We start from the raw sequence: 144,179 nt of genomic DNA, 5'->3' as shown, positions 1-144,179 counted from the left end.
TTGTTTTCTCTTTTCTTCTTTCTTTATTTTCCTGGACCTTTTTGGAATTTTTCTGAACCTCTTGGAATTCTACCAAACATTTAAAGAAGAACTAATCCCGATTCTCCTGAAACTGTTCCAAAAAATAGAAATGGAAGGAAAACTTCCAAACTCCTTTTATGAGGCCAGCATCACTTTGATCCAAAACCAGACAAGGATCCCTTCAAAAAAGAGAACTACAGACCAATAACCTTGATGAACACAGATGTGAAAATTCTCACCAAAATACTAGCCAACAGGATTCAACAGTACATTAAAAGGATTATTCACCACGAGCAAGTGGGATTTATTCCTGGGCTGCAAGCTTGGTTCAACATCCACAAATCAATCAATGTGATACAACACATTAATAAGAGAAAGAACAAGAACCATATGATACTCTCCATAGATGCTGAAAAAGCATTTGACAAAGTACAGCATCCCTTCCTGATCAAAACTCTTCAAAGTGTAGGGATAGAGGGCACATACCTCAATATCATCAAAGCCATCTATGAAAAACCCATCGCAAATATCATTCTCAATGGAGAAGAACTGAAAGCTTTTCCGCTAAGGTCAGGAACATGGCAGGGATGTCCCTTATCACCACTGCTATTCAACATAGTACTAGAAGTCCTAGCCTCAGCAATCAGACAACAAAAGGAAATTAAAGGCATCCAAATCGGCAAAGAAGAAGTCAAACTATCACTCTTCGCAGATAATATGATACTATATGTGGAAAACCCAAAAGACTCCACTCCAAAACTGCTAGAACTTGTACAGGAATTCAGTGAAGTGTCAGGATATAAAATCAATGCACAGAAATCAGTTACATTTCTCTACACCAACAACAAGACAGAAGAAAGAGAAATTAAGGAGTCAATCCCATTTACAATGGGACCCAAAACTATAAGATACCTAGGAATAAACCAACCAAAGAGGCAAAGAATCTATACTCAGAAAACTATAAAGTACTCATGAAAGAAAGTGAGGAAGACACAAAGAAATGGAAAAACGTTCCATCCTCCTGGATTGGAAGAACAAATATTGTGAAAATGTCTGTGCTACCTAAAGCAATCTACACATTTAGTGCAATTCCTATCAAAGTACCATCCATCTTTTTCAAAGAAATGGAACAAATAATCCTAAAATTTATATGGAACCAGAAAAGACCTCGAATAGCCAAAGGAATATTGAAAAAGAAAGCCAAAGTTGGTGGCATCACAATTCCGGACCTCAAGCTCTATTACAAAGCTGTCATCATCAAGACAGCATGGTACTGGCACAAAAACAGACACATAGATCAATGGAACAGAATAGAGAGCCTAGAAATAGACCCTCAACTCTATGGTCAACTAATCTTTGACAAAGCAGGAAAGAATGTTCAATGGAAAAAAGACAACCTCTTCAATAAATGGTGTTGGGAAAATTGGACAGCCACATGCAGAAAAATGAAATTGGACCATTTCCTTACACCACACACAAAAATAGACTAAAAATGGATGAAGGACCTCAATGTGAGAAAGGAATCCATCAAAATCCTTGAGGAGAACACAGGCAGCAACCTCTTTGACCTCAGCCGCAGCAACATCTTCCTAGGAACATCGCCAAAGGCAAGGGAAGCAAGGGCAAAAATGAACTATTGGGATTTTATCAAGATCAAAAGCTTTTGCACAGCAAAGGAAACAGTTAACAAAACCAAAAGACAACTGACAGAATGGGAGAAGATATTTGCAAACGACATATCAGATAAAGGGCTAGTGTCCAAAATCTATAAAGAACTTAGCAAACTCAACACCCAAAGAACAAATAATCCAATCAAGAAATGGGCAGAGGACATGAACAGACATTTCTGCAAAGAAGACATCCAGGTGGCCAACAGACACATGAAAAAGTGCTCCACATCACTCGGCATCAGGCAAATACAAATCAAAACCACAATGAGATATCACCTCACACCAGTCAGAATGGCTAAAATCAACAAGTCAGGAAATGACAGATGCTGGCGAGGATGCAGAGAAAGGGGAACCCTCCTACACTGTTGGTGGGAATGGACGCCGGTGCAACCACTCTGGAAAACAGCATGGGGGTTCCTCAAAATGTTGAAAATAGAAGTACCCTATGACCCAGCAATTGCACTACTGGGTATTTACCCTAAATATACAAACGTAGTGATCCGAAGGGGTATATGCACCCGAATGTTTATAGCAGCAATGTCTACAATAGCCAAACTATGGAAAGAACCTAGATGTCCATCAACAGATGAATGGATAAAGAAGATGTGGTATATATACACAATGGAATGCTATGCAGCCATCAAAAGAAATGAAATCTTGCCATTTGTGACGACGTGAATGGAACTAGAGGGTATCATGCTTAGCGAAATAAGTCAATCAGAGAAAGACAACTATCATATGATCTCCCTGATATGAGGAAGTGGAGACGCCACATGGGGGAGGGCAGTTAAGGGTGTAGGAGAAGAATAAATGAAAGAAGATGGGATTGGGAGGGAGACAAACCATAAGTAACTCTTAATCTCACAATACAAACTGAGGGCTGCTGGGGGAGGGGGGTTGGGAGAAAGGGGTGGGGTTATGGACATTGGGGAGGGTATGTGCTATGGTGAGTGCTGTGAAGTGTGTAAACCTGGTGATTCACAGACCTGTACCCATGGGGATAAAAATACATTATATGTTTATTAAATAAATAAATAGATAGATAAATAAAAATTTTTTAAAAAGAGATATGCATTTGTTCTTATTTTATTAAGTGATTTCTCCTAACATTATCATGGATATATCAAGTATTAGACTTGGCATCAGTAAATCATGGTTGTTATTATAATCACAACTGCCAAAATAACTTCACAGTCAAGTTAATTCCAAACTGGAAAACATTTTTTTACTGAACCTAATATTATCTTTCACAGTTGTTAAATAAATGGCTGAAAATCATCCATCATAGATTTTTGAGTTAATATGTATTGTGTTCAAATCTTTTTTATTATCACTACACAACTAAAATGTGTGATATGTAGGATATGGCAAACTTCCTGATGTATCCACAGTTAGGTAAAGGTATAGATACACATGTGATAAAAGTAGCAATACTCCAAGTACTTACCCTCAGAGAATGTTAAAATGAAATTTATATTAAGACATAAATATAATAGACAATAAAACTTCTGTGATTGACTGGTAGGCATTCCCCAAGAGTTATATGAATAAATCTGAACCCCAGAGTTAAAGTAGGATTTTAGCACTGAATGATTTCCTATGATAAAATAGATTTCCTGAGATTTAATTTGAGAATAAATGAACTTTTCTAGCATCTTCATTATAGCAATAAGACAACTTTAAGATAGCACTTCTTGAAATTATAATCATGTTTGTGAATTTCAGATAAAGCTCAAGTTGAAAATGCCTCAAGGTCATGATTATATCTTTTCCTTTAAAGTAGTTTTAAAGATTGAATGAAAACCTAAGAGTCTGTAATCTGAATGCTGTTTTGGTGCCATAATATATATTTTAAGATATAATACCCTGGGAAAAAACAAAATGCTGAGTAGGACAACTCCAAAGTTTCCAAACACTTTATAAATCAGATCACTAATAATATCAACAAAGTACTGCAATTTGTCAATAACTGTAAGAAATATACAGTTACTAGTTCTTCTTACTGGTTTGAAAACTATGGAGTAACTAATGTTGTGAAATGCTTATTACAAACTTGACAGTTATACAGATATGTATTAAGAACTGGCACAAAAATTATAAACTGAACCATAGAAAAGACATTTTGAAGTAATTACTAATCAGGAAAAGATTCTAATAAATCAATCAGCATTAAGCTTGCTCTTCATCAGCTAGATTCATGGTATTGCAAATTATTTACATTTTTAACTGGCTCACCTGGCTTAGCAATGATATTCAAATGATTTCCATAATGTCTCCTGACAAGGACATCTTAGAAAATTGCTTATTTAACTCTGAGTTTTTAAGGGAACAAGGAGAGTATGAAGAAAAAATGAAAGAAGGCAAAAACCCCACTAAACCAAATGAAAGGAAAATACAAAGAAAAAAATGCCAAATCTTAATGAATAGAATTTTAAGTATCAACAAATATAGATTCAGCCTATCTCCCTAGAATGTAGGTGTAGGTATAGAATTGTATAATTTCTCTATGAGAATATATCTGTAAGTAATTTATATCACTACAGAGTAAACACTGGTGGTCTAAGCCCTTTTTCATATACTTGGTACAAACCACATAGTACATAGACCTATTTGTAATTTGTGGCCTTTCTGATTAGGATTTATTTAAATTTCAAAGCCAAACAATAGAAGTAACAAAGCAGCATTAACATTACTCCCCCCCCCCCAAAAATAGTAACTTTTCTATGTTCTTGAAAAGCCTCTAAGGTGAAACTGTGTCTGACATTATATAGTAAGTTCCACGGAGCATTCAAATTTTTCCCTGTGGTGGAATTTCATTACATTATACACCTTGCCAGAAATTACTTTCCAAATTACTCTCTGTGCTAAATTGAAGAAAGATTGCATAAGCAAAGAAAGACAAATCCTTCAAGGAAAGAGAGCAAAGAAAGGGGTAAAGTTCTTGAGCGAATACTCCTATTATTTTCTTCTGTGGGGCTCTTAGAAGCATATGAAATTTGACTCAATTTCAGCTCTTAATGGGACACAATTTATTTGGACAGAGGACCAATAGAAGAGATAAAAATAAAAATCTCTTCCAACTCTCTATAGATGATCTTATCCACTCTTCTTGCTTAAACTGTTACATAAAGTGTATGGCCAAAAGACTTCCGGGATATTATCTCAACTCCTACCTCTTTTCTGTGCTTCATATATGCTTTTACAACCTAAATGGGTATTTTGACAGTTCTTTTAACTAATGGTATAGAACCACACTACAAGAGCTAATTCTTTACCTACTTTGTTAATATAAATAATAGCATAACACTCTGATTATTAACTCTTCCTTTTCCTTTACATCCTTTCATTTAATTGGTTCCCCAACCCATCTCTGAAAATTGTTCCAAATTCTTTCCATTTCCACTGCCTAAGTTCACACACAGCATGATCTTTGGCCTATACTGTTCCAAGAGTTTTCCCAGTTGATCTCAATTACTCCAGGCTCTCTTCACGGCATCTGTCCCTATCCTTCCTACCAGTATCTAATACAAATCTAACCACATAGAACCCCTTTGGAAATTATTTTTAATTTAAGAAATAATTTATTGAAATATAGTTGACACATAATGTTATATCGGTTTTAAATGTACAGCACAGTGATTCTACAGTTCTGTATGTTATGATAGTCTCACCACAAGTGCAGGTACTGTTTGCCACCATATGACCTATTATAATACTATTAACTATACTCCCTAGGCTCTATTTATAGCTCCATGACTTCCTCATTCCATGACTAGAACCCAGTATTTCCCACTTCTGTCACCTATTTTGGCCATCCCCTTCTCCTCTGGCACAATCAGTTCTCTGTATTTATCTGTTTCTGCATTTTTTATTTATTCCTTTTTTGTTGTTAGATTCCATATAAAAGTAAAATCGTATGGTATTTGTCTTTCTCTGTCTGGCTAATTTCACTTAGCATAATACCCCCTAGGTCCACCCATGTTGACGCAAATGGCAAGATCTCATTCTTTTTTTTATGTCTGAGAAATATTCCAGAGTGTATGTTTATCTTCTTTATTCATTCATCCCTCTGTGGATACTTGTGTTCCTTCAATATTATTATAATATAAATAATGCTGCATTAAACATAGGGGTACATATATCTTCTCATAAAAGTGTTTGTATGTCCCTTGATTAAATATCTAGTAGCGGAATTACTGGTTCATATTTTTCTATGTTTATTTTTCGGGGACACCTCCATATTGTTTTCCATAGTGCCCACACCAGTTTTCATTCCCACCAGCAAGGCATGAGGATTCTTTTCTCTCCAGATCTTCACCAACACTTGTTGATACTAGCCAGTGCAGGTACTGTTTGCCACCATATGACCTATTATAATACTATTAACTATACTCCCTAGGCTCTATTTATAGCTCCATGACTTCCTCATTCCATGACTAGAACCCAGTATTTCCCACTTCTGTCACCTATTTTGGCCATCCCCTTCTCCTCTGGCACAATCAGTTCTCTGTCTTTTTGATACTAGCCATTCTGACAAGTATAAGATGATATCTCATTGTGGTTTTGATTTGCATTTCCCTGATGATTAGTGATGTCGACATCTTTTTATGTCTGTTGGCCAACTGTATGTCTTCTGAAGAAAAGTGTCTTTTCGTGTCTCTGCCTTTTTCCTCAATTATTTGTTTTTATTTTTTATTTTTTTATTTTTTTGGTTTTTTAGTTTGAGTTGTAGGGGTTGTTTATACATTTTGGATATTAATCCCTTATCACATATGTCATTTACAGATATCTTCTTCATTCAGCAGGTGGTCTTTTCATTTTGTTAATGGTTTCCTTTAGTAATAAAAGCTTTTTATTTTGGCATAGTCTTAATAGTTTTAGTTTTTATTTCCATTGCCTAAGGAAGACATCTAGAAAAATGTTGCTAAGGCTGATGTCAGAGAGATTATTATCTGTATTTTCCCTTAGGAATTTTATGGTTTCAGTTTTCACATTTAGTCTTTAATCCACTTTGAGTTTATTTTTATGATGGTATAAGTGGTCCAGTTTCATTCTTTTCATGTTGCTGTCCAGTTTTTCCAGCACTATTTGTTCAAAAGACTGTCTTTTACCCATCATATATTGTTGCTTATTTGTTGTAACTGACAATATATGCATCAGTTTTTTGAGCTCTTCATTCTTTTCTATTGATCTATGTGTCTGTTTTTGTGTATCACACCATTTTGATTCCTATAGCTTTGTAGCATATCTTGAATTCTGAAATTGTGATACCAGCTTTGTTCTTTTCAAGATTACTTTGGCTATTTGAAGACTTTTGTGGTTTTATACATATTTTGGGGTTAATTTTTCTGGTTTTGTGCAAAGATGCCATTGGGGTGGTGCCTGGATGGCTCAATCACTTGGGTAGCCAACTTGTGATTTTAGCTCAGGTCATGATCTCAGGACATTGGGCTCCACGAGGGCATGAAGCCTGCTTGGGTTTCTTTCTCCCTCCCTCTTCCCCTCCCCGCTATGCACATGCTCTCTCTCTCTTTAAAAAAATGCTGTTGGCAGGGCACCTGGGTGGCTCAGTTGGTTAAGTAGCTGCCTTCAGCTCAGCTCATGATCCTGGAGTCCTAGGATCTGGCCGTATTGGGCTCCCTGCTCAGTGGGAGGCCTGCTTCTCCCTCTCCCATTCCCCTGCTTGAGTTCCTTTGCTCGCTGTCTCTCTCTCTCTTTGTCAAATAAATAAATAAATAATCTTTTTAAAAAAATGCTGTTGGTATTTTGAATGGGATTGCATTGAATCTGTAGATCGCTTTGGGTGATGTGTACATTTTAATAATATGAATACTTCCAAGAGCATGGTATATCCTTTGATTTGTTAGTGTTTTCAATTTCTTTCATCAGAGTTTTATAATTTTCAGAATACAGGTCTCTCACCTTCTTGGTTAAGTTTATTCCTAGATATTTTATTCTTCTCGGTGCAATTGTAAATGAGATTGTTTTCTGAGTTTTTCCATATGTTACTTTGTTGTTAGTGTATAGAAAAACATTTCTAAATATTAATTTTATATCTGGCAAATATACTGAATTTAATTATTCTATCAAGTTTTTTGATGCAGTCTTTGGGGCTTTCTATGTATATTATCATGTCATCTACATTTAGTGACAGTTTTACTTTTTCCTTGTCAAGTTTAATGATATTTATTTTTCTTTTCTGACTGTTGTGGCTAGGACTTCAAGTACTATGTAGGATAAAAGTGGTGAGAGTGGACATCCTTGTCTTGTTCCTGATCTTTGAAATGCTTTTTCTGCATCTATTGAGATGATCATCTCATTTTTAATACTTAATTTTATTTAATGTGTTCTGTTGATTGATGTACAATTATTGAACTGTCCTTGCATCTTCAGAATAAATCCCACTTGGTTGTGCTGAATGATCTTTTTAATGTATTGTTGAATTTGGTTTGTTTATATTTTGTTGCCAATCTCAGAATCTGTTTATCAGGGATAGTGGCCTGTAATTTTCTTTTTTTGTAGTATCTTCCTCTGGGCTTGGTATTAGGGTAATTCTGTCCTTGTAGAATATATATATGGAAATTTTCCTTCCTCTTCAGTTTTTTGACTTTTTGTTTTGTTTTGTTTTGATTGTTTGAATACTTTAGTGAGAGTAAGTCTTAACTCTTCTTTAAATATTTGTTAGAATTCACTTGTGAAGCTACCTGGTCCTGGAATTTTGTTTTTTGTGGATTATTTTATTACTTATTCAATTCTGTTACTAGTAATCATTCTGCTCGATTTTCTCTTTCTTCTTGATTCAGTTTTGGAGACTTGTATGTTCCTAGAAATTTATCCATTTCTTTTAGGTTGTCCAATTAGTTAGCATACAATTTTTCATAGTAATGTCTTATATTCCTTTGTATTTCTGGTGTCGATTTTTACTTCTCCTCTTTCCTTTTTGATTTTATTTATGTTCTTTTTTTTTTTTCTGGCTATGATATGTCTGGCTAAAGTTTTATCAACCTTCCCCCGCATTCCTCCCAAGAGAATCAGATCTCGGCTTCATTAATCTTTTCTATTTTTCTATTCTCTACATCATTTATTTCTGCCTTAATATTCACTATTTCCTTCTTTATATTAACTTTGGGATGTCTTTGTTTTCTTTTTCTAGTTTCTTTTATCAAGATTTTTCTTGTTTCTTGAGATAGGACTATATTGCTATAAATTTCCCTCTTAGAACTAATTTTGCTGGGTCCCAAGATTTTGGACCTTTGTGCTTCATTTTCATTTGTCTCCCATGGAATTTTTCTATTTTTTCTTTGATTTATTGCTTGATCCACTGGTTGTTTAGCAACATATTGTTTAGCATGTTGTGTGTTTTTTCCATTTTTTTCCCTTATAGTTGATTTCTAGGTTTGTATCATTGTGGTCAAAAAGATATTTGAAATGGTTTCTATCTTAAATTTGTTGAGATTGTGTTTGCAGTGTGGCTTAACATGTGATTTATCCTGGAGAATGTCCCATTTACACTTGATAATAACATGTATTCTGTTGTTTTTGGATGGAATGTTCTGTATATTTCTCTTAGATCCACTTGTCCAGTGCATCATTCAAAGATACTATTTCCTTATTGATTTTTTGCTGGATGATTTATCCATTGATATATAAGTGGGGTGTTAATACTATTAATACTATTCTCCATTTCTCCACTTATCTGTTAAATTTGCTTTATGTATTTAGGTGCTTCAGAGTTGGGTACATACATATAGATAGTTCTTTTATCTTGTTGCAGTGATCCCTTTATCATTTTGTAGTGCCATTCTTTGTGTCTTTTTACAGTCTTTGTTTTAAAGTTTATTTTGCCTGACACAAGTAACTCTGGCTTTTTTTGTTTGTTTCTATTTACATAGACTATCTTTTTTTGTCTCTTCAGTTTTAGTCTGTACGTGTCTTTTTTTTTTTTAAATTCAATTAATTAACATATAATGTATTATTGTTTTCAGAGATGGAGGTCAGTGATTCATCAGTCTTATATAATGCACAGTGTTCATTATATCTTGTACCCATTACCCAGTTATCCCAATCCCCTACCTCCCTCCAGCAACCTTCAGGTTTTTTTCCTATGATTAAGAGTCTTTTCTGGTTTGTAACCCTCTCTGATTTTATGTTTCTCTCTCTTACCCTATGGCCCTCTGTTTTGTTTCTTAAATTCCACATATGAGTGAAATACTAACTTATTTCTGACTAACTTATTTCACTTAGCATTGCAAATGACGAGATTTTTTTTTGATGGCTAGTAATATCCTATTATATATAAGTATCACATCTTCTTTGTCTATTCATCTGTTGATGGACATCTGGGCTCTATCCATAGTGTGGCTATTGTGGACATTGCTGCTATAAACACTGGGGTGTAGATGCTCCTTCATATTACTACATTTATATCTTTGGTGTAAATACCATAGTGAAAATGCTGGATCATAGGGTAGCTCTATTTCTAACTTTTTGAGGAACTTCTATGCCATTTCCAGAGTGGCTGCACCAGCTTGCATTTCCACCAACAGTGAGAGGGTTCCCTTTTCTCTGTATCCTCACCAGCATCTGTCATTTCCTGACTTGTTAATTTTAGCCCTTCCGACTGGTGTGAGATGGTATCTCATTGTATGTTTCCCTGAGGCCAAGGGATGCAGAGCATTTTTTCATGTGTCTGTTGGCCATTTGTATGTCTTCTTTGGAGAAATGTCTGTTTATGTTTTCTTCCTATTTCTTGATTAGATTAGTTGTTCTTTGGGTGTTGGGTTTGTTAAGTTCTTTATATATTTTGGATACTAGCCCATTATCTGACCTGGTGGCATCACAGTTCCAGACTTCAAGCTCTATTACAAAGCTGTAATCATCAAGACAGTATAGTACTGGCATAAAAACAGACACATAGTTCAACGAAGCAGAATAGAGAACCCAGAAATGGACCCTCAACTCTATGGTCAACTAATCTTCAATAAGGCAGGAAAGAATGTCCAATGGAAAAAAGATAGTCTTCAATAACTGGTGCTGGGAAAATTGGATAGCCACATAAAGAAGAATGAAACTGGACCATTTCCTTACATCATACACAAAGACAGACGCAAAATGGATGAAAGATCTAAATATTGAGACAGGAATCCATCAAAATCTTAGAGGAGAACACAGGCAGCAACCTCTTGCTAGACATGTCTCCAAAGGCAAGGGAAACAAAAGTGAAAATGCACTCTTGGGACTCCATCAAGATAAAAAGCTTTTGCACAGCAAAGGAAATAGTCTACAAAGCCAAAGAACTGACAGAATGAGAGAAGATATTGGCGAATGACATATCAGTCTGCATGTATCTTTAGGTCTGAAGTAATTTTCTTACAGGGAGCATATAAATGGGTCTTGTTTTTGTTTTGTTTTGATCCAGTCTATCACCCTACATATTTTGATTGGAACATTTAGACCATATACATTTAAAGTAATTATTGAAAATTATATACTTACTTCCATTTTTGTCATTATTTTCTGCTTTTGTTGTTATTGTTTTGTATTTCTATTCCTTTCTTTCTGGTGCTCTTCTCATTAAATGTCATTCCTTTCTTTCTTTCTTTTTTAGTGTTATACTTGGATTCCTTTCTCTCTATTGTTTGTGTACCTATTATAGGTTTTTGGATTGTGGTCACCATTAGGTTCATATATGACATCCTAAATATATAGCTGTCTGTATTAAGTTGATGGTCTCTGAATTTCAAACACATTCTAGAAGGATTTCTTTTTTTACCTTCCCCTCCATATTTGATGTACATATTGTCATATTTTACATCTTTTTATTTTTTGAGTCCCCTTAACTAATTTTTTAGATAAAATTAATTTTACTACTTTTTTTTAACCTGCATAATAGCTTTATAAGTGATTGCTATGCTATCTTTCCTGTGTGTTTGCTTTTACTCATGACATTTTTTCCTTTCTTAATTTTCGTGCTTGTAATTATAGCATTTCTTTTCCACTTTAAGAAGTCCCTTAAGCTGGGCACCTTGGTAGCTCAGTCGGTTGAGAGGCTGCCTTTGGCTCAGGTCATGATTCCGGACTTCCAGGATCGAGTCCCACATCGGGCTCCCGGCTTCTTGGGGAGTCTGCTTCTCCCTCTGACCTTTTCCTCTCTCATGCTCTCTCTCATTCATTCTCTCTCAAATAAATAATAAAATCTTGACGAAGAAAAAGAAGAAGGAGAAGAAGAAGGAGAATTAGTCCCTTAAGCATTTCTCACAATGTTGGATTAGTGATGATAAAATCTCTTTTTTTTTTTTTTTTTAATCTGGGAAACTCTTTAACTCATCTTTAATTCTGAATAACTTTACCAGGTAGACTATTTTTGCTTTTCTTTCTTTCTTTTTTTTCTTGCAGCACTTTAGGGATGCTGGGCTGCAGTTTCTGTTGAAAGATCAGCTGATCACCTACTGGGATTTCCCTTGTATGTAACTAGTTGCTTCTCTCTTATTGCTTTAAAAACACTCTCTTTAATCTTTGACATTTTAAATATTACATGGTGTGTGGACCTTATTAGGTTCATGTTTGAAGCTGTGATTCCTGAACCTAGATATCGGTTTCTTTCCACAGATTAGGGAAGTTTTTAGTTATTTCTTCCAGTTAAGTTTTCTGCCCCTTTCTTTTCTCCTTCTGGGATCTCTATAATGTGAATGTTTGCTTGATGTTGTCTAAGAGATTCCTTATTTTATACTCATTTTAAAAACTCGTTTCTTTTTGCTGTTCAGATTGGATGCTTTCCATTATCTTGTTTTCCAGAACATTGATCCATTTTTTCCACATTCCTTCATCTACTGTAAAATTCCCTCTAGCGTATTTTTCATTCTGGTTATTGTAGTCTTCAATTCTGAGAGTTTTTGGTTTTATTTTCTATCTTTTTGTTGAAGTTCTCATTGAGTTCACCCACTTTTCTTTCCAGTCTGGTGAGCTGCTTCATGACCATTACTTTGAACTCATTATCATGTAGATTGCTTGTCTTAGTTTCATTTTTTTTTTTTTTTCTGAGTTCTTTTCTTTCTTTCATTTGGAGCATATTTCTTTTTCCCCATTTTGCTTGCATTTGTGTTTGTTTTGGTAAATTAGATGGAAGAGTTACCTCTCTTAAACTTGAAGGAATGATCTTGTGTGTTGTCATCCCTTGAGTAGACTGTGTGTGCCTGGTGACTTTGGCTGCTAGCTGGAGATGTAGCTGCATAGGCTGGGAGTTCTAGAGTACTCTGTGTTGGGGTCTCCCTGGTGGAATGGCTGGAGCTGAAGTGGGCACAGGCTGGGATAGTCCCTGTGCTCTCCATGCAGAGGGCATACTGACAGGACAGCTGAAGCTGAATTGAGTATGAGCTGGCAGGTCCTGTTGCTCTCCATACAGAGGGGGTTTTACCAGTACAGCTGAAGTTTAGGGAAGGCATGGGCTGGAGGTCTCCTAGGGTTTTCTGTGAAGAAAGTAACCTCGAGGACAGCTGATGGTGGAGGTTCCTGAGACCACAGAGCCCCAGTTTAAATATTTGCAATTTTTATCTATAAAGAAGACTAAAATCCTCAGTATAAGAGAGGAAACTAACCAACTTTTCTAGACTTACCTCTTACCACTCCTCATCTCCCATACTACATTTCATCAATACTGTGCTATCTTGTGAGCTAAAAATAGTATGTCTTTCCATTCCTCTGTTCCTCTGCCTAAATCTTTCACCAGTAAATAGAACAAAGGATTTAGATTTTGATATCAATCTAACTTGAGATTTGCTGGGCAGGTATGGCATAAATAGACAAGTATAAGAGAAATGAAGATTGTAGTGAGGTAGTTCAGATGAGGTATCAAAACTGGAAGAATCAAGAGACACAGGCTATTTCCAAAAGTCTCATATATTGGGATCAAGAAATTAAAGTTGTAATTTGCTGGGGCACCTGGGTGGCTCAGTTGATTAAGCATCTGACTCTTGATTTTGGCTCATGTCATAATCTCAGGGTCATGGGATCGAGTCCCGCATTGACCTCTGTGCTCAGCACAGAGTCTGCTTGAGATTCTCCCTCCCTCTTTCTCCCTCAAATAAATAAAATCTTTAAAAAGCCAAACGTTTTAATTTGTGGATCCAATAGGTAATTATTAAACACTTACTGTGTGCCAAATACTGTTTTAAGCACAGGGAAACAGCAGTTTTCTTTTTTAAGATGTTATTTATTTGACAGAGATCACAAGTAGGCAGAGAGGCAGGCAGAGAGAGAGGGGGAAGCAGCCTCCCTGCTGAGAGCAGAGAGCCCAATTCGGGGCTCAATCCCAGGACCCTGAGATCATGACCTGATCCAAAGGCAGAGGCTTAACCCATTGAGCCACCCAGGTGCCCCAAAACAGATTTTTAAAAGGACAAGAGTTCCCAAGGTATTTGCCAAAGTGCATATTTTCAGAGATAAAGCAATTCTGGAAGATTCAAAGATCAGAGTGTGCCTTTAAAGAGTTGGCTGAAGTGTTGTGGTCTGGGTCACTAGAGTTTAGAAAAGCAAGAAACTCTAAGGAGAATAGATTCCCTAAGCTATAAACGTGGACAGGAAATCAATCGGGACATTGTTGACACTTGGGTGATAAGACAAGCCAGATGCAAAAGTCTTCAATGAATGTAAGGGAGTGAACAGGAGGTTGCTATGTTGTAGAGATGGAAATGGGCGGAAAGTATAGTGAGATGCAAAAGTTTCAATGGAATGGTAATGTTTACTTGAAAGCAGTAGAAGCAGTAGTTGAAAAAAAAAAGAGCATGCCCTACCTTCTGGCCCTGTGGGATACATGTAAAATGAGAAGAACCAGGTTTTAATTAAGGAAGTGGAAAAGACATTATATGAACTCTCTAAGGGACTTGTTGACCATGGAGTGAGGAATAAGGTTTCTACAGCCCAGTGAAAAGAGAAAGCACAGAAAAGTATGAGGATGAATATACAGCAGAACTTACACTTTGGGCAGTGTTAGAGGAATGGACTTAGCTGACTCAAATATTTCAAAAATGTCTCAAATAAGTATAACAGATTGAGTCCAGGTTCTAGAGACAGACTTTCTAAGGTAGATTTCAGCTTTACCACTTTATATAGATTCTGTGACTGGAAATTATATAAAATGCTTTGTATGGAACTCACACAGAGCAAATCTTAATTAGGTATTATCACGATTCTGAAGTTCAAAGAAGTTGTGGGAAGCGAAATGAAGCAGTCACAGGCCTGTTTTATAAACTGGTATAGGCTGAGGCCCTAGAAAACAAAGGTCTGATCAATAGATTTTGAAGCCAGTCCCAGATAAGGTCCCTGGTAGAAATGGAGGCCAATATTTTGAGAAACTCACAGGACTTGAGGCCTCATGATAGTGATGTGAATAAAAACAAATAGTCAGCTTAAAGACTCAATAGCAAAGCATACCATCACCTGGAACCTGATTAAAACACTCCCACTGAAAAGTGTGCCTAGTTTTGTGTTTATTTGCCCTATTACATAGCTCTGAACCTTAGAGCCCAAGGTAGGCAGGGCAATAAGACAGGCTTAAAAGTAGATGTGTTAAAACATTCATATTCATGAAGGCATATGATAAAGTACAATTGCTAATGGTTTCTGGGCTAAGATGATAGTGGATTAGTTTTTAAAACATGAGCTCAGGCTTTGCCATTTACTATGTGACTTTGATAGTAACATTGACTAATCCTCATTTTCTCTAATATGGAAATAATTGTTTCACACTGTTAGAGGAATTTCACACTGTTCACAGGAATTAGTTGTACAAATGCATATAAGGTACAGCATATGTGTGTTACTAGAAAATATTTTATAAATTCTAGCTAGTATTTACTACAGGACCAGAACTAAATCAGACCTACTGGACATCAGATTTGTGTTTTCTGTCACCACTGCTCCAACATGTTTGTTATTTCCTAAAATTCCCCATTATATGAAAAGCAAAAACAGATGTTGCCATGCTCATCCTTTGGGAGAGAAGATGGAGAGTAGCTGAGAGGAAGTTCTGACTCCCTAGTGCAAAAATCCATTTAGATCTTATGATAAAAATGTACAAGATTTACATCCAAAGGACAGAAAAAATGTTAAGTAATGTAAAATTGTGTCAGTGATATAGACAAATAAAAGGAATTTGTTTTCTTTTGGCACTGTGTATCTAACAAAGTTAAATAAGGTCCATGGTTGAATCTGATCATGTCTTTATCCAGCAAATTAGGTTCTTAAAGAATACATACTTTCTCCCTTCACTTGAAGAAAGAAATAGCAAGAAAGAGTTCACCCTGATTTCAGATCTCCATGCATGAAGTATTAAGTACAGATATAAAGGAGGGAAAGGACACACCTAACCATTTGTGTTCTTTTAGAAATATTACATGATACATGACTTTGCTTCATCTGTGTCTTTATAAGCTAAATGATTTCCTAGCATTTGCTTCAATGAATCTATAAGGAAGGAACCATGTACTTCAGCTCTCCAACACCCTCAGAAGACAATATTCTAAATACTATTGAAAAAAATTCTTGTATACTAGTATATAATCCTCACATATATCAGGCTCAGATTTAGAATTTAATAAAAATATATAGTAAATGAAAACAAAATTTGGATGGATTTTGCCAGTTATTTTATACTTATTAGGCCAAGATGGTCTGAAAGTTATGCAGTAAATATATTAAAGAACAAATGAGAATTTTTTGATCTCCTTAGATGAAGCAGTATTAAACTTATTTACACCTAAATTACATCTGTTCAAGAGCAATTTATTTAAAGTAGGTGTCAAAAATGTGAGTCTTTTGGAGTTCCTAAACTGGAATTTGGCCTGGATATCAACTCTATACATCATCCCAGTTAAGAATGGTTAATAAAAACCAAGACACCAAAAGAGAAGATACTTGAGAGAGAATATATTGCTTAAGGAAACTCTATATGGAGTCTAAGTTAAGTATGATAACTCAGTAATCAGAAAGACAGCAAACGCTAGCACAAGTATTTTTGGACATTCTGTTTATCTATTATGAAGTTAAATATCCCCAAAGATAACTTGTTTTCCTGACTTCAAATAATTTTCACTAAACTCAATTACATATGGCTTTTGTATACAAAATGAAAAGCCAAGATAGGTAGCAAATTTAGAGACACAGGTGTAAAGAAAAGTATGTTGAATTTTCAATCATTAAACTGGATTTGAGTGTGGTTTTAAACTCAGTATGTTGCAAATACAGCTGTACTTGAACTAAAAGATAAATTATGGTTAACATAGTCTATCTTTTCTATCCTATTAGCAAATAACATTTAAGAGACTTCCTTTTTAATGGTTAAAATGTTTTTTAAAGGGATTATTTTCTTATATACACCAACTCTTTTGAGTCAACTAAATTGACATTTCAGATTTTTTTAAAAAAACTTCTGTATTACTTAGGTTAAGGATTCTCAGAATTCTAAAGCCAAACAGCAGCCTGAATAGCATAGAAATGTGAATCAGTATTCCTGGGTTTTCACAGTCTAAAATGGTCCTTAAAGCATGGTGGCTAAAATGACTTTGAAATTTCATTTTAAGTCTTATGTTGTAACTCACAGGCTTTATGTTTTGCATTCTTCCACTGATATATCTGTGTTGGTTTTAATAGGAAAATAGTTTTAATTACCATTAAGAAAATTCAAAAACACATGGCATTCCATGGCTTTGTCTAATCCTTATATAATTAGAAAAGCATGATCATGGGGTTTAGATTGTCAGGATAATGCATTAGAGTAAGTGTCCTCCTTTTAAAGGCATTTGACAAAAAAATTCTGGAAGTCTTAACTTTGTATTCTTTAAAATAATTTAATATCAAATTTTGAGTCTTAGATGAGTAAGTTTAAATAAATTTTATGTTTTTTTTTTTTTTAGAATTAGAAAAACTTCGTATTTAGAAGGGATATTTTTTAATAAGCAGGGTAAATTTACCAGTGTTGTCATATCATCCATGTTACCTCTCTTAAATCCATGTTACCAGTAATTATTTAAAAACCACTGATCTGGGGCGCCTGGGTGGCTCAGTGGGTTAAAGCCTCTGCTTTCGGCTCAGGTCATGATCCCAGGGTCCTGAGATTGAGCCCTGCATCAGGCTCTCTGCTCAGCAGGGAGCCTGCTTCCTCCTCTCTCTGCCTGCCTCTCTGCCTACTTGTGATCTCTGTCAAATAAATAAAATCTTTAAAAAAACAAAAACAAAACACTGATCTTAGAGTCCAAATACTTTAGAATGGCTTATCTTTTGACCTTTTCCTATCAAGACATACTTTCTTTAGCTTCCCTGTTTCATAATCTACAACCTAGCCATGTTAACTTTTAGTTTCTCTAGGGTGCCATAAGCTTGATTTGGGTATCTCTTCATTTTTTAAACACACTAAATTGGTCTTCAATAGTTCCCTTCCTCATTCCTCCCTCCAACCCAACTCTATAACTACCTTCAAGAATCCTTACCTGATTAAAAAAAAAAAAAAAAAAAAGAATCCTTACCTGATAAAGGTTAAATATGATATAATAGCACCCAGTAGTTGCTCCACAAAACATATCAATCTATCTAAGTGCTTGTTTACTTAGAGCAGACTGAAAGCCCCATGATAAAAAGGAACTGTGTTTTTTGTGCCATTTCACAGCATTTTAGGTGTGGCACATGGCTAACAGATAGTATTTGTTGAATGAAAGAATGAATGAATTCTCAAGAGGTTAAAAGATGTTACCAGATGAAGTATAAAATCCTTTAAAAATTAATTTATATCTCTAGTTGGTAGAAAACATAGTTTTAGGGGTATTTCATTTGAAAGCACACTTGGATTTTTTATACTGACCATCTTTAAAGCTAGAATCTACCTCTTCAAAGTGCTCTCCTGTAGTTAATTTTAAAGGTAAATTCAACTTTTTAAAAAAACAAAAGTGGTAAGGGAATAAATTAACCACAAGTAACTTATATACACTCTGTTATTACGAACGATAGTATTAAGTAAAAAGAGCATGGGCTTTGAAGTTAAAAATACCTCCATTAGCTCAAAAATTTTTATAAGTGCCCCCCCCCGTTAAAATTGGCCCCAAAGGCAATTTTTATATACTACAGACATTCCCAAAGCTATCATTTCTACAGGTGTTGATATTTTATACAGTGCTTGCAGAAATTATCTTGGCTGAAACTAAAAATAACAGAAACTAGGGACGCCTGGGTGGCTCAGTTGGTTGGACGACTGCCTTCGGCTCAGGTCATGATCCCAGAGTCCTAGGATCGGGTCCCGCATAGGGCTCCCAGCTCCATGCGGAGTCTACTTCTCCCTCTGACCTCCTTGCTCATGCTGTCTCTCACTGTCTCTCTCTCAAATAAATAAATAAAATCTTAAAAAAAAAAAAAAACAGAAACTAAAAAATAAAAGAAAGGATATGGATGAGAAAAGGGGCTCAGCAAACTAACTGGCCTTGCTCTAGCTACCATGATTAGTAAATGGTGATATCCAACTTCAAATCCTGTTTCCTGATGTCTCATGTCCAGTATTTTGCCATATATTGTCTTGTCATGTGAATTAGACTAGAAGCTCCTTGAAAGTAGACAGTTCTACTAAAACATAGCATAAACATTTCCAGAAACTTCCCCATTATGCAAAATCACAAAATAAAAAATGGGGTTGGGGCACAATTCAAAAACTTTATCAGGAACATAAAAGTAAACAGTAAAAAATGGCAGCACAGTTTTACATATGTTAAGTGGTTAAAAAAAATAAATACTGCTATAAATAGGACTTCATCTTGAAAAAGGTCTTAAGGGGCACCTGGGTGGCTCAGTGGTTTAAGCTGCTGCCTTCGCTCAGGTCATGATCTCAGGGTCCTGGGATCGAGTCCCGCATCGGGCTCTCTGCTCAGCAGGGAGTCTGCTTCCCTCTCTCTCTCTCTGCCTGCCTCTCCGTCTACTTGTGATTTCTCTCTGTCAAATAAATAAATAAAATCTTAAAAAAAAAAAAAAGTTCTTAAGTTGCTTTTGTGGAAGACGGTATGGGAAGTGGTGTTAGAGCTTATTAGTTATTACTGTAAAGTGTTGGTTACCTGAAATTAGACCAAAAGTTAACATCAAATCTGGTGTTAACTGTGGCACCTAATATATTTGGAGAACTGAGGTAAACAACAGATGTCTAAGGAGTATACATGAGCACATTTTAAATTTCTAGATAGTTCTATACAGCTGCTTTAGCTGGCTGCAGTTTTTTGCTTTTATCAATGTTTCCCATGATGAGTTAAATTCATGTAATGTTTAAATTATTCCCTTTTATCAAATATGTTGGAACAAGTTTGCCTTTTCCAAGTGTTATAAAGCTATATTGTGGTTCTATTTAATTCCCTACAATGCATGTAGCAAGTGTCCAATGCCTTTTGAATAAAAGAGGTCTAATATTTACAAAGAAAGAAAAATAAATCGTCCATAAATGGAATGCAAAAATCTTCCCCAAGCAAGGGAAAAGTAAAACTATGAATGGGATTTCACATTGTAGTTCACACAAATCTGCATAGGGCATATTTGAGGCACATGTTATCTCCATTTTACAGATGGGAAAGTTAAGGCTTGTAAAGGTCTCACAGATACTAGGTGGCAGAATGAGGCTTGAATACAGTTTGTATCCATGCCTATGCTTTATCCAAAAAAAACACCACCCAGTATCTCACATTGTAGGGAAGAGAGAGCTATTTTAATGTTATTATTTCCCTCTGGAGCTCTTTCACTTACATCTTTAGAAAATATTGTTACTTCTATGATCATGTATGCTTTACTTTCTTGGAATCATGACTAATTGAATTAGAATTATCTTTTAGAAGTTTATGAGTCTCCTTCAAGGAGCTCTTTTAACCACAATTCTTTGACAGATTCCCCTCCACTAGAATTGAACATAGTGTAAATATATGAATGCTACAGGTTTCTGAAAGACTTCTAGTTATTTGAACCATCTGGAATTGTAACAATCCCAAAATTTAAAAAGAAAAATAAAGGCAAAAGGATTTTAAGCTGAACCAGACGAAAACAGGAAAACATCTGAATATTATATAGGACACAGTATCACTTGTCAGTTCATTAACCAGAAGTAAAAAGGGATAATGTAATCAGTTATGGTTATAAAAACAAAAAGTCACATGAGCAAGAAACTTAACCGCAAAGAAGAAAAGAGAATGGATGAAAAATGAAGAAAGAAACAGTGTAAATGACAGCTAAAGCAGCAAGGTTTAGGGACAGCAATAATGATGGAAAGCAGGAAAAAAGTCAAGCAGGACAGGATACTGGAGAAAACTGCTAGCCACAAAATCATTAAGAACTATGCTAAGAGTATATTAAGAGTCCCTAAAGGCATACTATGGCAAAGCTAAATCTATACTCCGCTCTAACTATGAGTATCAGCAATATCACTCAGCGAAGCTTATGTATTTCACCTACAAAACTGCTATCCAGTTGGGAGTCAGGAAATGGATTGAAGAGGCATTTGGTGAATAGAAAAGCTGCCTATTTACTAAAATGACCCATGGGGATAACTTTATTATACCATACTTTGAGTCAGCACTTAAAAGATTGTTAATTTCTAATTGTTTAAAATCAGTTCATATGGAATTTCTTTCCTTGTCAAGCTAAATTTGAGGTTTAGGACTAAATAAAAAAAAAATCATACTGACTTCTACTATTAACTGTTTACCTTTTGACTTGTAAAACTAAATTAGTTTTGAGAAATAGCAGGACTGTATTTCCTTTAACTGGTAAAACACACTGGAGGATGGGCCTGGGAAGCCAAGGATCTGTATTCTAATTACAGGTCAGTCAAGAGAAATAGGTTGTGAAACAATTCTTTTGACTTTTCTAGAAATCTATATTTAAAATGAGATTTGAAACAATAACACATGTATTATAGAGTACTTTTCAGTTCCAGTTATTCCTTAATGTTATTAACAGTATTTATTGGAGTAACTTAAAATTACTAACAAATTTTCACTCAGAAAAAAATTTCATGAAACTGGAAAAAAGTATATTCTACTAGAGTCCTTCTCAAACTTTAATGTCCAAATGGATCTGACCTGCCAATCTTGTCAAAATGTATTCAGCAGGTCAGAGACAGGGCCAGAGATTGAGTTTCTAATAAGCTCCCAGGTGATACTAATTGCTGCTGATCTGGGGACTGCATTTTTAGTAGCAAGCTTCTAGGATCTGAAGAAATTGTAATGCTGACAAGTGAGGCTATCCCAGACATTACTATACAACAGTGACTATGACCAGAAATGCAAGGAAAATAGACCAGAAAGTCTGATGATTAAATATATTTGGAATTTGTGTTAATATGGGAGATGCAAAGTGGGTAGAGGAACAAGAAAAGTTGGTAAATGAAGCTGAATAACGGGGGTTATAGTCTTCTGTTGTTTAAATGTTTGAAATGTTTCATAATAAAAAGTAACATGCCTTCACTAAAAAATCCTATACAACACTAACACCGATTAAAGGAATGAAAACAAAGATGCAAAGCACCTTTCCATTGAAATGGGGAGGGTGGGAAGAAGTTGGAAGAAGGGTGGCTTTAATGGCTACCAAGAAAGGATGTATTTTTAAGAATCTTACACATAATTTCAGCTTTTAAGATACTATCAACAATTCCTTGCTTTTCACATCTTTACATTAGGAGAAACTTGATACTCCAACAACTTATTCAGTATTTGTTAAAAAATGATTTAAAAGCCTTAAAGTTGGTTAAATGTCATGAGATTTGGTGAGAGGAGTATAGATGTCCAAATATCTCAATCCTAAAAAATTTAGGCTACAGAATACAGAACAAATTTAAGACAAGAGCAACCGCTGAATTTTTTTTAAAAAAATCAAAAAACAAAAACAAACACTCAATTCAAGGTAATGATTACCTCTGGAGAAGGTATGGCATAGGGACTATATCAGAAAGTACACAGGGATGTCAGTTCAATCTGTAATGTTTTATTTAAGTTATGTATTAAAATTATAAAGTATGGAAAGTGTTACGTGTGAAACAATCAAGTGCTAAGTGCATAGCGTTCATTTTATTTTCTCTGTATTCTTCTGCGTATCTGAATACTTCTTGTCCTTAATGTGAATAATCTGATATTTCAACATGTATACTTTCATTTGCAAAACCTAAAGTGAAAAAAAAAACTTAAAACGCTGTGTATTTCGGGGCACCTGGGTGGCTCAGTGGGTTAAAGCCTCTGCCTTTGGCTCAGGTCATGATCCCAGGGTCCTGGGATCGAGCCCCGTATCGGGCTCTCTGCTCAGCGGGGAGCCTGCTTCCTCCTCTCTCTCTCTCTCTGCCTGCCTCTCTGCCTACTTGTGATCTCTGTCAAATAAAATAAATAAAATCTTAAAAACAAAAACAAAAAAAAAAACGCTGTGTATTTAGAATAGAAAATAACTATAAAATAGGATTTTTGATAAGTACACAAATTCTAAGACTATAGCTTAAAATATTTTTCTAGAAACATATAGCTACAAAGTTCACTAAACAATATTGTACCCTTTTTCCTGAATGAACAATTCAGATTTGTTTTAAAATGTGTCAGTGAGGAAACTTAGTTCTAACTAGTCATAAGAATATCTTTTCTTTTCATAGCCTTCAAAGTCTTTAAGTGTTAGAATTACATCCAAGTTTCACAGTAACCTTTTAAGGTTTTTTTGTGTATATATATATATATCCCATTTATAAGTAGAGCCTATAATTAAATACATATCTATGTTCAATTATCGGGCTATCAAATAGTTCAAACAGAAAACTTAAGAATAATAACTCTAGTCTCCTTTCATTTGGTTTTGGGATGCATTATATATTTGCATTCTCCATCTTTTTGCTTTACTGGACTGAAAATTAAAAAATAATTTTAAGCCATTAAAAAATAATTCCTTGTAGCAAAAAAGGCAGTAGGATATGATTTATTGTTGGTAAGTTTTCTACAGGCTAATCTAGCAGTCCTAGAACTTTGGCATTGTTAAATTTTCTCTTACACAGCATTTCTGCATTTATCTTGTTTGAGCTTCACAATAATTCTGTGACATGGGCAGAGCAGAATTTATTGCCTCCATTTTATAGATGAAGGTTACTGAGGCTTAGAAAAGTGACTTGTCCTTTGCCTAGAAACTATATGGTGATCCAAACAGAACTACAAGAACAAATTAAGTTTACTGTAATTTGGTTAGACTAATTTTAAATCTTAAACTGCCTCAAAACATATTCCTAACATAACGAAAAAGAATGATTTGTTACCCTTCCTGTTAAGCCAAGGTATTCTTAGTGGCTTTCAAATGCTACATTACATTTCTAATGTTAAATATAAATACATATGAATCCATTCCTTAAGTAGATGCTTTGAAACCCATTTCCAAATAAATCTTAATGTCAAAAAACCAGGTTTCCTACCACAGTCATAAAAAAAACTAACTATTCAAGGTAAGGCCTATTAACAAGTAACTAAGTCATAAGAACACTTCACTGTTCACTAGTTCACTGTAAAAGACTGAGGCATATAAAGGTAATGATAACAATGCTGACAGTATTTTCACCTAGCACTTCAACAACTTAGATATGACAAGGACTGGGTTAATTTAATATACCAAATTTTAAATATTCTACAATGTCAAAATTACCACTTCACTGACTTGGTGCTTTGGAAGGAAGGCTGTGTTATCAATCACAGTGTACTCTAAGAGACTGAAGAACCTGCCATTCTCTGGGGAGGAAGAAATTTGGTGTCTGGTTATCCTCTGTCAGAAGTATTGTGAACTCTCCCCAGATCAGCAACTGAAGCAATCCAGCTCCTGTGCACATTTCAGGACCTTCCTTTCTTCATTCAACCCAAAGCCAGCCACAAAAAGTACTTGAAAAGTGGCTAAGTACCTACTTTCAGTGTTTCAACTACCACCCAATACTGAGATAGACGTTCTCTTAGAAGAAATTTTGTTCAGTTACTATTCATTAGCCATGGTATTTATTGGTTTTTTATTTTAGGCACATCTGCTGTTGCTTTGAGTGCTTCTGCTATATAATCCCATTTTAAGAAGAAAAAATACGAGATCACCTAGCTTCCAAAGAACCCCAAGTTGTTGACTCAAATGTAAGCAACTGTGTTATTTACTAGATTCTTCTTTCTTGGAGATAACTGAATTGTTGCATTAATATAGCACATTTACAGTTATCTCCTACTCCTTCATTTGTTTCTTTTTTCTCCTACTATATGAGTTTTGCATAATTCTTAGTTATACCATAGCAAAACAAACCTATGGAACATGTATTAACTCCAAAGTTACCAATATATTTTTAAAAAGTGACCCAAAATATTATGAGTTACACATAATAGCACCCTAGCTGAACTCCTTAAAAATAAAAGTAGAAGTTGTAACATCACAATTACCCTTAAGTTTTAAAATACCTGAATGTATTATCTTCCCACCCATGGCAAAAAACAGACCAAATGTTACTATTTCTTCCCAATAACATCTAGTACCCTTTGTTAAAACTCACAAGGTACTCTAAGATTAGCAGGAAATCTTTAGCAGACACAAAAGATGAAAGATGAAACTGCAGCAAGAGAGCATGGCAAATCCAAAAGATCTATTAGTGCATAAATCTACTGGAAAAAAAAACAACAACAACAAAAGAGATAGAAAGAATTAACAAGATACAGTAAAAGTTATGTCTTTAAAGCAGTAGATTATAACAGGGTGGGAAATGTTTAATATGTGTCCTCCTGAAAAGCAGTTACCATCTTTTAAATTAAAAAGAAAACCAGCTGGTATATTTTCACAGCATCTAGATTTATTTATGGTATAAAGCCATATAATTGTAATAGTATTACTCCTTTCCCACCCTGGCAGAGAATAAACATGAATTCAGAAGCACAGTGGAGTGAAAAACAAAGAAGAGGAGAGAGAAAAGGCAGCAGAGAAAGACAGAAAAGGTGAATACAGAGCTACAGAAGTGTTTATTGAGCATGCTACAGAGGTAAGCAGAGTACACACAAAAGGAAATTAAACAACCATCAAACCTCCCAACTTTGTTAGAAAATTAATTTTTAATTGTGCCACTTTCAAACTATACTGAATTTTACATTTCTAAAGATGTAAAAACTCAACTAATAGAAAATATACATGACCATTCTGTCTACATAGATAACAGAATCTATGAATCTTGAAACTAAGTACATCAATTTCAAAAAGTATTGGTCATTTAAACAGAATCAACAATTCAGATTGACAAGAACTGTTCAAATTAATTTGACCTGTAGATTCTGAGCCATGTTTTTATTAAAGTCAGATCTATTCCTAAATACAAAATATTTTGAAGATTTATTAAAACTGAATATTACAATGCAAGGTAAATTAAGACTAAAGGCACATAAACTTTGGTCCCACCTGGTTGTCAGTTTTAGAAAACTGCCACAAAATTAATCTTCCTGCAAATTTTCGCAGTACACTTTCTTTATCTTTGAAAAATACATGCACCAGTTCCTGAACTAGCTAGACCAGTCTGCACATGCTCAGAAATCCACAACCATATTCCAAATCTTAATTACAAACTAAGGATGGCAATATATATTTAAATGCACGTAAGTCATGTCAACTTCAAAAACATCTACGAAAAATATTCAGCCACAAACAAGACATTACTTAGTGCTGACATTTATATGATACGTCCCACAAGAGTGTGTACAAAAAGGTTAAGATTCCACAATGCTTTCCACATAGGGCTCAAACTTACAGAAATCACTTTGTTGTCTTAAGAAATTAATACTCTGCATCTTGTTAATTTTAACTAATGCCTACATTCATAACTGAATCTAGACCAGAATTGTGAGATACAAAAGGCCAATGTTTTTTTAAAGCAATAAAGCCTAAGGTAGTAAAAACTAAAAAAAATGCTGCTTTAATTCTTTCAGTATCATGTATCTTATTTGATTAAATAGAAAGAAATGTGACAAGTCAATAATTCAAAATAAGTTCCAAGCAGGAGAAACAAAAACTTAACCTTTTTACACACCCCTGCCTAAACATATTGTAATTCCCATATAACAATGTGCCCTAGACAACCAATTCCTTTTTCCTAGTAAATGCACAATAGCAACACTAGTTTTCCTTTTTAAGGCACGTATGTCAACTAAGTTGAAAAAGGAAAGTATAATTAAACTATAAACTAAAATCATAAACAGACAATAAAAATGGCCTCCCTATAGAACAGATGAAATACAGCAGTTAACAACTCTGCCTTTACGTATGCCATTTCATTTTTATAACCAAGGAATGATAACAGCATGGGGAAAACAAAAAGGAAACAACAACAAAAAAATCAAACTCTGGTCCCCACTTTTCTGAACAGTCAATAGGTGATGACACCAAACAATGTGATATACCCTCAAGCTTCACCTCCCCCTTTTTAAATTGTTGACTTAGAGAAAGACACTCTCAGATGATGGTTTTCACCAAGGTTGTAATTATGAAGATCAATCAAGGCCTGGATAGCTTCTTCCACTGTTGCCATCTGAAGAAGAGCCATTTTGTGATCTCTTCTGAAACAAAATTATGAAATTAGATACTTCATAAAAATTAGGAAGGGCTTACATACTTGAATTTTTACCCATTCTAGAATCAATTTCCATAAACATAAAGGGTAAAAATTACTATGAAGACAGTTTTTTACTTATATGAAGTCACTAATTTAAAGACAAGAAAGCTTGCTTACTGAAAAAACTTAAATGCTTTCACAGTGCCCCCAGTGTTAGCAAACAGTGTTCGCAGATCCTCTTCTGCTACTGAAGGACTAGGAAAACAGGATGGAAAAAAAGGGTAAAGATTAATAATACATTTTATGTTTTACTCTTAAAATGTACTCCCTTAAAAAACTACAAGTTTCATACTTACGGAATATTGGATAGGTGAAGGGTTGCAGAAGGAGGAAAAATGTTCTGAAAATTTTTGGATCCAGGTTTCTTAAAACGATGCAATGGGGAATTACCAAAATCCTTTGTTAGCCCTTGATCATCAAGTCCCTCTCGAGGTAGTTGTACAGTCTGATGTTTAGACAGAGTAACACGAATAATTTTGCCATACATTTTCTGTCCATTAAGATGGTTCATGGCTGTAAAAAGAAAAAACGCTTATTAAAAAACAAAGTCCAAAAGCAAAAAGAATTCTTTAGAATAGCAGAAATAACTGAATTCTATGATTTTTAAAATAAATCTTAAGTTTACAACAGCCCTTGGTGACAAGATGATTTAAATTTATTTGCACTAGACAAGCATTCAGGCAAAAAAGCCAGTTTTCTGTCATAGGATGAAAATCCTGATTATGAATCTCTCTCTTCCTTGCCAATCCTGCTGATAAGTCATATACTTAGTTGCTGCAGAAGAAAACTTCGTACTCATCTATAACTTTTTCTCCCTTCTGCCCCACAACCTAATTGCCAAGTCCTAGAATACCCTTCTTCCTAATTATCCCTCAATTCATCTCTCTATTCTCCACTTTTCACTGTCACAATGTTTTGATCTGTATAACTCAGTCTCCTAATTTATCTTCCTGTTGGATTTTTTCTACTTTTCTCCAACCCATTCTATTATACAGTAGCTAGATGAACTCTATAAATTACAAATCTGATGTCATTACCTGCTTAAAATCCTTAAGGTCACACTAGGAAAGGTATAAGCCATATTAAAGAATGAAATCTCCTCAGCCTCTTTGAACATATTTCCTGATGATGTAAAACAATACCCACTACTTTGTTAGTACTGATAATCAAGTGTAAGACAAAACCATCCTACCCCTCATGGAACTTGTGGTTTTTTAGTACTATACTTCTTTGCACTTTAAGCTTCAGCTATATAAAACCTATCTCCTTGACATGCTCGTTTTTCTCACCTTTAGCCCTGTGTGTATGCTGTTCTATGTATAACAATTTCCCAATCATCTAAAATCATCTGAGTCCCGAATTTTCTCACTAGTTCCACTGCATTTCACATACTTTTAATTTTCACTTATAAAATCATTATTCATAGAGATGGTACATAAAACTATTAAAATTAATTTGAATTGCAAAACACTTTTAAAGTTCTATCATTCTGTTGCTTATGATAAACTGCTATTAGCTTACACAAATGTGTTTTAAGGAATGAATCTAGGGTATAAAGTGGTTTAAAGAAGTAGATTAAGGCTGTTATAAAGAAAGCTGTCTTAGTTCAGCTTTGAAAAGTTATGAAAAGACTGCACAAACAGCTGAGTTTTGATATAATGAAGGGCAGAAATAAGAAAACAATAAACTCCTAGGCGCAGTACTTCTACTATGTACCTGTACGAAGAGGAGATGGATGATAAGAGAACTGGGATTTAAATAAAGCAAAATAACCAAAGAGCTAACTCTGGAAGTAGTCAGGTAGTGAGAGGTATTCTAGTCAGTAATCTCAAGTGGATGAGGGCTGAAGATGAGGAGTCAAGCATCATGGTTTTTAAGTATTTTTAAAAAAGAAGCTTGTCAAAAACTGAGGCACAATAATAATTATTAAACAAAAAGCAGATTACTTGAATTACTAATTTAAGCTGAATCCAGTTTAAATAACAGGATTCTACCTTGAAATCGGTTATAATAAATATGGGGTAAATGGGCAAAGCAATCAATGATAGAGGAGGAAATGGCCAATGTTGCACAGTGGAAATGGTACTTTCAGTGGAAAATAATCTTTTACTTTTCCCTTAATCTCTGAAGAAGATATTAAAAACAAATTCAAGAGATGGTTAAAAAAATTTATAGATTTTTATACAGGAGTTTATAAAATGTGGAACTGAAGTTTATCAGTAAGTATCTCCTTTATAATTCAAAGTATTGTTTGTGTTGTCTCTCATTTTTAAAAAAATGAATCTCAACATCTACTTCTCTATTTTATTAACTACTCAAAAACCCAGCTTTTTTTTTTCTCTCAACTGTCTTTTATACCAATGATTTCTAGTCTTGTCTATTATCATCATCTCCTTTCCTTGGGTTTATACCAACATATAAAGTTAACTTCCTGTTAAAACACCACTTTCTTGATCCATTCATCTGTTGATGGACATCTAGGTTCTTTCCATAGTTTGGCTACCATGGAGATCAAGAAGATGTGGTATATATACACAATGAAATACTATGCAGCCATCAAAAGAAATGAAATCTTGCCATTTGCGACAACATGGATGGAACTAGAGCGTATCATGCTTAGCGAAATAAGTCAAGCAGAGAAAGACAACTATCATATGATCTCCCTGATATGAGGAAGTGGTGATGCAACATGGGGGCTTAAGTGGGTAGAAGAAGAATCAATGAAACAAGATGGAATTGGGAGGGAGACAAACCATAAGTGACTCTTAATCTCACAAAACAAACTGAGGGTTGCTGGGGGGAGGGGGTTTGGGAGAAGGGGGTGGGATTATGGACATTGGGGAGGGTATGTGCTTTGGTGAGTGCTGTGAAGTGTTTAAACCTGGTGATTCACAGACCTGTACCCCTGGGGATAAAAATATATGTTTATAAAAAAAAAAAAAAACACCACTTTCACTGTACTATACATATCTACTTTGTATAGTACTTTAATTGAGAAATTCTAAATATATCTTTTTGTTATAAACTCTAAATTGAGCAACAGAGAATAGGGTCTACAGGATACTTATTCTTTGCTTTACTGAAGCCTGCTTTTGTAAATATTCCCATATGCACTTAAAAAACAAATGCATAAATCTATATATGTATAATTCTGTTAAGGTAATTGTGTCATACCACTTGGAAATATTGTTTCATGATATAAGTAGATTTTTTTTATGCTTAGGAAGTAGTAGGAGAGAAATACAGAGAATTAAAAGATGGTAGTGTTTAAATGTGAATGAGATTGTTGCAAACCTTAGAGGCCATGTTAAATCACTTGAGACCACAGTCTAAAGATTTGCAAACATTAAAACATTTAAAAATTTGCAAACATTGGGAGAAGAATTTTTTAAATAAACATTCTACCATGCCTATTTTAGTGTTTTCTTAAATTCGATGTTTTAAGAATAATTTGTATATGTTATCCTTAAATGGTATTCTGTTAAAATTCTTCTACTAAAGTTCAAAGAGTACTCCTTCATGTTGTACTCCCAAATAGAGTCCTATGAAAACCAAAAGGAGAACAGTGCCCAGAAATAAAGCATATTAAATTTTTAAAATTCTCACTAATTTTTTTCAACATAAAGGTATTAATGGTGTGAGTAACATATATTTATGGTCATCTACTTTGGAAAAGCAAAATCTAGCAATGAGAAATATATTTACTATTACATATAGTTCAAAAAATACAATTTGTCAAAGCTTTGTTAAAAAGGCCTTAAAAGAAGCAGGCATAAAAGATTTACAAATGCTAAGTACTGTTATGCACTGAATTGTATTCTCCCAAAAGTCATATACTGAAGCTCTAATCCCAGAAGACAGGGACTTTGAAAGTTAAATGAGGTCATAAGGATGAGGTCCTCATTCAGTTAGATCAGTGTCCTTATAAGAGGGAGAAAAACCCAGTGAGCTCAAAGTCCATGTGAGGACACACGAAGAAGTAAATCAACTGCAAGCCAGGAAGAAAGCCCTTAGAAACAATCTGCTGGCACAAGTTTCTGTTGTTTCAGTCACTCAATCTGTGATATTTTGTTTTAGCAGCCCAAACAAACTAATACAATTATAGTAAAAATTAAAATGCAACTTATATAAAATAGTCCTTATATAAAAAATATCCAGAAGAGTTTGGTTAAATTCTACATCAGGTACTTCTCAACCATGATGCCTATATATCCTTTATATGAAGGGTAATGCCACCCACAGCTCACACAGTGATGGAAAAAATGAAACATCTGAGAAAGCTTTAATGCTTTGTAAAATGTTACTTACAAATGGCCATGACTACCCCTACCAGAGCACAGACATACACACAGCAGAAGAAACATTTATTAGGCATCTAGGACATGATTAGCACTTTTATAAATCTTTCACTGAAGATGGATATCTCCATTTTAAAAAGTAGAGAGCCAGATGTATAGTTTTACATGTTGTCTGAGCTACCATGATAGCTGGTAGGAAATAATGAAATTCAAACTTACTTTTCTATCTGCTACCAAAGGCCAAATATATCACACTGTTCAAGTTTATGAGTTTAACTGGGTGCTAAGAGCAAAAATACATAGCCCTCACATGAAAAATGACAAATTTCAGAATTAACAATGTGAAAACAAGCAATGTGAGGCATCATCATCCCTGAATCTCAATGAACAGAATTATAAGAACATGATATTTACAGTCTTAGCTCACTGTGAATATGCAGTTGTATTCCAGATTCATGTGATCTGACTTTGTATATAAAGACAAATGAAACATTAATTATTTACTTAAGTAGAGAATATATGTGTAATTTGACTCAAGTACATTTTAAAATTCCAAAAGGGATTACCAATGGTATACGTGGCACAAGTTTTTCATTTTGTAAAAACCCAGTATCTCTAAAATACATTTTACATGTGACTCTCTCCGTTACTAAGTTTAGACAAATACTTAGAATAATTAAAATCAGGATTCCATAGATTATATGAACACTTAACTTCTATTATAGAGAGTAACCAGGAAAGAAAAATACTAAAGATCTTTAATGTAAGTAGTATCATTATTACTGTTACTGCAATTTTGGACTCCAAACCTTTTTCCATTAGATTGTACTTAAGGATTGGTAAGAGGACAGCAGAATATGCAAACATGTTCATCATGTATAAATACATTAAAATAAGAAAATTAACATGACATTTTGAGCTCAGCTATAAAAAAGAATGATTTTCTACTTCCATAAAGGGGTTTGTTTTTATTAACAGATTCAGATTTGAAGATGTATAGCTAACACACAGTTTAATCTTACCAAGTTGTGATTGGTTTCCATCAGCCATCTGTATCAGAGCACTGTCTTTCTTATTGTATAAAATCTTCACACGCTGCACATCTCCATAAACACCTTTTTTGGAGCCACAGAGAGGTAATCCAAAAATGGAATTAATTTTACATGCAAGTCAGCTGAAGATTATCTTTCTGACATATTAATGAAACATTCAGACATCAACATGATCACTCATTCAAACTCATCATTCTCACAAATGAATAAAGAAGATCAAGATTTTGAACAGTGAATTTTGAAAAGAATAATTTTTGATAAACCCTCAAAGCTATGTGAATGATATTAAATTAAAGACCATGCAAAATAAATCAGCATGCATTAAAACAAATTTTGTGTCTATGGAGAGTTTTAAATAGCAAAGAAAAATAGCAAAAGATTTACTATTCAACTTTAAGCCAAAGTGCTAGCTACAAATAAGAATTAAGGTGAAACAAAAATCAAATCAATAATAAAAGTATAGTGCTAACAATAACATACCGAAGAGGGTAAACAGACTTTGGGGCGTAACCATCTTTAGAAGGAGAGAAGAGCAAGCAGCGTAAGACAAGAAGAGAGAAGAGTCGAGGAAGAGCGGAGATGAACAGATCATCCATAACGAAGGGTGGTTCCCGCAGAATGGTGAGGTGGTCATGGATCATGGTTCAAGGCGGTTAATTGGGGCAAGTTGGTCCGAGGAACATTTGTTCAAGCACAGAAGCATGAACATAGGGAATGGAGACAGGGAATGAAGACAAGGACAAGGAAAATAAAGGATAAGACAGGGAAGGGTATGGGCATTTGGGAAAAGACAAGGAAAGGGAAGGTGAACACACAGGGGAAAGGATGAAATGGGGAAGGGAAACAGCAATGCAGAAGAAAAAAATAAGGAATTGGGGAACAAAAAAAAAATAAAATATAGGTCAGTACATAGGAAATGCAGGAATTTGGTCAGAAAATGGTTGGTTTATGTACTGTACAAGAAAAACTGAGTAAAATGTAGTCATCCAAGACAAATATGGGTAAAGTACATCTATATCAAAGAGTAAATTACAGCATTTCATCTCAACATAGGGAAGGAAAGCATGCACAGGAATTTTAAACTTTGAACTTTAACTGCATAAGCATGGCTGGTTATGAAATGCAGGCAAAATTCTTAAAAGAAAAACAAAGGCACTCTGATTCAAACATTTTAGCATGCAGAACTGTGAATGACAACAGTATTAAATGATAAAATAAGCTTAATGTTCGTATTAACAGAGGCCAATTAAAAATGAAACAAATATTAAAATTGGACATTGTAAACTGATACATTGAGCTTCCCACATTTCATACCAGCTTTCATAGCAATCAAAATAAAATATACCAGACATAAAATGTACAACTAAAGAAAATAACTCAGCAATAAATTTTATTTAACGGGGGAGGGGGGGATAAAGTTGAAAATTATTTTTAGAAGACAATGACTAATAACTGCAAAGAAAAAATTACTAAGAAAGACTGGAAGATTGCCTCGTCAAGATCTTTGGAAGAACCTTCAAAGAAAAATGTATTAGAGTAGTTCACATAAAATAAGATTTAAAAAAATGCAATGACACATAAGCATGAAATGAACAAGCAAATAATTAGAAAAGGCAAAGAACAAAATTGTTTTACAGTTAAATCTGCAAATTAGATCACATTTGCCTTTGAGAACAACAAAAAGAAAAAGCAATACTATAGTACTTCACCATATTTTTCTTAGGAAAAATAGGTAGTTAGGTTAAAAATAATAATAATAATAATAATAATAATAATAGTAATTATATATATATAGATAGATAGATAGATATGACTGTCTAAGGAAATATTACCTAAACAAATACATAGATTTTATTCAGAAGTAGAAACATACAGAAAATACTTTGACTAATGAATGTACATAAAAAGAAAGGCAAGTGCAAAATGAAATAAACATGAGAAACTTTCACAAATGAAATGGAGTTAAAAAATGAACATTAGAAAATTATTTTACTAACCTCTTCATTTAAATTGCTAACCAACAGGACTGTATTGCCACCAGCTGAGACTCCAGGCATACCCACTCGGCCAGCAGCAGCTGCAGCAGCTGCTGCAGCAGCATTTGGAATAGCCAAAGGACTCAGAGCTCCTGGAACAGCTGCAACAGGAAGCCCTAATTTTAAAATAAAGCATATTTTACGAAACACACACAAGTCGTTTACAAAAACCAATTTAAGCACGATGGCTGCGTGGCTTAGGGCTGACCATTCCAAATGGTTCCTGAAAGTTAATTTTTATAACATTTAGAAAAATGGTTTGCTAATAATGTAGCAGAGAAAATTAATTGGTTTCAATGAAATCATTAAATATTAGGGCTAAGGTACATACCTGTAGTATGCTAAAAAATTAAATACACAATATTCCATTTCCTATGGAAAAGCAAACAAAGCATAAAGAATATGATATTTCTAAGTCAGAAACCTGAAAAATTCACTTCCATGGTTTATACCGAGTAGGCACATCTAAAATAAATATCTTCAACAATAACTCAACATACTATACAAATGCTATCCTCTTCATAAATTCACATGTGATTACAGCTTATGAAACAAATATAATAAGTTCTTCAGTTCTTGGGGACATATCACCCGGAACATCATTATTTAATTCATTCAAATGACCTAAAGAAAAACTTCCCAAAGTTTATTTGCCTTAATTTCACACTCAAGTAGTTATAATGAACACAACAAATTTCTCAAACACATTTCCCCAGTCTGTTAATACACAACCTTTCTCTTTCTTCCTATCTTTAGCCTACCAGTTTTAACATTTCATTATTTCTGTTGCTCTACTTTCCAGTCTTACTGTTGTTCTAGCATCTTTAAGATACTCCATTTATTCTAGAGAGAATTTTGTCTCAACCTTTTTTATCCACATTGTAATTAATAAACCGCAAATCCTTCCCTCCCTTCAATTCTTAGATGCCAGTTTATATCTCAATAAATAAATACTAGTTCACTAATCAATTATTTTTCTCCTTCCCATGAAAAAGGAAACATCCAACCTACGTGAAGTTAATGCATGACATACCTGGATAGACATGGCCCTGAGTACTGCTGTCCCGTTAAGTTCATGTTTTATTTCTTCTTTTCTCTTTCCACCAGCCTTCTTGTATATGTCATAAGGATGTGCTGTCGCCTTTGGTTTCAGATCTCTTTAATATTTTAGCGAAGTTTTTTAAAAATCTTTTTACTTTATAGAAACTATGATTTCACTGACAGTCTGAAGGGTTAAGATTCACAATTCCTAATCTCTTCAGTTCCTACAAATTTTTCCCTCCAATTTCTTTTTATTTTTTCTCTCTAAGCAGTTCAACAGTGGAATAATACTTTTTTTTCCCCAATCTTTTTGTGGATGAGTTTTAATGCCTTTTGCCCACTTTTCCAGATTCCCTTTTTTTCTTATTTCTCCATTTTCTTTTTTAGATTTTACTCTGTTATGGAAATTATCCAACATTAAAGAGAGAGACCGAGAGAGACACACACTAGAATAACAAACCCCACATACCCATCACACTGGTTTATCAAGTATTAACTCATGGCACTCATGGCCAATCTTGTTCCATCCACTCATCCATTTTATGTATTTATTATTTATTCTTTCATCCTTTTTATTTTAAAAGTAAATCCCAGAAAATATTTAAAATAAAAACTTATGTCGTTAGTAGTCTTTGATGCCTTTTTGGATTCACTAGTGTGAATATTTGTAACCAACTATTCTACAGCATGTCGAACTTCCCCATTTTAAATACTGTAGTTCTCATTATACCTTACAGGTTGCTTCCATTTAACATTCAATGTATATCTTAATTTGCTGCCAATGACAAGTATACAGATATATTACCAATTCTTACACATACACTCACTGTAATTTTGTTTTTGAACACTCTTAGAAAATGACCCTTCCCCCTCCTCTTTTAATTATCATTTCTTGAAAGTATTTTTCAGATAGTTGTGGCTGAATGAATGTACATAGCATTCAACTTAAGTCGGTAACACAATTATTCAATAGTGGCAGAAACTCTAGAGGTAGGCATTCCCTTGTTTCCCTGTGTTTCATTGGCTACTCTTCAGTAGAAAAAATAACTTAAAATTCTGTTAAATTCCTTGGTCTTAATGGGATCCAGTCAGTGGCCTAAGATAAATACCAGCAACAATACATGGCGTGCAGAAGAAAAAAGTTCGGTATTAATTCTCAAATTTCGTTAAGAATAAAATATTTTTTAAAAATCCATCAAAGACACCTAAGCAGCTCTTCTCCACAACCAAAAATTAAAGCAGTTTAATTTCTGGTTTCATTTCCAACTCTACCAAACACTTTTTAGGTCTTCCTAAACCAAAATAATTTACTGAACTAATTATAATTAGATACCAAAATTAATATTAAAAATTCCTAAATCCCTAACATTTTTCCCTGTAAATCTCTTGACTCTTACCACCGTCTTCTGTTTATTAAAACAATCCTATTTATCTAATAGAATTGTCTTCAACTTTGTATCCCCACACTGAAAAAGTTCTCAATCTTTTAGGTCTCAGGACCCCTTTACACTCTTAGAAATTACTGAGGAACACAAAGACCTCTCTCTCTCTGCCTGCCTCTCTGCCTATTTGTGATCTCTGTCAAATAAATAAATAAAATCTTAAAAAAATATATATTTTATTTAGTTATTTGAGAAAGAGAGAGAATGAGAGTGAGCATGAGAGAGGGAAGGTCAGAGAGAGAAGCAGAAGCCCCTGCTGAGCAGGGAGCTTGATGAGGACTCAATCTGGGGACTCTAAGATCCATGTCCTGAGCTGAAGGCAGTCGCTCAACCAACTGAGCCACCCAGGCGCCCAATAAATAAATAAATCTTAAAAAAAAAAAAGGAAAAAGAATAAATTAAATAAAGGCCGGGGAAAGAGACCTGGACTGGAATAATTATGAATTATGATAATTTTATAGTTAAACTAATTACTGTACTGAGCAACAACAGCAATTGCTGACCTTGAGAGCTTATCAGTACGCTAAACACACATTTTCTCATTTAATCTCTGAATTCTCTTAAGAATGCTGTGATGTGGGGCGCCTGGGTGGCTCAGTCATTAACCATCTACCTTCAGTTCAGGTCATGACACATCAGAAATAAAAACCAAGAACTGTTTTAAAAAGAACAAGAACACATACAAGAACACATGATAATATATTCTATTAGCCTTCAGAGAAATGTATGCTAGGTGAGAGTAAGAGTCAAAAGACAAATAATATTTTGGTATTATCATGAATATAGTTTTGATTTTGCTAAGAGTCTGAGAGATCTCCAGATATTTCGTGAACCACTGCCATGTATACTTCATATGATGTTTTATTCATATGTGGTTCTGAAGAAATACAAGAGAATTAAAAAGATACATTTATTCATTTCAAAGAAAATGCTGTAATAGAGTTTGGGTATATTAAAAAAAAAAAAAAAAAGAAAGAAAGAAAAAGAAAAAAGAATGCGAGACACACAGATAGATTACAAACTACTGACACTTCCAGAATTAAGTTCCAAGTCATCTATTACTCGTCTTTCCCTGTGGACATTTCAAGGAAAATTATTAATTCATGAAATATAAAATACCAATCTACCTAAATTTGACATATCAATCTAAACAAGACAGTCTAAGCTTAATACTTCATTTTTGCAGAAAGCTTCTGAAATACATCTCTACAATGTCAATATACAATAATCTCATGAAAATTTCACCAAAATATTCAAAGGTGACAGAAAATTTTTTCAAAGAATCTTTAAATATTCAAGACAATTGTTTTTTGTAATACATTTTCTGTTGAAATTTGGGTTTCATAATGAAGATAGGTAACTTGGTGGCACAGTATTTTTTAGAACATTAAGATTTATGGAACAATGATCACTGAAGACTTAAGAAAGAACCGAAATTAATCTAAAATATTAACTAAAAATTAAAAGTCCAGGCTGGAATCCTTTTTAGTGTGACAGACTGCAAGACTTTTTTTTAAATGCCACCTTTAATTAAACAACACTGCACTTAGTAACAGTAAGACTGCAAATTTTCTAGTGAGAAAATGGGCTCAAAGGAGATACAATTTACCTCCTTCCTATAAGGAGATAATGTGAAGCTTAGCAAAAAGTGAAATGTTAACTGTGAGAGCCCCACTGTTGTTACAATCCAAATGCTACTTCAATGTCTCCCCACTTTTTCATTTATTATCATGGCCACTGTGCTAGTATGTCAGGTTATGATATATTCTTCTACAAAGTCTTTTTTTTTTTTTTTTTCATTTTAGGACGCCCAGAGTATGGTGTAAGAGTACTTTAAGAGATTAGGGCAGTCATTGTCCTTGATGCAATTAGCATATACTTTTCTTCCACTCTTTCCTCCCCCAGGCTGAAAACTTAGAAAAGCTATTTAAGCCATCTTTACACAGTTCTAAATCCCTGGAATTAGTCTTCAGTTTTTACTGGACTTTTAAACCTCTAATGAACGATTCTGCAATTTCTCTCAGTATGCTCTTTTTTTAAAAAATTACTATCAGAAATTTTTTTTTAAAACTTAGGTTTAACCTAAATGTTTCCTACAACAAAAACAACCTACAAAATATTTCATAATGCACTATTTATACCATAATGGTAAATTCTGAAAAATTCTGTATTGTATTTTTCATATTAACTCCTAGCTATTACGTCAATAAACTTACCATCTTCCCTTTGTAAAAACTGTTTAAAGCATATTACATACACTGGCTCCAATAAAATTATTTTTAGCTCTAATTTTAATGATTTACATTTTAGCTAAGACATCAGGTATGCTGGAAAAAAATAATTAATGCATTTTGATGATGAGAGATTAAAAACGCCTATTCTACTTCCAGGATTGTTAGAACAATAAAATAATGTTGAAGAGCTTCATAAACTGCTATTCAAAGGTATCACAGGGTTAATTTTCCATGTGAAATGATCTTCATTAGGTGGGCCATCCAGCCATTTTGAGTAATTCAGCAAGTTTATAAATTTCTCATTTTAGTTCTGACACATTATTATTACTAACCCTTCCTTCACGGAAATGGATGAACACACAGCCATGTATATGATATGAAGTCCAGTGGAATGAAGTGATTTAACTGACTTATCCCTCATTCCTTAAGGTCACATAAACATTTTTCTCAGAAGAATTAAAGAATGAAACTCTTTGTTAACTTACTTTAAACCATTTACAAGTTTATCTATGACTTTAAATAAAGTTTATATTTTAGATTTACAGAAAAACTGAAGATTCTACAGAGTTCCTATATAACCTGGGTACTTCCTATTCCCTCTATTATTAACATCTTACATTAGCATAGTATAGTTGCTCCAATTAATCAGCCAAAACTGATATATTATTATTAACTAAAGCCCATACTTCATCAGATTTATTTGGTGTGCATCTAATATCCTTTTTTGTTCCAGGATCCCATATTACATTTAGTCATGTCTCCTTCAAAAATGACAAACACTATTCTTTCCTGAAACAATCCACTCCTCCTCTTCTACCACCTTCCTTTCAATTCCTTATTTTGTCTGCTGGAATCCATCCTCCTCTATCATTAACAATTGCATTTTTATTCAATGTGTTCCTTAGGGAAACTTTTTAATTAAAAGCTTGCTTTATCCCAATGAAACTTTTCTTAAAACTCTCTTGAAAAGTCATTTTTATCTCCCTAAACCCTTCCCCAAAGGAAGGAAAAAGAATGCATTATTCATCATTCTACCCTACCACCCAATGTTGCTTTCATAACTGCAGTTCTACCACCATCAATTAAGACAGATTCTGCATCCAATCATTTCTCATCAAAACAACCATCAGGCCACTAGAACATTTTCTCTCATCACAGAAAGACTTCAGCACCTGGCTTTATTTCCTCCTTGTCTCCCAGCCCATCATCATCTTGTGATAGGTCAAACACCCTTAGTCCATAATTTCTTTAAAACTTCTACTCTGACAATTTTTACTACATTAATCCATTTAGCAACTTTTCTTGCCACATCTTTGATTTTTCTTTCTCTTTTTTGTCACCATTCATTTCTAGTATTTAAAATCCCCTTTCCTGACTTTATTCTTCCATCTTAATTCTCCTACTACATACAATTACTGAACCCACTTTTTGGCCTCTATGTTGACTAGTTCCCTTTCTATTTTTCCTTGGCTTGATTTTACAGTATAGCCCAAGTATTTTTTTTTTTTTAAGTGTTCTTCAGTGCCAGACATGGATAAATCCAATCTTGTATTCTAGCTAAACTTTCATCGGGGTTAAGTACTAGAGTGAAAACATTTCAATTTTAGTATATGTGCTGCCCAAGTGAGCACTAGAGTGAAAAAACACATACAACACCCCAAAATTTATTCCACAAACATTTTGGTATTTAACACTAGCTGATATCCAAGTCTATTTTCAGGTCCCCTATAAATCCACCAGACTCAAGTGCCACATCCTACTCTCAATCTTGTTATGTTCAGAAAGTCTAAGAATGAGATCAGAATTTCAAGTTTTGGGGCATCTGGGTGGCTCAGTGGGTTAAAGCCTCTGCCTTTGATCCCAGTTCCTAGGATTAAGCCTCACATAGGGCTCTCTGCTAAGCCTGCTTCCCTTCCTCTCTGTCATCTCTGTCAAATAAATAAATATAAACTTAAAAAAAAAAAAGAATTTCAAGTTTCTCAACCAACTTAAAAAGTACTCCCTTCTTTAATCTGTTTCCCCTTTCTCCCTTTCTTCATAAAACCAAAGAATGGTGATTAGAAAGAATATGGACTACACAGCTGATAACTTCAGATCTGGCCCTCGCTCCACCCTTGCATTTCCCCCGACATTTCTATGTGAGCTTGATAATAATCCCTTCTAGTTCTCAGGATGATCCTAAGCAAGTACTTTTCTATTTTTTTAGGCTCCAGCATTTAAACTATACTCTAGAACCAATCCTCTACAATCAGTTCTAGGACTTATGCTAGCCTTAAAAACAAATACTATGGGTGACTGGATGGCACAGTTGGTTAAGCATCCAACTCTTGGTTTTGGCTCAGGTCATGATCTCAGGGTCTTGAGATCAACCCGTGTCAGGCTCCGCACTTAACATGGAGTCTGCTTAAGATTCTCTCTTCCTCCTCTCTTCCCCCTCCCATTCATGTTCTCTAAAATAAATAAATCTTCAAAAACCAATCCACAAAAAAAAAAAAAAAAAACAAATACTAGTTTATAAATTGAGCATTCATCGTATGCCCAGCACTATACAAACTGCACTTATTAATACATTTAATCTTCACAATGGCCTTGCAACACTGTTATTATATCCATTACAAATATGGAGGTCAAGACAGTGAAGCTGAGACAGATTTTGAACTCAGGACATCTGGATTTGGAGCCCCTATGATTATATATAGTTCCTCGGTGCAAACACATCCCCTCCCACCCTGCTTTACTCCTCAACTACCAGTCCATTTCTTTTTCCTTTTTTATAGCACACTTCTTCAAAGAATAATAAATGCTTTCTTATCACACTTCTATCCTTAATCCATTTTAATTTTATTTATACCCACCCCTCATGAATAACCTTATGGGAACTACTGAACAAGAACTTCAAATTTTAATCCTATTTATTTCATCCCTCAAGTTCTTGCTTATTTTTCCCCCACAATATAAATGGGCACTGCTCAAGTCTCAATTTTAATTTCAAGCCATTAATCCTCTTGCCCTCTTATACCTGAAGAATCTTAAGCCAAGCTTTTAAAATATCACACATCTGTTCTCCCAATTCACAAGTTCATGGAACTACTGTCCAAGTTGTAGGCAGAATTTCCTACTGTCTAGTGGACTTCTCCCCTAGTTTAATTTTTTGTTGACATATCAATATTGATATTGACATATCAATAAAATGTCAAGTACTATTCTTTTATGTTTACTTTTTTCCATATGTGGTTTTCATTCACATTTCATGCCCCTGGATTAGACTCACAACGGTATCTTACTTAGACAGAGTCTCCAGTCTCCAATATGGCTTATTAATAACTGAATGCTTGTCACTCTCTAAACATGATATATATTTTATCACATCTGCTCATGCTCTTTTTTTTTTTATTCATAACCAAATCAAATGGCCTTTGGCCCATTAAACCCTCCCAACTTCTCCTTCAGATAATGAATCTCATCATGCATTTCATTATGCTCAAATACCACACCAACTCTATTACAGATTTCACTTTGCCTCACATTAGAGCTATTCATTTGTTTGCTGCCTCCACCAGATTGTAAACCAGATTACAGAACAGAAACCCTGTAATTCTTGTGAATTCTGGCAGTGCCTAAGATAGTGCTAAAATGAATGCTGAATAATTCAATAAATGAATTAACCAGGATGCCACTGAGGTGAGGCAGAATCCTATCAGGGATATGAAATACTCATGCAATTACTTAACAAGGGTATCAGAAATATCTAGGAAGTGGGGCATAGAGAAAAGGTAGAAGAATAGTATCTTTAATCTGAAATCAAGATCAACAGGGAAAATAAAGTATAGAAGATAAAAGGGAAGCTAAACATGAAGTTAGAAAGAACTCAGAGGGGAAAAGATCAAAAAAGGGAGAATCCAAATGAGATTTCCTATATGTTTTCTAGGTGTATCTTTAGAGGAAGTAGTGAAAATCTTCTGCCTAATTTTTACCTGCTTTAGATAGAGGCACATTTTATACTGTGGTCACGAACACAGTTATTCTTCTGTTAATTATAGAAACAACAGTAACATACTTCAGAAAGGTTTTTCTTTGGTTTAGCCATACACTGTAACTGTCAACTCTTAAAAACCAACACTTTTTCATTTGAAAATCTAGAGTCTGATTTAATTTAAACCTACCTTTTATATCCAAAGGCTAAAATTGATTACTAGCCTGAAAAATATGAACAATAACACTAGGATAAATTCAAATATCTGACAGACTATCTTGAAAATGAAGGTGAATAAAATTTCTTAAAACTATAGCCGAGAATAATACAATGGGTGAACCTAACAGATTAGTTCAAGCAAAAGCTATGTGATCGTCCATTAAGAACTTTATATGAAATTTTTACCTCGGATAGTTAAAAGGCAATCTATGAATAACATTTTAGTCCTACAAGAATAAGCTTATCCTATTTGAGAATGCTAGCAAATAAGTAAATATGCACCAACATGAAAATGTTATTTCTTCTAATGTCCATATCACATCTGTGGCCTGTTATACCTCCAAAGCATGCAACTACTACCAACACCTTTCCCTTGCCAAGAAAACAAAAATAATTCCAGATTTAAGATACATTCATTCAAATATTATTTTAAAAGGGCACAAAGAGTTAAACTCTCTAAAGGTTATTGTTTCAAGTTAATTTTTGACTTAGAAGTTAAAATTTTATCCACTGACAGGTATTTAAAATAAACAATTCTATTTCAGCTCATTACTTATTTTCTAAAGTAAACATTTTAAAGACTGAGAAATATTTTTAAAATTTAGCTACAGCAAAATGGAGGATAGGTCAATAATCCAAAGAATTCAACATCATTTTCTAATAATGCAAACATAAGAGAAGTTCTCAACTCAACTTCTATAGTTTCTTCTTATATGTTAAAATAGAAATAAATGAGAAAGCCGAAGTTATGGGACAGTGAGTTAGTACAAGTATTTTCATAGGACTTCTGACCAAAAGTATTAATTTCTACTGAACATGATAAAATACTGCTTTTCTAATTATATGGCTTTTAAAAATTTTTTTAATGTTTTATGGCATTCAGTGATACACTCTAAAAATCTATGTAGTTTAATATTTCTAGGAAATATTTCTAAAATGTTTGTGTACTTGTAAATTTAGTTTTTGTTGGACAATGACTCACAAATGTGTAACAGATGAATTATTCAGTCTGATTTTATGACCATAATTTTCTTTGCTATAATGCAGTCTTATAATGGGATATTATAGATTAGGCTTTTGCAAAAATTAGGATTTTGGTTTTTAAGTTTTAATGTACATTTTGTGAAAACAAAGATACAAATTCAGTTTACTATATTTTGGTTTGCAATATATATATATATATATATATATATAGTATTCAATTTTGAAGGGACATATGAACAATACCCTTGGTTTTGCAATCATAAAATAATCAGGTTAAACATGGAATGGCCTGGGCAACAAAAACAATCTGTCTTAGCAACAGAAAATACCTTAGTATATGCAGGAAAAAGGAAATTAGTATATGGAAGGAAATTAGTATATGGGGGAAAATTAAAATTATAGGACTTACATATTGACTACATGTATAACACTGTTCTATTATTAGCTCCAGGGAGAAAAGGAGACAGGCTAAAAGGCCCAGCTAATCTGTAGTATATTTTATTCAATTGTTTGTTAGGAGCATGAACTTTGGAGCCAGACTGCCAGAATGCCTAACTATCTCAGCCACTCACTAATTATGGGACTATGAGCAAACTGCTTATCTTTTTGTGTCCCACTTCACAAATCTATGAAGTGGGGGACAATAAGAATAACTTCTTTTAGGGATAATGTAAGGATTAACTCATAATGGCTAAGAATGATACAGGCACTTAATACATAGCCAAGAAATGGCTAGTGATTAGTATCCATATGTATCAGACAAACTTTTGGTTCCAGGCATTGAGACAATTTCATTCTAAGCCATGTATTTTGTTTTTTGCTACAAAATATATGAAATAAAGAACTGTAGCAATTAAGGTGGCACCTAAGTAACTCCTTTCAAACTAGTAATTTTCTAAGTATTTATTCCTATCACAGGAATGACCCCTAAAGACAGTGCAGTCAAATTTTTATATAGGCAAAACAAATAGTGGTAGAAAAAACAGCTAATTCCTTCCACCAACACCAATCATCTAAAAGACCCCACTTTTTACAAACTGGTATAAAGTATCCTTAAAACTCATTTCTACCAGTGTTTCTTTTTAGGAAAGTCTACTTAATGGCCTACGTATCACAATAACTAACTGAAAATAGCCTTATAAAATACTGAGAAATACTTGAAAATACCAAGTGATAATTTTGTTCTTCCTAATCTCTGTGGCCACTGAACGGTTCAGTAGAAAAACAAGTAAGAATTTCCAAATGATATTCAACTTGGAAGATACTGAAACAGCTTAAATTTACTAAATACCTAATAAACAATGAATGTTTTATTTTCTAAAAATACACACATGGGAAAACATAGGTATCACTTAAATATAAGAAAATATATGAGTACTGCTCTATTAGCTCACTGCTACCTACTAATTAAGTTCGAATTAGTCTAGCTTTGCAGTTTCCTCACCAATCTACTGAAATAGCATACAGTAAGACAGCAATGTTTCACAAAAGATGTTTGTTTTTACTGCACATCCCACAGCATATTTAAAAAGTATAAATAGACTACACATACACATGAATACAAGGAAAAACACCACCTGAGGTATTTTAATCCTTTGAGAAAACAACTCACACTGATCTGTAGATCATTTTTTCTCACACTTAGCTACAAGAGAGGAGAGATTTATTTCTATTGGTATTTAGTAAGGAAATACTACTGCTTTCTTTATTTTAGGAGGATGAATTCCTTCCTGAGAGAAACATACTAAATTTTAATTAACTTTGTTTAGTCCCTTATCTACCACCCATTCCCTTTTTTGGACCACTAAGTAAGACCAAAATAAAAAATAATTATTACATTAATAAACAAAACTACTCACCTCTGGACTAAAGTCACTATCTCAAATCACTCTGGGGCTACCAGAACCTGAAGGCAACCTGCAGTCTCTAAAGTTTAAAGGAGTACTAGGAAGAATCTAGGCTGTACCAATTCACATACTGGTTTAAATAATTAATGAAAAAAAAACAAAAAAAAAAAACAAAAAAAAAAAACCCAAAGCTGGGCATCAATTTCTTCCAGGAAAAACCAACAAATAAATGCAACAATTTAACTGTCCTGTACAAATTGTATTACAAAGTAAATAGACCTAGTTGATGAAGGAAAACTCTTTTAAAGATTTTCAACTAACTAATGTAAAGATATATGTGAATGGGGGGGGGGAGGCAACATTCGCAACTCCCAAATGAAATAAATTAAGGCACAAATCATTGGTGGATACTTAAACCATTAGTAGAAAAATACAATTGAAGGATCAGAATGTCACCACCTGAACCACAATCCATCTTAAAGCATCACTAAACATGGGATAACCAGATGTTTTATGAAACACAAGAATACCTATGAAGTATTCTTGCTGAAAAATATGAATAAATAACAGAACCTAAATCTAAAGAAGCTTTTGGAGCTAAATTCTGGTTTACATAAAAAATGCCAATGGATGGAGGAACAGGTTACGATGACACTACAAAGAACAGCCACACCAATCAAGACTAAAGGATTTTTTCTCAAAATAACTAAGTTTCTTCATTAAGTCAGTGGAACTGAGGGTGAAGATGGAGAGGACTACCACAGATTAACAGTCTTAGAAGAAATAACAACCAAATGCTATCTATGGCCCTTGAGAAGATCCTATTCTGAACAAATCAACTCTTAAAATACATTTTTTTGAGACAACTGGGGAAATTGAAGATGGATTGGGTATTCAATGACATTAAGAAATCACTGTCAAATTTGATGGGTATGATAATCATATTATGGTTTGATAAGAAAATGTCACATATTTTAAAGATATTGTGATGATGTTTGAGATGACATGACATGATGTCAAGGATGTGCTTCAAAATACAATAGAAAAAATGAACAGATGAAACAAGTGTAGAAACTACTAAATCAAGATGATGAGAATGTGGGATTCACTATATTGCTATATAATGACTGAACTCTGACAGTAGAAACTTTTTTAAAAATTACCATGAATAACCCACTCAAAAGTAACAAGTGTCAGAAATCACTTAAAAATAGCTTTCAAAGAAAATTTCAAAGCTTATTTGTTATTTTTATGTATCATGAACACATAGAAAAAAATAAATTCAAATTATCAGCTAAACAATTAATCAGAACAATTATACAAAGATATATTTATTTGGCATGAATAAAACGTAGAAGTATAAAATACTGTTCAATAACTATTAAGAAGTTTCTTTTGAGAACACTCTTAACTTTGCTAAAAAGCTAAAACTTAGGATCTAAAAATTACAAACTTCTCAAGAGCAGTAATTATCAATTCACATTACATAGTAAAACCATCTTGAGATCTTAAAAAACTACCAACTCCTAGGAGACTCTATTCAAGATTCTCAAGTCTAGGGTAGGGCCTGGTGATTTCTGTGTGCAGAAAAACCCAAGACACTATTAAATGGAACTACAGATTTGCCTTTATGAACAAAGGTTTATTATACTTTCTCCATTATCAATTATTTTAAGGTCAACATATATCTCATAAAAAACTTGTTTAGCCTTTCTGTTAAGGCCATAAGATGGCTGACTGCTACTTTATTCAACTCAAAATGCACAGAAAGCTTTAATATAAGTTCCTTGTATATATTATCTTCCCTAATTTTTAAAAGGTAGACAACATGATCATGAAAAATTATTTCTAGAAATTTTTTCTAAAAGTGAGCCACCCCTTAATAAATTAACTACACTTCTTAAACATGATAAAATGATCATAGTAACAATGTCTCAATTTATAAATCTCAAGAATTTTTATCATCTTGTTCTATGAAGTAGAATATGTGAATAATTAATACTCTGCCAGGTTTTGATTATGTATTTAGATGTCAGATTTCCAATTAATTACAAAGCCCTCAGTCTTCCTTCCTGGAAAAAATTCTATTTTCTGAGACACTGTAATCCTTAGTTACCAAAAGAAAAAAGAGAAGCTAAGTATAAAAGCTAGTCTTAATAAAATTACTGTGTAAAATAAACCAATTAAAATTTATTATTGTATTGATTCCAAATTCAGTCAAGTTCTTAGATATAAAAATTATACAAGGAAAAGTGAATCCCCCTAAATATTTGCAGAAAAGAAGCATCACTTAAGTACTTGTGTTCTTATACAATCTTTGAAACAAAGGAAGATCTATTATTTCATTTTGAACAAGTACTGAGGAAGACTCAGGAGGAAATGGATCCCATCGATACTAGGGAGTTGTATGCTGAAGTCACCTGACTTATTAAATTTCACTGGAGGCAAATAAGCATAGAGAAGATTTAGTTACCATTCCAGAAGACATGACTTCACTAAGGTAATACTGGATGTTACTATAAAGGGTGTTTGAAAACTACTTTAAAAGGCAAAACATAGATGGTTCCTTTTATAAAGATGACAATATCCAAAAATGTATGGGGAAAAAAGTTAACTTCATGTTCCATAAATGGATATTTTTGGATTGAGATAAATTATTAAAAAATAATTTTTCTATAAATTTCTATAAACTGGCTAGTCTTAAATATTGTAATATCAAGTTGGAGACTCAGCTTGTACTAAGTATGAATACCCTTAATACACACTTTACATGTATTGTACATCCCAACAGAAAGAACCTAGACAACCAATTCAGAGACTTGGAAAATGTCTAATAAGCACTTAAAAATTCTAAGTTGGCTCATAAAATAATAAAGATTAAAACAATTTGACACATTCCTATTCCTATCTAATTAATATCCTAGCAAATCCAAAAAATAATAGTCAATGCTGGTAAACAAGAAAGTGGAATAGCCAGTTTCATATACCATTCATATTAGTTTAGTATCATCTTTCTAGAAATAAATTTGCAGTAAGAATCAGGAGTCTCTAACATTTTCTTTGATCCAATAAATCTAGCTCTAGAAATCTAGTCTCAGGAAATAATCTGAAAGATAAAAATGTTATGCACAGGGTGTTTGCCATGTATATATTTAAAAAAGTATGGAAGTAAGTTAAATGTCCAATAAAGGTACTTTCAAAAGTACTACAAATCCACTAGCATGCTAGACAGCTATTAAATTTTTTAAAAATTCTTACTAAAATAGTAAATACAATAAAACAAAGAACTGCACATAGTAATTTTAATTTTGTACAAAAATATGTTTTACACAGAAAATGAAAAAAATTGTTACCTCTTGTAAATTATCAAAACTACCAAAGTCCATACTATCATTTGATTTTTGAAACTTTCAACTCATCTAACATTCAAAAACTATCTGAGGATACTTAATATAAAAACCAAATTATAATAAGATGCAAAACCATTAAAACATATAAACAATAAAGTCATTTAGTAAAAAAAAAAAAAGGTGTTCACATATCTTCACTTTCATCTTTCTTATCAAGCAGAGTGAAGAAATAAAGATATACTGAAATATTTAAAATAGAAGATGAAGACAAATTTATTAAATAGTGGGCAACTTTACTCATATGCTTTTAATGCAAAAAATGCAGAACACTTGAAAAATGAATAATAAAAGTATAGAGGAAGATAAAATTATGCCAGGGACTCATGATCTTTAATGAGAAAGACATTTCATTATTACTTAAAAGAAATTTCACTGGGGCCATGAGGTTACAAGGAAAAGAGTGATGAATTCCCTAGAAGAATCAGGTGACTTCTAACCAGGACTCCACCCAGAATCCACACACACACAGACATGACTATACCCAAATGGGCAAAATGCACAACTCCTCTGAGTCCAAGGAAGTGACTGTTAAGGTCTGTGCTTGATGGTAACTGGAATTTCTTGATATTCTATACTTAAGTTTTTAATGAGCTGCAGGTGAATTTTTGAACTTCTCAGAAACTGTATGTAAAATCTTTTTTTTTTTTAAAGATTTTATTTATTTATTTGACAGAGAGAGATCACAGTAGACAGAGAGGCAGGCAGAGAGAGAGAGAGGGAAGCAGGCTCCCCACTGAGCAGAGAGCCTGATGCGGGACTCGATCCCAGGACCCTGAGATCATCACCTGAGCCGAAGGCAGCGGCTTAACCCACTGAGCCACCCAGGCGCCCCTGTATGTAAAATCTTGATGTTACCTATTTTGTGTTAAGGATTAAATAATGTATCTGATCTAGTAGGACTGTTGTGCCTAGCAGAATGCCTAGGACCTGGGAATTATTCAATAAATGTAGATTTTTTTTCTCTATAAAATAATTTCTATCAGTAAATAATTTAAGAATCTACAGTAATAACTATAACCTTGTATCACTCATTGTCTCACTCTTAACTTTCCCTTTAAAAATGGCACATTATGAAACAGTCAACTTAACAAGCCAAGCTGAGGAAATAAAGGTTTAAACTAAGCCCACACAGTGATAAGAGAATTGTCAGAAAAAAATGTTATTAACCTAAAGAATCTTTAAAATCATGATAAACAATTATGGCTTATGCTAGATGTATTAGAAAATTAGAATTAAAGGGTAAATTTTGTCTATAACCAGAATTAATTTCAAATATCAATTGCTTCTCTTGTGTATAAGGTGTCTCTGTTAATGGAAGTATCACTTACATTACTACATATTTATAATGGATAGTTCAAGTGTTACATATCTACAAAAATATATATCTACTTGCAAAATTACTTCATTATAATACACTTTTTCTTTTTCTGAGGGGCATAAATTAAACTCTAAGAGCTAGTTTATAACTCATTCATCTTGGGTTCCATATGGACAGGAATGCTGATTTAAAGATAATCTTACACATATATAAGAAATCAATTTCCCAAACACAGCAAATAGAACTGTAAAACTGCATCTTAAGTTATAGATCACTTCACTCATTTTTTTTGCAAAATAACACTTTCCCTTATTTTTTCTTCATCTTGACTCCATCTACCAGTAGTTGCAAATTTTTGCATTGTTTTTCTTCTGTGAGGTAAGTCAAATCCATCGCAGAATGAGGTGAAATATAAATGAGTAAGAAAAAACATAAATGCCAAAATAAATTTAATAGAAAATTCTTCCTAGTTTACATTGTTTTTTAAGAGACACGCTATAATATATTGAAAAAATCCATATGACCTCTTCCGTTACGTGTTTTGCCTCTTCACTTTTCACTGTTTCTATGCAGTGCTAAATTATAACATTCAGATTAGCCCTGAAGAATATGCACAAGGACTCTAAACTTGGGCTTAGAACCTAGACAGTGTGACATCAAATTTAACATGAAATAACAACTCTACAGTATAGTATCTCTTCATTAGAGCTTTTCTTCTCTTATTTTGGGAAAGAACATGAGGACGGTGAAAGGAATACAGCTGACAGAATTTTCATAAAACTTTAGGTTTTTCTCCCAACAGCATTCAAATGCTCCTTATCTTAAAAAAAAATTAAAAAAAAAAAAAAGTAAAACCTAAAACAATTTCTTAAATTCCAAAATGGGGTATTTATTATACTTACTGGGAGTTTAACAGGCACCTTTCCACGTGGCAAAATGGGAGAAAAGTGGTATAGACAATAAAAATCATACCTAAGAGGGATGTCTCCTTGGCAAATGCTGCAGCAATAGCTGGGTCCAATGCAGGCTGTCCATCCCCAGATGGAAGATCAGGTCGAGTATAATCCCTACTTTTATCATTGTTGTATTTTACATTCAAATTCACAAGTTTGGAAAAATCAATCCTTAGGGTACAGCAAGCATTATAAATATTCTGACCATCTAGGGCCTGTAAAAGTGAATAAAGTATATCAGCAGTCTTAAGGAATGAAAATTAATAAGAAACAGGACTTCGACAATAAAACCCAGCAATGAAGACCTGCATATAAAAGACACCAGGAAAGGGATCACATATTATACATTATTCTTTGTTATCCCAGTTGTACATGTATTTGTTTCCACAAATACTATCTTTTTAAAATAGAAAATGCTACTTAAATCTAAAATACAACCAGTTAAATATATATGCTAATGCTTTTAATTCAAAAAAATCTGCAAATAATTCAATTTAAAAAAATAAACAAGGATTACAAATATAGTCAGTCCTGCCAAAAGTCATACCATAATAGCCTGCATAATACTTTAATTTTATTATACATACACATTTTTTGCTGGATGATAGTACTTAGAAAAATTGGTGTAATTTTAGAACATAACTTTTGTTTGAGGTCACATTTTATGAAGTGCCTCAAGCCAAATAAGTATCACTATAATGTACAGTAGTAATGCAAACACTATTATTTCCTTAACTTGAGGTGTTGAACCTGGATCCAAATAGATTGTTGAATTAGAAAATGCAACATTATCCCAGGAAAGCCCAGGAATAGAGTGCAAGCTCTAGATCTGAAAGCCTACACTCAAATCAGGTCATCTACTTAACCTCTTTGAATCTCAGGATCTTTCTTAATCTGGAAAACAGAGAAGATAATGACTCCCAGGATCCTCACAAGAGTACCTTGAGGATTAAATAAAAGATCACATATGTGAAAGTACAATGTGAGTTATAATTGCTGCTGCTATGATTATTATGAGTTTTTTTCCTGGTACTATATAATCACCATTTCTATTCCAGCTGGATAGAAGGCTAGAACAAACTAAGGAACAAGGGAATATATTGTTAATTTTTTATTAGAAGAATAAACATTTACTGTATAAAATAATGGTTCAAAATGAAAACTATGTTTACCTCTATAAATCACTGTAAAAGTGACAGTTCTTCTGATAATACATCAATAGACTTAAGCCTGATGTTTATACAGACCAAGATCCATTAGGTAGGTAAAGCTAGAACTATATGATTTTAATAGTAGACCAACATGTTTTTGCATGACCTTTTTAGAAATGGGACTGAAATATACATGAACCTTAGGATAAATTCAAGAGATTGTTGAATTTTCCCTTCCAACCCTCACTACTAATACCTCCACTGTTAGTCTTTTTTTTTTTTTTTTTTAAAGATTTTATTTATTTGACAGATAGAGATCAGAAGTACGCAGAGAGAGAGAGAGGAGGAAGCAGGCTCTCCGCGGAGCAGACAGCCCGATGCGGGGCTCGATCCCAGGACCCTGGGATCATGACCTGAGCTGAAGGCAGAGGCTTTAACCCACTGAGCCACCCAGGCGCCCCCACTGTTAGTCTTTTTCTGAGCTGTTCTTCTCTTATAAGCAAAATGCTAGGGGGCAAAATTTTCCAATTAACTGAAAATAACTGCCAAAAATTTTAACCAGTGTATATAAATAATTTCATTGACTCTATCACTCAAGCTGCCTTTACGTAGCAGTGGTACCCAGAGCTTTCAAAAACAGAGTACTGAACTGCCATCCCCAAAGATTATGATTTCTTAGTTCAGGATACTGAAGAGTCCCAATGTTTTTTTGTTTTTTTTTAACAAGCAATCTACATGACAAGAACCTAGGTGGGCTCTAGACCACAGTCAGAAGAAAACTATAAATTCTCTTAATCCTAAAGGTACACTTTGCCAGCTAACTGAATTCCAAGTTCTTAAGATGTATTTTTCATCTCCCACTCATATGGAACTGTCACTAAAAGATGAGACAGTAGGCTTGAGATTCTCTTTCTAAACTTGTATTCTTTGCCCATAATTATATATAACTTCTATTGTTTTAACAAGCATAAAAATGTAGCAACTGAACTACAAAGTTTAGAACCAACTCATTCCATAACATACTGAGATATATAAGGATAACTGTAAAATGGGAAGAGATTTGTAACATAGCAGATGCTGGGAGAGTTGTGACATGAGAGGAAAGTTCTAATACCAACAATGTGCCATATATTGTGTTGTGTTCTAGGAATACGGCAGAGAAAAAAGACAAGGTACCCACTTTTATGTGACTTACAGTAAAACCTGGAAATACAGACATCTAACAAATACAAATTTGATTTGTGGTAGTGAGAACTAAGAAAGGAAGAGATATAATGTAGATGGAAGTTTATGGAAGACCTCTCTGAGACCTGCAAACCTGAAAGACAGGAAAAGTTGGACATAAAAAGACAAAGAGAAAGCAGTAGAAGCAAATGGAACATCCAGCTGTTAAGCCTGAGAAATCAGAGAAAATGCTGCACATGAAAGCTATTTTTAAAAAGTCCAATATAGTAAAAGGCAAGACAAGCTGTGGACTGATTAAATTTTGTAAGCATGTTAAGGACAGCACTTTATACTAAGGACAAAAGTCAGTCACTGAAGGGCACTGAGAATGGAAGTTATAGGACTTTAAGTTGAGATCATTCTTAGTACTCTGGAAAAACAGGAGTGGGGGAAGAAGTCAAAGTTGTGAGCTGAGTGAGAAGGCCACTGAAGTAAGGATTTAAGAGATGATGGCTTGGATTGGTGCTTTACTCAAGCTGTGATTCATAGCCTAGCAGCTGAAACCTATCTGGCTAAAGATAAGGAGTCTATGTCAGAATCTGTATCAATATCACACTAAACACATTATAGCTAGAAGTATGTTGACTTGTATTTTGGCAAAAGCTCCTGGTAACATCAGAGACCAGCACTCTGAGTAACACGTGGCTTAGATCAGGGTGGTGGCGAGCTGGGAGACAAAAGGATAGGTATGACAGAAATTTAGGATGAGAATCAGTAAGATTTGTTGATAGACTGAAAATAAATAAATAAATAAACAAATGGAATAAAAGTGTTTTCTGGCTTGTTACTGATGTGAAATTTGGTACCCTAAGACTTATTACCACAGTGAACAACACAGAGGCAAGGTTTTTTTGGGGGGAAGGAGCAAGGTAAAGGGGTGGCCAGGGAAGTTAAGTTACAGGAGTTAAACTAAACACACTAATTTGGAAGGTTCCTGATGGTCCATTAATTTCCTAGTCTGGGTCTCTTAGAAAGGATCTGATGCTAGAGAGTGTCACGTGGACACTGTCAGAGTCACAAAGGTGTAATTCAGCGGTGAAAACAGATTAAGTCCCCCCTGCGGAAGGGAAAGGATATAATAAGATATAGTCAGAGAGGTAAAATATAATCTAAGCGAGAAGAGTTAGAGACCAGGAGAAGAGATGATTTTAAGAGAATGGCTCAGAGTCAAATGTTACCTAGAGAATGGGGACAATAAGGATTGAATAATACTGTTGAGATTTAGCACTGTGGCAATCACTGGTGACAGTAGGAAGAACAATTTGGGTAAAGGAGGGTCGAAACCAATATGCAAGAGGTAGAGGAAATAAAAAGGAGGTAAGTATAAACAGCAAACAAAGGGCCTATTTAGTAAATCTGGCTATAAATGACAAGAGAGAAGAATAGGGGAATAGCTGGAGAGTTATGTGGAGTTCAGGGTAAATTCACATACAATGAGAGATTTAAGGATGTTTGAAATACTGGTGAGAAATAGCCAACAGAGAGGAAAATATGAGAAAGAGTGGATGACAGTGCAAAATCTCTTGGAGGGCAGAAAAGGACAGGATGGGGTGTTTACTGATCTTAGAAATAGCTATGCCTTTTAATAGAAGAGAAAGATAGGTGTGGTATAAGTAGATTTTGTGAGAAAAGCTGATGGGAGTGTCCACCTATTTTTCCTAAGAAGCAGGAGGCAAGGTCCTAAGGGGGAGTAAGGAGAGACTTGGTGGAATGAGAATTTTCTGATACAGTCACTGTGAAAAATGGGACAGCATGCTGACTGGAGAAATAGGGTAAGATTTTTTCAAGTAGAGAGCTTAGTCTAGTTGTAGTTGAAGATGATGAATTTCGACCGGTAACAATTGCTCGATTATAGGATATTCTCTAGGTATACTCTAATATACAGGCATGAAGAAAGATTACTACAGTCAGGTGTCAGGGTTATAAAATAATGGGGCAAGTTTGGGAAATAAACTTTTTTCCTTCTCTAATAACAGTGAAATGAAGTTAAGATACCAAAATAGTTAATTAATAATTAATACTAAATAATTACCTGCTCTCTTGGAATTGCAATTATACACCTTTGTGGAAAAGACCTGAGTAAGTGTATTCAATATTCACAAATACCTGATGCTTATTATCTGTACATAGAAGATTGGTTAAATAAAACTTCAAGTGTCTGATTTAAGATTATTAAAAGATAATCTTTTGTCATGATTATAGATTATTTCAGATGAAACACACACATAAACTACTTTCCCCTTGAATTATAGCCAAAATATAGTGTAATTTCAAATCAAATTCCATTTCATTGGTCTTTTACCAAATACTCTTCCCTCTGCACCAGAAGAGGTGATAAAAAAAATATTTCACATTAAGGAAATGCACTATATTTAAATATGTTGTCAAGGTGGGGAAAAAAAAAAATGCCATAAAGATCATGGCTTCTAGATTTTCTCTGCTACTGACCAAACCTCATACCACATGGATTTTGGCTACTCTCTAAATATAAAATATCTCCAAAGTTGGAGGGCTGGGACATGTAAAGAGAAATCATTATTTTTGGAAAAAAGAATTCCAAATGTTAATGTGTGCCTGAAAAGGAAAATATAGAAGATTAGGTAATGTAATTTAAGAACCAGTAAGTAGCAACATATTGGAGAAAAACAGGCTGAAAATATGTCTACCTCAAATAATTTACCTCTTTAAGTTCTAGTTTTTACCTCTTTAAATATTAGCCTCCCCTTGTAACACAGGAAAAATTCCTGTTCTATTTACAACATAAAATATCAGAAATATCAGAAAAAAATGAGAGAACAGCACTTGCTAAACCATTTCAATCATGCCAATATTAACAGTACAGACTTTGTGCTACTTGAAGCTATATCAGCTCCCCAAATGAGATTCTGAGGATGGAAACACAATGAAACAATCAAAAATGGTCTAAGTTCCATTTAATCAATCTATCTTAATCTAGAGGAAGCACTGAAGTATTACACAGCATAATTGGTTTAAAGTAAGAGTAAAAGGGAGAAAAAGAGTCAAGATGGAAGGTAAGTAAAGACAGTTGATGTAATGGTTTAATAATGAATATGTAATGGTTTAACAACAGAATAATAATTACAATGAAATAATATGACCCAAGAACTTAAAGAACTAGATACAAGGCAGATTTAAATATGATACACAAACATAAGATTAAGGCATTTAGAAGCAAAGATAGGATATGTAGTTTTCAAGGGTGGCCATGATATGAGAACATACTTTACTTCTTTTAATAGTTTCTTACCCTCTATATATAACAATAAAAATATAAAGGATGTAAATAAGAAGTAGCCTAGGAACCCATTTTAAAAAGCTGTCTTTTTAAAACAATCTTCAAAAAGAATATTAAATATACTGTAGTCTTACATAAACTGAGAGCCCATCATAACATCTGAGCCACATGTGTGATGATATATTTTAGCCAAACTCTCTTGACAGCTAAATTACTCTGAAACTCCCACTGGAAAACACTTAAAATCTTTACTGGTGTGCATGTACAATTTAATCCTGCTATATCCTCAAGAGCTTAAAACTTTGGACCTAAGTCAAACAAAAAATGCAAAATAACAAAAGTATGTATAGATAACTACACATACCATTATCCTTAAAAAGAAACACTTCTTTAAGCTTTCCTAATAGTATCTAAATGACACCAATTTGTGCCATCATAATGCTATAAGGTATTGCCAAGTTATGTCAGTATTATTAATGTTAGCTATGTGTGTGTGTGTGTGTGTCTATCTGCCACTGAAAAATATAGCTATATCCAAAAGAAAAAAGAAATGCTCCAGACTTACTAGTTTTGCTTGTTGAGCATTTACTGGATCACCATACTGAAGAAGAGCTTGAAACTGGTTATTTTTTGTAAATGTGATTATCTTCAATACAGCACCAAACTTAGAAAATATCTGTTAAAAACATTAAAATCAAAGTATTATTTATCTACTGTACATTATTGCTCCAGTTCATAGGTAAACATGAAAATTAAGTTAAACTTACTTGGTGAAGAACATCAAGTGTTACAGGGTAGTACATATTGTCAATAATTATTCTAAGCACTGGACTCTGGGCTGGAGTCACTGCACTCTCACTAACTGTGGTGCCACTAAGAGGAGTATTTGCTGTCTGGACAGCTGTCACAGCTTGAAGAACTGCTTGAGCACGCTGAAAATTGAAAGATAAACAAGTTAGAAACACACTCAGTATTTCCACTTAAACTCTGCTATATGTTATACTATTAGCTTATTTCTTTTCTAGAACATATACAGAGTAAACGAAATTTAATAGTCACTCAATAAATAATTCTGAGCATCTAACATGAGCCAGGTACCACCTGTTTATAATTCAAGTATTCTACTAGTATTTACTTCAAAGCAATTATCTAGGGTTTGGGACCTATACTGAACAAGCAAAGATAGGCAATGTAATTTATTTTCAAAAGAGAATACAGTTGGGCCAATTCACATAATCAAAAATGTTTTGTTTTTTTTTTTAAAGATTTTATTTATTTATTTGACAGAGAGAAATTACAAGTACACTGAGAGGCAGGCAGAGAGAGAGCGAGAAGGAAGCAGGCTCCCTGCTGAGCAGAGAGCCCGACGCGGGACTCGATCCCAGGACCCTGAGATCATGACCTGAGCCGAAGGTAGCGGCTTAACCCACTGAGCCACCCAGGCGCCCCTCAAAAATGTTTTAAATAGGAAATTTTAGAGAATAAAACTTCAACCTAACATTATTCACTCCATAAAAAAGGCACATGGTAAACCTCAGCAAGATTACTAGATTACCCAAAAAAACTCCCATAAAGCTTAATATTTTTAATACAATCTTTAAGGAGGAATACATATTACCATAACTTCTAAGATACTACTAAATTAAACCAGGAGAGATGTACTACTGTTAAGACACCTCTTAATTTCTGATTTTTTTTAATTTATGAGATTTTAATATGTGAAAAAAAAATACAGAACAGAGTATTACTAGTGTGACAGATTCCATTAAAAAGAAAATAATTTTTCTATCTGGAGTCAAAAAACCTACATAAAGGCAAATAATTGTTAAGTAACAATGACAAATACTGTTATATCGCTGTAGAGTTTAAAAAAGCTTGAAAGAGATGAACAGAAATATCAACTGAACACCTTGATAAAAGAAAAGGAAGGAGAACACAAAAGAATTAGGCCAACACTTATAGGAATAAACAAAAATAGTCAGTGCTCCCTCTAGCAGCATATTTGCTATGGCGGTAAACATTCTGCAATATATGTGTATCAAATCAACACATTATATATCTTAAATTATACAAAATATTTATTATATCTCAATAAAGCTGGAAACAAAAAATAGTTCAATGAATTATCACATAACCAGGAGATCACAGAGTTTGGAATTCAAAGGACCACATGCCTATATGGTTAAATATCACTATTTAAATGCTAATGAAATAATATGGCCTATAAACTTCTATACTGGCTAACGTGACTCAAAGTATCTTAAGTAATGTACTGCAATATTACTTCTTTCATTAGTAAACCATGTCCTTGGATATATTTATTACTATAAGCAAAGAAATATCACAATATAGGAAAATACTAACATCTCTTTCAAATAATGGAATGTCTTTTTAAAATAGGAATCACATGATCATGATATATTATCCAAATGGTACAAATGGTTAAGTTTCCTCTGCAACCCTATCACCCTAGCTGCTTTCCCAAACGCATTCCTCACCAATATTATCATGGGTATCCTTCCAGAGATACCATCTACACACACAAGCATATATGTATCTAGTCTGTATAAGTACATAGGTGTATGTCTACAACATACATTCTTCCCCAATACTATTCACTTTTCTCCATCTTCTTTTATAGCTTAATAATTAGGTTCTCCATTAACAAATAACTTTCTGTATTTTTTTAGTTGATGAAACAGTGCTTGCCAACCTAAGTTTTAATTAAACCTAGTGAACCATTACATACACACATAAAAGGACACAAATCAGAAGTGTATAAGCTCAATAAAACATCACAAGTTGGACAGATCTATGAAATGACTAGATAAAAAAACAGAACATTATCAAAGTTCCAAAAGCTACATTCATGTTTTCTCTCAGTTATATAAATTGTATCATAGAATACATATGATGTGTTCTACTTAGTTTTGGCATTTTTGTTTTTTGCTTTTTTGGGGGGGTTGGCTTCTTTCAGTAAAAATTACTTTCATGATGTGCATTCATGTTTTGCAGGTACCAGCAGCTTGGTCATTTTTTTGTATTCTAACAAATTCCAATGAATAAATATGCCACAGCATATTCCGCTGCTGAACATATGAATCATTTCTATCTTTGCATTAGTGTTCCATGAATTTTCTCATACAGATCTTTTGATGTACATACAATGTGTTTTCTCAGGTATGTAACTAGGAGTAGATTTACTGAGTCAAAGAATACATGTATATGCTCACCTTCACTACATATGTCAAGTATTTAAACATCATTCTATGAACTTACATTCCCACACGTATAAACGAAAGTTCTAGCTTCTCTACCTTGTTACCAACACTCGGCATCACTCATCTCATCAATCTGATGGTACATGGTAGTATCTCACTGTGATTTTAATTTGCGTTGAAGTTCCTTAATGCAAACCTAAACCACTCTTTATAGATCAAAAAAGATAGCCTTCTGGAGGAAACTAAAGTGAGACGTGAAGATGTGTAGCAACTGGTCATGTGAAGTGTGTGTTGGAAAACTAATACAAAAGCAGGCAGGCCATAATATTCCAGGCAAAGTAACATCACAGAAACACAGTGGCTGGAAATAAGATTGGAAATAAGAGAAAGCATGCAAGGCTTACAATTACTTTTGGGTAGAAGCATAGGCAAATATATAGCAAATAAAACAGAAATAGTAGCCACCTCTTCTGAGGCCCTTTATCATGAACAAGAAAAGAATCTGCTGCAGGATAGTAACCTAAGTCAGATTTGTTAGACAGGGAGAGAGATAATGAGAAAGGGAGGAAGGAAAGGAAGAGAAGGGAGGTACTAGGGAGAAATAATTCAAGAGGGGAAAGTAAAAAAATAGATCAGTAAGAGAGCTATTAAAACAATATAGCCAAGAGGCGGACTGTGTGTGTCTGAGCTATTCAAGTAACAAGAAAGATGATGAAAACTAGGCAGACATTTAAAAAGAGTTATACTGAAAAGACTTAGTAATCTGATGAATGATCACAGAAGAATTCATTGTTGACTCATATTCATTTGCCTCTATTATGAATGCCCATGAAAATGCCTATAAATGAAGTGATGGGTATGAAAGAGTACACTGATCATGATGAACAATGAGTAATGTATAAAATTGTTGAACCATGATACTGTACACCTAAAACTAGTATAACCCCATATAGTAACTATACTGGAATTTTAAAAACTTAATAAAAAATGCCTGTAAATCCATACAAAATGGAATAAACCCAAATACTGAATAGAGAGAACGTCATCATTGGCTGAGCACACTTTCATCAAATTCCTGGAATACGCAAAATTAATAGAAAGGAATCACACAGAAGACATAGTGAACACATAGCAAACAGGGTTTGCACTGACAGCCACATGAATCATACTAGTAGAATACTTGAATTATAAACAGGTGGTACCTGGCTCATGGCAGAGAAACTGGGAGAGTTACGGGGAGGGGGTGGGATAAAAGGGTTAAAGTAAAGTCAGCCTAATGAACAAATAATTAAACTCCTCTTCCTCCCCTCCCCCATCATCTCTCTCTTTTAACCATTAAAAAACAAAAATAACAAAATGCTCCCTTAAAGAAAGAGGAATTCTAAAGAGTTCTATTGGCCCAGGCCTTTCTGGGGAATCCCAGCTTAGTATCCAAACTCATTACTTAACCTGAAGGAAAGCATACCAGTATAACCAGTAAAACCTAATTCTGAAATATGAACAGACTACTGGGGGAGGAAGGGCAGACAGATGGATACACGATAAACGTAACAGCTAACAGTGAAGGAAATTCAGTAATTTACACATAGTGAAGTATTTTTTTTTAATACTGTTAATTAGGGGCACCTGGGTGGCTCAGGTCATGATCTCAGTGGTCCTGGGATTGAGCTTGGAATCAGGCTCCTTGCTCAGCAGGGAGTCTGCATCTCCCTCTGCAAACCCGCCCCCCACTCCGCCTTCTCCCTCTCAAATAAATAAATAAAATCTTTTTTTTAAAAGTATTTTTTTTAAACTAATAAATAAATAATAAAACAAAGCACTGTTAATTCGAATCCTTAAAGAACTATGAAATCATAAAACATGATGAACTGCAACATAAAAAAAATGATCAGAAAAGATTAAAGGGCTTCTGAAAACTAAATATATGGCTGCAAAACCAAGTTTTTTTGTTTGGTTTTTTTTTTCCCCCAACAGAAGCAACTTCGCATTGATCGTTCCCTTTATCTAGGAATAACCTAGACCAGAATAAGTACATTTACTTCCTAACCACTTTTAAGTTTGTTACTCAAATGTCCCTTCTTCATGGGGCTTTCACTGTTTATCCTATTTAAGATCATAAATAAAGATGCCTTATCTTTATCCTTTTCATGTTCCTTGCATTGGAAGCTTTTAAAATGAGAATGCCTTCATGAATTACTTTACTAAAAATACTAATATATAAAATAAAATTGATATATAAATACCATTTTAAATTCTAAGTAAAATGAAAACAGAGTATTTTCTTTTAGAATATTTCCAATGTAAATTTTTGGAAGTACAATTTCTGGTTCAAAAGTAATAAAAATTAACAGCAAATTAAAACAAAGAAAAAAACAGCAGAAAATTTAGTCTTATCTTCAGATAGAAAGTTTTAAATGCTTATTTACATATAAACTATCAAAATGATCTTGAAAGATCACTTTTTATGATGGTTAAAAATCTATGAGGAATTAGTAGTCCATGACATTTTCTGTAAGACAAAGAGTAAGACATACTTTAGATTTTACTGAAACAGAAAAGATATAATTAGCTAAAAACTATATTAAAAGAGCTAGTTTTTCCTTCCCTGTGATGCTCTGTATTTAGGTATAAACCCATTCCTATATTACTTTTTTTAAATATTGATTTTAAATAATTAGTATCTTCTACATCACATTTTTAAGAAATACATCAATATATTTATATACTCTCAATTCTTACATTCCCTCCCCAAGGAAAACCATTAACAGATCTTCAATAAAAATATTTCCATGAGAAACCTGAGTCCTATAAAAAGTTATAAAATAACTAAAGGCATTAAACATCATACTTTAAAAGTCTAAGCAGCAGACTTCTACAGTTTATGTTAATAGTGGCCCAATCTCATAAACAGTTTCTATAGAGCAATCTGAACTTGCAACATGAAAATGAACATTCTGACCAGAACCTTAAGACTTTGAAAAAATATTTAACTAATTCATCAGGAACCAATTTAGAACATGAAAATAATAGACTGTACATACTTTTTGTAAATTAACATAATATTTAATATTTAGGGACATACTGCAAGAGAATATCTTAAAAATAATAAGAAAATACCCATAATTACATCTTTCTGTTATAAGTTTGAGATTCTTAATATGTCCGTTTTATTTATGTACCTACACATACTTACCTGGTTTAATGTATTATCTGTTTTTAGTTCTTTGTGATTGGAGTACTGGATATAAATTGGTTGGTTACGGAGATGAGGTGTCACAGCAGAATAGTAATTAACCATAGTAATAGCTGCTTCCTCTGTTGCTAGTTCCAAAAATGCCTGTAAAATAAAGAGGAAAAATTGGAATACTATGAATTATATTCAAGTAAACCTCAATACCTGTGTAATCTATTCAGCTAATGAGAAAAATCAGTATCTAGAGTATAACCCTCCCAGTTACATTTAGACACCCAAATAAGTTATCTTTAGTTATCTTTATTTTCCATACACCACAAATGTGACCAAACAAAAGCTAGCGAAAATAAAATCCAAACATTTTTCAGTATCAGAATTTTACCATTCCGATACTAGAGAACACAAAAAGGGATTTCAAAGTCATTTTTAAAGCAGTATAACTCAGAAAAGGGAAAAAATTGAAAATTAAATATAAGATTAGTGACATTAATTATATTTAAATGAATGAATTTCATAATTTCTTTTAAATGGTATCACTAGAAATTTTAAAACCAACTCTCATTTTTAATGTCTGCATCTTTCTGCGAAATGTACATTTATTCAATGAAGAATACCTAGGATTAGTGACTATTTTCTTCTAATGCTATCAGATAAATATTTCCATCTGATAAACTTAAAGGATAAGATGCTACTAGTGCCCCCACTAGTTTGTGTTATTACAAAGTAGAGCCACAATAAAAGAAATCCTTCATTTGTATTTTTCATAATCTCATTATAACAATCCAAAAGTGAATTCAAAAGGCAAAATGTGAAAACTACATTGGCTCATTTTGGCTCCCTAGCATTAGTTTCTCAAATAGCATTACCAGGAAAAATCAAAATAAGACTTCTGTTATGTTCTTTTAGAAAAGTTAAGACCTACTATATTCTATCCTTTTATTAGGAATTAGCTAATTCCCTCATACAGGGTAGTTTGGGGCTTAACATTTTACAGAACCTAAAAGAAGCATTACCTGATTTTTTCCTTTCAGCATAAGGATATTGGTCACCTTACCAAAAGGTAAGCCCAAAGCAATAACTTCAGTTTCTGTCACTTCACCAGGTAATTTTCGAATATGAAGTACACGAGAAGGAGCACCATCCATTTTATCTTCTCCTTTAAATTTTTTGCTATCATTACCATTGGCTGAAAGACATTTTAAAAAGTTTTTATTAATTTTCCTCATTTGCATTAAAAACCCACACAAAACAAAGTTTAAAAAAGAACTTAAGAACATAGCTGAGTAAACCTGAATATTTCCTAAAAATTCAAAAGCCAGGCTTCCAAAGAAATAGAGAAAATCATATTCACCAATTACTATTAAATAAAATTACATTATCAATTAAGATAACTATTAGGTAAATGTTTCTGAACAGAACAGTTTCTGGTACTGTCACAGATAACAAATGATAAGTAAAAATATTAAAATGCAATTTCATAAAGAAATTGTCCAATGGCTAAAGAACACAATTATCTTATAATTTAATCATTTCATTACCGACTAACAGAAATGGAAAAAAAAAAGTTAAACTTCTGACCTGGCAAAAATTAAGGAGGTTGAAATTTTACCTGGGAAAATTATAAATGGTTCAATTTAGAAAATATACTCAAAACTGGGAACAAAGAAGGCAATGCTGTAAAAATAATTATGCAGTCAATCCACAGGCTTACCTACAATAAGCCTCTACTAATTTATTCATAATACCACTTAATCTACCTAAATATTTTGTCACTATCAACATCTATATTCTATGAAACACTCATGGACTTGATTAACTTTTTCTGTTACTCTGACCTTAAAGTAAACTGATACATTTTAATCAAAAAATTAGTTATCTGCCTTGATTCCAAAGCCTCACCAAAAATAAAAGTCCTACTAAAGACACAATAGAATAGGTGATGTTTTATGTAAAACCATTTGAAGACCTTGCAGTCTATCCACTATTCCTTATTAGTGGTTCCAAATGGTCTATGGACTAAAAGATGTCTCTGAAACTAAAACAAAGGATACTTAATAAGCTGAGAAATATACATGTACACTCCACTTGTGTATAACTTTACGTACTTCATGGTACTCCCCAAATGAAAACTACCCATAAACCTACGTGTGCTCTGTGTGTGTGTGTGTGTGCGCGCGTGTGTGTGTATGTATGTATATATACGACATCTATCACATTAGATACAACTGCCAACCAAGATTTATACTTTTCTCCCAAAGATCATGTAACATACATCTTCATACTGTTAGTCCCTCAGTTGTTGACTATTTTTAGAAGGGGTGGCTAATAAAAATTTTTATTTTAGTGTAAATATTATGAAAATTTTCATTTCAGATGAGAATATAAGAACATGAAATGAGGGGAGGGCTAGCAAGAGGGTGGAAGAGTTAGAGACCTAGATTTCATCTGGTCCCGGGAATTTAGCTAGAGAGTTATCCAACCATTCTAAGCACCTACGAACTCAACAGGAGATCAAAGAAAAGAAAAGCAGCAATTATGAACAGAAAAGCGACCACTTTCTGGAAATCATATTCTATCCCTTTGCTGTATTTAACCTTATTTTTTGTATATAAGTTCTTCTTTCTTTAAAATTTTGGGATACAGTTTCTTCTAAGAGACCAAAATATACCCTAAGTCTAGTGTATGGCTTTGTTCTATTCACCTGTCTGATCACATTCTCTTTTTTATTATTAAATTTTTCCTTTCTTTTTTCAACTAACTTTTTATCTTACCAATTCTTTTTTTAAAATCTTTTCTAGTTTTCATTTTTATAGTCATATTCCATCCCTTCATTGTATTTACCCTTATTTTTGTTTATCTATGTGTGTGTATATATACACACACACAAATATACATATATACACACAAATACATTTTTCTTTCTTTTAAATTTGGGAGGCAGTTTCTTCTAACAGACCAAAATACATCCCAAATCAAATCTAGTGTGTGACTCTGTTCTATTCACTAGCCTGATCATATTCTCTTTCCGTGCCCCGCCCCCAAATTTTGAGTCTCTTATTGGTTAAGTGTGTATTTTTCTGGGGTCACTGTTACGCTTTAAGCATTTTGTTCTCTCATTCATCTATTCTCTAGACAAAACGACAAAACGGAATAACCTTAAAAAAAAAAAAAAAAAAAAACAGAATGAGGTGGTACCAACTGCTAGGGACCTAATCAACATGGACTTTAGTAAGATGTTGGAACTAGAGTTCAGAATGATGATTATAAAGATACTATCTGGGCTTGAAAAAAGCATAGAAGAAACTACAGAATCCCTTTCTGGAGAAATAAAATCTAACAGTTGAAATCAAAAAGGTTATTAATAAGGTATAATAAAAAATGGAGGCTCTAACTTCTAGGATAAATGAGGCAGGAGAGAGAAATAGGATAAAGAAGACCAAATGATGGAAAATAAAGAAGTTAAGGAAAAGAGAAATGAACAAGTAATAGTACACGAAGGGAGAATTCAAGAAAAAAACTGAAACAATTTTAGAATTGGGATCCCAGAAGAAGAAAGAGGGGGACAGAAGGTATACTGGAGCAAATTACAGCAGAAACCTCCCTAATTTGGGGAAGGAAACAGGCATCAAAACCCAGAAGGCACAGAGATGTCCCTTCAAAATCAGTAAAAAATAGGTCAACACCCTGACATCTAAGAGTAAAACTTACAAATCTCAGAGACAAAGAGAAAATCCTGAAAGCAGCTTGGGACAAGAGGTCTGTAAGCTACAAGTATAGAAACATTAGATTGCCAGCAGACCTATCTAGAGACCTGGTGGACAAAACAGGGCTGGTATGATATATTCAGGGTACTGAACAAGAAAAATATGCAGCCAAGAATACTATACCCAGCTAGGCTGTCACTGAAAATAAAGAGAGATATAAAAAGCTTCCAGGACAAATAGAAACTAAAAGAATTTGTAATCACCAAACCAGCCCTACAAGAAATATTGAAAGTAGTCCTCTAAACAAAGAGAAAGCTTCAAAGTACCATAGACCAGAAAGGAACAGAGACAATATACAGTAATAGTCAACTTACAGGTAATACAATAGCACTAAATTCCTAACTTTCAATAGCTGCCCTGAATGTAAATGGGCTAAATGCCCAAATCAAAAGACACAGGGTATCAGATTGGATTAAAAAAAAAAAAAGAAGAATTATCAATATGCTGTCTGCAAGAGACTCATTTGGACCTCTAGATTTCAAGTGATGGGGTAGAAAATCATTTACCACGCTAATGGACATCAAAAGAAAGCTGGGGTGGCAATCCTTATATCAGTTCAATTAGATTTTAGTTAAGCCAAAGACTATAATAATAAGAGATGAGGAAAGACACTATATCATACTTAAAAAGGTTTATCCAACACGAAGGTCTAACAGTTGTAAATATTAATGCCAATATGGGAGCAGCCAATTATATAAGCCAATTAATAACAAATCAAAGAAACACATAGACAATAACACAGTAATAGTAGGGGACTTTAACAGCCGCCTCACTGAAATGGACAGATCATCCAAGCAAAACATCAACAAGGAAATAAAGGCTTTAAATGACACACTGGACCAGATGGACTTCACAGATATATTCAGAACATTCCATCCCAAAGCAACAGAATACACATTCTTCTCGAGTGCACATGGAACATTCTCTAGAATAGATCACATCCTGGGTCACAAATCAGGTCTCAACCAGTACCAAAAGACTGGGATCATTCCCTGCATATTTTCAGACCACAATGCTTTGAAACTTGAACTTGATCACAAGAGGAAAATTGGAAAGAATTCAAACACATGTAGGCTAACGAGTATCCTACTGAAGAAAATTAAAGAATTTTAAATTCTTTTTAAAGAATTCATTTTAAATTAAAGAATTTTAAAAATTCATGGAAACAAATGTAAATGAAAACAGAACTGTTCAAACTCTTTGGTATCCAGCCAAAGCGGTTCTAAGAGGAAAGTATATAGCAATACATGCCTTTCTCAAGAAACAAGAAAGGTCTCAAATATATAACCCTAAACCTAAAGGAGCTGGAGAAAGAAGAGCAAAAAAAACTAAACTCAGCAGAAGAGAAATAATAAAGATCAGAGCAGAAATCAACGAGACAGAAACCAAAAGAACAGAATGACCAATAAAACTAAGAGCTGATTCTTTGAAATAATTAATAAGATGGATAAACCCCTAGACAGACCTATCAAAAATAAAGGACCCCCCAAAAAGAATCCTGAATGAAAGAGAAGAAATCACAAAGAAATCACAAACAACACCAAAGAAATACAAACAATAACAAGAACTTATTATGAGCAACTATATGCCAACAAATTAGACAATCTGGAAGAAATGAATGCATTCCTAGGAACATATAAACTACCAAAACTGAACTAGGCAGAAACAGAAAACCTAAACAGACCCATAATCAGCAAGGAAATTGAAGCTGTAATAAAAAAAATCTCCCACAAACAAGAGCCCAGGGCCAGATGGCTTTCCAAGGGAATTATACCAAACTTTTAAAGAAGAATTAATACCTATTTTCTGGAAACTGTTCCAAAAAAACAGCAATGTAAGGAAAACTTCCAAACTCGTTTTTTGAGGCCAACATTACCCTTGATCCCAAAACCAGACAAAGACCCCATCAAAAAGAAGCACAGACCGATATCCCAGATGAACATGGATGTAAAAATTCTCAGCAAAATACTAGCCAATAGGATCCAACAGTACATTAAAAGGTTTGTTCAATACAACCAAGTGGGATTTATTCCTGGGCTGCTAGGTTGGTTCAACATGCACATATCAACCAACATGATACAATATATTAATAAAAGAAAAAGAAACATGAGATACTCTCAATTGATAAAGAAAAAGTATTTGACAAAGTACAGCATCCTTTCTTGATTAAAACTCCACAGTGTAGGGTTAGAGGGAACATACCTCAATATCATAAAAGCCACCTAAGAAAAACCCATATAATGAGAATATCATTATAAATGGAGAAAAACCGGGCACCTGGGTGGCTCAGTGGGTTAAGCCGCTGCCTTCGGCTCAGGTCATGATCTCAGGGTCCTGGGATCGAGTCCCGCATCGGGCTCTCTGCTCGGCAGGGAGCCTGCTTCCTCCTCTTTCTCTCTGCCTGCCTCTCTGCCTACTTGTGATCTCTGTCAAATAAATAATAAAAATCTTAAAAAAAAAATTAAAAAAAAAAAAGGAGAAAAACCAAGAGCTTTTCCCCTAAGGTCAGGAAGATGGCAGGGATGTCCTCTATCACCACTGCTATTCAACATAGTACTAGAAGTCCTAGCCTCAGTAATCAAGACAACAAAAAGAAATAAAAAGCATCCAAATCAGCAAAGAAGTCATGAAACTCACATTCTTTGCAGATGATATATGACATTTTATGTGGAAAACCCAAAATTCTCCACTTCAAACCTGCTAGGACTCATACAAGAATTCAATAAAATGGCAGGATATAAAATCAATGCACAGAAAGCAGTTGCATTTCTATAAACCAACAAGACAGAAGAAAGAAAGCAGGGAGTTGAACCCATATACAATTGCACCCAAAATCACAAGATACCTAGGGATAAATCTAACCAAAGGGGAAAAGAATCTGTGCTCACAAACTATAGAAAGAAATTGAGGAAGATACAGAGAAATGGAAAAACGTTCCATATTCACAGACTGGAAGAACAAATATTGTGAAAATGTCCATGCTACCCATTTAATGCAATCCCTACCAAAGTACTGTGATGAACATTTTTTTACAAAATGAAACAAATAATCCTAAAATTTGTATGGAAACAGAAAAACCCCTGCGTGGCCACAGAAAGGCTGAAAAAGAAAACCAAAGCTGCAGGCATCACAATGCCTGACTTCAAGCTCTATTACAAAGCTGTAATCATCAGACAGCATGGTACTGGCATAAAAACAGACACACAGATCAATGGAACAGAACAGAGAGCCCAGAAATGGACCCTCAACTCTATGGTCAACTAATCTTTGACAAAGCAGGAAAGAATGTCCAGTGGAAAAAAGACAATCTTTTCAACAAATGGTGTTGGGAAAATGGGAAAACCACATGCAGAAGAATGAAAATGGACCACTTCCATACACCACACACAAAAATAGATTTAAAAATGGATGAAAGACCTAAATGTGAGACAGGAATCCATCAAAATTCTTCAGAAGAACACAGGCAGCAACCTCTTCAACCTCAGCCATAGCAATTTCTTCCTAGACACATAGTCAAAGGCAAGGAAAGCAAGACAAAATGAACTATTAGGACTTCATCAAGCTAAAAAGCTTTTGCATAGCAAAGGAAACAGTCAACAAAACCAAAGACAACCAACAGAATGGGAAAAGATATTTGCAAATGACATATCAGATAAAGGGCTAGTATCCAAAATCTACAAAGACCTTATAGAACTCAATACCCAAAGAACAAATAATCCAAGGAAGAAATGGGCAAAAGAATGAACAGACATTTCTCCAAAGAAGACATCAGATGGCTAACACATGAAAAAGTGCTCGACATCACTCGGCATCATGGAAATACAAATCAAAACCACAATGAGATCCACCTCACACCATTCAAAATGGCTACAATTAGCAAGTCAGGAAATGACAGATGTTGGCGAGGATGCAGAGAAAGGGGAACCCTCCTATACTGTTGTGGGAATGCAAGCTGATGCAGCCACTCTGAAAAACAACATGGAGATTCCTCAAGTTGAAAACAGAGCTATCTCTCATCCAGCACTACTGGGTATTTACTCCAAAGATACGATGTAGTGATCAGAAGGGGCAAGTGCACCCCAAAGTTTACAGCAGCAATGTCCATAATAGCCAAACTATGGAAAGAGCCTAGATATCTATCAACAGAAGAATGGATGAAGAAGATGTGAGATAGATAGATAGATGAAAATGAATGTTATGCAACCATCAAAAAAATGAAATTTTGCCATTTGCAACAACATGGGTGGAACTACAGGGTATTATGATAAATGAAATAAGTCAATCAAAGAAAGACAATTATCATAAGATCTCACAGACATCAATGTGGAATTTGAGAAACAAGGCAGAGGAGCATAGAGGAAGAAAGGAAAAATGAAACAAGACAAAACCAGAGGGGGAGACAAATCGTAAGAGACTCAATCTCAGGGGTGGAGGGTGGTGGGAGGGATGGGGAGCCTAGGGGATGGACACTGGGAAGGGTATGTGCTATGGTGAGCGCTGTGAATTGTGTAAGACTGATGAATCACAGACCTGTACTCCTGAAACAAATAATACATATGTTAATAAAAAAATAGATAAATAAAAACCAAAAAAGAAAACATAAAATGAGGGAATGTGGACTTTTTAATCATATGACTAAGCATATTTCCATATATAAAAACACTCCATGCTGTGAAGTGTGTAAACCTGCTGGCAATTCACAGACTGTACCCCTGGGGATAAAAATACATTATGTTTATAAAAAAATTTTAAAAAAATTTAAAAATTAAAAAAAGAAAAACACTCCATACCTGGAAAAGAAAAAGGACACAAGAAAATATATAGCCTGTATTAGTTCATGAAACACATAGGCCATTTATTAGCCTATCAGAGAAGTAAGGAAGTCAGGGTGTCTCTGGGTTATAGATCTGTGATCTCTCAGAAGACAAAGTACAATAACTTGGACTTCTTTCCAAGATCTTTTCCCTTCCACTCCCCAGGTAAACCCACAAACTTTTGGTATGTGAATCTAAAACCAGTAATAATTGAAATGATTTCGAAGAACCAAAGCAACAACAATGTAGTAATGCTTTTATTCGTGCATATAGGTTGTATAAAAATTACAGAAACCTCTAATCACAACATTTCCCATGTTATTCAGCCTTCTTAAAGCCTTTTGCTTAAGATGTTCTTCCTAAATTCAAAATATGTTAAAAAAAAAAAAAGTAAAAACTATTTCTATTTGAATATTTCCCAAGTGGTTATCTACCTCAATTCTATAGTGAACATCTTCACCTCTGATCAGTCTATTCTTTCCTTGAATGACCTTTGCTCTTCAGTGGTATTTACCTACAGTTTTGACATAAAAAATGGTCTCACTCACTAATTTATCATTTGTTAAATCCATCCAGGATCAAAATATTGTGAGCCCTCTCACACTTACCAATCTCTCTGTTCTCACATCCTTAACAATTCATTTCTTGTTTTCTTACTTCCCTGATTCATTTTACAGCTGCTTCAAACCCTCTGCTTATGTACTCATTCCTAGTAATAGTTGGGAGTTCCTCAAGCCGTTTTGGCCCCCAAGTCCTAGCTTTACTTGCTCATGTGAACACTCCAGCTCTTCTGTCTCAAAACCCACCTTCTCATTTATTTTGTAAATCTATTATTTTAGTCACTCATTCACCAATATTCTAATTCTACACTTCCAACTATTTATCAACCTGAAGTACATTTCAAAACTTTATACTTCTACTTATTTATATAGTGGAAACTAACAAAATGTAAGTACATTCTCAATCTCTTAAGTCTTTCACACACTCAAGCATTAATAAAGAACACTGGTAGTATCCATTATCAAACGCGAAACTGAGAGGAAAAACAGTTTCAATTCCAAGCAATTTTAAGTTAGACTTCAGGGAAAAGCATAATGTTATAGAAGCTGTTGGCTTTAGAAAAAATAAAAAAACAAAAGAATATGAGTTATGAAAAATGAATGTCTGTACACTATACTTTCCTATTTGGGAAAGGAGAAATTAAAAAAAAAAAAAAAAAAAGGTTAACTAGAAATGCAGGTATATTCAGAGAGAGATTTCTGTTATTCTGCTAGCTGTTAAGACTAACAGCCACCACACAAAAAAATCTTAGGTTTACTGTAAAAACTGGCTGTAACTGCATTTTTAAGAAGCTGCACAGCCCACTTTCCAAAAGCACCTTACGCGTGAGCTAGAAAAAATAGACACCTAGACTAAACTAGAAGTCTCATGTGCTGAAATACTCTCAAACCATTATAACAAAATGAAATGACATTACATAAAAATGTCTTCACATAGAAGTTAAAATGAAAACCCCATAGTTTTGAGTACCATATATCAGAATCTGAGGAATGATTTCAGTTCTTTCACATAAAGCAAAATGTCACACTTTCAGCAATAATAAATCCTGCTATTATAGAATAATAATTAGCAGCACTGGCAGAAATATATATTACTTAACTTAAAGAAATATTCCATATCCACAGCTATAAAGAAATGACTCAAAAATTTTACAGTTGTCAAGGCCCCTTCCCACTAACAAATTGTTACAAACTCCTTTCAATGAAGTCCAATCTCAGTACTAGCTGGAGCTAGTTGTTTTCTTTTTTAATGTTTCACGTTTATTTCTGAAGGAAGGAACGCTTTACAATTTAATCTTAATACACTAACTTAATAGATATTTACCAGAGACTAAGGTTCTAATGACATTAACTTTGGTTACTTCTAAAATTATTTTTATGACACAAAAACCAGGTAGGTGTATATTTAGAAAGAAAGTCTAGACACATAACGGAAAGGCCACTGAGATTTTTTTAGAAACAAAATTCTATAGTAAGGTAAATTTGAGGAAACATTTTGGATAAATCTGGAATATAACAATGAAATGCTGTTCTGTATCTGATAACCATAGAAGTTTCTTTATAATATGGTCTATAAAAGTACCTTTTTTGAGACACTTAGATGACAATAGCATATTTTTCGAAGCAAGTGTAATCACTAGTTCTTAAAGGTCTTTTTTGCCATTTGCTCTTATATGCAAGAAAATTCAAATCAGACTCTGAGAACATAAACAGATTCTCATCTTTTTATGATAAGGGGAAAAACAAGGATTTAAGGAATATTATTCCATCATTCCAAGAATCAATTCATTTTTTGGTCATAAAATACATTAAGTATCATTCCTAAACATGCTTTTAACAGACAATTCTTTCCACCAAAAACAAATCCCCTTTTCCACTATCTTCCTTTTGAAAGTGGAACTATCATCCATCAACCCATCAAGTCTAAGCCCAAACTAATACTTCTCCCAAACTAGTCTATTTCCAAATAACTCAAAAGTTCTAATTTCTTGATACATCATTTCCTCCATATTCTAAGAACATAAAACTGAGGACACCTTAATATCTCTGGAGCAGATTATTGTAAAAGTGCTTAACTACTCTATGTACAGCAGTGACCCCCACATACACATACACGAAATACAAATGGAAGAAAAATCCTTTTTAAAATGTAAATTGGTAAAGTTTAAAGTCCTCAACAAATCAAATCCTATATCCAAACCCCTATCTGGACTCAACTTCAGTCATTCCCCCCTCTCATATTTCACATTCCAGCCAAAAAAACCCCAAAAAAACAAAAAACTAAGGGTAGTTCATGATTCCCAGAGATAGCCTACTGTTTCAAACAGAAATCCAACTTATTTTGGATTGCACAACTTAGTTAACTGATATGGAACATGTCCAATACTGCAGAGAATTCCCCTGTGCTTCTTGTTAAACCTCAAACCCATAGGCAACATTTATACTTAAAATAGATTATCTGTTCTTTATTAAACTTTATAAAAATGGAATCACAGATTCATTTCAGTGATTTCTGTTTTCTGTCTGGCTTCTTGTGCTTCATATACTGTCTTAATATTCACTCATGTTTTTGTATTTGTTAATAGTCATTCTTTTGTTACTAATTAGTACTCTACTATATGATTATACCACAAATCATTGTCCCATTTTCCTATTCTGTGTCACAGACATTTGGTAATTTCAAGTTTGGGACCATCATGAATAAAGTTTTTTATATACATATTGTACAAGTCTCCTTCATTGGGTAAAAACCTAGATGTAGAAGTACTGGGTGATAGGCCATGTTTATGTTTAACTTTATAAGATAATGACAAGCTGTTTTCCAAACTATTTTACACTTTTACCAGCCATGGTGAATTGTTCCACTTGCTCTAGATCTGCATCATTTATGTTGCCAATCTGTTTAACTTTAGCCAAAATTCTAGTTGGCATGACAAGATACCTCATAGCAATTATAACTTGCTTTTTCTTGATGACTAGTATGTATTTTCATGTGCTCATTAGCCAGTCATATACCTTCTTTTATCTATTTCAAAAATTAGGCTATTTGTATTTATAGATGTGAAAGAATTATTTCAAAGAAAGAAAATTCTTTATATATTCTGCAGAGAAGTCCTTTGTCAAAAATATGTATTAATATGTGAATATTAGTATCTTTTCCCAATCTGTGACTTGTCTTTTCATTATCTTAACAACATCTCCTGATGAGAAGGTTTTCATTTAGGTAAGATGTGGAGTTTATAAACTATTGCTTTATGGGTAGTGGTTTTCGTGTCTTTCCTAATAAATCTTTACCTCAAGTTGTGAATATATTCTATAATTATTTTTAAAAAGCTTTTACATTTCGTTTTTTAGGTTTAGGTATATATTCATCTATTATTTCTGTACTGTATTAAGTAATTTGAGTTTCTTTATTTCATATGTGTTTCCAACTGTTTTCTGGCACCATTTCTCCAACTGAATGACCAAAACACCTTTGTAAGTAATCAGTGGACCTTAAATGTAGGTGTTTACTTCTGCACACTATTCTGTAAATACTCACCTTGCTAATACTAAACTGTCTGATTACTACAAGTCTACTGTGAATCTTGAAATTAGATCGTGTTGACTTTTTTCTTTTGGAAATGGCTTTATTTAGTTCATCTAGATTCTTTTTTATTTCCACATAAATTTTAGAATCCACTTGTCAATTTCAATTTAAAAGCCTGTTGAGCTTGACTGACTTGAAGATTCAATTCCATTCAATTTAGGAGAAAATGGCATTTTAACATATTGAGCTTTCTGATTCATGAACATGGTTTCTTTCTCATTTAGGTCTCTAATATCTCTCTGCCATGTCTTGTATAGTTACTGGTATTAATGTCTCCCACATTATTTGTTAAATTTATTCCTTAATATTTTGTTTTTCTCATATTTTTGTAAAAGCATTTTTAAATTTTCATTTTCTAATTATTAGCTAATAATATCAGGAAACTATTTTTGTATAATGAACTTGTATTATGTAACCCTTCTAAATTCAGTGATCAGTTCTATGAAATATTTTGGAGATTCCTTTGGGTTTTTTATTTTAAAAATCATGCTGGCACAACACGAATGGACTAGAGTGTATTATGCTAAGAAAAGTAAGTCAGAGAAAGACAAATATGTGATATCACTCATATGTGGAATTTAAGAAATGAAACAGATGAACAAGGGGAAGGGAAGGAAAAGTAAAATAAGATAAAACAGGAAGGCAAACCATGAGAGTGTATGTTAAGAGAACAAACTGAGGGTTGCTAGAAGGGAAAAGAGTAGAGGGATGGGATAAATGGGTGATGAATATTAAAGAGGACACTTATTGGGATGAGCACTGAGTGTTATATGTAAGTGATGAATCATTAAATTCTGAAACCAATACTATACTTTATGTTAAATTAGTTGAATTTAAATTTTTAAAAAATTACATAGCAAATAGTTGAATGGCAAGTTAATACGAAGTCAGATATTTAAAAATAGTAACCAAATATCATATGCAGTACTGTGAATTGCCAGAAACACACTTCTCTGTAATTAATAAACAAATGTAATACATATAATAAAATTAAACTCAATTTCAAAATAAAAACAAAATGCTGACTGTGAATAAGATAGTTTGACTTCTACCTTTTTAATATTTATGGGTTTTATTCTACATGCACTTATGTAAGCAAAAAGTTGGAAAAATTGTGAACACAGAAATTCTTACTTCATTCCTGTTTAATTCAAGAAAAAACATTCAGTATTTCACTATTAAAGAATGGAATTTGTTTTAGGCTCTTATTAGACCTTTATTCGCCTTGTGGAAGTTCCCTTATCTTGCTAGTTTTCTGAGATTTTTATCATGAATGAAAATTGTATTTATCAAATGCTTTTTCTCTTTCTATTGACATGAAATTTTTTTCTTCTTCATTCTATTATTGTGATAAATTATACTGAGTTCACTTGCAAATGTTAAAACTTACAATCCTCCAGTATGCCTCAATTAATAATTATCGAATTATTATTTACATATTGCTGGATGTAATCTGCTAACATTTTGTTAAGAATGTCTGCATTTATGGCCACGGTGGCCAAACTGTGGAGGGAACCAAGATGCCCTTCAACGGATGAATGTATAAGGAAGATGTGGTCCATATACACTATACACTATGGAGTATTATGCCTCCATCAGAAAGGATGAATACCCAACTTTTGTATCAACGTGGAAGGGACTGGAAGAGATTATGCTGAGTGAAATAAGTCAAGCAGAGAAAGCCAATTATCATATGGTTTCACTTATTTGTAGAGCATAAGAAATAACATGGAGGACATGGGGAGATGGAGAGGAGAAGGGAGTTGAGAGAAATTGGAGGGGGAGATGAACCCATGAGAGACTATGGACTCTGAAAAACAATCTGACGGTTTTGAAGGGGCAGGGAGTGGGAGGTTGGGGGAGCCTGGTGGTGGGTATTATGGAGGGCACATATTGCATAGAGCACTGGGTATGGTGCATAAACAATGAATTCTGTTACACTGAAAAGAAATTAAATTTAAAAAAAAAAAAAAAGAACGTCTGCACTTGAGGGTGGTGGGGTTATGGACATTGGGGAGGGTATGTGCTATGGTGAGTGCTGTGAAGTGTGTAAACCTGGAGATTCACAGACCTATACCCCCACAGCTAATAACATTATACGTTAAAAAATTTTTAAAATTAAAAAAAAAAGAATGCCTGCATTTGTGTTAATAAAATATATTAGTTTGAAACCTTGACTCCTTACATCTTCTTTGTTAGATTTTGGCATCAGTTATAGCAGCATCATAAAGTAAAATTTGCAGTATTCCCTGCTTCTCTATTTTCTGAAAAAGTATACTGAAGAAAAAGTATACTTTGAAGCTTCATAACCTGAATGAAATCACCTATGCCTGGAGTAATCTTCATGGAGAAATTTTAAGTTCAATTTTTATAAAAGACACAGAGCTAATCTGTATTTATTATGGAGTTTCTATCACTTTTGATAAATTAGGTTTCTAAAGGATTTTGTCTATTTCACCTAAGTTGCTGAATTTATTGGCATTGTTGCCGCTTGTAATATTGCCTTATTTTCCTATTAATATTCTGTAGGATCTGTACTGGTACCTCTACTTTCATTCCTGATATCAGTATTATAGTTTTGATAGAGGATTATTAAACTTTTTGCCTAATATAAGCCTTTTCTAATGTAAGTATATAGGTGTAGACATATTTTCCCCCCATGTACTTTCTTGCATTACAGCCAACAAATTTTGATATATTTTCACTTTTATTCAATCAGAAAGATACCTTATACTTTCTTAATTCATGTATTGTTCAGAATTACATAGTTCAATTTCTAAATTATTTGGTAATTTCTCAGATCCCTTACTGTTTTTGATTCCTACTTAAATTTCACTATAATCAGATACTATATGAGCTCTCAGCCATTTGAAATCTATTGAGTTTATTTTATGTCCTAAAATATAGACAGTCTATCACAGTGCTATGTACACTTGAAAAGTTATTCTGAAGTCAGGGTACAGTTTCCTGAATATGAGTTAAGTCCAGCTAAAGAACAACACTGTTCAAACTCTCTATGTACCTGTTTTAAAGATCTAATTGTCCTATCAATTACTGTTAAATCAACTAATTTTAAAATATCCAACAATGATTATAGATTTTTCTCTTTGGCTTTATATATTTAATGAATGCTAAAGTTCTGTTATTACAGTATACAAACGTTTTCCAATATATTAACCCTTTAAACACACAAAAGATGCTTTTTTAGCATCTGGTAATACTCCTGGTCTTGAATTCTACTGACTGAAGTTAAAATAATCTCAACTTTCTTGTGCTTGTTGTTTGCACAGATATTACTTTTCACCCTTTTTACTTTCATTCTGTGTCTTTCTACCTCAGTCTGACTCTAGTAATAGGTACTACAGTTAGCACCAGTCTGACAATCCAGTCTGACAATCTCTGCCTTTAACTGGACTTCTTAGATCAGTAATGTCTGAAAGAAATGTTCCGCAAATCACATAATCTTAAATATTCTATTAACCACATCAAAAAGTAAAAAGGAATAAAATTAATTTTAATAATATATTTCAGTTCAATATATCTGAAATACTACCGTATCAACATACAATCAATATTTTAAAAAATTAAGTATTTTGCATTCTTACTACTTCTGATTACTACATCTTCTAAACACACATGTACCAGACATACATCTCAACTGGGAATATCACATTTCAAGTGCTCATGGCTTCATACAGCTAGCTAGTGATTACTACACTAGAATAAGGTTTTGGTTTTTTTTTTTTTTTTGCCAGTTTACTTTTACACATTAGTTTTGTGTTGAGAGGTTAGTTTAACATCTATTTTTTGCACTGCACTAATATTTGATAGTATTCCAATTTTTTTTTTAAGATTTTATTTATTTCTCAGAAAGAGAGAGGGGGAGAGAGCAAGCACAGGCAGACAGAATGGCGGGCAGAGGGAGAAGCAGGCTCCCTGCCGAGCAAGGAGCCTGATGTGGGACTCGATCCCAGGACGCTGGGATCATGACCTGAGCCGAAGGCAGCTGCTTAACCAACTGAGCCACCCAGGCATCCCGACAGTATTCCATTTTAAACTGTCTATGGGCTTTTTCTTTTGAGGTTTATTCACATACAATAAGCTGCATATATTTAAGGCATACAATTTTTGATATATGCACACATCCATGAAATCTTCTCTAAGAAATACTAAAAGTATACATATCCCTCACCCCCAAATTTCCTTTTACTCTTCACAACCATGTCCCCCTTGCACTTCCCCACACCCAAATCCAAACTGCTTTAGTTTGCGTCTCCTTGCATTTTATATAAATGGAATCATACTCCTTTTTCCCACTTCTTTCACACAGCATAATTATTTGGAGATTTATCCCTGCTACTACATATATCAGTAGCTTACTCTAGGCGAGTCCGGCTGGCTCAGCTGGTAGAGCATGAGATTCTTCTTGATCCTGAGGTCATGAGTTTAAGCCCCACGCTGGGCGGAAAATAGATTATTCTCTAGGATTGAGTGGTATTTCATGATATACAATGGAATGAATACAATGCCAAAACTACAATCTATTTATCTATTCAGCTGCTAGTAGACATCTAGATTGTTTTGGGCTTTGAGTATTACAAAAAAAGCTACTATGAACATTCATCTTAGTTTTTTAGTTTTTTTTTTAAGTGAACATATGCCTTCATTTCTCATGCATAAATGCCTAAGAGACAAACAGCTGCATCATTTCATAGATGTTTGAATTTTAAGAAATGGCCTGATTATTTGCCCAAGTAGTTCTACAAGTTTACATTTCCAACAGTATATGAGCTATGGTTCATCCACATCCTTTCCAATACTTTTAAATCTTTACAATCTTTTAAATTTTAGCATTGTAATAAGGGGTAATGTTACCTCACATAAGTTTTAACCTACATTTCTCTAATGATTAATACTTGAGCATCTTTTTCATGTGCTTATTTGCCATATGTTTTTGCTGAACTATCAAGTACTTTTGCCAATTTATTACATTGGGTTGTTTAGAGTTTTAGAGCTTATATAGTCCAAATTTATATATACCTTGGATCAAAGTTCTTTATCAGCTATATGCTTCAGAAAGATGTTCAGATATTTTACGGCTTATTTTTTCATTCCACTATCAATGTCTTTTGAAATATTTTAAATTTTAAAAACTCACAAAGTCCCATTTGTTCTTTTATAGATTACACTTTTAGGGTCCTAACCCAAAGTCATAAAGATTTTCTACTATGTCTTCTAGAAGCTTTATAATTTTAGATTTTATTTGCATCATGTATGGCCCACTTAGAGATAATTCTTAACTATGGTTTGAGATATAGATCCAACTTTGTTTTTTTGTTTTGTTTTGTTTAAACATATGGCTACCTTAGTCAAAAACTAGCTGTCCATAATTACACAGGTTTATTTTTGGATTCTATTCTGTTCTATTAATCTATTTCTTTCTTTATGCTAATGTGACATTGTTTTGACTACTCAGCTTTATAATAATGTTTGAAACTAGGAAATCAGTCCTCCAACTTTTTCTCTATTCACATTTAACAATACTTCCTTGTATCTTTTTTTTTTGTTGTTGGCAATTATCTCAATATATAGCCTTAGAATCTACATAAGAGTTAATATTCTATCATTTCATATAAATAATAAAAACCCTGTAACTGTAAAATTCTATTTTCATTTAGTGCTATTGTTCTAAGAACATCTACATATATAAATAAACCACATAATACAAAGTTTTTTTTTTTTTAATGTACAGTCTTTCAAAGAGATTTAAAGGAATAAAAGAAAATCTTTCTAATTTACACACACATTTGCCATTCCTGGTACTCCTGGTTACTTCCTGCAAATCCAAGTTTTTACATAGTGTCATTCTATTCAATCCAAAGTTAGCATCCCCCCCCTTTAGTAAAGGTGTTGGTCACCTGTGAAATGGCTTTTTCCTGACTGTAAGATTTGCTCTTTATCAATAGTTTTCAATATTTTGACTATTATGTGCCTAAGTATGGTTCTTTTTATTTATCCAACTTGATATTTTTCTTAAAATTTTAGAAGTTTTCCACCATTACTACTTGAACTAACATACTTGGCTGTATTCTCTTTACTTCCTCACTGGAACTCCAATTATACATGTATAAACAGCTTATACATATATTAGACTGATTCATTTTCTTCTCTCTGGGAAACTTAATTTCTATCCATGTGTATTCAAGTTCAATAACTTTTCTCCAGTTGTCCCCAGTCTGTTAGCCCCAGTGAGTTTTTCATCTCAAATATATTTCAGAGATTTCTATATGCTCCCTCTCTTTTCTCTCTTAACACATACCTCTATGTATTCACTAACTACATAGTATTTTCCTTTATAGCTTTAAAAATATTTATAGTCCTTGTCTGTTAATTTCATGATCTATCATTTTGGTGTCTGCTCCTATTTAATGCTTCTCTACTTTATGGAATGTTCATGCTTTCCATAATTTGTGATTTCTAATGGTGGATATTGGTAGATACTGTGAATGACAATGGTGGATAGTGTCAATGACAGTTCACAAAATGAAGACTGAATCATGTCTTCCTTAGGGGGTACTGTTTGGTTTAGGCAAGCAATTAAAATTACTGGTGATCCTTAATGTGTTGTCAGGCTAAACTATCTCAGTTTCTTAACTTAGTCTTAAGGTTGGCACTTAATATAGTGTGTGATCCATTTTCTACAAGACTGGGCTTTCTGTAGTCTAAATTAAATGCCTGAGTTTCTCGCCAAGATGTCTGCATTCTGACTTTCCAGAACTCTAAGGTCTCAGAGCACTAAACAACCTTTTGAAACCACCATTCTAGCTCTCAGTCCCAAAGCAGGCTCAGTTCTGACAGACCATGGGGAGTTCTCAACCTGCACACAGGGAGCCCAGCTATTATTCAAAAATGCTCAATCAAATGAATTCCCACATTGAATTCTGATCCCTGCTCTATGCTTAAACCTCTGGACAGCTACCTTTTCCAGGGCCCTTCTCCACAAATCCCAGATGTCTGAACAGCTTTGAATTCCAAAGCTGGAATTCAAGCTCAGTAAGACTTCCATACTCTGCTTAGATTCCCCTTTCCTGTAACCCAAGGCAGGAAGCCATAGTGATTATGGGATTCACCTCATGTGATAATGATCTTATTCCCTTCTTTCAGAGATCATTATCTACTACTGTCTGTTCATTAATTCCAGACAACAGTTTTCCAATATACTTTATACAATTTCACAGTTTTTCATTTTGGAGGGCATCTCAGGGGGAGAAGGGAAGGCTATTATCAGTTATTCTGTCATAGCCCTACATATTAATTTTTTAAAATGTTTCAACTATTCATCACTACATATATTGTTTTAAAAAATGAAACTAGCAAAGCACCATTACAGACATTTGAACCTGTTTAATTATTTGTATACCATACTTTGACTATCAAAAAACTATGGCCTAGTGACTTTGTTTTATAAGCATGGAAAAGTCAATAATAATGATGTGTGGGCAAATACATTTCCACACTATTATGACCATATTTGGTAAGTACTTCATTACCGTTTTTATTTAACTGAACTGCCAGGCATGTGCATGTGCGTGCTGAAGTGCACATAACATAAGTAATAGCTACCTAAAGTAAATCAAAATGCTTCTAGTCTTTTACAACCCTTTTACTATCCAATACAATTAATTCCTCAAGAACGTAATTCACGAAAGGAACTCTGATTTTAGGTAAACAATGTAAAATGCAGGGTTATAAGGTAAACTAATTCAGTTGTTGTTGTCGTCATCATCATTATCATCAGATTCAAATTTTGGTCCATAAAACTAAACTAGAGTTTATATTTGTTTAGACAGACATTACAAACAACTAACAATGTTACTTCACACATATACAAGAAAAATATCCTAAGTATGAGTATCATAGGGAGAGAACATTAAGGAACTCAATTCAAACAATTAAAACATTATTAGAGCAAAGAAAAAAGGGTGAAATCACACAAAAAAACACAACTATGTAGCTGAATCTTTTTATTTTTATTTAGTTGGGCTTTAGAGCTTGTGTGATGCAGAATACTTAAAACACAGTAATTCCCTTTATCTGCAGTTTTGCTTTCCACGGTTTCAGTTACCAGTTGTCAATCACAGCCCAGGAGCAGACCTTCTGAGATACTGTACCTTAACATTGTATCACAACGCCTACATCATTCACCTAGCTTCATCTTATCACACAACCATCTCTTCATCTCACATCATCTTAGGAAGACAAAGGGTGAGTACACCCTTCATAATACTATACTGTTATCATTCTTCCATTTTTAGTTGTTGTTAATCTCTTAATATGCCCAATTTATAAACTCAGCTTTATCATAGGTATGTATGTATGTATGTATAGGAAAAAGCATAGTATATTTAGGGTTTTATACCACCTGCAGTTTTAGGCATCCACTGTGAATCTTGGAACATATGTCTCAGGGAAGTGGGGTGGGCGGGGGGTTGGTGAGGACTATGTAAAAAATATTCTAAGACACGCAAACACAAAAACTAAAAACAAAAGTACAAAAGGGCAAGAATGGGAAGATTTAGAACATGAAAGAAAAAGGTTTATATTTTTGGGATTTAAAAAAGGCAATAAGGGGGACGCCTGGGTGGCTCAGTTGGTTAAGCAGCTGCCTTCGGCTCAGGTCATGATCCCAGCGTCCTGGGATCGAGTCCCGCATCGGGCTCCTTGCTCAGCGGGGAGCCTGCTTCTCCCTCTGCCTCTGCCTGCCATTCTGTCTGCCTGTGCTCGCTCTCTCCCCCTCTCTCCCTCTGATAAATAAATAAAATCTTAAAAAAAAAAAAGGCAATAAGGGGCGCCTGGGTGGGTCAGTGGGTTAAAGCCTCTGCCTTCGGCTCAAGTCATGATCCCAGGGTCCTGGGATTGAGCCCCACATCGGGCTCTCTGCTCAGCAGGGAGCCTGCTTCCTCTTCTCTCTCTGCCTGCCTCTCTGCCTACTTGTGATCTGTCTGTCAAATAAATAAATAAAATCTTTTAAAAAAAGGCAATAAGACTTAGTTAGGTACTTGTCCACAGAAGTCACCAAGTTTAGGTTTTTTTTTACTTTAATACATTCTTTACACACTTTACACAATTTTTTACACATATATACTCTATTAAAATTTTACTCTGCAGCATTTCAACAGAAACATTTAAAACACTTAACATAAATTAGAAAAGGCTATTCTCACAAAAGACTATAAATTTTAGTTTTAACATTCTGCCCCATAAAATGGCAAATAATTAAGCAACACTGTTAAGAAAGAAACACTTACCTGTAACCACCATGCTGCTCATATTAGAGTTTGGACTACTGAGAACACTGCCTGAGAGTAGTTCGTCAGATCCTCTCTATAAAAAAAAAAAAAAAAAACCACACATTAGCATAAGACATCTTTGACTTTAAAAATACGAACCTGTCACTTATCTATATTTTTCAAATATTCACTGAAAAACAATGTCAGGTGTTATACTATTGGGAATAGCTTAAAATTTCAACCCCTACAAAAGAAAAATTAACTCTACTTTCTTGTCAATCTTTCTCCCTTTTCCACAAAGCCTAAGTTTTTCCTTCTTTCCTTTCACCTAAGTATTGGTTCACTATCAACAATAAAAATGTTTTCTTTTTGTGCTTTTATTTTTTAAGAGCAGTTTTAGGTTTACAATAAAAATGAGAAGGCAGCAACAGAGATTTCTATATACTTCCTGTCCCCAAACATACATTGTATCCCTCATTATCAAAACCTCCCAGCACAGTGGTACAGTTATTACCAAGGATCAACTTGCAGTGACACATCATAATCACTGAAAATTCAGTTTACCTGAGGGTTCACTCTTGATCTGTACATTCAATGGGTTTGAACAAATATATAACGACATATTTCTATCATTACTATGTTGTATACAGTATTTTCACTGCCCTAAAAAAAATTCTCTATGCTCTGCTCTATTCATCCTTCCCCTAACCCTATCCCTGGTGAGGAGGAGTTACTTTAGAAAATAGTTTGGAAGTTTTATAAAACAAATACACTCTTACCACACAATCCAACAATTGTGCACCTTGGTATTTACCCAAAGGGACTGAAAATTCAGTGTACACACAAAACCCTGCACAGATACTTATAGCAACCTTATTAATAGTTGTCAAGACTTGGTCAAGTCTTTCAGGAGATTGAATGAATAACTAAACGCTGGTATGTCCAGACAATGGGATATTTTTCTGAAGTAAAACAAAACGGGCTATCAAACCATGAAAAGATAAGGAGAAACCTTAAATCCATGGAATTAGTTTTTCTTTAGAGCGTTAACTGTGTCTCAATTCATTCTTTTCCAAGTGGATGTCCAATTGTTTCCAGCAGCATTTGTTAATGAGACTGTATTTGCTCCATGGTATTGCACTTGAACCTTTGTCAAAGATTAGTCAACTGTATTTACAGGGGGCTCTACACTGGGCTCTCTATTCTGTTCCACTGACCTATTTGTCTATTTTTTCACCAGAAAAAAATTCTCTTGATTATTGTAGCTTCACAGTAAGTGCTGAAGTTAGGTAGTGTCAAACCTACAGTCTAGTTTTTCCTCAATATTGTGTTGGCTATTCTGTATCTTCTGTGCCCCCCACAACCTGCCTAGAAACTTCAGAAACCGCTTGCTGATATCCAGAAAATAATTTGCTCTGAGTCTGAATGGGACTACATTAAATCTATAGGTCAATTTGGAAAGAACTGACATCTTGACACTACTGAGGCTTCTTATCCACAAACATGGACTATCTCTCCACTTATTTTGGGTTTTATTTCATTCATCAGAATTTTGTAGTTTTCCTCACAAAGATCTTCTATATTTTGTGTTAGATTAATACTTAGCTATTTCATTTTCTGGGATGCAGTCAAGAGTATGATGTTTTAGGCAACGCTGTTGGGACCCCTCTCACTCTTGAGAGCTTTTTCTGTATCTTCACTTAATATACTTCTATCACTTAAAAAAAAAAAAAGAGTATATTTTTTTTTATTTCAAACTACATTTGTTCACCACTGATACATAGAAAAGCAAGTGACTTGTATATTAACTTTGTATCTTGCAATAGTGCATTAGTTCCAGACTTTTTGTCATTTCTTTCAGATTTTCTACACAGGCTATCAAGTCATCTGCGAACAATAATTTTATGCTTTGCTTCTTGATCTGTATACCTTTTGTCTCCTTTCCTTGCCCTACCGCATCAGCAAAAACTTCCAATAGAATGTTTAAAGGAACTGATGAGAGGGAATGTCCTTGCCTCCTACAAAGTGCTGAGTTTCTGCACATTAAGTATGATGTTAGCTGTAGTTTCTTTGTAGAGTTTTTTAAAGATTTTATTTATTTATTTGTCAGAGAGAAATGGCTCACGCACAAGCACAGGGAGTGGCAGGCAGAGCAGGCAGAGGGAGAAACAGGTTCCCTGCCAAGCAGAGAGCCTGATGCAGGGCTCCCTCCCAGGACCCTGGGACCATGACCTGAAAGAGCAGACGCTTAATCAACTGAGCCACCCAGGTGCCCGTAGATGTTTTTTCATCAAGCTGAGAAAGTTCTCCTAAAACTAGAACCTACTTCTAGTTTTTGTAAGTGCATGCTGGATTCCATCAAATGCTTTTTCTGCATCTATTGCTATTATCATGTGATTTTTTTCTTTTTCTGGACTGTTGATGTGAGAGATTATCCTAATTTTCATTGTTTTTACAGCCAAGAATGCAATATAGCATTAAGAAAAGGTGCTCATAGTTTAGCTTCCACCTACCAGCTATGTAACTAGGAAATTACTGAACTATTCTAAGCTTCCTCATTCATAAAATGGACAGAACATTTACATCAAAATCCTTGGGATTAAATGTTATGATACACAAATACTGATTACCAGACAGCATGCCTGGCCCACATGGGCAGTGTTCACTACACTATTCCCAAGTGCCAACCAAGCACAGGGTGCACATGTAATTGCTAACTAAATAAGTGAATGAATGCTTATTAACAATTGCCCTAGTTCTCAAAAAACAAAGACTCCCATACTTTTCAAAAGTATACCTGAATTCTTTTCAATAGGTCTTATCAGTTTGCTTTTTAGATGTATGAGTCAAAATGCTTCCATCCCAGTGGATTCATAAGTAAATCTGGAGATGAGGAGTGAGGAATCTTAGATCTACTGAAGTATAAAAGAAAGCCTGTAATCCTGATGTGATGCATGCAGGACACCCTCTCCTTCCTACAATGTATGTAGGAAGTAGGAATGACAACGTCTTGTTGATTTCTTAAAAAAAAAAAAAATCCTTTATTTGTGGGCTTTTTTTCTCCTTCAAATGATTTCACACATGCTGCTACAAGAACAGGTTTAACAGCCTTCATATCTGAGTCAGCAGAATATCAAGTTATTTGAAATTCTAGATATTTTTACCAAAACTATTGAAAATGTTTATAAACATTTTTTTTAAATTATGTTGGTCTTTCCACTGAGTATAAAGCTCACCATTCTATGCCCAAAATAAGTGATTCTATTGTACTGAAAATATTAAATGTTTCCACATTAACTGATGGCACAGTTTTACTTGATCTATCTTGGCATAGACATTTAAGCTGGAAGAGAGATAAAAATCAAATGACTGAGGGCTCCTGGGTGGCTCAGTGGGTTAAAGCCTCTGCCTTCAGCTCAAGTCTTGATCCCAGGGTCCTGGGATCAAGCTCTGCATTGGGTTCTCTGTTCTACAGGGCGCCTGTTTCCCTTCCTCTCTGTCTGCCTCTCTGCCTGCTTGTGATCTCTGTCTGTCAAATAAATAAATAAAATCTTAAAAAAAAAAAAAAAAACCAACCAAATGACTCAACAAAATAGTGATTAATAGATGTTCCACAGTAGTGACTGCTGAAACAAAAACTGAATTAAAACTTAAATTTGGATTAACAATCCCTACTAAAAATAGGTATTCTCAAAATTCACCTAAGATGGATGTCAAATAATGGTAGAGTCAATTAAAAAGGAAATTAAGTGTTAAGATAGACACTGATGTCCCTTTTAAAATCTGACCACAGAAACTTTTTCTCCTGTGTAATAAAAATAACCATTTCGTGAGAAGTGAACATCCCACAAATCAGGAAAATGTTAATATGCAAAGATACAATCTGCATGTAAAAGAAAAAAAAATAGGTGTAAAAAATAGTATGAGCAGAAAAATTAAATGACGTTTTATATTCCAGTACTTGAAAGGTTTCTAAGTACCATCTACCACTCCCAGGTAGAAGGCCTGCTGAAGCTACCCAGAAGGCAAGCAAGAACTGAACACTGAGGTAGGTTGACTAGAGTCCCTGGGCTCTGTTAGGTTTCAGGACTGAGAACTGCCCAAAGACTTTCTTTTCTGGAGAGGAAGGAACCATGACCCAAAGTCATGGGGGCAAGGATGCCAACCAACATCAAGTACATGAGAAAAGCTAGATTCTCAGAAAAGCAGGTACTCAGTGAGTATTTCTTTAAACACAGAGGTGCTGCCAAGGAGACATGCACTGGGTGCTAGCTACCTACCAGAAGCTGTGGGGAAGCACTAACTCATCCAACGCAATAAAAATACAGACTACGGATGGCAAGGATACACTGAAAGGATCAATAAAAAACAAAATTGAGTTTTAAACAAAATAAAAGAACAGACAAACCTCAGTGTGAGAATAGCCAAAGGAAAAAATAAACAGCACAATTATATATTATCAGACCATGCAGACAAGAACAAAAGCTTAGAAAATAATGAAGCAACAAGGTGAAAGAAAGCTGGAGCAGTGAATAACCTCATCAAGGAGACTGATACCATTTTCTTAAACCAGCAGGACTTTAGCTTATGAGAAATAAACTTATTTATAACACTATGTTCTGCATTTAATACAGTAACTTAGCCTTCACCCTTTTATTTACCTAAAATGTGAAGAAATGGAACTGTAATTTTAACTGGCTATCTCTATAAAGGGGGAGGGGGGGAAGAAAAAAGATAAAAAGAAATTGGATCCTTAACACAATACACAAACAAAAAATAAATTTCTGATGAATTAGAGACCATTGTAAAAGGCATAACTTTAAAAATTTCTGTAATGTATGAAAATATCTTCATGATCTGAATATGTGCGACTTATTAAGTTAAAACACAAGAAAATAAACCATGAAAACTACTAATAAATTCTCCTACAGAGCGGCCACAAAATCTCTATAAAAGAAACTGTATCCCAACAAGAGATGAAAACTTAAAAACCATTATTAGAGACTGCTTTAAAGATTTCCAACAATCAACAGCTAAGATTCCCAAAAGAACAGGGAAATATTTAAATGGGTAGAAAAAGAACACATAAATAATTTTAATTATGATGGCACAGAGAACTTGTAGCCATATTAAAACTCTATTCATTAAAATTAGCAGCTTTTGTTCATCAAAACACAGCATTAAGTAGTGCCAAGGAAAACTACCAACTAGGAGAGAATATTAGCAACACATATAACCAATAGAAGATCAGTAACAATAATACATAAAAAAAAAACTACAAAACTGGTTAGATTCAAATTTTTATTAGGCAAAGATACAAGTAGGTATTTGACAAAATTTCACAAAAGTAGAAACACTAATGGCCATAAACATATTGAGGGAAAAATAAAATGTAACACTTCACTAATAATAAGGAAAATATAAAGCAAGACCAAAGAAAATATTACACACTAAAATCTTAAAAATTAATGAATTTAATACTTGACCAAGGGCTGATGAGAATGTGAAACGGCAAGAACTCTTATATACTATTATCATAAATTGGAGCAATACTTTGAAAAATAATCTAGTATTACCTTGAAAAGCTCAACATACTCTACACATTGTAGAACTATTTATTCTTAGATATATACTCTAAAAAACTTGCCGACATGCACCAAGTGGTACAAAAGTGTTCAGAGCAGCACTATTCTTAAGTCAAAATGGTATATGAGCCAGTTGAATTCCAACAAGAAGAGAAATACATCAGGGTATTTTCACAGATTAATACTATACTGCAATAAATATTGTATAACTACAAAAGCATAGCTAATAATTAAAAACATCGTTAAATAAAAAATTAAGTCACAGAAAACATAAAATGGGCATACCATTTTCATAAGACTCAAGAAAACACAGAATAATATATTTTTGCCATATACATGACAAATTCATATATAAAAGGATAATATAATTCCTGGCAGTCACTACTCATGGCAGGGTAGAAGGGAAATTAAAAAGAACACAAACCATATGCAATAGCATTGGTAATATTCAATTAATTAATTCCAAATATTTAGAAAATTCAAGTCCAAAAAATTAGAAAATGTGAAGTTCTCCCCAGCTCTAAAATCATTAAATTTATTATAATTCCTTTTCAAAAACTTATACTTATCTGTTTCTAATATTCATAGAAGAGAATCACACCACAAATGCTGCTTCACACCATCTTCCTTTCATTTAACAAAACAGTTTAGAGATTCTTTAAAAACTCAACACTGCAAATATACTTCATTTTATCAACATTTTCATCGCATTCTAGTATACTGGTGTATCATAGTTTTTTAAGTTCTCAAGCTGTTATGTTTCAGTTATATGCAATTCATCCTTGTATTTAAATACTCATGAAAGTCACAAAAGCAGATCATAAGCTACATAACCAGTAACTCAATAAATTCCATAAAGAAGAAATTGTACAAACCATATTTGCTCAAACACAGTAAGACATTTTGTTTGACGGGGAAAAAGAAAAATAAAAATTCAATTGTTTTAGATTGATTAAATGAAATTTTGAAATGGTTCCCAAATAACTTGGATCAAAATGAGCATATAAACTTAAAATACAGACTTGAGAAAATTTAGAAAGACATTACCCCCTTAAAAAAATAGGCAAAGGATTAAACTGAAAAGCCATTTCATCTTGCTTACAATAAAAACCAATTCAAATTAATACATTTAAGTGCCATCTCATGTGTTAGACTAGCAAAACCCCAATCACTGAACAATATACTCTAAAAATTGGGCAGGCTACTGGGAACCGAGATACTCATGTACTTTCTATATAGTGGTACCAGGAAAAAAAAAATTCCATTTATAACCATGGAATGATTTCCAGGATACACTTACCATTAAAAAGGAAGTTATAGCTGTTATAGTCTGTATACACTGCCACTTTCTCTCTAGGGTGATGGGAGGGAGAATGTAGGAAGCAGTTCACATTTGTTTATATCGCGTAAGGGTATAAAACCAAAAATTAATGAAAATGATATAATGGTATAGAAACAGAAAATTAGAGTAGACATGAATTTAAGGATCATTATAAATGTAGTTTGTTTTACTTTCACTTGGGAAAATTAAGCCAAAAATGGGGGGATCCTTAAAAATCAAAAGCAAAATGAAACCATTAAACCTAACTATCAACTTGGTAGTACAACTACACATAGAATTCTCTCAATAAACTTCAGAATTCTGTAATTACACTATTAGGACAAAAATAACTGCAAAGAAATCTCAAACTATATTCAGTAATTACAATGTCAGTGTAGTACTGATGTTCCTTTAAAAAAAACTAGTATACATATGCAGTATTTTGTTACTATTAGCAAGCAAAAACATTCAATGTACAAGAGGTACAAATATTAAATCAGAAAAGTAAAAATTATAAAGTTAAATATAAGCTGAAAATAACAAATGAGCTCACAGTAGTTGTCTTCAAAACACTACTAACTCTGTCCACTAAAAGAGCTTTGAAGTAATAACAACCTAACAGCAATTAACACCTTTGCTCTCACATTACTGTGGTCTCTAAGGACCACTACCCACCCAGAGGAACCAGAATTTTCATAAAGAAATGGCTAATAGGGGTCTGGACCAAGAAATGGTACTTCAAGCAAGTAAGTATCAAAGCTATCCGTGTTACGAGTTCTTACTGGCTCAAGAAATTAGGTATGAGGAACATACCAAATGACATGGAGGTATAATCACCAAAATCAACAAAGTAGAAAATCATATGGATGACCCAGTTTCTCTTTATAAAGAGACTTAAAAGGCATTCACTAGGGGAACCTGGGTGGCTCAGTGGGTTAAGCCTCTGCCTTACATTCAGGCCATGATCAAGTCCTGGGATCAAGCCCCACATGGGGCTCTCTGCTCGGTGGGGAGCCTGCTTCCCCTTCTCTCTCTCTGCCTGCCTCTCTGCCTACTTGTGATCTCTGTCAAAAAAATAAATAAAATCTTTAAAAAAAGTTTAAAAAAAATTTTTTAAAAAGACATTAACTAAATCAACATGTCGACTTCCCTTGATTCCTGATTTGAAAGGGGGGAAAGACATTTTCAAGGCAATTGGGAAATTTGGACTACTATTGGAAATTAGATTATATTAACAAACTATTTTATATTTTATTTAAGTATAACAGTGGTATGAATATCATCCTGAGGAGATTACATCTGTTAGAGACACACAATAAAATACTTAGGGATGGTATAAAATTTTCTAGATTTCCTTTAATGTTCTCCAAAAGGAAGGATTTGTGTATTACTGTACCAGTCATACCACTTTTATGTGATCTTGAATGTTTAACAATGAAGCTTAAAAAATTAAAATGAAAAAATTGACAAATATATGGAAAGACATTTTGTGCCCACGGATTAGAAAAATCAATACTGTTAAATGTTCATACTACCCAAAGCAATCTTGTTTCAATGTAATCCCTATCAAAATTCCAGTGGCATTTTTCACAGACATAGACTACACAATCCTACTATTTGTATGGAACTGCAAAGGACCCATATAGCCAAAGTGATTTTGAGAAATAACAAGAAAGCCGGAGGCATCGCACTTCCTGATTTCAAACTAGTAATCAAAATTAGGATGGTACTGGCATAAAAACCAGATACACAGATTAGTGGAACAAAAATCCCACATATTTAGGGTCAATTAGTTTATGACAAAGAAGCCAAAAACATAAAATGGGGAAACAAAGTCTATTCAATAAATGATACTAGGAAAACTGAACAGCTACATGCAAAAGAATGAAACTAGAATACTACCTCATACCATACACAAAAATTAACTCAAAACAGGTTAAATACTTGAACATAAGACCTGAAACCATAAAACTCCTAGAAAAAAACACAGCTGATAAGCTCCTTAACACAGCCTAGGTAATGATTTTTTGGATTTGACACAAAAGCAAAGGCAACCTAAAGACCTCCAGAATGTGAGAAAATATTTCCAAGTCATAAACAGTTGCCCCTCTTATCTACAATTTCAGGTACACATGGTCAACTGCAGTCTGGAAGCAGATGATCCCTCTTCGGAAGTACTGTCAGAAGGTCAATACTATCCTAATCCTACATCACAATGCCTGTGTCATTCACTCACTTCATCTCATCACGTAGCCATTTTATCCAATCACAAGAAGGGTGAGTAAGTACAGTACAATAAAACATTCTCAGAGAGAGATCAAATTCACCTAACTATAAATGGTACTATTTTATTAGTTATTGTTGCTAATCACTTACTGTACCTCATTTGTAAGTTAAAGTTTACAAGTATGCATGTACAGCAAAAAACTCAATATATATAGAATTAGGTACTATTTAGTTTTAGGCATCCACTGGATAGAAAGTACCCCCTGGGAATAAGGGGATACTATGGTACTTGATAATATTCAAGAATTATAATATAAAGAACTCATATGACTCAGAAAAAAGTAAAACAATTAAAAATGGGCAGATGATCTGAATAAACATCTTTCCAAAGAAGACAGGTATATGGCCAATAAGTATGTAAGAAAGTACTCAACATCACAGATCATCAGAGTAATGCAATTCAAAACCACAATGAAGTACCACCTCACACCTGTTAGAAAGGCTATTATCAAAAAGACAAGAAATAAAAAGTATTGGTGAGAATGTGGAAAAAAGAGATTCCTTGTATACTACTGGTAGGAATGTAAACTGGGCAGCCACTATGGAAAACAGTAAAGGTCCCCCCCACCCATGAATTTTGTTAAAGTATCATTATACAATCTAGCAATCCCATTCCTGGGAATTTACCTGAAGGAGAGGAAATCACTATCTCAAAAAAGATGCCTATTGGCCACTGCAAAATTTACAACCAAGCCATGGAAACTAACCTAAATGTCCTTCGATGGATGAATGGATAAAGACAATGTGGTGTGGAATATTATTCAGGCATTTAAACAAAAAAAAGGAAATCCTACCATTTACAACAACATGGATGGACCTTGAGGATATTATGCTAAGTCAGAGAAAGACAAATACTGTTATGTATGATCTCACTTACATGTAAAATCTGATTTAAAAAAACAAAAACAAAAAACTAAACACTGAACTCACATATACAAAAAACAAATGGGTGGTTGCCAGAGGTAAAGGATAGACAAAATGGATGGCCAAAACATACAAGTTATGTTTTGTTGGCAGTTACAAGATAAATGAATCCTGGAGACGCAATGAACAGCGCTGTTACTGTTTTTGCACTGTATGCGTTGAAGAGCTAATAGAGTAAAATCTTAAAAATTCTCATTATAAGGAAAAAAATTTTTTAACTATGTGTGGTGATACATTTATCACCACATATAGTTAACTAAACCTACCCAGGTAATTGTTTTATAACATACACATATATCATCAAATCATTATGCTGTACATGTGAAACAGCATTATATGTCGATTATTTCTCAACTTAAAAGAGACCTCTAAAAGCAAAAACTTATTGCCAAAAGTATCACCTAATCTTCCTTCATCTTGAATGTATTTTTTAAACAAGAAAGTCAATGAGTTCAGGATCTAAAGTGGACTAAAAAACAAGTCTGGCATGAAGCAAAAAAATAAAGATAAAAACAGAGATTAATGAATTATGGAAACAAAAAAAAAATAGAAAAGTTGGTTCTTTGTACAGACTAGTGAAATGTCTCTGACAAGAGAAATAAATAGAATATAAATATTTAATATCAGCAATACAAAATGCTATACAACTCTGAGAAATCTGAAGCCCAGTAAAACCTAATTTTCTAGGAAAACACTGAATAAACCACTAACTTTGAAAGAAATTCAACTATTTGTCAAAGTATCCCTCTTTCCTCACCCTTTACATATAAGCTGCTTAAAATCCTTGTAATACACAGGGGAAATGATGGAAGTACGTATAGTGCTAATTAACTTGGGTAAAATCACTGTTGCTTTAATTTATTTTCCTTTTTGCCTAAAGCATTAAGCATAACCTCTATAATTAGAGAAAATGTTATATGGAAGAAAGAGTTAAATTTTTCAAAGAGATGTTATAGGTCTCTCCCTTTGAGTTCAAGTATTGCCATCTTATTGTATTGGTAATGTAAATACTCCCCCATTATCTTATAAACTTAGTGCAATACACTAGAAACCCAAAGTCTTCACGGAACTCAGCCAAATGATCTTAAAATACACATGATAAAGAAAATGTTCTTCAAAACAATTCTGAAGAACAAAGTTGTGAAATTCACCCCACAAGATTCCAAGATGCTTCAGTAAATTAAGACACAATAATACAAATAAACAATGAAACAGAATAGATAGTCCAGAAACAGTTCCATGCATGTATGGAAACCTGAGAGCTTACACTGCAGATCACTGGGGAAAAAACATGAACTATTCAATTAAGTGGATACTAAATCTGTTACCCATAAGGGGGGAAAAATCATTTAAACCTTGATAATACACTATACAAAAATTAAATTCCAGGTAGACTGAGGCCTTAAATGTGAAAACCAAAAATTTCAAAAAACTTTCAAAATAAAGTCACCGTATGTAAGAACCCGAGTTAAAGAAAAATTTCTTAAAACCATGTTAAGATTTAAAATTTCCAAATTCTATTCATCAATTAAAAAAACAAAAAACAAGCCATAGACATGAGTTAATTACAGTATATGTAAGCAACCTGGCTTTAGTATCTACAATATATAAAAACTCCCAGGAAAAAGACTAAAAATTACATTAAAAAGAAAATGGACTGACTGTATAAACAGGTATTTAACAGAGTAAAAACATTAGTGGCCTATAAACTAAGAAAATGTATCATTCATACTCAGGGAATTCAAGCTTAAACAAGACACCATTAACATGTTCCTTAGACGGACAATTAAAAAGTCCAACAATGTCAATTATCAGAAAAGATGTGCAGAAACAATTTCTCATACACTGCTAGTAGAGTATCAATTAGTACAATCACTGAGAAATGCAACATGTAACTAAATTGAAAATAGACACACACTATAATCCAGTGATTCCACCTCCAGAGAAACTTGAATAGTAACAATTATTGATAATATACACAAGAATACTCACAATTTGTAACAGGAAAAATTTAGAAACAACCTCAGTATTTATCAATAGGGTAATGGTACACTCATAATCACATACCAAATGGCAATGAAAGCGAATGAATTAGAGCCACATATAAGATTAGGTTAAAAAGTAAAAATAATACTAAACGGAAAGGACAAGTTACAGAATACACACAGTATGTGGCCCAGACATAAGCTAAACATGCAAAACAAAACCATATATTGCTTAATATACAAAAAGATAAACAGCACACACAGGGAAAGTATACACAGGAAAGGTAAACACCAAATTCAAGATAATGGTTACCTAAGGTAAAAATAGAGGGAAAGTATATGGAGGATGCAATGAACTGAACGTTAATGATGCCTAAAATTCACATGCTGAAGTTATAACTCCCAATGTCATGGAATCTGGAAAATGGAGACTTTGGGAGATAATCAGGGTTCAATGAGACCCAACTCTATGCCCTCCAAAATTCTACATTTTCAAAGGAATCCTCCACAGAACCTTTAATACAATTAAAATGAATTCACTTTGCATCCTATTATTTTCCCTTTATTCCCCCAACTTCTTTTGGATGACTTTTAGTCACCCCCATCCTCCAATTATCTTAGAAGTTATATCCCCTTATCCCTATTTTTACTATGCTGACCCTTACAATTTTAAAATGTAAACTTAACTGATTCACTTTGGACTTGAAATTTCCATCCTCCTTGGGCGCCTGGGTGGCTTAGTGGGTTAAGCCGCTGCCTTCTGCTCAGGTCATGATGTCAGGGACCTGGGATCCAGGCCCGCATCAGGCTCTCTGCTCAGCAGGGAGCCCGCTTCCCTTCCTCTCTCTCTGCCTGCCTCTCTGCCTGTGATCTCTGTCTGTTGGATAAATAAATAAAATCTTAAAAAAAAAAAAAAAGAAATTTCCATCCTCCAGACTGGTAATGTCCAAAAGAAATGTAAGATGAGCAACACTTAAGATCTTACAAATGTTGTAATAGTCATATTTTAGAAAGTAAAAAGGATACAAATGATATTTAATTCAAAATATTGTAAATATGTAATAGGTATAACAATACTACAATGTCAGAACTTAAACATCAGCTACTTGATACTCCCTTTTGTGTTATTATGATATAATATTTTTAGTCCTATTTTTTAAAATCCAAATCAATCACTGCCATTACTTTCTTATACTGCAATTAAATTTACCCACAGTCCTACCAATTTCTTGGTTAACCTTACTTCTCCCACCTCAAAACCTCCTTTCTGGAGTCATCGACCTACTTTCTAAAGTACAACCTCTAGAAATTCTTCAGTGGGTCTGCTGATCAATTTCCCCAATTGCTTTTCTTGACAGAGAGGAGGTGCTTGATGTGTTTCTGACAATGTCACTATTTTTTCTTTTTTTTTTTCTTTAAAGATTTTATTTATTTGTTTGACAGAGAGAGATCACAAGCAGGCAGAGAGGCAGGCAGAGAGAGAGAGAGGAGGAAGCCGACTTCCTGCTGAGCAGAGAGCCCGATGTGGGGCTCGATCCCAGGACCCTGGGATCATGACCTAAACCGAAGGCAGAGGCTTTAACCCACTGAGCCACCCAGGCACCACTATTTTGTTTTTCTAAGTGATAATTAAGCTGATTATAGAATAGGTAGTTATTTTTATTCAACACCTTGAAGATACTATTTCACTATCTTCTGCACCCCTATGTTGAAGCAGCATTTTGTATCTTTCCAGTTTTTATTCTTTCTTAAGAAATCTGATTTTTCTATGGCTGCTTTAAAGAGCTCTGGGTCTGATGGTCTGCTCTTTAACTATGATGGGTCTTAAGTTTTCCTATGCTTCCTAAACCTAAAAATGCATAAAAAGCTCATCAATTCCAGAAAATTATGACTCTTCTATTTTAAACTTTCATATTCTGCTTCTCTTTGCAATCTTTACTTTCTCTTTCTGGTACTCTAATTAGATACTTGTTAGAATTCCTCTTTCTTTCCTCTGTATCTTTTAACCCCTCAACTATTTTCATCTTTTTGTTGCTCTTTGTTAAATCAAGTAATTTTTATCTTTCAGTTAACCAATTCTCTCTTTAGTGTTATCTGAGTGTTATCTCTTTAACACGGACTCCAGGTTCTCTTAAAAATTTAAAATGTACACTTGAGAGGGCACCTGGCTGGCTCAGTGAAAGGGGCATGTGACTCTTCATTATGGAATCATGTGTTTCAATCCCACACTAGGCACAGATATTATTAAAAAAAATTAGTAATTATAATAAACTATTTTTTAAAGGATGTACACTTGAAATTAATACTATATGTTAACTACACTTCAATTTAAAAAATTTAAACTTTAGACAAAAAATTATGTCTAATAGCTATGTAAAAAATTTATATTATTTGGCATCCAGAGGTATACCAAATAAGGTATATAAAGAACTATAGTAACAATCATGATCATCATTTGAGCACTTATGTGCCCTTCTGTGCTAAATTTTATGTGTTATCTCATCTTCAAAATTAACTTTGAGGTAGGTCCTATTAAATTAAAACCACTTAAAAATTTGTTAAACTAAAGCTTAGAGATTACCTTCAATGTTATAGAGGCCAAAACCTAGCTTACTAGCAAATTCTAGATCACATGTTCTTAACTTGACAAAACCTCCATTGAAAAAACATTCTTGTCCACCATCAATAACTTCAATTTACATTAAATATTCTGCTTCTATTATACAAATTATAAGTGAACTTTAAGATACACTTCTTTTACATATTCTTTAAGAGAACTGATGAACAGATGTTTACCGCGCACAGACTATGCTGACCACAAACAAGGAGAAAGAAGTTATTACAAGAAATATTACTGGGAATAACACTATACATACACACACACGCACACACACATCATGCAACACATGTCTTCTAATGAAAAAAACATACCACAGCTTATAAAATATTACCAAAAAACAAGCAAAAAGAGAATATGATAGTCTATAGATCCAATACCCATGATACATGAGCATTTTAAATTACAACATCAGAACACAATCAGTAGTTGCAGACTGGGGCAACTCTGTGGGACCAACAAGTTTTCCTCGAAAATAAAATGCAATGTAAAACAAAAGAAAACCAAAAAACCCACAGGGGTGAAAGGAGAACTTGCAGATTAAAAGAAATAAAACAGGCATATCGATATACTGAATGTGTTCATCTTACTTGATCCTGATCTTCCCCTCCCACTAAAAAAAAAAACAAAAAACTGCAAAAACACTGACTTTCATGAGTCAAGTAAAATTTTAACATAGAATTGGCACTTGATAACATCAAGGAATTAACAGTATTGTGATTATATTTTTTTAAAAAAGGAAACAGGAGAGAAAGAGAGAGTCCTTTCCTTTTAGAGACACACCAAAACATTTACAAATAAAGTAATACAGGGGTGCTTGGGTGGCTCAGTCAGTTAAGAATCTGACTCTTGATTTCAGTTCAGGTTATGATCTCAGGGTCATGAAATCAAGTCCCATGTCAGGCTCCATGCTTAAGATTCTTTCTCTCCCCTTCCTTATCCTATGCCCCTCCCCACCTGCTGAAGCACTCTCTCTCTTTAAAAAAAAATAACAGTAATAATGAAAATACAGTAATTGCAACTTGTCTCAAAATACTACAGGAGGAGAAGAGTAGAGTGGATATCACAAATTTTACCAATGGTTTATTGATGATTATTGGGACTAAGTGACAGGTTAAATATTGGTTCATGATAACTATTGCCTTTTTCTATGTTCAAAATTCACAATATATTAAATGAATCATTCTTCAAAAACACTCATCTGTCGTAGTTTCTGTGACACTTTATTACTTCTAAAGTAAAAATATTACTTAGCCAAGTTAACCCCTACTACAGTACATCTAAAACTAAGAAAGCTATTACAATTTAGCAATACAAATCGACCAAATAAGAGATCAAAATATTAACATTTACAAAGACTCATTATTCTAATTCATAGCATTCCATGTAATACCAAAACCAATCTTCAGAGTTCATTCTCCAAATTCCAAAAACAGCATAATAGTGAGCTACTTTTATGAATGGGAACTTAAAGGTATACAGAGTAGTGCTTACCAGATGAAGTACAAATTTCATAACCTGCACTTGAGGCTTTCTACAACATACTGCCATCTTCTTTTTCTCTCATATCCATACAACAAACCCTTATACGAACGAACCTATTGCTACAGAAGCTATTCTGTGTTTGTGAATTTGCGCCAGCCCATCAACACAACTTTGGCCATGTCATTCCCTCAACATATACAACTTACCTCCTATCCCAAATTATTTACAATGCATATATCACAATTCACTACTTTTGTGAACTCTACTCAGATCCTACCAAACCAAACCAATCTCTCCTATCATGGCCATATGGCACATGCTTAAATGTTAGGTAGTCATCTCTTCAACTACACAAGGTCCTAAAAGACATAGCTCTTTCATATTTACAGCTAAAAGGAAGAAAGTTGTAAAATAAAATTGGTGTCTATCTTTTTATTGATAAGTGGCTTACAAGATTATAAGAGTACTGAAGCCAGAGACCTTTAGGAGTCATTAATTATTTACTGAGTATGTACTACTTAACAGGTACTATTGATGATAGAGGAGCAATAAAACAACTTATTGTTGAATACCTCTACCCTCAATTAGCACATATTCCCTCAACCTTTGAGTTACAAATTAAATTAACAATGTTGTCATTTAGTAGACACACTAAAAAAGTCTGCAACTGGAAATTCTAATGTAAATACCTAAGCATGAATATCTATACAGCATTTTAAGAAACATCAGAATCTAAAATCCTGAATAAAAGTTTTCAGTAACATACCTATTATAAACAATCACTTATGTTCAATTGTTAACAAGTAACAGTTGGCATTACTTCATTGCAACTATCTAAACAGCCAATATTGATAAATTCAAGAGCTATACCAAAACTTATACAGTTAAGTTCAGCACTTTACAACAGTGCTTTCAAAATACTAGTGAAATCCAACTTGGAAAATGCTAACAACTTATTTTAACCACTAAATTCTTTATTAATTGTCCAGTCTTAAAGGCTTCCTTTAGTTCATTTAGTAAGAGAACTGTAACAAATTTCACTATTTAAAATTTCCACCCAAAAAGTTAACATTTTACCATACTGAGTATCATCTGGAATTACTATGCAATCACTTCAGGAATTTTTGTTTTCCAAGTAACAGTCCAATTACTTTGCAAAGATTTCACAGTGGCAAATGGTTAAGGGTATAGAAATGAAACCCTGAAATTACAAATTACAAGAAATGTAAAACCATTTTAAAGAAATGCAGATCTCTTATTAAAAATTTATAAACTTCCTTTTATACTCTCACTAGGCTAACCAAAAAAGGAGTCTCAAATCAACTGAGTAACTACAGCAAATTTATAAAGATAATGAAAAATGAAATTTCAATATATCCTAAAGCTAAAAAATTTGAATATTCTGTATGTAGTGTAAATCAGTTAACATTAACTGAAGACCTAGTTGTGAAAAATACTTTTTCTACATAATCGGATTTAATCTTCAAAGCTATTATAATCCTATTTAAAAGATGGAAGAAGCTAAAAATGTTTAAGATTAAATAAACTACAAAAAAAAGAAGAAATTATACTACTTAATAATACAAATAAATCTATATGCCCAAAACTACCTGAGGAAACCCAAAGGAAAAAAAATCCAATTAGCAATAATAGTGCCTTGGATAAACCTCATTGGATACGATACCATCACTGCACAAAGCTAGGGAAAAAAATTCAAATAAAAGAAGAAAATGTACCTACAATGAATATGGTATCAGTCAATCTTTACACAGAAATCTAATAAAGATGAACATTAAGATAGGTCAGGTATATAGAGGCAGTTCACAGGACAAGACATATAAGGTCAAATCTCATCCATTTCAAAAACGTAAATTATAAAAAGCACTCTTTTAGCCTAAAATTAACTAACAGTCTAAATTTTTCTAAAACCCAGAACTGCAAAAGGGTGTGGAGAAACAGATACTCCCATACAGAAATCACCTCAACGTTATCAATAAACTTAATCTAATTGATATTTATAGAACACTACCCAACAGCAGAATACACACCCCTATTAAATACATGTAAAACGTAAGTTACATATTTGGGTGATAAAACAAGTCTCAACAAACTTACAAACGATTCAAGTCTTACAATATGTTCTCTAGCTACAATGAAATTAAAGTAACAGGAACATCTATGGAAAACTCCAAATATCTGGCAATTAAATAAATAACATACTTCTGAATAATACATGGGTCAAAAGTATATCAGAATGTATTTGAGCTGAATAAAAAGTATGCATGTCAAAATTTGAGAGATGCCATGAAAGCTGTACTTAAAAGGGAAATACAAAGCAGTAAGCCTCTATATTAGAAGAGGTATCATATTAATGATACCAGCATCAACATAACTAAGTTGAAAAAGAACTAAATGGAAAGCAGAAGAAAACTAAAACAGCAGATCAATAAAATAGGAAACAGAAAACGCAGTGAAACCAAAAGATGATTTTTGGAGAATATTAACAAATTAATCTCTAGCTAAAATGACAAGAAAAAAAAAATTATCAGTATAAGGAATGAAGAAGTGACATCACTACAGATTCTACAGACATCAAGAGTATAAAAGGGTAGTATCATAAATGACTCTATGCAAATAAATTCAGTAACTTGGATGAAATGGACTAATTCTACAGAAGTTACAAATTTATCAAAGCTCACTTAAGAAGAAAAAGATAACCCAAATAGTCCTATATCTAATTAAATAAAGGTATCATTTAAAACTTCCACAAAGAAAACAAACATCAGGCCCACACAATTTCACTGGTGAATTGCCCCCAAACATTTTTTTTTAAAGATTTTATTTATTTATTTGACAGACAGAGATCACAAGTAGGCAGAGAAGCAGGCAGAGAGAGAGGAGGAAGCAGGCTCCCTGCTGAGCAGAAAGCCCAATGAGGGGCTCGATCCCAGAATCCTGGGATCATGACCTGAGCCGAAGGCAGAGGCTTTAACCCACTGAGCCACCCAGGTGCCCCCCAAAACATTTAAGAAATAGTATCATATAGGGGTTCACCCTGACATAAGGAACGTAGTAAAGATGCTTGCTCTCATCACTTCTATTCAGCACTGCACAAGATGCCACAGGCAGGAAAAAACGGCATCCAGACAGGAAATGAAAAAGGTAAGTATGTGTGAAAATCTGATATCTACAAAAAAAATGTCGGTATCTACAAGTGAGTTTAGCAAGAGTAAAGAATACAAGAACAACATGCAAAAATATTTGTATTTCTTTACACTAGTAACAACTGGAAACTGAAAATTTTAAATCATCACCATTTACAATAGCACCAAAAAACATGAAATAGGGATAAATCTGACAAAAATGTACAGAAACTATACACTAAAAACACTTCTGGAGGAAATTAAAAGAAGATCTAGGTAAAGAGAAAGAGGAGTTGTGTTCATGAGTTTGAAAACTCAAGACTGTTAGGATGTCAGTTTACCTCAAACTGCTTTACACATTCAAGTTAACTCCAATAAAATCCCAGCAAGCGTTTTTGTAGAAATTGATTCATATACAAAAGGACATGGGAAGAGCCAAAACAACTCTGAGAAAGAACAAAGAGGACCATGACTGCTAGATTTCAAGACAATTTAATATAAAATTATAGTAATTAAGACATCAGGTTTTAGGCATCTGGAAGGACAAAAATGGGTCAAAAGAAAAGGATACAGTACAGAAATAGAATGATACATAAAAAGATAGTTGATTTTTGACAAAGGTGCAAAGCCAATTCAATGAACAAAGGACAGCCTTTTCAACAAATGGTGCTGGAAAAAGTTTAAGTCCATACCCCGAAACAAAAAATGCTGACTTATTTTTGCACATATTAAAAAAAATTAAATGGGGCACCTGGGTGGCTCAGTGGGTTAAGCCTCTGCCTTACACTTAGGTCATGATCTCAGGGTCCTGGGATCAAGACCCACATGGGGCTCTCTGCTCAGCTCCCCCCCCAACCCCGCTGCCTATCACTTTGTCTACTTGTGATCTCTGTCAAATAAAGAAATAAAATCTACAAAAAAGAAAAAAAATCAACTCAAAGAAACTTAAATGCAAAACCAAAAACTGTAAAACTTCAATCACAAATCAAAGGAGAACATCTTGTGACCTTGGGCTAGGCAAAGATGGCTTAGATATGACAACAAAAGCACGAGACCTACAAGATAAAATTGGCAAACTTCAGTTCATTAGAATTGAAAACTGCTGTTCTTTAAAAGGCATTACTGAGAAAGCTAACACAAATAGTAGGAAATATTAACCATGTATCTGATTAAGGACTTATAACCAGAATGAAGACCTCTTAAAAGTCAACAGTAACCCAATTCAAAAAGTGGGCAAGTGATACAGAGACACATCATCCAAGATGATATACAGCTGGCAAAAAGTACATGAAAAGGGGGGCCTGGCTGGCTCAGTGGGTTAAAGCCTCTGCCTTCAGCTCAGGTCATGTTCCCATCTGGGATGGAGCCCCACCTCAGCCTCTCTGCTCAGCAGGGAGCCTGCTTCTTCCTCTCTCTCTTTGCCTGCCTCTCCATCTACTTGTGATCTCTGTCAAATAAATAAATAAATGTTTTTTTAAAGTACATGAAAAGATAATCAATATCACAGATATTAGAGAAATGCAAATTAAAACCACAAGGAGATTACCACTCCACACCTACCAGAATGTCTCCAATCAAAAACAATCACAGGTATTGGAGAGAATATGGAAGGACTGGGTATCTCACATCCTACTGGTGGCAATGTAAAATAGTACAACCACTTTGGAAAATGGTCTGCCGTTTCTTAAAACTTTAAAAAGTTAAAAGCATATGCCTACCATATGATCCAGCCATTCCAATCAAAGGTATTTCCCCAAGAGATATGAAAGTTCCCACAGACTTTTGTAAGTATATCCACGCCAGCATTATTTACAATATTCAAAAACTGGAAACAACTCAAATGTTCAAGAGTTGAATGGATAAACAAACTGCTGTATATCCATAAAATGTAGTATTACTAAGCAAGAAAAAATAATGGACTATTGACAAACATAAGTAAATCTGAAAATAATTACACTGAGGGAAAAAAGACCAAAAAAGAAGGGGGGAGGTACATTTTGATTCATTTAAAATTTTTAAAAATGCAAACTAACCTGTAGTGACAGAAGGTACATCAATGGTTGCTTGAGGAAAGGCAGGGCAAACAATACTAACACGGGCTCATTATCTTTGTTGTGGTAATGGTCTCCTAAGTGTATTCACATGTCAAAAAATTGTACACTTTAGATATGTGTATCATAGATTTTATATCAAATTTTATCTCAATAAAGCTATTTTTTTAAAAGCTCCGTTTTTTGTTGCTGTTCTTTTTAAATCTTTTTTTCTTAAAGATTTTATTTATTTATTTGACAGAGAGGGAGATCACAAGTAGGCAGAGAGGCAGACAGAGAGAGGAGGAAGCAGGCTCCCCGCCAAGCAGAGCCTGATGCGGGCCTCGATCCCAGGACCCTCAGACCATGACCCAAGCTGAAGGCAGAGGCTAACCCACTGAGCCACCCAGGTGCTCCAGTAAAGCTATTTTTTTAAAAAGGCAAGATGTGAGCCAGTACACATGGTATGAACTCATCTGTATAAACAAGCAAGGATACCACTGTTTGATAATATACAAACTATTAATACTTCAGGAAAAAAATGCACCAGAAAAAATTTAACATAATTAACTACACCTGAGAAACAGGACTAGAACTCAGGGAGAAATATTTACCACTATGAATTTTAACCATGTACATTAAAAAAAAAAAAAAAAAACATATGAAAACTCAATTACTAATATACAGGCTTCACTCCCAAGCAAAAATTCTTAATCACTACCTCAGAAAAGTTTGTAAAACAAAACTCCAGTTATTCAAAGTTTTATGTTCAACAATGGATTAAAAAAAGGTTAGCAATTATTTTCATATCATTTTCCAATTTTCTTCTCCTCGAACCACTAACAAAGAAAACTGGTAAAACCAATAAACCATACCTGGACATCCAATTCTTTTTCTCATTTTTCTTACCTCTTGTCTGAGTTCCTTCTCTCCTCATCCACACTAATAGTGGGCAACTCAGACTTTTATCATTCATTCTTTTACAAAATTCCAGAGGATACCAATTTGGATGTTAAGTCTACATTCTGTATTTTGCACTTTTGGCCTATTTCAGATTTCAAATCCTTCAACTACCTCAACTTAGAAAGTATCATTGCCAAATAAGAATACCTTCCCCCGAAAAAGCTCACTATTTCTCCCCCAATCTACGTAATATGAACTCAAAAAATAAGCCTAAATACTGAAGTATAGACAAATACCTAGTGCATTATAGGGCAGAGAACAGAAAATAAGAAAAAACAAAATATCTCTTAAAGTATTCTAAAGAATACCACATTGTTGTGGATGAAATTTTAAGAATTCCAAAAAATATTATAGTCACCATCCTCTCAAGACTACTCACACTTGAAAGGGGGAAATGTCATTGCTTCAACAAGTATTTGTGTATAAGGCCTGTAAAAACGTATCAGGTTTGAAAAAATTTTAAAAAAGGGAACACAAGGACCATGCCCCAACAAGGTAGACAGGTTTGCCAACAAAAATTTTAACATATTAATCTGTTAAAATATGCAAGGATTCAAGGAAATAAAAGACCTAAGCATTAGAACTAAGGTCTAAAGGAGTAGTTTCCCTGGCCAGAAAGTGAGGAAAGATTCCAAATTATCTGTACCATAAGACCTATTTTCCTTTAATGGAAAGCCAAACCAGCTTTTAACTTCTGACTCTAATTTGAAGCTAAATGCCTAAACAAGTTTAAGTATCAAGATAACTGATTTCTAATGTAGTTCATTGTTGACATACATATTTTAGTATTCATAATGAAAAGTTTAAAAAAATCTTAGATTAACAAAATTACATGATTTAGGTCAAATCATATATCTACCCATTTAAAACCATAATTTTCCCTCAGAAAACTGGGATATCATTTATATATTCATAAAAAGCCATGTCTGATAGGGTTTTCAACCCTAAACAGCATTCATAACTACTTTTTAAAATGTTCTCACAGACTGCTTTTCTAGAAAAACTAAGTTTCTGTCTATTTAGATTATAAACTATATAACCCAACTTTTTTAAAATTCAACGAAGCACTTTACACTTTTGTTAACTGTAACTTCAAAAGCTAACTGAAAATTTCCATCAATGGTAACAACAGATTCAGCAATTCAGTTTTCATTAGTTTCAATTTTTTCCTACCTTCACGCCAACTGCAACCTCAGTGACAATTCTGTGAAGAAAAAAAATAGTTTCAACCTCATTATTTTTCTAATGATCACTGTTGGACTCTAAAACTTTTTAGGGTGGTTCATCATTCATAAATCATCCACTCATCATGCAAATGGAAAACAAGTCAGTGACACCTCCCTGTACTATTTTCAACTGTTTTCTAGAAATTACTTTCAAACTTGAGATGAAATTCACTAAACTTCCTGTATTTTTTAAACAACCCTTTAAATATCAAAAAGAACAAAACCCCAAACACTAGAATGCCATTTACTCAAGGCTTGTACACCTAAATTATTAATTTAAAACTTAAACCAACTCTTTATCTTGACAGAATCAGGAAACAATTCCACTGCTAAGTTCTGTCATCAATTTCCATGTTTATCTGGTGAAATAGTGAACTTCTCTAGATTTACATTTCATGTGGAAAACAATCTCTAGATAACCTCTAGGATAATGTAAGTTTTGTTACTGTTAACTTTGATATGGTCTATCCTTAATATCTTTTAAAAACACTAAACTCCAAACACTTAATCAAAATAAATTTTATTTGGCTCTTCGCATGTTGTCACTGATTCTAATAAATATGCTCTTTAAATGATACGGTTTTTACAACCCCCAGAAGGGCTGAATACAGCTATATTTTCGCCCTCAAGGGTGCCTCTTTTCTAACAATTAGCTAAATCACTTTGAGTCTTTTCAGATGTAGAGCATTAAGTACCAGGGAGACCCGGGTCAGTATCATTTCCCAAAGCTCTTGCCTCACGTCCCTCAGCATTCTGTCTCCACTCGGGATATCAAAGATGCAGCACCGGTCTTGCTTTTTGTAGTTGTTTTTGTTTTTCCGGAAACTGGTCAAAGTGACCAAAAAAATGGCCCTGTGTTGACTTCTCTGCTCTTGTTTCTGCCGTGGCTGTTGGCCTTTGCCCATGTGACTGATGTCGACCACAAACACTTGATTTTTTAAGATGATTTAATTTCTGGGCCCTTTTGCCAAGCCTTGAATGTTCTTAGGCCCCCACAAAAAGGCATTTTTTCTGTCTCCCGCCCCCACTACCAGACTCAAGTGAAAACAAAGGAGTATGACATCCCCCTTCCTCGCGCCGCCGCACGCCCTCCCCGCCCCCCCCTTCCCCAGCGGCTCCCACTTAGCTTTCCCCCGAGCTCCCGCCACCGGCATCTCCCCCTGCCAGGGCGGGCCGGGCGAGGCCGGGGAGGCTGGGGACGGCTGGGGTGCATACAGATGCCTCTCTCCTCTCCCCTAGCCATCCCCACACAGGCCTCTGTGGCACTACACTCGCTTCCACAGGCGCGGCTACCCAGGGTTCGGGTCCCAGGCTACGGATCGAAATGGCTCCTAAGAGGGGGCAGGGACGGGCCAGGCGTTCTGGGGTTCCCGCCCCATCCCCCGCCGTCAAGCCGGTGCCTGCTCCCCCTCCGAGGTCGTCGCCCCCGCCATCGCCCCAATGCCTCTCCAGTCTACAAGCCCGCTTTCTTCTCATTTTCTCGACCAGAGCCCGCCGGGGGAAACGAAGGGAGGGGTGTGTGCGATGGGGCGGGGGTTGGGTAACGGCAGCCAAGCCCAGGGAGGGGCCGCCGGAGGGTTTCTGGACGACCCCGGACCCGGCCGAAGAACCGTACGACTCCCCTCGTACACACCTCCTCGCTGGCCCCATTACATACCCGTCCATTGCCGAACCGGACAAAGCTTCGCTCACAAGAACCGAGCCACGCAGCCAGCGAGACACACAAGCGGCGAGAAAATGGCGGCCAGGGCCTGACGGAAATTGCCGAAGGTGCCGGAGCGCACAGGGCAGCGCGCGGCAGCGGCGCTGGCGGAAAGACCCGAGCGCGCCGGCGCCCGGCTGCGGGAGGAGAGCGGCGGGGCGCGGGGACGAGGGGGAGTGGGCGCCGCCGCCGTCGCTTCCTCCGCGCCGCCGCGCGCTGGGGGCCCTCCGCCCTTCGCCCTCCGCCCTCTGGGCCCGGGCCTGCTGATGTAGAGGGCGGCGGCTTCCTGCGTTTTGCACTGAGAAGTCCCTGATGTCTTTCCTGAGAGGCGTGGGTGGTGCACCTCTCAACCCTCCACACCCACTGCCCTGCACCTTGGGAGGGTGGTCCTTGAACCGCACCTTAGGACTACCACAGGCAGCCTCCTTTTCTCTCTGAAGCAGGTCCCAGTTTGGCTACCCTCGACCTACCCGGGCCGAGGAAAAACTATCAAATAGTTTTTTACGCCATCTTTTATTTGCAGACCCTCTCCATCCTCTAAAACAAAAACAGAAAAAACAAAACACCTTTACCCCATTGAATGAGACCACTGTTTATTAGGAATCAGACCCAAACCTAGGCTTTTGCTTCCAGACCCTTCCACGCCAGCTGGAGAAAAATGTGATTCTCACCTCAGCTGATGATTAGTGGGCACCTGTAGGAAATAGTCACAATACCCTAGATGGAAAAGAAGACCGCGTGATAAAGAGTAGGGACGAAAAATGCTATCTTAAGTTAGGATCTATCATTTGGGGGCTTCAAAGGGAAAGTAGGGATGGGAGTGGTACCTCAGTCTTCACCACTGGTTAGAGATGAAAGGAACGTTAAAATGGGCTACACAAATTAACTCCCTTTTCCATGTATCTCAGTCCCCATTTTAATTCTAATACCATATTGGACCTTTTCTTTAACATGTTTTTCAGAGGTTCAACAAAGTTTGAACAAGCATCCATTTGGGGGAAATTTGCTCAGTGGGTGACTACTTTGCCAGCAATTTGCCCTCTTCTCCACCCATCACCCCCAACCACAACACAAACAGAAATGTACTTAGAATCCTGAGAAAAGAAAAATATTCCCTATATTTCTCCAGTTACTCTCAGTGTCCAGTCTGGTTTTCCTGTGCATCCTTCATGCAACACTCTTACCCCTTTATTAATTGGAATTTCGCTGTACTAAATGCTACTTTCTATATAATTCACAAAATTATATTATTTTTAAGGCGGAAAAACCTTAAAGAGCATCTTGTCCAAATATTTTGCTATGGAGCTATTCAAAGCACACAAATGTTAAAAATTCTTGACTTACCTCAGGGATGGGATGTGCTTTGGTGAGTGCTGTGAAGTGTGTAAACCTGGTGATTCATAGACCTGTACCCCCTGGGGATAAAAATATATGTTTATAAAAAATTAAAAATTAAAAAAAAATCTGAAAATAAAAAAAATGAAATTTTGCCATTTGCAACAATGAGGATGGAACAAAAGGGACAAAAGAGTGTTATGAAAAACAGAATATGTCAATCTGAGAAAGCCAAATATCATATGATCTCACTGACATGTGGAATTTAAGAAACAAAACAGAGGATCATAGGGGAAGAGAGGAAAAAATAAAACAAGAAATACTCTTAATCCCAGGAGACAAACTGAGGGTTGCTGGAGGGGAGGGAGGTGGGGGATGGGCTACCTGGGTGATGGATATTAAGGAGGGCTCATGATGTAATGAGCGCCGCATATCATATAAGACCGATGACTCACTGACCTCTACCTCTGAAACCAATAATACATTATGTTAATTAATTGAATTTAACAAAAACCCAAAATCTGTAAAAACAAACAAATAAAATAAATTGTGTTACTGAGATATAAAAATATATATATATATATATATATATATATATATATTTCCACAATACCTTCCCTTTGCCTTCACCATTGACTTAACAATACATAAGGGGCCCTTTATATGCCATTAATAATCACTTTTCACCTATTTGTGATTTTGTACATGTATTTTCCTTCAACAATTAATATGTAAGCTCCCAAAGGGCAAGAACTCTAGCATAATTTTCTGTATTCTCCACATTGACTCAATCAATATTGATCTATTGGCAAAGACAAACTATCTTATGAGGGGAGGCCTGTCCGTAGGCACCAAAAGAAGTTACAATATTCACAAAAACACGTTTTTCTTTGCTTTTTCTCCTAATAAAGTGCAAGACTATGAACAAACAATAGTCATATGCTTGCTTATTTAAACCCATCACCAAGTAGAAGAGATTTACGATTCTTTACAAGTCAAATCATGTAAAATACTAGATGAAATAACAAAGTCAAGTAAGAGGGAATAAGATAAAAGGACAAAAGTATAGTATAGAGTCAGGAATAAGGCTAATGCAACAATGTATATCACAAAAGCAGTTGATTAAAAACTGGATTCAAATTTGAGCTCTTTTATTTAGCAGCTGTGTGACATTAGGCATGTTCATTAACCTCTCCAGGAAAAAGTTTCCATTACTGAAAATAATGGGATTTACTTTACTAAAAATGAAAATAGGGTTAAAAATAGGGCCTTTATTCTAGATGGTGGTGAAATTGAAATGCCTTAATGTATGTAAAGCACCTCTCTAGTTCAGTGATGGGTTATAGTAAATAGTCAATAAAGGGTACTATAATCATATTTATTATTTTTGTTATTAACTATTATTATTCACTTGACAAGAAACTGGTAACAAATTTAGCTCTTGGATTCTTAACAGCCAACAATATTGGTATAAATAAATCTATATAGAGATTTTCACAAAGGTTAAACATGTCACTGAAGTAATTAGATTGGCTGGTATCTAGTGAAATAAATCTGGGAAAATGTCATAGATAAATTTCGGAAACCTCATCCAAATCTAAATTTGTATGATTTTATGAGTTAACTATGGGGCAGATTATTAATCTCAACATTAGCAGATGGCCAACCTTTGTAATATATGACAGGATTATATTAGTGTTTATGGATTCCTAACAAAATAAGGCAATAAAAAGTGAAGTGCCTGTACAGTATTATTTTCATACCCATATCTTTTTTCAGTGTAATGATTTGTTCTTTCCCTTCTGAATGGTAAATGTTTTGACCTTTTACAGAGATTTACACTTATGTGAACAATGATTAAATCTAAATTTCAGTGTATGCTAAGGCAGAATGAGATCTAATAAGGGTGCAATAAAAGTGGGAAATAGGATCTTGTTTATGTTCTGATTTTATTCTTATCTCCATCTTTTGTCTGCTTATAGTACCAAAGACTTCCTTTAACTTTTTCATAAAGCAGTTTCTTCTTGTGAGAAGAAGGAGTAATAATATGATCAATTAGATCAGGGTTTTTGGTATTTATTTTTGAATAGGTGATATAAATTCAAAATAGAGAAAGTTAATTCAAAAGATATAAAAGGATATATAAAATGCCCAGAAAGGGCAAATATAGAGAGGCAGAATTAGATTAGTGTTTGCCTAGGACTGGGAGTGAAAATAGGGACTAACTATAAATGAACATAGGTTTATTTTTAGGCTGATGGAAATTTTCTAGAACTAGATTGTAGTGGTAGTTGTACAATATACTAAATATACTAAAATTCATTGGCCTATACAGTTAATATTAATAAATTTCATCATAAATAAATTATATATCAATAAAGCAGTTACAAAAAGAAAAAACATACACCTTCTACTCATGCTCCTCAGCCACTGCATTCCAGAAGCGACCCATGTTACCAGTTTATTGCATAATGTTCTAATGCATAAGTTGATTACTTATATAGTTTTAGTTCTTATTTTCAAGTAATAATTACAGTACACACTTTATTGCAACTTGTGTTTTAACTTGAGAAACATGTCGTAGAGATCTTCTTTCCTTATCAGTACATTTAGAACTGTCTTATTCTTTATACATGGCTACATAATATTCTACCAAATGAGTAAATCATGATTTATTTCACTGGATCTCATTGATGAACATTTAGGTTACCTCCAGTCTTATTTTTTACAAGCAATTCTCAATCAATATTCTTGTTGCTAAGTCATTTTCCATAAGTGTGAATATATCTGCCGGAAAAATACCACATACTAGATTCCTGGGTAGAATGCATTTTAATTTTTTTTTAAAGACTTTATTTATTTGACAGAGAGAGACACAAGGAGAGAGGAAATGCAAGCAAGGAGGGAGAGAGAGGGAGAAGCAAGCTCCCTGCTGAGCAAGGAGCCCAATGCAGAACTCGATCTCAGGAACCTGGGATCATGACCTGAGCTGAAGGCAGACACTTAAATGACTGAGCCACCCAGGCGCCCTACAATGCATTTTTAATTTTTAAAAATGCTACCAAATTGTCTTCCAGATCCTTGAGCCCTTGTGAGAAAATACAGTAATTCCTATTATAAAAATGAAGACTGATTTCTCTAATATATAAGGAGTTCCTACAAATAAAAAAGTCAATAACCAAATAGAAAAACAAGCATGCAAATAGAACATGAATAAATATTACAGAAAAGTAAAAACAAAAATGCTCAAACACTTATAATAAGAGAAATTCAAGATGAAACTGTACTAAGATACCCTTTTTGACCTGTCTCCCTCCCCAGCAGACATAGCACAAAGCTTCTTAAGTACTGAGAACAAGGAATCCTTTCCACACTATCACTCTGTCTAAAATAGAATAAACAACTTCTAAATATACTATATTTGTATGTCAAAAAGTTTGTTCCCTATGCATTCTTCTTGGAAATCTTCTGGAAGATGTATTTCCCAATGAGGAAATACATCAATAAAGAACATATGGTATCCATGAAGCCAGAGGTCCAACATATAGAGAGGAAAAATAAATCAGGTACTGATCAAAGAAGACCTAGGCCAAGAGCTATACTGTGGTACAGCAGTCCTTGGGTTCCAATACAATGTGAGACCAGAAGGCCGCAGGAAATATCTCTCCAAGGAAAAGTATGGAACTTATACAGACCAAAAATGTCTGACTATATTGAGCAGTTTTGTAGTGCTGTTGGCAAGCTTAAGGGGGAAAAATTAACTCTGCTCTGAGATAAATAAAAAGTTGTAAGTGAATAAATCACAATGCACTCTATGGACCAATAGTAAAAATAGTTATATCTTCATAATAATGTAAGCACTGACTATTAATAAAATTAAGGTTTGAAATAATTTCATGGGAGGATAGAAGAGACGTATGGCTGTGTGCATGATGTGTGTGGTGGAAATATAAATTCTCACATTCCAAAATAGGAAGTCAACAGAATATGTCTAGAATTGATAGGTGAGAAAATAGCAAATGATCATATCATTCAGACACATAGAGGTAAATACCAGGAGAATCAGGGAACATTTAGGTTCCTGAATGTTTCTGGGGCATGGTACTTGGGGATAAGAAAAGGGTAAGACAGAAGAGTATAGTTTGGGTTTTGTTTATTTCATGATAAATCTTCCAGAACTATTTACTTGTTAAGCTTTGTGCATGTGTTGCTTTGATAAAAATATATTTTACATTAAAAAACGAAAGGATTAGATGGCAGCGAGCAAAGGACTGTCTTAGCACAAACATTGCCTCTTTTGTATTCAGCGAAAGTGACTGCTTATCTACATGCTCACTGAAAAAAGCTCAGCATAGCTGGCTGTCCTTCCTATACTGTGCATATAATAGAGATTATTCTTGGAAGAGAACACAATAGTTTGAGTGGATCAGCAGTTTTTAGAATGATCATGCATAAAGGACTAAACTAGGAGAGAGAATGAGGAAAGTAAAGAAAAATACACAGAAAAATAAAAGATGAAAAAAATCCTAAATACAAAGGAAACAACACCATTTAGCTTTAAAATATTATAAATTATGAAATGTTATAAATATATTATAAAATCCATGTTATAAGTTATAGGGCTCTATGATATAAATAACAACTGACAAGCAATTTGCAAATAAAAATACAGGTTATACACTCATTCCTGGAATGAGTAACTCTTCTCAGATGAGTTCTTCTTTGATAACTTCACAAAGAAAGGAACAAAATAACAAATGGAAACCATCAGCCTTTTCAAAATCTTTCAATGTTTCGAAAGTTTTAAAAGTAGTTTAGATACATTTGCTCCTTAACACTGGCAATGAAAAACTGAGAACTGAGAGCTGAAAAAAGTTCAGAGTTAGTTAAGTCTCTCAATTATTTTTGCAATAGATGTCTCTCTTGGAGTGTTGTCATCTCTGTCTATGATTCCCTGATTAGGGAAAGAAAGTGTCTTCTTAATAAAAGAAGAATATGATTTTGTCACTTAATATTTACAATGAAGTATGTTTACCAAATTTGCAAATCTCAGATAACCTATATTAGGAAGATAGAATCAGCATTCCAGATGATATTGAAAGGAATCCAACAGGAATATAGATGTGAGGTCTTCTGTTTAGGTTAAAAGAAATAGCTGCAAAATACTCTACACATTAGGGGATACATGGTTTGATGACAGATTCTATAAAGAAATCATAAAGGGGTGCCTGGGTGGCTCAGTGAGTTAAAGCCTCTGCCTTTGGCTCAGGTCGTGATCCCAGGGTGCTGGGATGGAGCCCAGCATCAGGGCGGGCTCTCTGCTCAGCGGGGAGCCTGCTTTCCCCCTCTCTGTCTCTGCCTGCCTCTCTGCCTACTTGTAATCTGTCTGTCAAATAAATAAATAAAATCTTAAAAAAATCATAAAGTATTGAACCAAAATAATCTTAGGATTTGTTAATAAAATGAAAGTATTATACTCAAATTTTGCCAGCAGATTATGTTTAGTTAGAATAAACGTTAAGAAACTGTTAGACCGGAATAATTATAGAGGGCGTTATTGTTGGCAGCTCAACGTTCATTCAGTTTTTCACTGTGGAGTAGTTGAACCATCATTCCTAGCTTCATGGATAAGCCAACAAAGTAATCATTCCCCTTCCATTGTGATAGTTTCAGGTAATTCAGATGTAAGGCCAATTAGAATATGATGTTCCTTTGAGCCCAGGGATTGGTTCAGAGGTGAGCCAATCAACATAAAATTTGCCATCATTTGATGGCGGTAATAATCATCATCTCCCGCTTGATGGACACAACTGTGGGAGTATATAGCTCTGATCATTGCAAGCAACCACACTATAATCACAAAAGAAGCTAGTTACCGAAATGTAAAGACTACAGAAAAACAGAAAGAAACTCTTACCTCCCAAGAATCTATTTTGAATAGGAGCCAGGGAGGGTCTTTTAAAATGCAACTAAGATCATGTCATTCCTGGGCTCAGAACCGCGAAATGGAAACTGATTTCATTCTGAGTAAAAGGTAGGACCCTTACAAAAGTTTATAAACCTATGTGATCTGTTCACCTGTCCTCTGTCTTCAATCCTGATGACGCCCCCTCACTAATTCTTTGCCATGTACTGGATTTTTTTTGCTGGTCCTAGAACATGCCAGGCCTTGTCTCATTTAGGGCTGACACTTAAGCTGTTTCTCCACTCGGCTGTTCTTGCAAATACGTTTGCCTACTTCACATGCACATCCCCCCCCCAACTCTCTCCTCTTTAAGTCTTTATTCTAATTTCAATGAGATCACACTACTAAATACGGCCACCTGCCACCCTGCTCCAATCATCTCAGTCCCCCTTTTCTTGCTTTATCTACTCTTTTTATTAAAAGCACTCACCACATTCTAACATACCATATAATTTCTATTATATTTATTGCCTACTATATGTCTCCCTCTGTTGGAATATAAGCTCTAGAACCAACAGCTTGTTTTGGACTTGATGTATCTTAAGTGCCTAGTACAAATGCCTAGCACAAAGTAGATGCTCCCCAAGCATCTGCTGAAGGATGAATGAGTAACTGAGCTGCTGGACATTCTGAAGACTGATTCTGCAGAAGCCAGTGATATGAGCCAGGGAGATTCCTTTACTGCTCTATACATTTGGAGTAGGAATATCTTTTCGAGACAATAAAAAGCAAACTAGCCACTAAAATAGGGAAGGATGAGGGATTCATATCAGAGAACGTTTGAAGGAGCTGGAGATGTTTACCCTGGGGAAAACCAGTGAAGAGCATGTTAGTTATCCTTAAATAAGTAAAGGGCTGTCATGTAAAAAGAGGAATTTAATGTATTATTTATTGTTCCACAAAGTAGAATGGATTAAAGTTATAGAGAGGCAAATTCCAGCTCAGTGCAAGAACGAACCTTCTAAAAATAAAAGTGTCTCACATTGGAATGAGTGGTGTCATGCTTTAGTCAGCTCTCTGTTATTACATGTTCAAGCAGAGGCTGAATGTATCCATCAGAGACAGGATGGAAGAGATCACTGCACAGGACAGTGGGTTGAACTAGGTGATTTTTTTGAGTCCCTTTCTACTCTTGAAATTGCTATGAAGTATTTTGATGTGAGCACTTATAGTATGTTTGCGTAGCCCATAAATACATGTTCTTTCTCTGTGAAATATCTTTCTCAATTCCTTGAGTCTCTTCACATGATGGGCTTTTGGCAGCCATATTTGTAAAGTGAGAACCCAGTTCCTTGGGACATAGCTGGTTAGACCAAGCATGGGCAGCTTAGCAAATTGTGTCAATTGGATTCTTTAACCTAGAAACTTAAATATAGGAGGAAAAACTCTTACTCGGTGTTCTTAAGTGATTAGAAAGGTAACATCTTAACTCAGAAGTAATGGGCAATTACATTCTACCATGTGAGCTAAGGGGTGGAGACAACTGGCCTGCACAAGGAATAAAGGATTGAAGCTGAAACAAAGAGAGAGCAACACTAAGTAATAGAGACTATACTTGTACAGCCTGGCTATTGGGCTTTCTAGTTCCTAGTTCCAGTACTTCCTAAGGTCCATTGGTATTTTAACTCTTTCCCTTTCTCTCTTTCTTTTCTGTAAGTCAGTCAAGTTGTTTCTATTACTTGCAACCAAAGATTACAATAAAAAACACTTTATTTTGCTTTTAACTATTGTTTATGTGTATAGGATCTGGGTTAATTAAATCCTCTATCATTCATATAAAATGGGTAAAATAAGATTCTTTCTACACATTAACTGAAACTGCATATACTGTCAATTAATTGGGAAAACAATATGCTGTATGAATTTTTTTGCAATGTATTAGTTGCCTTACCTTCATTTCCATCATATTAATACTTGAAATAAAGTATTAAAACATTGTGATAACAGTTCTAAAATGTTGAGTATTTGGGGGCTTCACAAATGTATTGTATATTTTTATTTAGGTAACTTAATGCTGTTATGTCCTGCTTGCTTTTGGCAGGAGCAGGAGGTTGTAGTATTTTCCGTTCGGTCCTCCACTTAGCTTTTTGATTCTTTCAGGTTTAGTTGGTGGTGGTTGTGTGAACATGATAAAACAGGTGTTATGGACTAAACATTTAAAAAAATTGAAAGTGGCACAGAAGTGCCAGGGTAGGGAGGAAGGGCTTTTTCATTGATATCATTTACCAATTACTCAGAACAGCGACTACTAAGTTTACTCCCTGACCTCAAACATTGGGGGCCAGGAAAGGAAAAATAAAGAAACAACCGGAACTTTGGCTAGGTCTCCACCAAGAGAATTGGTCTCACAGAAGTTGGATCTGGCCCCTAAGGAAGCTGTTTCACCTCTACCACTCTCCCCTCTCACAGTACTTGGCAACAGAGTCAATGATATGCTAAGAAATGTTTAACAACTGGCTCTCTGGGAGAAAAACTCTGATTTGTTGTGTTTGTTGATTTGCATGACATAAATACTTCCACTATGGTCACTTCAAGCTACAAACATGACTAAACACGGATTAGCATAGTCTATCCAAGCACAGTTGGCTTTTAAGGGCATACCCACTGATAAAGGCTACCTTGTGTCTAGAACACACAGTCAAAGAAAGTCTGCCTCAGGCTGTGCTTTCTGTCATGAATGCTCTTCTCCACATCTGTACAGGGTTTTCTCCTTTACTTCATTCAAGCCTTGCTCAGAAGAGACCCTCTCAGATGGGCCTCCTTGGAGAGTTTTATTTAAAATAGCAACTCTATCCCATCACTATATTTCCTTCTGTATTTTATATCTCTTCTTAGGAATTAACAGCCTGTCATTATATCATGTATCTACATGTTTTGTTGATTATTATTTGTCTCTCTTCCCAAAATGCAACCTACATGAGATCAGTGAATTTGCATTTTTTTGTTCTTTACTGCCCTCCCAACACCTAGAACAATGCCTGACACAAAGAACATAGTCAATAAATAATTATGGAATGAATTAATGAATAGACTTTGTTAAATAAAGTGGTAATCATCTCTATATCCCAAGTGCTTAGCACAGTCCCTGGACCAGAATTGGCACTCAATAAAAATGTTTGAATATATGAATAAGTAATTACATAGATATATAAGACAAATGAGCTAGAGTGGGAAGTTAGTAGAAAGTTCATTTAGGAACATTATATTTCTAGTGATATGCCTGCATACCAGATGGCAAATCTTTTCTCCCTTATCCTATTTCATAGCTTGAAAGACTGAAATACAGAAAAACAAGTTGACTTTACCTATATACATAAAATGTGCTATCTTTCTACAAGGCTAGTAGGTCAACTCGGAAATGAAAGTTTGGATTTTAACAAGTTTGATATAATGGAAAAAACAATGGACTGGCAATTCATGAGCATTTGCTCTTCCTCTAGCTGCCTAAACCAAATGGGATGAAACATTAAGGATTTTTTTTTTAAACATTAGGTGAAATATCCCATTCAAACAAAATAATTTTCTATTCCAAAGGTTTCCATTTATGTTGTGGTTGTTAGTGAGCTGAAGTTATTTAACTAATCTAAGTTTAAGTATATATAAAATAGCTGACCATATGGAATAGAAGATATTCATTCATTCATTGAACAAATATATATTATTCCATAAACATTTATTTATTCATACATATTTATTTGACCACCCTATTAATAGTGTAAATTGCCCCTTTAGCACACCTGATCATCTTCACTCTATATTCATTTTCTCATAATATCTTCCAATATAGCAAATATTTTCCTTATATACTATGTTCATTTTTTATTTTTATTTATTTATTTTTTTTACCTCCCTCACCACTGCCTCCCCTTGGCCACTCACAAGGGAAAGAGCTTACTTTGCTCACCAGTGTACCCTGAGCACTTAGAACAGTACCTGGCACTCTTTAAGTATTTGTTAAATGCATGAAATTTATACTTTCTATGTTTCAGACCCTATTTTAGGGACTAGAGATATAGCAGAGAACAAAACAAAAACTCTGCTCTCAAGGAACTTACATTCCAGTGGGAGAGACAGAAAAAATATTTATGCATGTATGTATGTATGTCAGGAGATGAGAACTGCAATATCGAAAAATAGCAAGGCAGTGTAGAAAGAGGGTAATAGATGAGAATTGAGTGATGGGTTTCAATAGGGAGATTAGGAAAGGCCATCCCGATACCGTGACATTTAAGCAGAGACTTGAAAGAAGATAAAGAGAAGAGAATGAGACTGCAGGTATGATAATCCAGGCAGTAAATATATAGAAATAGACTGACTGTGTCTGCTCAAAATATTTGAAAATTAAGGCATCTAACATTTATTTGTTGAAAAATTATATTTCAATCCCTGTGCAAGGTACTGAAAACAAACAAACAAAAAAACCCAATTGTCCTCAGCCTGAAGTGATTTGACTTCTGGTAGAGAGAAGAGATGAGAAAATCAATTATTAAAATTCAGTGCAAAAAAAAAAAAAAATCAGTGCAGCACCAGCACAACCAGGAAAAGCACAGAAAACGTCTCCCACACAATGTTTATTTTAAAAATGTAAGCTGGAAAAGATTGAGGATACATGATCAGGTTTTCTGGGTGGTTGAAGCTTTAACTGTCAGGTTGCCAGGAGGTGAGGCAGGAAACCAGAACCTGTACACAGAGAGATATTAATGGTGGTGAGGATTTTGGTATAAGGAATGGAGAATGAAGAGGAAACCTGATCCTGAAACGTCTGCATACACCATCCTGATGAGTTTGGATCTTAACTTAAAGGCAATGCAATAGGAAGTTGTTGGAAGGTTTTAAACAAGGAAGGAGGACATAGGTCCTTATAAGATATTCGGGTAAACGTTAAGGGTAGACATTGAAATTTTAACTTTTTTGAAGTAATAAGGCTATTACACAAAATTGTTACCTATTTGACACTTTTGATATCTCAGAAGGGATAAAAGCCAATACAATGAATTTATAGTTTCTCTTTACATTGAAATGCATAAAGGATATTTAAGCAAGATATTTATGTTAGTTTTTCTTTCAAGATACAGTATTGTCTGGAAACTATCTTTGATTTAAAGCATCTATGATAGGCCAAGAGGATATTTTTCCCACAGATGTTATTGCTCATAATTTGATAATATTGCCTTGTTTTTACCTTGGTAAATGCAATGGACTGATGTACTTTCTTTTGACATTAATGAGAAAAATAATTTATTTTTATCTCATCAAAAGCTATCCCTTTCTCACATTTTCTATGAATACAGAGAGGTTTGTGAAGTTTGGGCAGGAATAAGCAAAATCTTGCCCTTGAAGTGTAGAATTTGCCACTCAAAATATGCCATTTTGGCAAAAGGATGATTTTGAGCTGAAGGCAGTTGAGAAGAAGCAAATATATAAAATGTAATCTGGTCCCCTCCTATTTGTCTACAAGCAGGATGTAAATTTATAAAGATGTTCTTCCTCCCCTCCACTGGGAACAAAAAAAGTGGATCACTAGAGACAACTTCAGACCCTTATCAGCCTGAAAACAGCAAGTAAAGAATCTAGATAACAAACTTTACTAAGCAGACTTTATCTATGATTAGTTTCCCAGATACTTTCCTTCCCATGATTTGAGCTTTAGAATCTCGAGGTACTTTCCCTTTGTCTTGCTACCTCTTAAAAAATATATATATACATAATCTATTATATATATATATTATATAACACATATAATATATATATCGAGGTACCTTCCCTTTGTCTTGCTACCTCTTAAAATATATATATTATATAATATATTATATGAAATATATTATATGTATTATATACATATATAATTCCTTTGTTATAAAGCTATATAGGCCCAAAATCTAGCCACCCATTTGAGTTATTAATCCCTGAGTTCTCTCATGTATAGGTGTAATATACATGCAGTAAGCTTCTTTTGGTTTTTCTCTTATTAATCTTCTTTTGTCAGTCTAATTTACAGGGTTCCAGCTGGAGAACTTCAGGTAGGCAGAGGAAGAGATTTTTTTTTCTTCCCCTGTATCCCATAGGGCACAAGGATATAGTTAAAAAGAAGATACCAATCTGGCCACTCAAATGTTATACAGGCTGTGGAATGCAATGTGACCAATTAGGGTATATTTTAAGATAAGGTTTTAATAATTTATAAAATATGCCTTTAAACCTTTTTTTTACTCATGTCAAGTATGGGCATATCTTCTGGAACTCCCTCCTGGTATCACTACAAAGAGAAAAAAAAGAAAATGAAAGAAAAAAAGAGAATTTAAAAACTACAATAAAACCATATAACATACTCCATAATATTCAGATTTTGTGTAATTTACAACATGAGCTTGAGTTAAATTTAGATAAAGTTCATCTTTGTCAAAATAATTCTTGCTTACGAACAGTACAATTTAATTGTAGAAGAGTAAGCAGTGTTTAAGATAACAGACTATCAACTGTTTCTAAGCACCGTCAATACACTCAGTGCTTCAAAAAAGTAGTTAATTTACATTCAGTTGATATGCTAATTATAATTAATATGTGAATAGTTCTTATCTATTCATTAAATCAGTCCCCCAAGGATTTTTATTAGTCAACATATTGTTAGTTGTAAGCTTGAATTGCTTAAGACTTGATAGCTGAATGAGTAAGGCAAAATCTAACATTTTCTGCCCCTTATCTTTGTCAAATGAACTTGAATATTTTCTTTTCCCTCAGCGATTATCCCAATTTGTTTGGTACCTCTTTGTTTAGGATGCAATGTCATTGTGTCTGCTGAAAATATCCACCTACAGTATACTTTTTGAAGACATAATTACTAACAAAAGTATGGTTTCCATCTTATGGGGTTCAGGACATGCTACCCCAAAATATGGAAACTTGGCATGTTGAATGTCTCAAGCTTGAGAAAAGGGCAGAAGCAGGAAAATCGCTTTGACCTCCCACATCCACATCACCCCTATTCCTTGAAATAAATCATGAAACTCCCATATAAAAGATACTCTCCCTGTGTAAAGAAGGAGATGGAGAATTTGTGGTCAAGAAATCTGTACAAACAAATCTTGTTAAACTCATCCTTATCTTCCCAGTGACTACTTCACCACTTGCTACCCTAACTCAAACCCCTCTATTTTATCAATTCTTCACAAATGTATTGTTTCTTTTCATAAAAAGAACAACAGCTTCCTACTCTGGTCACTTCTTCGGGTCTTCATTCTCTTGTGAAGGCTTCCATGTACATGTTAAAAGTCAGTAAAATGTATATGCTTTTCTTCTGTTAATCTATCTTTACCAGTTTAATTTTCAGACCCAGCCAAGGATTCTAAAGAGGTTGAGGAAAATTTTCCCTCTCCTACACATCTCATCAGCTCCCAATATACTCTATAAAACAAAACAAAAACAAAAAGTAAACCTTGCCCAACAAATTTTCCTATACTATACTTTATGGAAGCCTTTCATTAAAAACAAACAAACAAACAAACAAATAAATAAATATGATGTCCTAGCTTTGCTGGCATCCCAAACACAAACTTAACCTGATAATTGGTTAATCCAATACTAACCGCTGTACTGACCAACCTTACAAATTTTTTCCAGACAATGACCTCAATCAGAGAGCTGAGAGCCAGCACTTACCTGTAAGAACAGATGTCTGTGGCTTTTGGTACAGAGTTGTTATAAGGGTGGCTTTCCTTGTAGCCCAGTCACAGGAATTTACAAAAGTTACTGAATGCACATATGTTTCTGGTTATACAGTCTCTCCTAGAAAATTTACATGTGCTATCACAGTATTCCAATGTTTGAAAATGTCGTGCCCTTGTTATTTGAAAATGACAGGGCTGAGCTGCGCTTTGAGTTGTTTATTTGAAGGCAGTGAAAGGTCAGAGAACCAGTCACTTTTTTTTCCTTCTGTTCCTCTTGTAAAAGGTAGCATTCATCCTTGAGAAGGATGACTCAGAATAGAGTTTATCTACTGAATGCTTCCTCTGTATAAGGCATATACTAGACAGTCAGGAGTTACAGAGGGATCAGTTTGAATCTTGTCCTTCAGAAGCTATTAGGGGGATTTTCCTGACACTGTAGGTAAACTTGTCTTGGATCGCCAATGTCCCTTTTTGGGAGCTTGAATTCTCATCTACTCTGCCTCTTGTTCCTATGTTTGTATTTCTTGCATTTGTACATTTTGCACTAACCTGTATATGAAATTCCGTCCCTTATCTAATGACATGATAAATTAGTTTCTACCAAGTATTTGTTACATTGTCCCTGAATATTTAGAGGTGACAATGAGGAGTTATATTGTGCAGTTTAGATATCTGCAGCCCCTCTCTCTTCCTTCTTTCTTCTTCTTTTTGTATTCTCTCCTCTCTCTGTTAGAGCAAAGCAAAATTTCCTCCCTCTCTCATGCTTATCATTTTAGTGAGCTTCATTTATTGCTTCAATATGCAATTAGAGGTCACTCCAAGAAGTAATTCTTCCAAATAATACTATACTTTGTTCTTCCCAAGAGGACCCCTGATGAATACATTTTCTTTCCTCCTTATAGGAGATGAGAGAGAAGTTTTAAAAGGTGGGTTTTGAATATCTAAGCTTTTAATTGCTACTCAGAAAAACTCTGAACCCCTACCATCTCAACTCAATGCAACAAAAACCGAATCAGAGCTGTAATCTATCATCTCTTTCCTATACCTGAGCAGCTGAGTGCCACTAGGCGAAAAATCTCCCAGTCTTATAACTGCTGCCACCATAAAATCATAATTTCAAACTGCAGCTAGATCCTCAGCTTCTTCTACTAATCCCTTGAGCTGTATTTTGCTTCCTCTCCCTCAACTACTATTCCAAATCTGCACAAATCTCATCCAATTCTCCACTCACTTTCAGGCCACTTTCATTGACAAAATAAGACCATAATACATAATCTCCCTGAATTTGCTGATCTCTCACCTATGAAATAATTTACATACACCATTCACACGTATTCCTTTCCTCTAGTTTTGATGGGGAAGGGTGACTTTTCCAGTTCCTTAGTGTTATACTCTCTGGGCCCTTGATCTGTTAATTACTCCCCCTCTTCTATCAATCCCCCCCTCCCAAGGGGCAGGCATTTTTTTTTTCAAAGATTTTATTTATTTATTTGACATACAGGGATCACAAGTAGGCAGAGAAGTGGGCAGAGAGAGAGAGAGAGGTGGAAGCATGCTCCCTGCTGAGCAAAGAGCCCACTGTGGGGCTCGATCATGACCCTGGGATCATGACCTGAGCCCAGGGCAGAGGGTTTACCCCACTGAGCCACCCAAGTGCCGTGGGCAGGCATCTTTTAACTCAATTACTCTAATAATCACTTGGCTTTTCTAACAACTGTTCTTATTTGTAACAATGCTATATTCTATGACATCTGTGCAAAAATAAGTCTGTATATGGAATTAACTTTCTTAAAATCCTCTAATGGCTCCTTTTCACTATAGGTGAAGTCCAAGTTTGTTAACATAGTATACAAACTCTTCATACTGTTGAACCTCATTCCCAGGCACTGCCATTCTCCCCCTTTATGCTCCAGACAAATAGAACATCAATATCCTGCACCTATCATTCCATTTTTGCTTCAGTGCCCTTGTTTATGTCTGTTTATGACCTTTCCAACTTTCCCACACTATACCACACCACACTGCATGTGCCCTTTCCCTATTTTAATTTCTGCTTATTTTATAGGAGTAATTTAATATATCATTTCAACACAGAATCTCTCCCTTTGTACTGTAATATTCTGTGGTTCTCCCTCAACCATTCTTATCTATTATTTTTGAATTATCTCTGTAAGTTTGGGGCTCCCCAACTCCACCACCACATACAGCCTGTAGGTCCTTAAGTTGTAGAAACTACGTTTTTTCACCTTGATCTACCAATTCTTCTTACCATACTGCAGAATGAAATATTTTTAATCAAAATCCTCATAATAATTAAAAATTTTCTCTGGATGCTTTTGGAGTTCATGGTCCATTGGCAAGTAAATTTTTATTTCTTGGCTTGTTTCTTTGCATGCTTGTTGTTTTATGGTAGTACTGTGCCCACCAGAATGTGTTTATCTCACAATGGTTAAAATACAAATTGTAGACTTCATAATTTCAACATTTTATCTTTACTGTAAGCAAAAGTCTTAATTTGTATTGTGAAATATTTCATATATACTGCATGCAAATGTTCATAAGCAGTTTAGAGAGTGTTAATGGAATTAACCATTAATACTATTTGGGTTAAAGAAATAACGGCAAAAGTCCTGAGTGAGTCCCTGGTAGCAACAAAGTTCACCAGTCTGGGCACTTGGCTTAGCTGTACTGGGGACAGGATCCTTGAGCTACAGCAGAAATAATGGCCACAAGGAGTAGGCCACTCTGTTTTCTTTTTTTTTCCCCTAAGATTGCTATGTTCCATCTCCAGCTCTGACGAGTAAATCAAATTGAGCATACTTCTATATGATAAAATCAGTGTTCTCAACAAATATAGCAGCATGCAGAGGAAAACAGAAACTTCCCTAACAAAGAGTCAAGACATTTCAACCATAGGTAAGAATCTGAGCTAGGCTCATTAGCATCCTTAGCTATTAAAGAGTAACTGGGACCTGACTAGCCCTTCTACCATTAAAATGAAACTAGAGGGGCACCTGGGTGGCTCAGTTGGTTAAGTGTCTGCCTTCACCTTAGGTCATGATCTCTAGGTCCTGGGATCAAACTGTGAGCAGGAAGTCTGCTTCCCCTTCTTCCTTTGCCTCTCTTGCTCTGCTCATGCTTTTTTTTCTCTCTCACTCTACCTCAAATAAATAAATAAATAAATAAATAAATAAATAAAATCTTTTTAGAAACACAAAAATTAAATAAAAAGAACACTAGAAAACTTGAAAAAATATAAAAAAACAACTGTTTTCATACATTGGACAACAGGCAATGCATAACTGAGAAAAAAGAAAATAAATGAGATGAACGTTATGAATTCTTTAGGTTTATGCCTGAAGATAGTTTGGAATATGATAAGAAGAGAGGTAAGCAAAGCAGAATATGACACTCTCAATAAGTTGAGGTGACAGATAAGAGACTTAAGAGAGGCTCAACACCTGAAATTTGAACTGATGAGAACTGGAAAGAAAAGAGAATAGAGAAAGAGCTCCAAAAATCTGCAAGAGTTATTCTTGAGTCTGCTGATGAATACTGAGCTACACGTGCATAGGGTGAAACTCCATAAGACTCATCAAAAATGACTGAGGAGCTGTAAACTAAGCAATGTCCATTACTCACACAGTACCAAGAGATACACAAGAATGGGAGATATTTGAGTTCTAATAAGCCATAGTACAGAGCCTTTGTTGAACTCCTTGGATATTCAACAGAAACCCCTATAAAGTTCACATCTTAACAGTAGAGCCAACTAGCACTAGTGTGAAGAATGGTTTTGACCATCCCTGACCAAGTTACAAAAAGAAAATCATGAACACTTCACATTGATCTAAAAGTAACTTAAATGCCTACCAAACTGAATTCAACTCTCTTTAAAGACAACAAAACACAGAAACACAGCAACATAAAATTTGCTGTCTAGAACTCAACACAAAATTACAAGACATGTAAAGAAGCAGAAAAATGAGACTCATATCAAGAGAGTTATCAATCAGTAGGAATATACCCAGAAACTGTAGAGATAAGGGGTTTTAGCACATACTTTAAATAGCTATTATAAATAAAGTCAAGTGCTTAAAGAAAAAAGATAAATGTAATGACAGAGATGAAAGCATAAAGATTATTATATATAAAATCATTATTATATAACATATATAACAAAAAAAATCACATGGAACTTTTAGCACTGAAAAAGATAATATTTAAAATGAAAAACCTGGTAGATGGGCTTACTGGAGGTTTAAGAGACTGCATAGGTAAAGATCAGAGAACTCAAAGACATAGAACTCATTAGAAACTATACAAACTGATACACAAAAGGAAGAAAAGACTGGAAAAAAATGAAGTTTCAGAGACCCATGGTACGATATTAAATAGTCTGAAACATGTGCAATTGAAATTTTGAGTTGGAGGGAAAGAGGGGAATTTTAATGGCTAAAAACTTTTCCAGATTTAATAGAAACTATAAAATCACAAATCCAAGAACTGAACAAACACAAGCAAGATAAACACACAAAAACCCACATCAAGACACATCAAAAGCAAGTTGCTAAAAATTAATGATAAAGACAAAATCTTAAAAGCAGTCAGAAAATAAAAAGAGTGGACTTTTCATTAAAAAAAAATTCAATTCAAAAATACGATGTCATCTTTCAAGCATTGAAAAAAATTGTTAATAAAACTAGAATTCAATATCCAGAGAAAATATATTTTAAAAATTAAGGGGAAAAATTCTTTTTCAGACAAAGCTGAAAAAATTTCTCAGCCAATCTATACAACAAGAAAAATGTTTCTCAGATAAAAAGAAATTACACTAGAGAGAAATTGAGTCTCAATAAAAAGTTTTGGAAAAGGTAAATATGTAGGTATGTTAAAATTTTTCTATTTTTAGAATTTCTTCAAAAGATAATTCACTGCTTAAAGCAGAAATTAATAACAACTTATTGTGAGTTAAAAGAAGATAAAGTCATTAATATTGGATGAAATGTTATATGAAATGATAAAATTTGGTGTTTCACATATTTCATTTCAATATATTTTATTTCTTTCAATAACAAAATCATTTTCCAATATTTTAATAAAAATATCACATGTAGAAGTAAACATATGACAATAATGACATGTGGGATGGAGGGGGAAGAAAGGAAGAATGATGTGAACTTTTTACATTATGCATGAAGTGGTATAATATTTAAAGGGATATTGAGATAAAGATGAATATTGTAAAGCCTACAGCTACTCCTATAAGGATATAACAAAGAATTATTGCTAAACAGTCAGTAGAAAAGATGAAATGGTGTCATAAAAGTACTCAGTCCAAAAGAAGGCAAGGAAACTAAAAGGCAGCCTATGGAAAGGAAGATATTTGCAAGTGATATATCTGAAAAGGTTTAGTATCCAAAATATACAAAGAACATATAAAGCTCAACACCCCAAAAAAAAAAGGATCAATTAAAAAATAGGCGGAAAACATGAATCGACATTTTTCCAAAGAAGACATACAGATGGCCAAAAGATACGAAGAGACAATCAACATCACTCATCATCAGGGAAATGCAAATTAAAACTACAATGAGATATTATTTTATACCTGTCAGAACAGCTAAATTCAATAACACAAGAAACAATAGGTGCTGGCAAGGATGTGGAGGAAAGGAAACCCCCTTGCAGTGTGGTAGGAATGCAAACTGGTGTAGCCACTCTTGAAAATAGTATATAGGTTCTTCAAAAAGTTAAAAATAGAACTACCCTGGGGCATCTGGGGTTAGTTAGTTAAGCAGCTGCCTTTGGCTCAGGTCCTTATCTCATGGGTCCTGAGATCCAGCTCCCTGATCAGTGGGGAGTTAGCTTCTCCCTCTGCCTGCTCATTCTCTCTCTCTCTCTCTCTCAAATAAATAAATAAGATTAAAAAAAAAAAAAAGAACTCCCTATGATCCAGCAATTACACTACTAGATACAAAAATACTAATTTAAAGGGATACATGCACCCTGATATTTATAGCAGCATTATCTACAATAGCCAAATTATGGAAATAGCCCAAGTGTCCACAGACTAATGAATGGATAAAGAAGATGTAGTGTATATATATAATGAAATATTACTCAACGATAAAAAAGAATGAAATCTTGCCATTTACAACTATGTGGATGGAGCTAGAGCGTATTATGCCAAGTGAAATAAGTTAGTCATAAAAAGACAAATACCACACAATTTCATTCATATGTGGAATTTAAGCAACAAAATGAATGAACAAAGTTGAAAGAGAGAGAGAGAGAGAGAGGCAAACCAAGAAACAGATTCTTAACTATAGAGAACAAACTGATGGTTACAAGAGGGGCGGTGGCGGGGAGATGGGTGAAATAGGTGTGGGGATTAAGGAGTACACTTGTAGTGAGCACTGGGTGTTAAATGGAAGTGTCAAATCATTGTACACCTGAAACTAATATTGCATTGTACATTAACTAACTGAAATTTAAATAAAAACTTAAAAGAAAGCAAACAAAAACCAAAAAGAAGGCAAAAAAAGAAAAAGGAAATGATGAAGCAGATAGGATAAAGATAAAGATAGGATAAAGAGGAAGGAAAAATAAGGTGGTAGATTTAAATCCAATTTTATCAATACTAACATTAAGTATTAATGGCCTAAATAATTCAATTAAAAGGTAGATATTATCAGTTCTGGATAAATGGCAGAATCAACTATATACTGTCTGCCAAAGATGTAGTTAGGTTGAGAAAGAAAAGAAAAGAAATTAGTTAATAGAGGGGTGCCTGGGTGGCTCAGTTGTTAAGCATCTGCCTTCGGCTCAGGTCATGATCCCAGGGTCTTGGATCGAGTCCCACATTGAGCTCCCCACTCAGCAGGTAGCCTGCTTCTTCCTCTCCCACTCCCTCTGCTTGTGTTCCCTCTCTCACTGTCTCTGTCTGTCAAATAAATAAATAAAATCTGAAAAAAAAAGAAATGTTTAAAAAAAAGAAATTAGTTAATATAGATTGAAATGCTACATAAAAATGATACTATTTGATCTTTTTAAGGTCCACTTTATTTTCAAAGTAAAATTGTTTCTAATATTGTAATAAAGAAGTCTAAAACACCGTTATTATTGTCATAGTTAAACTACCTTTCATTTCTCATTCACATAAATGAGAATTTCCCTCCATTATCATAAAATTAAAGCAGTAATAAGTATCTTCTTCACATGAAACTGTTAATTCTAATTAATGGAAGAGGCAAATTCTACCCTGTGTTTGACTGGCTGTTAGAAGACATGGGTCTGGTTTTAGTCTGCAGTATTTTGTAGAGACTCTTTCCTGATATACTGATCTTTAATTCATTATTGTTTGGTATCTTTTGAAGCACTAGCCAGAAGAAACAATTACTTTTGAAGAATTGACTGAAAGGTATGTCATCCATTTCTTTCTTTTTTTTTAAGATTTTATTTATTCATTTAACAGACAGTTCACAAGTAGGCAGAGAGGCAGGCGGGGGGCGGGGGGGAAGCAGGCTCCCTGCCAAGCAGAGAGCCCGACGCAGGGCTTGATCCCAGGACCCTGGGATCATGACCTGAGCCAAAGGCAGAGGCTTAACCCACTGAGCCACCCAGGCGCCCCATTTCTTTCTTTATATACTATAAAATCTATCCCTATAGTATGACAGAACATCCAAAAACATATACACCTGGACACATTACATTAGCCCCATGCTATGTTGTTATATTAAGGCACATTGTGAATTATATACAGAGTGGCATATAGCCTGGTTTGTTTGGGACAGTTCTGGATTCCAATTCTCCCACTGTAATTGTCATTAGTGTCATTTTCACTCTCAAAAGTGTATTTGGACAATAAATTATATGCTGATCCAGTTATAGCCAACTTTTATTTTCCTCTTTCCTTTATTGTCAATTTTCTCCAGCATTCATGTACCAATCTTAATGCAGGGGAAAAAGTTATTAATACTATTTTAGAAAAGGAAAAAAATCTTTTATACAATTTGTATATCCTCACAAAATAACAAAATTCCTACAGAATTTTTCATCCTTCTGGCAAAAGTTACTAATTACACACAATCATAAAACATTAGTTAAGAGTTTGTTTAAAAAACATTTTGTCTGATCACTTCATCAAATAGGTAAAGGAGGACTTAAGACTAGAAAGTTTATATGAGTGACCCATAGTCATTCAGCTAGCATGGGGAATAGGTGAGATTATCAGTCTAGACCTGTGCTAATAATTAGCCATATGTGGCTATTTAAACATAAATTTTAAGAAATTGAATACTATTAAAAGTCAGTTTGTCTTACAAATTAGCCACATTTCAGTGCTCAATAGCCACATATAACTAGTGGCTACCATTGGACAGTCCTGATATGATATTTCCTCCACAACAGTAGCCTAAAATAGTGAACTTCTCAAACACCTAATGAAAGTAACTTTGAGGGACATGAATGTATGTGACCCTCACCCTATAGGAGCCCCAAATATGGCTACAATGGGAGGCAATCACTGTATCAGTTAAGACTCCAATAGACATGAGAGATAGGAAACTAGACTTAAATCAACTTGACTAAAAAAAAAAAAATGAGTTTATTTCTTCATATAACTGAGACATCTAAGAATAGAACTCAATTTAGGCCCATGTGTAGATTTCTGTAAAAACTGTCTCCAATTCTTCATGCCTCCTTGTATGCACATTTGTTCCAATGGGAATTCTATCAAGACAGAGTCTATTCCCTCCCACTTTTATCTGGGCTTGCCTTGTGACTTGTTTTGGCCAGTAGCATTTGACAGAAGTGATGGCTCTTATACAAGAGTAAACAGTCCTTGTACAGTCTGCTCCCTCCTTTGAAACACTGTCATTGCCATGTGAGTGAACATGGACTAGCCTGTCAGACAATGAAGGATCAGTTGTAGTTCTATTTAGCTGCAACCTATAGACAACTCACCACCAGGTATGTAAATGAAGCCATCACAGACCAGTCAGTCCCAGACAAGAAAAGAAGGGCCATCTGTACCCCAATGTTTATAGCAGCAATGGCCACGGTCGCCAAACTATGGAAAGAACCAAGATGCTCTTCAACGGATGAATGGATAAGGAAGATGTGGTCCATATACACTATGGAGTATTATGCCTCCATCAGAAAGGACGAATACCCAACTTTTGTAGCAACATGGACGGGACTGGAAGAGATTATGCTGAGTGAAATAAGTCAAGCAGAGAGAGTCAATTATCATATGGTCTCACTTATTTGTGGAGCATAACAAATAGCATGGAGGACTGGGGGTGTTAGAGAGGAGAATGGAGTTGGGAGAAATTGGAAGGGGAGGTGAACCATGAGAGACTATAGACTCCGAGAAACAATCTGAGGGGTTTGAAGTGGCGGGGGTGTGGGAGGTTGGCGTACCGGGTGGTGGGTATTATGGAGGGCACGGATTGCATGGAGCACTGGGTGTGGTGAAAAAATAATGAATACTGTTTTTCTGAAAATAAATAATTTATTAAAAAAAAAAAAATGAACCAGCCTGACCAGAACAACATAAGTATTCAGCTGATGCATGGACTCATGAGCAAATACAAATGCTTATTGTTTTAAGCCACTGAGCTTTACAGTTTTGTTTTGTTGTACATACTGGCAGATAACTGATACAGAACACGTGAAAACTTTGAGCAGAGGAGCTTGAAATGATGACATTAAGATCTTCTTTTTCTTTAACTCTTAAGCTCTGTTTCTTCTGTGTTGGTCCCATTCTTAGAGAGGACCTTCACTGGGGCACCCGAGTAGCTCAATCCCTTAATCATCTGCCTTCAGCTCCGGTCATTATTCCAGGGTCCCAGGATGGAGCCCAGCCTCAGGCTCCCTGCTTGGCGGGGGAGTCTGCTTCTCCTCTCCTTTGCCTCTCCCCCCTCTCATGCATGCTCTCTCTCTCTCTCAAATAAATCAATAAATCTTTTTAAAAAAGAGAAAGAGAGGACCTTCATCAAGTGTGTGAAGGTGATTCTGGCCTGTATTCTTTCAACTTCATGTCCAGTGGGAAAAAGTAAGCCTCTTTTCCTGTAACTCCTTGAAAGTTTCCTGTAACTCCTTGAGATTCACTCTGGATGGCTTGGGTCATATATCCATCCCTGAACTAATCATTATGGTTATTGTAATTTGATGTGAGATTTAAAAAAGAGGTGCATGCATGTCAAATCCTTAGCATTGCCTGGTATAACTAAAATGATAGCTATTATTAAAAGTAATATTCACCAATTCAATCAATATTTCTTATACTCCTATGTGCCATGATCTTTGGTAGGCACTTTCACATATGTTAATTTTGGCTCCCCAAAAGAGGCATTTTAGCAAAACAAGGCATCTTCCAATGAATTTTCTTATCTTATGACTGGATTGGTGGTTTCATTAAGACAATTTAACAGAATACTTTCAAACGCAAATAGCAGAAAACTAAATTCAGTTGGCTTCAACAATAAATAGAACATACTGGTTCATGAACTAAAAACTCCTGAGGTAGACTAAATTGATTAAAGATTAGACTTTGCTTTTTTCTAATTTTCACAGCTTAGTCTTTCTCTATGTCTTGACTCTTTCCTAGGCTGGTTTTCTTCGTGGTGGCAAAATGGCTGCAGCCAATTTAGGTCATAGCTGCACACCACATTCACTCAGAAGGGGGATTTTCTTTCCACAATCATTGAATGAAAATTCTGGTTTTCACTCTGGTTGGATCAACTAAGGCCACATGTCTATACTTAAACTATCACTGTAAGCCAGGAATTTTAAGAGTTTAGATAACCACAGCAGGAGGTTAAGTTTGATTTTACTGAAAAACATGGCTAATTTGTGTGAAGCTGTGGAATATCTTTGGGAGAGGACACCAACAACGTCCTCTCCCAAAACTATATGGTTAACAACAGGCAACTTTGAGAGTTATTTAAAATTAATTCCACAATGAGAAATTTTGCTCATAACTACTATGGGTTTTCAACTGGACCATCGACCTAAAACTGCTATTTCAGGCAAGATCCTTGTTTTCAAGTGACAGAAAATTCAAACACTTAAACAGTGGAATGGAACACGTTGGCTCATGAAACTGAAAAGTACAGAGATAGAAAAGATCAGGCAGTGTTGATTCAGGTACTCAAGGTTTGTCAGGAAGCATCACCTTTCTCTGGGCCAACTCTGCTGTCCTCTATGTTGGCTTTATTCATAGGGAGGCCCCTTGAAGTTTTAGGCTTATAATCTATTAGTTTAGTGACCCAGAGGAAAGAGGGTTTCTTTTTCTCTAGGAGTTCCAAAAAAAATCCAAAGTTGATCATGATTTGGCCACATTTGGGTCACATTCCCATTCCTGAGCTAATCACTTAGGGTGAGGGTCAGGATGACCATTGCCCAGTGCTAGATTGCTTGTATAACTGATTATTGTTTCTAGATGAAAGAAAAGTACATGCAAAGTTGAGGAAAAGCAAAGAAGCTGTTATATTTATCCAGCCAGTTTACTCCTCGATTCACTTAAACCAGAAGTATTTATGGAGAGCCTACAACAGGTCTGGCTAGGTGTGAGGCCCCAGGAACTGGAGAGGGAATAAGAGGGAACACAAAGCAGTCCCCATGTAGTATGTATATAGCCCAGCCCAGAGGAGAGATGTTAAACAATAATTATAAGTATCAAAAGAGGCAAGCACGGGAGCATGGTTGATTCATCTTGCACGGGAACAAAAGGAGACTTTGCAATGTCTCTCTGCATTTTCAAGTGGGGAAAAAAAAGAGAAAGAAACCACTATTATCTTCCTCTGATCTCTCAAATTTAGCTCTTTGCCCTTTGAAGCACAAACCTGAATTACTTGATATTTACATTGAATAGTTCCTTAGCAACCATCTCTTATATATGGAAAAAATGGTACAAAATTGCTTTAATAGAGCTGAAAATTAAACACATCTCAGCTATATCAAAATATTATTATATAAACACATTTCCAAAGATTTTAAAAAGTTTTACCATGGAGTTAAACGTATAGTCAACCAAACATCATTTCAAATGGCCAACAATGTGTTAATGATTGTAAACTTATCAAAATAATAAAAAAGAATTCAACTTATGCTAGCAAATATTTACTAAAATTCTTACTGAATGTATTGTAATGAACTATCACCCCATCTACAGAATAGCATTTGGAAAGAAAGTTGTTAGGGATTTATGGTCAGACAACATATCAGGGATTCAGGAAATTCAGCCAAGCTAGAAAACACAGGTGGCTGGTCTGGAAGAATTGGGTGATAAACTACAGATTCCAGAAAATGAAGATATAATTGTTGAAAGTAGGAACACTCAGGGACAGAAGAAGGGAATGAGTTTGCTGAATGTTTCTGTTACAGGTGGTGTTGACCTCTGACCACACTTTGTACTTCTGGCAGGGAGTGGAAAGCTATTGAGCTATAAATAAGTGATAGGAAGAATCATCACTCTAGCCCTCAAAGTCCTAGAATTGTGGAAAAGCTAGAAAAGCTGTATGAGGATTATAGGATGGTCTTTATGTCAGCATTCTGAGAAGATACTCTAATAAAAACACATATATTCAACCTTACAAAGGAAAGAAATTTCTGATACATGATACAACATAGGTGAACCTTGAAAACATTATGTTAAGTAAGATAAGCCAGATGCAAAAGCGTAAATATTGTATGATTCCACTTATTGGAGAGATCTAGAATAGACAAATTCATAGAAACAGAAAGTAGAATAGTGATTACCAGGGGCTGAGGGAAGGGGTAATGGGCAGTTATTATTTAATGGGTATAGAGGTTTATTGGTCTGAGATGGTGAACAAGTCTGGTATGGATTGTGGTGATATTTGTACAACAATGTGAGTGTACTAAGCACCACTGAGTTGTACATTTAAAGTGGTTAAAACAGTACATTTTATGTTATATGTATTTTGTCACAATAAGAAACCCACATATAAGCATTCACTCATTCATTTAACATTAGTGAACACCTGTTAGGGTTGCCATAGATAAGGTAATGGCTTTCAAGGGGTGCCTGGGTGGCTCAGTCAGTCAAGTGTCTGCCTTCTGCTCAGGCCATGATCTCTGGTCCTGGGGTTGAGGCCTGCATCGGGCTCACTGCCCAGCGGGGAGTATGCTTCTCTCTCTCTCTTCCTCTGTCCCTCCCCCCTGCTCATTATCTCTCTCTCTCCCCTCCCCCTCAAATAAATAAAGTCTAAAAAAAAATGTGGTGGATCTCAAGTGGTTTTTATTTGTTTTGTATTACTGAGACCCACTGTATAAGAAATGTATTTTACATTACAACTGATACAAGCACATATATGTAATACAACACAATTTTCACAAAAGCATATTTCTCGCTTACTTTGAATGGCGTAAAACTTCTTTTTTATTGTACTCTATTCTGTTCCCTACCATTCTATTTCATTAAAAGAGAATGCTAGTGTTATCCCATCAGATTGAGTCTTGACCGAATTATGGGTTATACTTTTCTCCAATTGAAAACATTGCTTTAATGCTTATCTGAAATGTTCATTCCTGTATGAAGACTGTTATCCCCTAATCACCAACAGCCTTTCCTTTCCCTAAAGTCTGATAAGGGCTTTTTAGTATTGATGCATTTAGTAACATAAGACCTGAGGTTATAGGTATTTTCGTGCATCTTGTGCTTTCTTGTAAGATTGTAAACTTCTTTAGAGTAATCTTGATGTCTAATTTATTCCATGTCCTCGTTGGCACCTAGGATATGGTAGAGTCTCACTGGAAGTTAGTCAAATGAAGGAAACCTAGTATTGGTCATGATATGTCTCATCTGATCTACCCCAAAAGATTTTCTTGTCTTTTCTTTGGCTGTATCTGATTTAGGGATATTATGGGGAGATTATTCTTCAAAGTGTCCTCTATTACCTATAAACAACTTAAAATGTTCTTGAGTAATTCATCCAGACATCACCCATTCATATAAAATCTCCTATATGAGGTCATGTTTCCATGTTGTTTCCTTAAATGGGGTAGTAATTTTTATAGTACTTCATCTTCTGATCTAATGCAGGATGAGACTAGGAAGTTCAATTCTAGTTTTATAGCATGTAGGAGGAGCCCTGGTAGAGTAGCATCTTCTATCCCTCTTATTAAACCAAAATAATAAAAGTTATGGTAATAGTGAGCAAAAAATGAAAAGAAGCAAACTACTTGAGTGGAGAGTAACATTTTTTAGAAGAGCAGTGCTTAGTAACAAGAAAACATTCAAAGGGGGAAATCCTTTCAATATTGTTTTTTAAAAAACTTCAAAGAGGATACCCAAGTCATGCAACTGTTTTTTAACATGAAAATCTTCAAAGCATACATTTCCCATGCAATGCTTAAAATTCTCAAAGGGGGCTCCCTCTGGAGTAAAACTCTTTGAAGGTGAAATCTCTTCAATCATATGAGTTTTTTCAAAGAGAAAACCTTTTCCAAATTTTCTTTAAGCCAGGAACATTCTTTAAGGAGGAATTATTTCAGAAATAGAAAAGCTGTCTTTTCAGTGTGTGCATTTTTAGATTCCTCCAAGTGAAATGCTAAAAATAATAAAAAATAAAATACTACCAACAGTATATACAACAGTTAGGTTTAACAAGAGAAAGGAAACTCTGGCTGGCACTGACCGCAGTGTACTTTATTTCAATGTCAGACATGTAAAGGTTTTGACTTAAGGTTGTTAGATAATAGATCTAATTAGAATGGGGAAACAAGAATATTTTTTTCTAGATCTTTCTTTTGGTTCAAAAAGGAAGCAAGAAGAAACTTACTATGTGTGTCTCAACTTAATTTCTAGCTTTTATACTCAATGTAATTTTTGATGAGATCTTTCTCAGTATCTCTTCAACTACCTGTGATAAGACTAATTTTTCAAATCACTATGACCCCTGAAGAGAAAAATTGAAAACACATTGGTTCACATCCATTGTCCCCAAAGCCCAATATTCCAGTCATTGGTACCAGGAGATGTGCTTTTGTGATCTGGCTGTTAAGTCATTTACTTATTAATTCAACAAAAATTTATTACAGTTACTGTGCGTCAAGTACTATACCATGTCACCCCCCCATAACATCAATATAAGTAACTTGATATATGCCCACCAAATAGTCTCTTTCTTATTTCCTCTTTTCTAGCAGCTGCTGAGATCAGTAATTAGAAGGATCAAAGCAGGAACAGGTGTTTTCACCCAACCATTTAATTTAGGCCTTGACCTCTACTCCAGACTAGGCTTCCAGCCTACCTTCATATATCCAGAATATGTATTAAATTGTCTTGGTACACCAAAAAGCTATCTACCAGGATTTCTAGGCTTAGCAAAACCAGAAACTGGCATCAGTTTTGACACATGTTGCAAATTATGCAAAATGCCCACATTGCTTTGTAAAATAGCAATATCATTTGGAATGATAAAAATAAAAACTCAAAAACATGGGGTGCTTGGGTGGCTCAGTTGGTTAAGCATCGGACTCTTGGTTTTGGCTCAGAACATGATCTTAGGTTCCTGAGACTGAACCCCAAGTCAGGCTACACGCTCTGCCCAGAGTCTGCTTGTCTCTTTCCCTCTGTCCCCCTGCTCTCTCTCTTTCTCATAAATACATAACATCTTTAAAAAACAACTTAAACAAAACTAATGGGCAAATACACTTCACCTTTGTGCTGATCTTTCTCCAAATCTATAGTATTAGGTCTAATCATGACATAATAGATATACCCAAATTCAGGGACATTCTGTAGAATACCTGACCACGAATCTTCAAAAGTGTCTGTCAGTCAAGATTATGAAAAAATGATGAAAGGCTAAGAAATTGTCCTAGGTTAGAAGGGACTAAGTAGTCATTATGATTAAATGCAGCATGATATTCTAGATTGGTTCATAGAATAAAAAAAGGACATTAGTGGAAAAAGTGGTGAAATGCAAATACAGTTTGTAACTTAGTTAGTAGTGTACCAATGTTAATTTTGTAGTGTTGGCCATAGTACCATTGTTATGTAAGATGTCACCACTGGGGGACCTGGGTAAAGGGTGCATGGGAACTATCTATACTAGCTTTACAACTCTTTTGTAAATCGAAAAATTATTTCATAGTAAATAATTTAAAAATATATTAGTGCAGCAGAGGTGCAGGGGAAGCAGCAACTCTAGAAGTGATATTTAAATGCTTGAGTTCTGGGAAATGCCACCCTTGGTCATGCCTGTCCGGAGAATTGCATTGGCTTCTGTGTGGATACCATAGAAAAATTAATTACCTTCTCATTCTTGTCCTTGAAACTCACCACTGGGGTGCCCGAGTGACTCAATTGGTTAAGCGACTGCCTTTGGCTCAGGTCATAATCCTGGAGTCCCAGCATCAAGTCCCGCATCGGGCTCCCTCGCTCGGCAGGGAGTCTGCTTCTCCCTCAGACCCTCCACCCTCGCATGCTCTCTCTCTCTTTCATTCTCTCTCTCTCAAATAAATAAATGAAATCTTTAAAAAAAAAAAAAAAAAGGAAAGAAAGAAAGAAAGAAAGAAAGAAAGAAAGAAAGAAAAAGAAGCTCACAACTGATTAGAAGAGTTTGCAGGACTCCAGATAATCAAAAGCCATATACATGTGACTCAAAGGCAGCTTCCAATGTGCTATCTCTGAATTAGGAAGAAAAGTGTTTTTTTTCCTATTAATTCTACTTCTAAGTAATCAATCAGTTAATTCAACATGTATTCATTGATGCTGAAAAAGTCTCAGTCAGTGAACTGGATGCTGGATTTATAAAGCCTGATTAAACACGATTTTTACTCCCAAGGGTCTGACAGTATCCTGAGGGAGAAGACCTACTCATTCAATATAGTTATTTTTTGATGCCTACTCTGTACTTGTCAGTATTCTTGGTGCTTGGGTGTATAAGTAAACAAAATCTGCAAAGACTCCTGCCCCTGAGGGGTTTATATTCTCTCAGGAGTGGTTTTGGGAAAGAGCCAATTTACAGGGAGGGAAATATATTAATATATGATGGATCTTCTGATTAAGACCCAGGGTTTGTCTCAGCCAGCAGTCTTTGGCGGGGGATGTGGCTAACCTGTGTCCTAACTCCCCCTCACCTACTGGGGTTCCATTATGTCATTTCTACTCATACATGGCCAAGAAGAGGTATTAAGTGGGTACATTTATGATATAGGCATGATTGTATATCCTCCAAAGGACTTTCCTGTTGGGACAAGGAAACCCAGCCTTGCACTTGAGAAATAGAAACTGATGTGGCTGGGACCTAGATATTTGTTGCTTGGTGGGTCTTTGTACTGGCTTTTTCTCCAGGCCAGCAAAACCCCATACTCATTCTAAGCAACACTAGCTGGCCTTTTATTTATTCACATCTTTAAGAATTCTCAGCACCATTTATTTTATTCTTTTCTTAGATGTCTTATGGAGGATGTCACAGTAGTGTCCCATGATAGTTCATACTAAAAGAATTTTTCTTTGATAGCCTTGCTTTTTTGTAGGTATGCTATTATAATGACTTCAAATAGTGGGTTTTTTTTCTGTTTTGTTAAGCAATTCAGGTGTTTATATATTGTAGTTTTTATGTTATGTTCTAATGTTTTTATAGGTTATGTAACTTATTGCTCTCCTCTTCCAGGCATTCTTTCAAAATTATTTTCATGTTTATAATAAAAACAACAATATAGCAATTCAATGAAACATGTTTGATATAAAATTATAAAAAAAAAGAACTGT

At 34.5% G+C, this 144,179-nt stretch overlaps 1 protein-coding gene and 1 long non-coding RNA gene across 5 annotated transcripts; both read right to left on the bottom strand.

Annotated features, from left to right (window-relative positions):
• Positions 1 to 25,761: 25,761 nt before the first annotated feature.
• On the bottom strand, positions 25,762 to 111,657 carry PTBP2 (polypyrimidine tract binding protein 2). Of its 4 annotated transcripts, none has more exons than XM_082686470.1 (14): positions 111,419 to 111,657; positions 109,709 to 109,739; positions 86,215 to 86,290; positions 65,193 to 65,365; positions 64,180 to 64,323; positions 58,533 to 58,697; positions 58,331 to 58,441; positions 52,154 to 52,349; positions 34,675 to 34,829; positions 33,158 to 33,191; positions 32,648 to 32,740; positions 27,624 to 27,840; positions 27,445 to 27,522; positions 25,762 to 27,271 (listed from the first exon to the last, which is right to left on the bottom strand). In XM_082686470.1, the coding sequence occupies exons 1-14, from the start codon at positions 111,424 to 111,426 to the stop codon at positions 27,139 to 27,141; spliced, it is 1,614 nt and encodes a 537-aa protein (XP_082542596.1). In that variant the 5' UTR covers positions 111,427 to 111,657; the 3' UTR covers positions 25,762 to 27,138. The 4 variants fall into 4 exon arrangements, with proteins under 4 accessions (XP_082542596.1, XP_082542597.1, XP_082542598.1 ...); XM_082686471.1 differs by having other exon boundaries at positions 25,762 to 27,268; XM_082686472.1 differs by having other exon boundaries at positions 34,675 to 34,814; positions 111,419 to 111,654.
• Positions 35,967 to 50,500, bottom strand: LOC309842362. The gene is made up of 2 exons (XR_014299621.1): positions 37,803 to 50,500; positions 35,967 to 37,293 (listed from the first exon to the last, which is right to left on the bottom strand). It is a non-coding gene; the product is annotated as an uncharacterized lncRNA (long non-coding RNA).
• Positions 111,658 to 144,179: the final 32,522 nt, after the last annotated feature.

The sequence above is a fragment of the Mustela nivalis genome (genome assembly GCF_964662115.1).
Source record: "Mustela nivalis genome assembly, chromosome: 10".
Lineage (NCBI taxonomy): Eukaryota > Metazoa > Chordata > Mammalia > Carnivora > Mustelidae > Mustela > Mustela nivalis.
This window is presented reverse-complemented; position numbering and strand designations above follow the sequence as displayed.

What these genes read in the sequence shown, in the direction of transcription:
- PTBP2 (XM_082686470.1), bottom strand. An exon ending in TGGAAACCAATCACAACTTG is followed by an intron (nt 27,841 to 32,647) that starts GTAAGATTAAAC and finishes TTCTTTTTACAG; the next exon opens with CCATGAACCATCTTAATGGA. An exon ending in CTTCACCTATCCAATATTCC is followed by an intron (nt 27,523 to 27,623) that starts GTAAGTATGAAA and finishes CTGTTTTCCTAG; the next exon opens with TCCTTCAGTAGCAGAAGAGG.